General features: G+C 42.2%; 3 protein-coding genes and 1 long non-coding RNA gene across 4 annotated transcripts in view; 1 reads left to right on the top strand and 3 right to left on the bottom strand.

The window, feature by feature from the left end:
- The window catches only part of CDKN1C (cyclin dependent kinase inhibitor 1C), a 3,125-nt gene extending 636 nt beyond the window's left edge, over positions 1-2,489 (bottom strand). Inside the window, exons 1-4 of the mRNA XM_081939944.1 lie at positions 2,346-2,489; positions 1,417-2,313; positions 704-827; positions 1-132 (exon numbers count right to left, since the gene is read on the bottom strand). The exon at positions 1-132 is cut by the window's left edge and continues 636 nt beyond it. Of these exons, the coding sequence (XP_081796070.1) occupies positions 709-827; positions 1,417-2,014 (717 nt within the window). The 5' untranslated portion in view covers positions 2,015-2,313; positions 2,346-2,489 and the 3' untranslated portion in view covers positions 1-132; positions 704-708. The remainder of the gene's footprint in view (positions 133-703; positions 828-1,416; positions 2,314-2,345) is intronic.
- A 29,947-nt stretch (positions 2,490-32,436) lies between these two features.
- On the bottom strand, positions 32,437-38,047 carry LOC309384658. The gene is made up of 3 exons (XR_014174093.1): positions 37,899-38,047; positions 34,890-35,029; positions 32,437-32,527 (listed from the first exon to the last, which is right to left on the bottom strand). It is a non-coding gene; the product is annotated as an uncharacterized lncRNA (long non-coding RNA).
- Positions 38,048-48,456: 10,409 nt separating this feature from the next.
- SLC67A1 (solute carrier family 67 member 1) lies at positions 48,457-134,610 on the top strand. Its single transcript, XM_081942370.1, has 10 exons — positions 48,457-48,664; positions 53,054-53,151; positions 54,202-54,347; positions 54,492-54,624; positions 95,015-95,130; positions 96,965-97,075; positions 103,416-103,516; positions 120,051-120,152; positions 127,545-127,665; positions 131,966-134,610. Exons 1-10 carry the CDS (start codon positions 48,551-48,553, stop codon positions 132,151-132,153), a joined length of 1,230 nt encoding a protein of 409 aa, XP_081798496.1. The 5' UTR covers positions 48,457-48,550; the 3' UTR covers positions 132,154-134,610.
- A 3,020-nt stretch (positions 134,611-137,630) lies between these two features.
- On the bottom strand, positions 137,631-140,126 carry LOC309384733 (pleckstrin homology-like domain family A member 2). The gene is given in 3 exon segments (XM_081938474.1): positions 137,631-138,048; positions 139,501-140,009; positions 140,012-140,126. Coding segments are annotated over 2 exon segments (567 nt in total). The 5' UTR covers positions 140,112-140,126; the 3' UTR covers positions 137,631-138,048; positions 139,501-139,542.
- Positions 140,127-144,179: the final 4,053 nt, after the last annotated feature.

Here is a 144,179-nt window from a genome sequence, read left to right as displayed (position 1 = left end):
AAACAGGCGACTCTTCTTCCTTACGCTGGTCTGGTCTCACTCGCCAGCCCCTTTGACACACGGAGAGGAAGGGCCTCTCAAGCTCTTGTGTTTCCAAGGAAACAATCACTTCGGTGTTATATAGTGCAAAATCTGAAAAGAGAAAAGATCACACCACCAGTCAAGTATGTGCAGAAAACTGTCCCAGATACTGCAGCTCTGGGGAACAGGCTAACACAAAAGCTGGGCCACTCCCCCCCCCCCAGTTCACAAATGAGTCACCACAACTGTGGGAGTCTTAAGGAGGAAATAAACAGCCTTCTCCTTTTTGTACACTTTGTTCATCAAATGTCATCCAGATCTACACTTCAGGAAGGGGGGAAGCATCTACTGTATCTACAACGCTTGCGTCTATTCCAGCGTTTTTTTTAAAGGCAGGGTTAGATTTACCTTCTCTTTCTAGTCTGCAAGGGGTTCTCCCTCAGGTCCTCCATCCAATTTAACAGATGGGTCCACGCTCACTACGCTCCCTTGCTAAAGGAGCTGTGTCCTTCACTGCTCTCTCTCACCATCCTCCGAATTTTGTACTAACCCCGTTGAAATTTAAACCCTTCCCTTCCTCTCCTTTGGGGAAAAGGGCCCAAGGGGCCGACCTTGAGAATGGCCCAGGACAGGAGAGTGGGAAGGAGAAGAGGAAACTTAAAGCACCAGCCCGCGCTCTCACCTCGTTCATCGGAGCCTTTTCCGGGGTGTCTGCTCGTTAGGCACCGCTGTGACCGACGTTGCCAACGGGCTGCTATGATCCCCGGCCACTCTGTCTACGACTCTTTTCCGCTTTGCGAAGAAATCTAAAAGATGGTGAAGACCCAAAGAAAGGGAAGAAAAATTAGTCGGTCTCGGGTGGGGGAGGGGAGCATTGCAGCAGCCAAAAGTTTTCGTTTTAGAGACACACCCATTAGAACCAGGACCCGTCGAGGGAAAAAAACAACACAATCGCTTCGCGTACAAGGGACCCCGCCCTGCTGGGCTCTTCGCATGGCCGTCGACCAGCCCGAGCTCTGGGCTCCCCCTGTCCGCCAAAGCCGAGCGCTGCAGCTAGTAGGGTTTGTTTACGTCGCAAAGGAGGCAGCCGCGAAGGACTCGCCTGCAGAGCGCGATGTGCTGCGTAAGCATTTTCCAGCCCAGCCCAGCCCCAGGGACCTATGCGGAATCTTAAACAGAGCCAGCGCCTCGGGGCGACGTCTAGGCACTCTCCAGAGCACGCATAATGGGGGAGGAAGGGGACGACGACGACGGACCACGGGGGAGATTAGCTTCCCATAACGGGGGAGGTTGGGAGCCCCGGGGCAAATGTTTTAATGCGGGCGGGTAGAACTGATGCAACGTCTCTGCCGACGCAAGTGCAATGCAACGCGACTCGCGGTCGTTCTGCCTTACCTGTGATGTGAGCCACGCCGGTTGACGATGCTCTTTTAAGAGCCGCAGCGACACACGGGACAGGCTTGATTATAATCCCTGAGTAGCTGTGGCGCTGGTCGGCCTTGTCCTCCTGGCTGAGGCGCTCCTCGCCTGCCGACGTCGTGCCTTCCAAGGCGGCCGTGTTGTCGTGCGGGCTAAGCGGGGAGGGGGTCGAAGAAAGCCCCAGCTCCTGGTGAGGGTCTCGGGGATCTGGCTCAAGGGACGCCTCCTCGCCTCCAGGCGGAGCCGTCGATCTGACCATCAGCACCGGGAAGCGGCACCTCCCAACCTGTAGGGTTTCCCTGTAGAAAGCGGGCACGGATTCTCCGTCCACCTCTTCCCACTGCAGCCTGCCTGAACCGGCCAGCGGCGTCTCGGTTTGGAAATCGTAGCCCCAGCGCCTCTGGCCCTCCTCGCAGATCTCCCGCAACTTGCTCTTCAGCTCCCGGTTGAGCTCGTCGTGATCCACGGGACCAAACAGGTTCCTGCACACCCCGGTGCGAGCGTGCAAGGGGAATGTCCGGCGAGCCGCTAGGCGCTCCAGAGCCGAGGCGCTAGAGAGGTGCACGTTGGACATGGTGGCGGCAGCGGGGACTATGGATAAGGGAGCGGGCAGGTTCCTTCGCCCGAAGGTGGAGGTGGCGAAAAAGAGTAGCCGAGCGACTCCGAGCCTCTTTACAAATCCAAATCAGAGTCGAAGTGGAGGACAAGGATTTCGCCGCCCTTTAAGCCCAAAAGAACCACCCGTTGCGCCCGAAACTCACTCTCACCCGCCGTACCTCACTCCGCTTCTACCAGCCTGCCCGGGGCTGCTTGGCTTTTTAAAGCTCTCACCGAGTGAGTTCGAGCAAAACATCGATTAGCATAATACTATTTCTTTGCAATAACACTCCTGCCATTGGTAGAGCCTCCATTCTACCCAGGGCGTCGTCCCGCCTAGCCCCATTCTCTATTGGACGTAAAGCCCAGAGTGGCCAGGCGCCAAAACTCCCTCTGTCTTCGCCATTGGGTAGCGCGACTTGTCCGTCACGGCTGTGTTTGGAGGTGGGGAATGGGAAGGCGGTGGCGGGGATCGAATGTTTTAAACAGCGCCTTCAGTAACATGACACCCAACCCGTGTGCAGTTCTCGGCTCTCTTTGTTTGCAGTCGCCAACGGCTCTTCGTTCAGACCGTGCTTCGTTGTTATTACCGTCGTTTTTTTTACAAAAAGCAACACACACACACGCACCCACACAAAACTGAGGAAGTAGCGTAAGGACAGAACTTTTGTCCTGTTAGCCCGGGGAGAGAGAGATACGTGAAAGGCCCGTTCTTTTTGTTTTAACCCAAACGTGGGGTAGCCGAAAGAGGAATGAACGCCTTTGGAAAACAAACCTAGTTGACCATAAACACGTCGGGATGAGACAGAGCAAAACGCGGGTTTCCAAAGTCGGGGCGTAACGGATTAATCGGGGGAGGTCTCAACAATTTGGAAACGAGGGAATAAGGTTCTCCGCAAGGCGTGGATTGCGGCGCGCTTTCTTGTTTCTCGGGGGGCTTTCGAGCCCATAGTAGAAGCGCGGCTTGAATTTCCCCCGCAGAGGCAGAATCTCTGCAAGGTTGCGGGGAGAACGGATACGCCCGGGCGAAGAAGCGTCCTTGGTGGCGTTTTAATGTAGGCTTTCTGGCTTTTACCACGGGGCTGCGTAAAAACAACGTCTTCGTGTAATGATTCCTGTCAAGAAAGCGAGGAGCGTTTCTTTGTTCGCTCGCTCCCCCCCCCCTCCTTTCAATGGGGAGATACCGAAGCTTTGCAGTGATCAGATCTCATTTGTTGGTCTGGTACTTTTGAGCAGCCTTTTCTTCGGCGAACAGCGCGCAGTATTCGTCCTATTGGTCTTCGCGGAGGCAGCCGTTTTTTGCTGAGGTTTAAGCCCTTCCCTGATACAAAAAAATAGGAAGCAGTAACGCCTATTACCGTCAATGGCGATTCTTGACTCATTGTTCTTGCAGGGATTCGGACAATAATTCTGCCTGGAGGGAGGCTTCCGATACCAGAGATTGACAAATGGAGACTTCAGTTATAGTAGCAAGAGTGCGTGGTATCCTGTGTTGGGCAAGTGGATAACCACCGCCTAAGATCCCATTCAAGATTCACAATCCACTCACGGAGGCCACCTTAGCACAAAGCGAGAGAGCCGATATCACAGGTGACACTAAAGTGATAAGACATCTGGACAGAGAAAAGTTAGCGCGGCTAAAGGATTTTGGCTGGCATGGGCCTAACGGGTTGAGGCTGTTTGTTACAGCATATTTCAAAAATACATAAAGAATGGGAATTGGTCATGTTATTTTTTATTTTATTTTAAATGAATACATATCCTTTTCCAAAACCAATGGTGCTTACTCCAAACTAAAAATCAAGCATACAAAAACAAACCGTTTTATTTCTGTAATCAAGAGGCTGCTTCAATGAAGGGAAATGTAAATGTAGAACTATGCATGCCATGAGTATTGGAAGTGGCTTTTTAAAAGTCAGCAAACTGTATTTTGTCTATGTACAGAAAGAAGCACAGAATGAAAGGGAAGAAGTATTAACTTGAATTTTTATGCATCTCTAAGGTGAGAATAAGGTTCTGAAATCTAAAACTAAAATTATCCAACAGAATTTATTTATAGCTTGTCTTTCATTCAGGAACTCAAGGTTGTATTCATTGTGTTCCCTCCTATTTTTCTACACAATAAATTCTCTGAAGTAAGTTTGGAAGAGAAAAAGTAGCTGTCCCAAAGTCAACAAGTGAGTTTCCATGGCTGGATCTGACCACTCCTAAATTACAACTTAACCACTATGACATGAGATGGCTGAAATAGACCAACGGATTCAGAAACAAATCAAAATATGACTTTAAATGAGCTAGTTTGGTGTAGTAAAGGCACCAGGCTAGAAATCAGGAGACTGTGAGTTCTAGACCCACCTTAATATGAAAGCCAGTTGGGTGGCTGTGACAGTCACTCTTTCTCAGCCCACTCACCTCACTGGGTTATTGTGAGGAAAATAGGAGGGTTCAGCACGAATAAAATTTTAGACCTTCGTGGACATAGCAGAAAAAGAACAAGAGATCCATCCACTAATGTTAAACCGAGCACTCATTTCAACAAACATTCAAGAAGAAATAAGTTTGACCAGCTATTATTAGCAAAAATGAAATGATGCAACGTTACTAAAAGTACTACAGTCGTAAGGAATACATAAGTCTAAATTAAGGGGGCATTTGCGGAAAATGTCATCACAGCACTGCTTTATAATTTGTTTCTTATTAAAATTAAAGTCTTCAAGAGGACCATATGGCTCTTTGCAAAATGGCCTGAAGGCCAGAAAGATGCTGTTCAGTCAACAGTTCATAAAAAGGGTACTGTGGTTCATTGGCACTGACAACACACCTCATTAGGCAAGATACAAACCTCTGTTGGCAAGGAGTAGGATGAGACAGAAAGAAAAAATAAAGATTAGCCATCCAACCAGACCTTCAAGTGGAAACAGGTGATGAAATGTTGATTCTTTTGATTTCACAACCTATCAGATCTATCCACAAAGGAGGTGATAGAACCAAAGCCAATCTGACTGCAGAGAGCAAATGATCGTGGTTACACTATTATGCTTTTAACAATTGGTTCTCTGCCAAAAGTTAGAGCCTTTTTCCCCCTGAGGCTAGGTAATAAATGGTAAGTCCCACAAACTATATTTTGTTCATTTCACAGTTTACTTATGACCTGGTGTGCTCTCCTATCCTATAAGTGTGTACTTATATCCGGGTGTAGATAAGTTCCTAGGCAAGGAAAATATGGTATTTAAAGTACACTGTGTACCGGTGTACAATACTTTACTATAATCAAAGCAAAACAAGTTATCTGGATGTTTTGCAACAAACTTGTGATGATATCAGTCACGTTATAGATGGCTTTAAAAAGGAAAAGCACAAGTGAACTTTTTCTAGTTTAAACACCACACTATCCTATCCTTGACCAGTTTTATATGGCAGGATCTTTTTGCTAGGTTCTGCTAATATCTGTGGAAATTAAGAGTAAAGATGGAACCTCCTTGAAGAAAATATTGGCTTGTGGTAGCTTGATAACCAAACCACTGTAGTTGTTTTGGCAGGCATATGAAAGTTGTTTTGCCCTTGCCTTCTAGGATGTTTTTTCAACTTCCTGGTCTCCTATCCAAGTACTAACTTTGTTTGACCTAACTTAGCTTCTGAGACAACTAGGTCAGAGCAGGATTCCATGCAATTTATAGATTTCCACAATTACTGTTGTTGCTATCAAAATACATTACCTATACAGCATTGGAATTCAGAACCACTTCCACCCTTTTCTGCTTTTGATGTGTTTCTCTCCACTCATATTACTTTGCTTGCTCATTCCAGTCCTTTTTAATATATTTTAGGGAACTGAAAAAGCTAGTAGCCATTTAGTTGGCTACTAAATGTTTAGTTGAAAAACAGCTGGCTTTGCCAGTCTGAAAAATGCAAACATTGCAAACAGTGATTTAAGTTATTTAATAAAGATATACTGAGCAATCCCAACTCATATATTTGCTAGTATAAATCTACCACCAATAAATGTTGCTACCACTGATGTTAAATCCCAAATGGGACACTGAGGAAATGAAGTAAAGATTATCCATTGAAACTGAAGCTCAGATTGGGTGCATAAGTTGCAGAGTATAAATGTCAGAAGTGATCACTTTTGTTTTGACCATCTTTTGATTTCTTCTACATTCAGAGTATTGCTGTTAAAAGTTAGACCAATAACATCTTCCATTTCCACGACATGGTTTCAAATGAGGAGGGTGACCTGGTATTTATACAAGACTTAGAATAACAAATCCTCTTCTGGCCTCTCCCCATCCTTTTGAGTGCCTTTTATGATTTTCACCAATATTCCAGTTGCAAGCGTAGATGTAGCCAGAGACAACCAGGATTTTGGGCGTCCTCCTAGATGCCCAGCTGTCAATGGATGACCATGTGGCAGCCGTGGCAAGGGGGGCGTTCCACCAGGTTCGCCAATTGCGCCCCCTACTGGACCGGGATGCCCTACGCACGGTCACTCATGCACTGGTGACGTCTCGGCTGGACTACTGCAATGCCCTCTACATGGGGCTTCCCTTGGCACGCGCTCGAAGACTGCAGCTAGTCCAGAACGCAGCCGCGCGGGCTATTTTGGGGAGTACTAGGTACTCCCATGTAACACCGCTCCTGCGCGAGCTGCACTGGTTGCCTGTGGTCTTTCGGGTGCGTTTCAAGGTGTTAATCACCATCTTTAAAGCGCTCCATGGCTCAGGACCTAGGTACTTGCGGGATCGCATCCTACCACACACTTCCCTACGACCGATTCGCTCTCACAGGGAGGGACTTCTCCGGGTGCCGTCCACTAAGCAGTGCCAACGGGCGGCACCTAGGAGTAGAGCCTTCTCTGTGATGGGCCCAACCCTCTGGAACGACCTCCCCCCCGATATCAGAACCACCACCGACCTTCCCTCCTTTCGACGAAAACTGAAGACTCACCTGTTCCGTTTAGCCGGCCTGGACCATTCATAACCTTATTATACCTCCTGGCAGATATATTTTAACTGGGTAATTTTAATTGGGTATTTTTTAGGATTGCTGATATACTGTTTTTATTTGCTTTACCTGTACAGTGTCGTATTGCCTCCTCTTCTATGTTTTTATGTTTGTATGTTTGTATTCTATTTTATCTGTTTTTTACTGTACACCGCCCCGAGTCCCTTTGGGGAGAGGGGGCGGTATAAAAATCGAAAATAAAGGTAAAGGTAAAGGATTAAATGATCCGTGCTGGTTATCCATCTATTTAGAGTACCCCTCTTGGAAAAATCCAGAAACTTAACACTGAGGGAAATTGGACGGTATAGCAATAGCACTTACATTTATATACTGCTTTACAGTGCTTTACAGCCCTCTCTAAGTGGTTTACATATTGACACCCCCCCCCCCCAACAATTTGGGTCCTCATTTTACCCACCTCGGAAGGATGGAAGGCTGAGCTAACCTTGAGCCTGGTGAGATTTGAACTGCCAAATTGCAGGCAGCTGGCAGTCAGTTAGCCTGCAGTACTGAACTCTTAACTACTGTGCCATCAGGGTTCACTATATACAGGTAGCCCTTGACTTACGATCATAATTGAGCCCAAAATTTTGGTTGCTAAGTGAGACATTTGTTAAATGAGTTTTGCTCCATTTTATGACTTACCTTGCCACAGTTGTTAAGTGAAGCACTGTAATTGTTAAGTGATCCTGGCTTCGCCCTTGACTTTGCTTGTCAAAAGGTTACAAACATGACCGGGGGACACTGCAACCATCATAAATATGAGTCAGTTGTCAAGCACCTGAATTTTGATCATGTGATCATAGGGATGCTACAATGATCTTAAGTGTGAAAAGCAGTCATAAGTCACTTTTTTCAGCACCGTTGAAACTTCAGACAGTCACTAAATGAACCCTTGTAAGCCAAGGACTACCTGTAATTGCATTGTTCCATGGATCATCTGCAGTTTGTTCCGTGGCCTGGTTCAAAATGTTGATGTTGCTTAGAAATCCTTTCACAGCTTGGGGCCACAGTATCTGAAAGACCATTTCCTTCTATACATTTGTGCTTGAACCTTGACATTGTTATCAGAGACCTTGCTTGGAGTGTCCTCATACTTAAGGAATGTCCCCCTTACCCACCCCTGAGAGGCACATTGGGTGCCTGTATACCAAACATTGAAGACAAGAACCATTTTCTTTCACTTTTGCTACGTTTAACTTCACTTATTTCCTCTCTGCCGGTTTAGAGATTGATCTGATACATATTCTAGAATAGGCTTTGCTTATTTTAACCTCTCAATTATATTTTTGAATTGTGAAGGCATTGCAGTTTGTATCTGTTGTGTATTGCTTAATATTAACTGTAATATGACTCATAAATTTTAGAAATCTAATATTCTTTAACTGTGACATTAATGCATTGGCTTCCAACAATAATTGAGCAAAATTAACAAACCCTTAACACAATTTTCTTGGAATCAGTTGATGATATGTAATAGCAAATGCTAACAATATGCATTGTCATTAATGTAGCATTAAGTTAGCATTAATATTATATTACTGATCTAATATTAATTTCCAAGAAACTGTATATTTCTGGCTCTTGATACATTGGCATGATAATCCTGAATCAGCAGTGCGAAAAATGACTTATTGGAACCAATAGAAATATGCTTGCCTATAAAGGAAAGATTCATCAGAGATTCAAGAAAGTGTCACTCCCTTATAGGAGAAAATCTCATCAAACTTATTCTAACTGTTAGGAAACAATGCTCATTGTTGGTAAAATTAAAAAATACAATGGAAGAAAATATCTGAGTCCTCTGACATAACTATTCTCTTTTAAGCAACTGTATGTCCTCTTAGTCTTTTCCATTCTAAATTTCTTACCACATATTTTTCTTGCTGCCTCTTATTCATTGAGGGCCTTTCCAGATGGAAGTTAGCTTTCTTCCATTTTAATTTACATTTTCAGAAATCTTTAAAAAAAAAACACCATCTGACTAAGGCTAAACCTTTTTCTTTGCCACTCCAGAACAGGACTGTTCTACTCAGCTGTTCAGCAATCTAATCAGTGGTGGGATTCTGCCAGTTCATACCGGAGAGCCGGTCGTTAACTTTCTGAGCAGTATGATGAACTGGTTGTTGAAAGAAAGCATTAGGGCAGAGAAACGGTTGTTAAATTATTTGAATCCCACTACTGAACCGAATCATATGCAGACCCTTGCACTTTGAATTGAATTTATCTTTTGTTGAGTCAAAGATGCAGCACAAATATATAGATGTGACTATCAAAGTTGCAATGTAGAGTTGCAGGTAGAAGGCAGCTTCCAAAGCCTCTCCAAAAAATTCTTGAAATGATGGCTTTCAATCTGATAGTGGAAGAACATTATCACAATCTCTTAATTCCAGAAATTAATACCCCTTATGGTATTTCATTCAAATGCATTGCAGATAATTTAGATTTTACCATGGTTTCTTTCTCTTTGGCCTATTTTTTGGAATGTGGCCCTGAGACGACTCCCTAGTATGGCCCCTAGCTTGAAAAATGCAGTATGCCCATAATTTATGTAATACTGAGATGAACAAAGATTCCCCTTTCCACATCACTTGTTATATGGCACAACTTGGCAGCTTCCATGGACATGCTTTTCTATTTAATACGCTGAATTAATTAAATATAAAAGCATTTCCAAAGAGTTTGCCAAGCCATACTGTGTTTCCACAAAATACTCAGGACTGCAACATTATAGATCCCATTTTCAATTCATTTCTAATTCTCTGTCCTCTGTACTTATTTTGACAAGTTTCTCTATGCAGGTAAACTCTGTGATACGTATAATTTTAAATGTACTGTTAAAGCACATCCCTGCACATACACAAATAACACTACATAAAACCACTGAGTTATCCTCCTCCTCCTCCTGTTAAAATTTCTTGGCTGTAGCCATTTCTATCCTGAATATCATTGTCATATCAACAATAAACACATGGAAACAAGTAACAGTTTTGGAAATATCAAACTAGTAAAAGAACTTTCAAACAAAACATCCTGAATTTATCCATATGAACGTTGGCAGATGTGATTCCATCAGAATGATCACTTTTCCTGCAAACATCCATTTGTTGCCAAGAAATAGAAAAATCATTGGCACTTTTTAAAAAGTAATGTGTTTAATGCAAAACCATTGCACCTAGTTGTCTGAAACCTGATCTGCTTTGTTCCCTGGTCAGTAATAACTCTTTGCAAATTTCATCCAATTTTGTCAAATGGGAAAATAGTCCCAGATTATTTCCCATGTTGGTGGAAGATACAGAAATATAAATTTCTGAATCAAGATTGGATTCAAGCCCCGAATTAAATAAAAAATCCTTTGAATTAATCTAATATGAAGCAGACTGTTTTCTGAATTGCTCTGTGGGATTCCAGATTTAATGTTGTGCTCTGTATAAACCGCTAGCAATTATCATCTAAGAATGGATAGCCTAGCTATATTTAAAGTGCTTGTGCCTGCCACAGTTCTACCAAAGGATTTTCTGCAGAACAATAGACTGGAGACATCAAGCTGTTGAAAAAATGATAAAATTTAAATCACTGTTACTGGGTAATACATAAGGAAGATATATTTTTTAAAGTTATTACTGTAGTTCTTGTTTAACAACCATTTATTCAAGTACTGTTTGAGCAATGACGGTGCTGAATGAATAATAATTTTGGCCAGTCCTCAAAAGTTACTCTTGTTGCGGCACACCCAGGGACCTGTGATCAAAATTTGGACACTTGGCAGCCCACCAGATCTTGTATCTATATAGTGCCTTTCAGTTTCTTCCATCAGCCTATCTCCCCCTCCCCCATCTCTGTCCTTGGAACAGCCCTGCATTTCGGCATCCCTGATGTCCCTGCTGCCAACAGCATCTCACGAACGACCAGGCACAACTCATTGGCACCAGGAGGAAGAATATGGTGAAGATCAGCTGGGGATGGCAGAAGAATGCAGCCAAAAGGGCAGAGATGGGAGGAAGATAGATGGCGGGGAGGAGTTGAAGGGCATGGAGTGGTTGTAAATGCAGGCCGGCTGCCAACTTGAAACAGAAGCGAGCACAGCAAGGGCAGGAGAAGTAGTGAAGTCCTCACCTAGAAACACTGTGGTCCTCATCTACTAGAACCTCCATCACTAAATGGTAATATTTCACCTAATGACCGCTTTTTTTAGCAATGGAAATTCTGATCCCAATTAGGATTGTAAAGCAAGGACTACCTGTACTTGAAATGTAAATTATGTATATGGCACTAAGAAAAAGCAGTACAGCTAACAATTGTTTTATCTCTCTGGTACTGTCTAAAATATTTGGGGCTGGAGCAGTTCCATAGGCCCTAAAGCACCCCTGGGTGCAGTAGGTTTCTTTTTTCACTGAGTTCAGAAATATTTGGGAGACCAAAACACGAATTTCACACTCAAAACATTTTTTAGCCTTCAACTGGAAGGCTGAAAGCTGGAAGATTTTAGCATCGTTTCTGTTATATGTCAGTAGTGATTCTCTGTTCTCCCCACACCAATGGTCAGAAAGAAGAAGTGTGTCTCACTACTAAAAGATAATGTACACCACTATACTAAATTATTTTCTAATGACACCAGGAACAAGCAAATATATATTTACCTACCTAAATTAGCTGAAACTAATTCTGCATGACCAGGAAGTCTTCATTAAGGTCCAGCTTTCAGTTAAGGGATGCATAGAATAAGACATACGGATCAGAGCAGGGATGGGTTGCTGCCAGCATTACTGCCAGTTCGGGGTGCGCACAGTTTTGCTTCACACAGAACATTTAAATCCCCCCCCCCGGTCCATTGGCAGAGCCTCAGCCCCTCCCTCCCTCATCTCTTGTGTACCATCCCCCATTTCATCTAGGAGAGCACTATGTTTTTTAGTGAAAGCCTCCGCCTCCACAACTGTATTGATTCTAATTCTGCTGCCCTCCCAGGAAATCAACATGCCTTCTGGTAATAACCACCTAAACCAGACCCCTTTATTATATACTTTTTTTTGCTAAAGAGGAATATTTCCTCCTCTTATCTCTTACTTTCTTTGGAATCTTTTTAAGAATGGTTATTTCTTTATCTTTATATTTTAGTGGTCCTCCCCTTTGAGTTCCTAGAACCTCATCTCTTGTAGTCTTTCTAAGAAATTTAACATGAACTTCCCTTGGAACATTGTGTGTTCTTGCATATGCTGAATTAATCCTATAAATCAAGTCTATATCCCACCACAACTGTTGTTTATCTCTATTAATGTATTCTGCTAGTATTGTGGTCATAATCTCCTTTAAAATGGGGGGGGGGAACCATTCTGCGCTAATCAGGAAACTGGTTCAGAGGCATGGCAGGCCTGAGACGCTGCTGGTTCCAGCAACCCAGGCCAGCAAACCACTACTGGTTCGGCTCAACCGGTTTGAACCAGTAGGAACTCACCTCTAGATCAGAGTATGATTGAGTCATAACTTTATCCTAAGAACTCTCCATATCACCCATATTTGAATTATGCCATTCAATTCAAAAGCCAGTAGGCTGCTTGAAGAACTGAGCTATCTATTAGGTAATACATTGCTTCTATTGTGGGTGACAATGAAGTCAGACATTGTGTGATATTGAATGGTGGCCTTCAGTAGTAGTAAGTACCAAAAATGCAAGGGATCTCCAAGCTCTAGTAATAAAAGTTTAGGAGCACAGTGAAAGAATTGGCCTCAAATTAAATGTAAGGCAGACCAAACTCATGGGAAAAAAATAGATCAGCCTTAGAACTGACAATATATTAAAGTGGTGGGTAACTTCTGCCTATTCTTATCATCAACAGGCAGTCAGATATGTCACAGACTAGCACTTGCTAGAGCAACTATAGAGAAAAGAATAATCAAATGCTGTGATGTGTGTATACAGTGATCATGCAGGCCAAAGTATTCTCTGTAACACAGTATGGAACCAAAGTTGGAGTCTAAAGGAGTAGGATAGAAAGAATACTGACTTGTTTGACTTTCAGTGTTGTAGAAGGCTCCCACAGATAGACAAGAAAACAAACAACTGGATCGTCAAGCCAACCAATATCACTCAAGTTCTCACTTGAGACACAAATGATCAGGCTACACCAGGGGTGTCAATCTCAAGGCCCGGGGGTCAGATCCAGCCTGCAGGGTGCTTAGATCTGGCCTGTGGGGCCATCCTGAAAACAGCGAAGGGCCAGCCCATCGTGCTTCTGCCAGTGAAAACAGAGCCCAAGAGGGCTGCATGCCCCACCCTGAGCTCTGTTTTCACAGCAGAGGGTTGCAAGAGGCTGTCACAATTGGAAACAGAGCTCAGGAGGGCCACACATGCCCCCCCCCGGGGTCCATTTTCATTGGCAGAAGGTAGCAAGAGGCCATCACAGCTGGAAATGGAGCTCGGTGGTCCATTTTCATTGGCAGAGCACTTGGGCCACCACTGGTGCACTCAACACGCATGATGTTGTGCTGGCCATGCCGCCCCTGCCTCCCCCCCCCCAAGGTCAAACACATCCCTGATGCAGCCCTCAATGAAATCAAGTTTGACACCCCAGGGCTACACTACACTTGATCTTAGCCAAAAGGCTGATCGGTCTCAAAATATGTTACTTTGGACACCTGTGAAGACCTGGCTCTCTGGAGAACTTTCTAATTCTGGGAAAGGTGCAAAGAAAGTGAAGAAAAGGATGGCCAGCAGCAAAGTTGATTGACTCTGATTGACAATGATAATGGATGTACCATTGGAAACTTGAAGGACCAGGTCAGGGACAGATAATCATGGAGAAAAATCTATCCAGGTAGTTGCTAAGAGTTGATGGCTTGATGGCACATAATCATCAGTCATCATAAATATTCAGAAAGTTTTATGTTCCACAAACAGTCTCGATTGTATAGTGGCCCTGAATGCAAGTCTAATCCTGCTGGGTGTACTCCAGTAAGTAAAGAAATATTTGTCACTTGAGAATTTATTAGCATACACATATGTGTGTGCACATGCACAAAGATATGATGCAATGACAAAAGAGTAACAAAGAAAAAATAAGTTTCACATTTATGATGTAAGTGAACTGATAACAGATAAGAAACATTACACACAGAAAGAATCAATATAATAAATTTTAGAAAAAAACAGCATATGCTTTCAGAGCCAAAAAAAAGACAATCTGTGGTGAAATGTGTGTGGTCTAGTATAATTGGATGAAACTCTGGAAATTCAACGGGGGATTAAGCAATCTGAGCTAGCGGCTTTTTCAAAGGTCACCATTTAGAGAAAATGTGTAAGAATCCCACCCAAAATGAGGACCAAAGGCATTTTAAAATTCCATAGGCAACATCTAACTTCCAGGTAAACTGTTTGAAAAGTGTATAAATCAGGTAAACAAGGGTTATTTGTGGACACCATCATAAAGATCCCTTCCTTGGTGTTAGTTCCTGTCCTACCTGATTTTTAAAAAAAAGATATGTTCATTTAAAAAGAAAACTGACATAGAATAAAACAGCAATTTCTTAACTTCAGCTTCATTTCCCAGCATGTTTGTCAATCTTCCATGGGTTATTAGCAAATGAAGAAAGGGTGGTAACAACACAATGCTTTTTGGGGGGAACGTGCTTGTGCCAACACACATACACACACACACACATACACACGGCCCCACTTTCCCAAGGCAAAGTAAGTTGAGAAAGTAGAGGGAAATCGAACAGTTGAAAGCAGCACCACAGTCATTTTGCTTTGGAAATCAAGGGGCTGCATTGCTTCCAAGGCACTGCTTTACTTAAGACCAGGGGTCTCCAATCTTGCCAACTTTAAGACTTTTGGACTTCGACTGTACTACCTCATGAGTGGAGCCATCTGATTGAACCAGCTGTTCGGATGTCTGCTGAATTGTAAAACAGTTTATTTTAGAGATTGCTACTAGCTATTTTTAAGATTGTTTTTGATTAATATTTTTGTGTTGCTTTTGATACAGATAAACATATCGTGTGATTTGTTATCATATTCTTTTTATTAAAGTTTTAATAGCAAAGAATTATTAAAACTATTTAGTGAGTTAATAAAAAGTTATTAAAATTTCCATAATGTGCTAATTTTTGATGCCCCTAGGTTAATATTTGTAATATTTGTAAACCATCTAAAGACTATGAGGTTTGAAGGGGTAAATAAATGCATACAAATAAAAATAAATGCAACCTTATGCATGTAGATTTTTATTTACACGTTATCTTTTCCCGGAAATCAATTACTCATTACTACTAGTACTTATATGAATAAATGAGTACTGTACATTTATCTTTTCATTCCACAAACCACATGGAGTGTTTTAATGGTCCAGAATAGCTAGATATGAATCATTTGCGTAGGAAGTTAGGTTCAGAAAACATTAAGTCATGCTTCTACATCCTGAACATTGACTGCTCTGAGTAGTTGTGTGTTGTCTCTCATCTTTATCACATCTGCTGTCTCTCAGACTTAGTTCATGATAAAGTATTCAACAACAAGGTGTTCCGCAAGTCATTAGAGTCCAAGCATTGTAGCTGAGGGACCCACTGGCTAGCTCAGGGGTGTCCAAACTTGGGAACTTTAAGACTTGTGGACTTCAACTCCCAGAATTCCCCAGCCAGGCTGGCTGGGGAATTCTGGGAGTTGAAGTCCACAAGTCTTAAAGTTCCCAAGTTTGGACACCTCTGGGCTAGCTGAAACATGACTGGTGCTCCATGAATGTTTGGTAGCCAGTTTGTTAATGCTGTAACATACTGTAATAGTTCACCAGCTCAGGTTCATGCATACCATCAAGGCATGTAGAATGCTAAGAGCAGTGTTTCTCATTCTAAGATGTATGAACTTCAGTTCCCAGAATTCCCCAAACAATGTGCTGGATGGGAATGCTAGAACTGCTCAATCTTAGCAAGTCTCAGATTTATTTCTTATGGCTGTCCATCTCATCAAGACATCTCTTGAAGATGTGCGGACTTCAACTCCCAGAATTGCCCACCCAATTCATCCCCCACTGGGGAATTTTGGGAGTTGAAGTTCACACATCTTAGAATTGCTAAAGTTGAGAAACAGTGTGCTAGAGGTTTTTAATAATATAACAATTTTGCAGCCCTTTGAAATAGTAGGAGTTCCTACAAATGGCTTAGGTACTTCTGCTGCAAATAGAACTTTGAAATGCGATGTATACATATAGCATTCTACTTTTCTTGCCCGGTACAAAAGAATAATTGCAGTATGATTACCAGAAAAAGTTTTAAGTTGCTTATAGGTCTGAATCTTATGAAGAACGGTTAAAGGCTCTGACTGTGTTTTAGTCTACAGAAAAAAGATGAAGAGTGGTAAGATAACAAATAACCTGAAGAACAATCGCACACTAAAGGGAGTTGATGTGTTTTCTATTGCCTCCAAGGGAAGGACTAGAACCAGTGAATCAAAGCTACAAGGAGGAAGTTCAGACTATTTATTAAGAGGAAATTCCTGAATGTACGAACAGTCAGCCAGTGGATGAGACTGCTATATGAGCTAGTGAGTTCTCCTTGATAGAGGTTTCCAGAGACTGGATTATCTGTCACAGCAGGAAATTGGACAAAATGATCCCTAGGGTACCTTCTGATTCTATGATCTGTATATTGAATTACAACGTGCTTTCCTATATTCTTGCCTTGTTATGTTTTCCCCACTGCTATGTGGCTATGTTTGAAGATCAACTTGCCTCTGAACAGGCAAGAGTTTGAATTCTTCTGACTTAAATTCTAGTTTACATGCCAACAGGAGAATGCCAGTTCTTTTACCGGGGGGAAAAACTGTCTCTTTAATTACTTCATGGTTATTATGATCTGCAGTTTGGTTAATGTATGCTTTTCGGAAATTAGTATAATCCACACAAAGATGATATAATCTTAACTGTGGAGAATAAGTAAATCTATTCCACTTTGTCACCATCAGATTCAGCTTGGTATTTCAGGAGGCTGATGAATGTCTTATTTTTCTGTTTCCATATCATTTCCAAACTCATGCTGTTCCATATTTACCAGAGTACTCCGTTGGTGCTTTGCAGATATATTGTAGCACCCAGTGGTGGGATTCAATTTTTTTTACTACTAGTTCTATGGGTGTGGTGTGGCTTTGTGGGCATGGCAAGGGAAGGATACTGCAAATTTCCCATGTTCTCACCATCCCACTAACCTGCTTTCCAGCTCCGTTCTCCTGTTCAGGGCAACAAAAGAAGATCAACTGGGAGGCAGCAGGGGTATGGCCAGCCTATTTGCCAGTTCTCCGAACTACTCAAAATTTTCGCTACCGGTTCTCCAGAGCCTGTCAGAACTGGCTCTGTAGCACCCGCCATTATCCTCAGAGAATAGGAATTGTATTCTGTCACATCTGGAGGATGTCAGGTTTGTATGATATATGTTTTAAACCATGCCAGGCCAACTGTCCACATTCTATGGACTGTTCCATTCAGATTCAATGGAATAGATGTATCCTTTTCATTATGTCCAAGGCAATTTAGGATGGATTCGAAAGAGGATAACGGAAACTGCCCTGAGAATAGCAAGCAAGTCCTAGAAGGAAGCTTGAAGAAAGGCTGAAAGAACTCTATAAATTTACCCTGCGGAACAAGCCATATTCTATATACAACATAAAATTGTACATTAAAGGCATTGTGAAATATGGACGTTATTATTACAGCTAGTCCTCAACTTACAACCACAATTGAGCTCAAAATTTGTGTTTCTAAGCAAGACAGTTGCTAAGTGGGCTTTGCCTATTTTATGAGCTTTCTTGCCAGAGTTGTTAAGTGAATCACCGCAGTTATTCAATTAGTAACCTGTTTGTTAAGTGAATCTGCCTTCCTTATTGGCTTTGCTTGTCAGGAGGTCGCAAAGGGTGATCACGACCTTGGCAGACTAAAACCTTCATAAGTATGAACCAGTTGCCAAGCATCCAAATTTTGATCGCCTGACCATCGGGATGCTGCAATGCTCATAAGGGTGAAAAGCAACCATAAGTCAAATGTCTACGGAGATTCTCAGTCATCCAGGTCATGGTTCTCCCAAAGGTGCTTTTTCCAAGAGGCAATTGGACTTCCTGGTTTTCCTTTGAAGACCTTTCAGAGCCGAAGAAGCTTCTTGGTTGAGAAGCGAAACGTCTTCAAAGAAAAACTAGAAAGTCCAATTGCCTCTTGGAAAAAGCACCTTTGGGGCAATCATAAAGTCATTTTTTTTTCAGGACTTTGAACGATCACTAAATGAATGGCTGTCAGTCGAGGACTATGTAGTGATAGTGGTAATAGTAATAATAGTATTTTAAAAAAATAACCAGAGAAAGAGCTAGACCACCAAAGAAGGTTACCATAATTCACTCTTCCAAATCTAAAAGGAACCTGGCTTGGAATACGTCCCAAGCCACATCACCAGTGGCTGGTAATGGAGAATAACTGTGGTTATTTACTATTAAAACAATGTACAGCTTGATGGAATTTGATGCTGGAGGTATTTGGAGAATTGTCCAGACAAAGACTATACTATTATTGCCTCCAGAAGAAGTTTTCAATAAATCTACAGTTCATTCTTTTTACTTTCCACTGTTTTTACAAAGTTATGCAATGTTGAAATAATACCATTGCTGCATGATTTTTCAAATGTAATTTTGTTGTAAAAGCAGTTTCTTTAAAAATATTTTTAAGAAGCATACACCTGCCAAACAAAGCCTTATATTCCCAATTGCAACCTAAAAAAAACCCTGATAAAAGCCTAAATATGAGGGAAATATATATTTATTCATTCATTCTTATGAAATGACAGGACATTTTTAATATAATTTAAAATTAAAATGTATTGTTAATTCATTTGAATGCTTCCTCCCATCACTAAAGTAACTCCACACATGTGGCCTTTCTAATTTCTATACAAATTTACATACAAAAAATTGAGAAGATATATTTTCTGAAGAAAACAAGACTCTTCCCAACAATTATTGAAGGCTATTATTTTTCCTTATTAGGGATATTACTGTTCCTGAAAAAGGCTTTCCTCCTGTATTCTCTCCTATATTCAATAAGCATTGGAAATACGAGAAGTTTCAAAAAGTTGCAAAGTTTACTGTAACATGAAAGGCATCCACTCTGATCTCTCGGCCATCCTGTAGTATAAGCAAAGCCAACTTACTGATACCTATGAGAATTTCTTTGAAATATTCTTATTCTTCAAGCTTATTTTTAAAGCAAATTTTATTTCATCACCCCCAATAAAGAATAAATAGAGAAAAGGAAGAATCAGAATTTCTTGGTGTGACCCTAGTTGTTTATTCAGGAACACAGAGAAACAGGAGTCTCTTTAATGACAGCACAATGGTAATGACAGCACAATGGTAACAAGAAACATCATTGCTTATCAAGTAAGAAATTGTATTTAACCCTCTGTATAGCCATCTCAAAATTTGTATTAAGACTTGCTAACATATCTCGGACATCATTTTTTTTCTCGCATGTCTCTCCCAGTCATCCCTTGTAGTTCCATCAAGAGTTTGTATGCGTTGACTTTAGAAACAATTTGGCTTGCTGGATTCTGTGTGCTGTTAGTCATATCCTGGACATTTTCTTTTTTCTCTTTCCACATAGTTTTCAGTAATGTAGACATCATCATCAAAGTACCCTTCCCATTAAGCTGCAGTTACTGATGATGATGAAATTCTAAATAAAGGAAACAATTGGTCCATTGCTGGGAGAAAGTGGCAAGAAGGGGGCAAGCAACAGGGAGCAAGCAGAACTATTTAATTCATTTTTTGAATCTGTCTTTACACAAAGGGATAAAACAGTCCAACCTATCAAAAACAGCACCACAAAAATCAGATTAGGAACACAAGTTGAAATAGGGAAGAAAATGGTAAGTGAACACCTGTTTACCCTAGACGAGTTCAAATTACCAGGACTGGATGGATTACACCCCAGGGTTCTGAAGGAACTGGCAGAAGAGATCTCAGAACCACCGGATTATATCTTTCAGAGATCTTCTGAAGCACCGGGGAACTGCCAGAGGACTGGAAAAGAGCTGGTGTGGTTCCATCTTCAAAAACGGAAAAAAAATAGATCCAAGAAACTACAGACCTCAATACCAGGAAAGATTCTGGAAAAGATAATCAAGCAACGAATTAGCGAACACCTAGAAGTAAACAAAGTAATAGCCAAAAGCCAACATGGGTTTGTCAAAAACAGATCATGCCAAACTAATCTTATTGCATTCTTTGACAAAGTGACAAAATTAGTGGATCAGAGGAATGCCGTCGATATAGTTTATTTGGACTTCAGTAAGGCATTTTTTTTTTGTAAAAAATGTTATTGGTTTTAAAGCATTTATGGGGAAAAGGTAATAGGGTACATAAAATTTTTTGGTAGCTCCCATGTTAGTAGTAGAAATCCCTCCAAATCTCACGCTTCTACAATTTTGAAAATAACATATAAAAGATAAGCATAAACAGAATTCTTACTTTATATTAACCATGTGTTCAATCATCTCTTTTGTCACTTTCTGGTATATCAACAATTACAATAATATTTCAGATATATTTATTTTTGTGGCCTGAGCCTTTTTGATATTCCTCCCTCCTCCCTGACCCCAGGTGGAGCCATAGCCCCCCCCTTCCCCATATCTTGTACATTGCTGCCTTTTTCCCCACCTCCGCTATCTTCGTCCTCTGGGAGAGAAAAATGTTTTTTAATAAAGGCTTCGGCCTCATCCACTGTCTTAATTCTAATTCGGCTTCCCTCCCAGAAAATCAGCATTCCTTCTGGCAATAACCATCTAAACCAAATTCCTCTATTGTATAGTTTCTTTGATAAGGAAGAATACTTCCTCCTTTTTTCTCTTATCTTTTTCGGAATTTGCTTTAGAATGGTAATTTCTTTATCTTGGTATTTTAAAGGTCCCTCCCTTTGGGCCCCTAGCACCTCATCTCTCGTGGTCCTCCTGAGGAATTTAACATGTACCTCTCTTGGAACATTATGGGTTCTGGCATATGCTGAATTAATTCTATAGACCAGGTCCATATCCCACCACATCTGCTCTTTGTTTCTCTTAAGGTATTCTGCTAAAATTGTGCTCATAATATCTTTAAGATCTTCATTTTCTGTCTCTAGTAGGTTCTGGAACCTGAGAAAAAAAGACATTCTTTCAAATTCTATTTTGGCCATAAAATTTTCCAGTTCTAAATTTCCCTTTCGGACCTCCTTAACCTTTCCCCCCATCCCAGCTGCCCCCTCCTCCAGCACTGCAATTCTTTGTCTATTTTCTGTTGTGTTATGTTGTACCCCTCTGAGTTCGTCTTTGAGATCTGCCACTTCCTTCCTTAGTTCATTTTGACCTCTCATAATTTCCTGAAACATTTGGTTGACAGATAATTCTTTTGAGCTCTCTCCAGCTGCTTCTTTTTGTAGCAATGAAGTAATTTTTGGCTGCTGGGTACTTGGACTGGAAGTCGCTGAGGCGGGAGCCAATAGTGACTTGCCCATTGGTGGTTTCTTAGGTCCCATTGTCTAAGTTCAGAGATGGTAAGTCTTTTACAAAGAAAATGGCGTCACTGGAGCACGCAGCCGGGCTGGTCCAAGGTAGCAGGCGAATCCGAAAGTAAAAAGTTAATTCTCCTTCACTGTTCCAAGACACAGAGATACACCAGAAAGAGAGAAACCAAATAATCAAAATCCAAAAAGTCCACATAGCAGAAGAGATCCAGAGCACCCTCAAGGGAGGTATTAAAAGATGCCAGAAATTATCATTTTCCCCCCAGGGTGGTTTCAAAAGGCAGACTTCATTTATAAGTACAAAAACGAGAATGGAGGGGAGCCATCTTGACTCCTCCTTTTCGCAGGGGGAAGAACAAAAGTTTTGATTTTTAAAAACAGCTCAGCAAGCACTCTTGCAACTTGATTTCAGTCTTTCTCGCATAGTTAATTCAAGTGGCAGGTCAGCCTTTGTTCTCTCTCCATTCCAAAGTAGAGAGAGAGAGTTTAAATGCCGCTTTGTCCAAGGGGGGGTTAAAAAAAACTTCCCCCTCTAATCTTCAGTTTTAAATAGATTGAACAGGAACTTACGATAGCCTGCTGCTTATCCGTTACCGATAGTTGAAGAGATTAGGAAGGATCCTCCACGACCAACATTTCAGCCACGCTTCCTTTGATTAACTTATTCCTTCTGGAACCCATTCGGCGAAGGGGCAAGCATGCCCCCCCCTTCTGCTCCCCGGCTCCTGGGGCGAAGCTGGAAAAACCCCCACTGGCTGCCGCCGAGTCTGGGGGGTTCCAACAAGTCACCCTGCGGCAGGGGACCCCTCCAAGACCCCCTGTGCTCCTGAACAGAGCCCACCGAGAAGACAAGCGGCAGACGAAATGTCCGTCGCCTGCAGGGACCGGAAGTCGACTCGACTTCAGTAAGGCATTTGATAAGGTAGACCATAACCTATTACTACATAAAGTAGAAGAATGTGGGTTAGACAGCATCACCACCAGATGGATTCGTAACTGGCTGTCCAACCGCACTCAATGTATACTCCTCAATGGAACTGCATCTACATGGAGGGAAGTATGCAGTGGAGTACCCCAAGGCTCTGTTTTAGGCCCAGTACTCTTCAACATCTTCATCAATGATTTGGATGAGGGAATAAATGGGGAACTCATCAAATTTGCAGATGACACCAAGCTGGCAGGAATAGTCAACACTCCAGAAGTTAGTCTTAAGATACAGAAGGATCTTGACAAACTTGAACATTGGGCACTATCTAATAAAATGAAATTCAATGGTGAAAAGAGTAAGGTTCTACATTCAGGCAAGAAAAACGAAATGCACAGGTACGGTATAGGTGGTACCTTGCTCAGTAGTAGTAACTGTGAGGGGGATCTTGGAGTCCTAGTGGACAACCATTTAAATATGAGCCAGCAGTATGCAGCAGCTGCAAAAAAAGCCAACATAGTTCTAGGCTGCATAAACAGAGGGATAGAATCAAGATCATGCGAAATGTTAATACCACTTTATAAGGCCTTGGTAAGGCCACACTTGGAATACTGCATTCAGTTCTGGTCACCACGATGTAGAAAAGATGTGGAGACTCTAGAAAGAGTGCAGAGAAGAGCAACAAAGATCATTAGGGGACTGGAGGCTAAAACACATGAAAAACAGTTGCAGGAACTGGGTATGTCTAGTTTAATGGAAAGAAAGACTAGGGGAGACATGATAGCAGTGTTCCAATATCTCAGGGGTTGCCACAAAGAAGAGGGAGTCAAACTATTCTCCAAGGCACCTGAGTGTAGAACAAGAAGCAATGGGTGGAAACTAATCAAGGAGAGAAGCAATTTAGAACTGAGGAGAAATTTCCTGACAGAACAATTAATCAGTGGAACAGCTTGCCTCCAGAACTTGTGAATGCCCCAACACTGGAAGTCTTTAAGAAGATGTTGAATAGCCATTTGTCTGGAACGGTATAGAGTTTCTGCCTAGGCAGGGGGTTGGACTAGAAGACCTCCAAGGTCCCTTCCAACTCTACTATTGTATTGTATTGTGAATATCATACAACATGCATCTATACTCCCGGTTGCTCCTGGTTTGGCCCAGATTGAGTGGACCGGTAGTAGCGGTGGCAGGAAGCTCTGCCCACCTGCCCGGGCTTCTGTGCATGCACAGAAGCATCACATGCCCGTGTGAGTGTGCCCAAACCGGTAGTAAAAAAATTGGCAACCCTCCACTGGCCCATTTCATTGATATCCGCTACACTTTTACAAAGTCACACCAAACATAAAGTTGTTAAGAGAGAAATGGTGCAAATTTGCTGTCCTTTTCTACATATAAAAAACCAGAAGGTTCAAATCCCACTCCGACTCTATTCAGTACCGTATATAGTAACATCCAGGTGTTGGGAACTCGTGTTTGACAGTGGTTTGCTCTCCAAGCTTGTTTCAATTTAGTTTCTGAATGTTTCATTACCAGACTAGGTAACATTATCCGGAGGATTTTCTTGTCCTGTTCTCCTTAGCGTATAAATACCTTGTGTGCCAATGTGGTCATTTGGCTGTGTGATTGGTTGTTTGTTTGGAGCTATATTTAAATTCTGAGCAGCTGATTGGTTCTCTTGTTGATTGGTTTCTTACGTATTCATATGCTGGATCTAGATCAATATGCTTGTTAATTGCTCCTTTGGTAGAATATCAGGGTTCAATAAATTCATGTGTGTGGCGTCATGGCCTATGATTTTTGTTCCTCCCCAATCAAACTGGTGTTGTTTATTATCAATGTGGTTTGAGATCAGGGATTTTTGATCATTCCGTTTGCTTGCTGCGGGGTTGAAATGTCCTGTCTTGTTTGTTTCTCCTACATTGTTTGGCTAGGACAAAGTTTTACTGCTAAATAGGTGGCATTGCATTGCAAGAGTAATATCTCCAGGAATGCTTTAAAACATTTTTTTCTTAAGACTCAACTAGCCTGCCAACGCTCCTCTACTCTGCATCCTTCTTATTTTTTCTCATTGTTGTGGTGCTGAGTCATTTCCTGGTTCCTGCTCCCGCAGTCTGTACCTTTTCTCTATGTCACTGAGTTGTTTCTCCTGTCTGCCCTTCACAGCACTGAAGCTCCATAGGCTTTGATACAGCCAGCAGCTGATTTTGAATGAAAACCAGGCTGTCCCTGCGGTTCTTGTACAAGTCCAAGAACCTTTTCCCTACTTCTCCAGTGCTCTATTCCCTGTCCAAATAATTTGTGTTGAATGCATAGGGGCAGGCAAGTCAGAGCAACTGACAAAATGCACTCACATTTTAAAGTTGCATCTCTGCTTCTGAATAGAATAGAACAACAGAGTTGGAAGGGACCTTGGAGGTCTTCTAGTTTCCTGCTCAGGCAGGAAACCCTAGACCATTTCAGACAAATGGTTGTCCAATCTCTTCTTAAAGACTTCCAGTGTTGGGGCATTCACAACTTCTGGAGGCAAGCTGTTCCACTGATTAATTGTTCTAACTGTCAGGAAATTCCTCCTTAGTTCTAAATTGCTTCTCCCCTTGATTAGTTTCCACCCATTGCTTCTTGTTCTACACTCAGCTGCCTTGGAGAATAGTTTGACTCCCTCTTCTTTGTGGCAACCCCTGAGATATTGGAACACTGCTATCATGTCTCCCCTAGTCTTTCTTTTCATTAAACTAGACAGTTCCTGCAACCGTTCTTCATATACATGCAACATCATGACAGACCTTGCACTGAGATTTCACAACACATGTTTTGGCATCATCTTTGTCAGAAATAGGCACAAGAATCACTTGGATTGTGGTTGGATATACATGGAATAAACAAACATTACAGATGGGGTAGTTCAGCTACAACATCTGAAATCTGTAAAAATTACTAACAATGCAAACCTGGCTCTGATACTTCCTTGCATTGTAGAAAAACCGACATTCATCTCTGTGTTCTCTCTGAAGCTACAAAAAATTAATAACACAGACATTCCAAGTTTAACAAGCCATGGGGATATTTATGCATTTATTAGATGGCTGAACATTACAGGCCAAGTGTTTAGCACGCTACCTTAGGAATACAGTTGAAGGAGGAATCTGATCTTGTTCCTTAAGTAAAAAAAAGTACAGCGCTACTGGGTTTTTAAAAAATGTATTTACAGGGGAAGGGGATCCCAGTCCTGCAGAATTAAAAGAAATTTATTGAGGGCTAAGCAATAATCCTTTAAAAAAAAAACCCTGCTGCATCATTGATAGGTGGCAAATTGGTAAACTGTTTTAAGGATTGGCATCTTGGTATGTTAAATAGTTTATGAATCCGATGAGCTGGAGTTTAGTCCATCAATTATAGTATATATCCACTTCAACAGCAGTCTCTCACTCTTCTTGTTCTCTGGTGTTTTGATAATTACGATGGAACTGCTTTTTGAAGTGATAGCTACCCACTCTTAGCAGAGGTAAAGCCCCTGATCCTGATAGTACCAGTGCATCCTCAAGGGGACCCGCGATCAGAATAATTGTATTCTTAAGGACATGTGTGAAGATGGAATGGCAGGCAATAGTTAGATCTTGCCTTCCCTCTCCCTATTGAAATTTCCAGAACTAAATAATGCTAAATAATACCATGGCAGTTGTACCTTGATGGGCATTGATGGACCTTCTTTGCCAAATAACAGTCAAAGAGGGAGGAATTTCACTCTAAATCCGATGAATTTCACCCTCGAAATAGTTGCCAGGACTCCCTATTTCACTTTGCCTTCTCTCCCTCCCTCCCTCCCTCCCTCCCTCCCTCTCTCTCTCTCTCTCTCTCTCTCTCTCTCTCTCCCTCTCCCTCCCTCCCTCCCTCTCTCTTTCTCTCCCTCCCTCCCTCTCTCCCTCCCTCTCTCAAACCGTTATTCAGCCCAGCAATACTGTTCATAAAGGGAAACTATTTTCATGGTGGTAGAAGATCTCAGACAATGCATACCCTTCAATAATCTGAACATGTCTATAGGCACAGAGACAATCTCAGTGGAAATTATCAAGTGATACTTTCACACCATGCAAATACATGAAAAAGTATTGCCTAGTAATGCTATTTATACTGAATTTATCTAAAATTTCAAAGCAGCAATATGTTCAATTCAAACACCTTTTTGAGTTCACTATTCTAGATATTAACAAACAAGTAGTTAAGGATATTTAAAAAGCTAGATATATCTCTTACAATTTGAAGATGAGATTAATTCAACAAAATGCATTCTTTCACGCCTTCTACCCATTCCAAAGAATGTATTGTCAGCTCCAGTATACTGAAAATGTAAAATAATGGGCAGGGAGACATTTATATATATGCTATGGTATACATATGATAAGGGCTTGTCCCACAATTCTCCTGTTTTGACTTTGTTGGAAGAAATGTCCTTCTGGGTTTAGCTCCAAGTGGAGAAAAAGACACTGGAAACATGGAGACTGCTTGGAAAGATGGTTTAATGGTGAACAGGATCACATGGCTTGAGCTCCTGAACAGAAAAGGGGGATTACATGCTTCCAGATGTTGAGTGAAGAAGAAAAAGAGAGTGAGATGCTGAAAGTTCCTGGCTTTATACTCTCTGTTCGACCCCACCTCTCTATTTCCTGTTCCTGTGTAAGAAATGTATTCTGATTGGTTGTCAGACTCCCATGGGTCCATGCCGGGGCAATTCTGTAGGCTGTGTTTTGAGTCCAAGTTTGGTTGAGTTCCCAGATGCCATGTGGTGAGTTTCTGTAGAAAGCTAATCCTATCTTTGTTATGTAAACTAGCTCAGGGCCCCTAATGGACCATTGAGAAAGGTGGGGGCTATTAAGAGAGAGTCTGTTTCCTACCTAAAAACATTTTTCTCCATTTCTGATCTGCCTTTTCAATATTTCCCAGGATATTTCATTTTTCTAGGAGAGAAAATCAGTGTCCTACAACTTAATGTCCATACATGTTTAATGTGGTTTTGGGAAGTGGGTGTGGTTGAAAAGTGAATGTGGCTTTGAATTATATATCACAATATATGGAACTTTATCAATACTGTGTATTAATGGGACCTTCACCAAACACTACGCTTCTGCAAAGGGAAAAAGTTGCCACTCCAGTTTTATAGTGGTTGATTGATATATATTATTAATATCTATTGATATTAATACTATCTACCTCTATTGCCGATGGAAAGACTGACCCATATTAATCTGTGTGGTCAAGATTTATTGCTCTCCTTAAATGCTTAAAAAGCACTCTGTTTAAACATTGAGGTGGTTTCCACATGTATTACAGTATGTTCTTGCTTCTATTTTTCCTCTTGGCTTTTGTAATTTTTAAAATATTTTCTTTGATTTTTCCTGTCTACTAAAGCAATAAAAAAGCAAATAGATGCACAAAGCTCTTTTTATTAGCATTTAATATTCGTCCAGAGTTTTGCACCCGACATACGGGAGCACTAACCGCACTACCAGATCGTGAGTGTTGAGTAGGCTAATATGAGAGGAAGCAGCTCCTAAAGATAAGTGGGAACTGAAGCTGGCTCAGGCACAGGCTGGAAACAGCTAGGGCTATTTATTGCTAGGCAGGTATGCCATTATTTCCTGGCTAATGCTTATGTCCTCTGTCACACTCTGGCCTAACTGAAGTTTCCAAAACTTCTTCAGATGTGATAGAATAGCCTACAGTCATTCAATCTGATTTCAGCTTTGCCTTGGTTAGAAATGGAGGCCATTATCACAGCAGCCATTGTGGGACTGTGCTTGAACTGCTGCTTGCATAAGGAGAGGGGAAGAAAAAAGATGCCAACAGTTCTTTGTTTGATTTCATTGACAAAGAGCAATGGAGACTACTTGAACTCTTAAATTCCAAGCTTTGGGCTAAATATCTGTGGGTCTTTGGTGCCCTCTAGTGTTTAAACAAGCTCTATTTAAGAGAACTTCTACCAGCACCATAATCCCAGAGAAACTGCCTGTAAATGGACAATTTAGAAAGAACAAATATTGTCTGATGAAGCAGTATCAGCAGCTTATCCTTCTTCTGTCCTTTGGGGAAAACAATCTCATAGAGTTTAGGATAAGGTAAAGCCCTCGCACATATGTGCTACTCGTTCCTGACTCTAGGGGACGGTGCTCATCTCTGTTTCAAAGCCGAAGAGCCAGCGTTGTCCGAAGACGTCTCCGTGGTCATGTGGTTGGCATAACTAAATGCCAAAGGCACACGGAAAACTGTTACTTTCCCACCAAAGGTGGTTCCTATTTTTCTACTTGCATTTTTACATGCTTTCAAACTGCTAGGTTGGCAGAAGCTGGGACAAGTAACGGGAGCTCACTCCATTATGCGGCACTAGGGATTCGAACTGCTGAACCTTTCTCATCAACAAGCTCAGCGTCTTAGCCACTTAGCAATAGCACTTAGACTTATATACCGCTTCACAGTACTTTACAGCCCTCTCTAAACAGTTTACAGAGCTAGCATATTGCCCCCAACAGTCTGGCTCCTCATTTTACCTCGGAAGGATGGAAGGCTTGAGCCTTGAGCCAGACAGGATCGAACTGCTAGCAGTCGGTAGAATTAGTCTGCAAGACTACATTCTAAGTTCTGCACCATCACACCTCTGTTCCCCTGTCAGGTGTCCTTCCAAATCGGTAATATACAGGGCTGCTTCAGGGCTGCTGTCGTCCATCATATCATTGGAAGAGCAGGATGGCTGTACTAACGCTTCCCACTGGGTCTCATTAATGTCCTTGTTCTCGCTATCATATTCACGTATGGAATGTAGCAGGGATCTTTTGCATCCATTGAAGGCCTCTTCCCCCACTGCTGAGTTGAAATCTCTCCACCCATTCTTGAACCAGCAAAGCAACAGGGGACATTTGCTGATCTCTTTGTAATCCATTTCTCTATTCTGTTGCCAGACGCGCCCAGTCAGTTGACTTCTCTCCAGGGAAATGAGCAATAAAGTTCAAGAGCTTTGACAGTATATACACGAGGCTGTCCTTGGATGGAGGAACAAGGGGGAAATCAGGACTTCAACATCAGTTCAGCTAAGGACACTAGGACAGCACTGGAGATATAGCCAGAAAAATGTATGCTGTTGGGACTTTTTTACTGATAGATGGAAATGGAGAAAGACCCCAAAGATTCTTGAAACAATAGTTGAAAAAGAGTTACTTCCACCTAAGGTTAGGCAGCTTTTACTATAATGATCCTGAAAATGTCCTGTATTTTGCTTTCACCTTTCACAACAAGAAACATATTACACCAAATTATGTACTTCAAGTCACTGTTCGATGGAACATACAGTATAATTAGTAAAAATTCATACCACATAGAACAAGCAACCCCAACTTCAAAATATCATCTCAATGGATTACTCATTGACAATATATTGAATACAAGTGAAAACATTTATCTTCAGTAAATCACAATATTACAGACAGATACTTTGTGACAGAAACTGAAAACGTGTGTCTTACACTGTTACCCACAAGTCCTCTAAATGAGTGGTTGTTCCACTCAAAGCATAGCACTACTCTCAGTTTCCATCCTGATTTCAGTCCTAAAAATAAGTTGGTAGAGGAGTTCTGTCATCATCCAAGAAATATTGCTAAATAAATAGTATCAAAGAGTTCTCTATAGCTATACAGCTATCTATATACTACTAATGGGACGCGATGGCTCAGTGGCTAAGACGCTGAGCTTGTTGATTAGAAAGGTCGGCAGTTCGGCGATTTGAATCCCTAGCACTGCATAACGGAGTGAGCTCCCGTTACTTGTTCCAGCTTCTACCAACCTAGCAGTTCGAAAGCATGTAAAAATGCAGGTAGAAAAATAGAAACCATCTTTGGTGGGAAGATAACAGCATTCCGTGCACCTTCAGCATTTAGTCATGCCATCCACATGACCATGGAGACGTCTTTGGACCAGCACTGGCTCTTTGGCTTTGAAACGGGGATGAGCACCGCCACTTAGAGTCAGGAACGACTAGCACATATGTGCAAGGTGAACCTTTACCTATATCAGCGATGGCAAACCTTTTTTGGCTCGCGTGCCATAAGTGGGGGGAGTGCAGGGGGGTCGTGTGCAGGCGTGCCACACCCATAATGCAGTGCATGACCTCCCCAGTGCGCATGCACGCACTACAGGCGTTCCCCCCCTTTTCACCCTACCCAGGCTCCAGAGGCTTTATAGGAGCCTGGGGAGGGCGAAAACAGCCTCCCCGGACACCTTCCGGAGGCTTCAGGAACTGTCAGTAGGCTTCCCTGATGCCTTCAGAGCGTTCAAAACGACCCTCCGAGCAAACCGGAAGTCACTTCCTGTTTGCTCGGAGGGTCGTTTTGAGCGCTCCGAAGGCTTCAGGGACCATCAGGAGGCTTCCCTGATGCCTTCGGAGCACTCAAAGCGACCCTCCGAACAAACCAGAAGTCCGTTCCCGAACTTCCGGTTTGCCCGTAGGGCCGGTTTTCTGCGCTCTGGAGGCTTCATGGAAGCTCAAAATTAAATGGCCACAGTCTCTTTCTGGAGTTATAAAAAGGTGAAGAATGTAAAAAAGTAGTTATATATGTTTTAAAATTTAATACTGAAATGGTTACAATTGGTTTGAAAAAGTAACAAGGATAGAAATGGCAGGGGTGTTCTAAAGTGTTTCGTGATTTGTCCATTTCCTTCATCCACGACATATTTTGCAAACAGCCCGGCTTTTGTGATACGGTGATAGTGCTTGAATTTTCAATGGAGCAGGAAACATTCCTAGAGAATCTATTTTCCTGAGCTGGTGGCTGTTGACAACTCTGATCTAATCAAGAAGGACAGGCTATAAAAATGTTCAGGTCATCTTAGGACTTTCCCGGCATAACAACTGAATCTACTGTGTCCAATGCCCAGCTTCTGACTTTCATTGAGAAGCTGCCAAGGCCCAGCACTAGTGGTAAGTCATGTTCTCCTCTGCTATAAAAATAGAACTGTCCCAACCAGTAGCAGCAGATTTTCTATGTCACAAAAGGTCATCATTGTTGAATTTGCTGCTCATATAATGTTATTGCCAATGAGAGAAAGATGAGCTTGTTTAGTTTTTCTATCTCAGATAGGCATTTCTTATCTCAAAAAGGCATTTTCAATCTCAAATAGGCATTTCTTACCTCAAAAATGCATTTCTTACCTCAAAAAGACATTTTCTATCTCAAATAGGCATTTCTTACCTCAAAAAGGCATTTCTTATCTCAAAAAGGCATTTTCTATCTCAAATAGGCATTTCTTACCTCAAAAAGGCATTTCTTATCTCAAAAAGGCATTTTCTATCTCAAAAAGGCATTTTCTATCTCAAATAGGCATTTCTTACCTCAAAAAGGCATTTCTTATCTCAAAAAGGCATTTTCTATCTCAACTAGGCATTTCTTACCTCAAAAAGGCATTTCTTACCTCAAAAAGACATTTTCTATCTCAAATAGGCATTTCTTACTTCAAAAAGGCATTTCTTATCTCAAAAGGGCATTTTCTATCTCAAATAGGCATTTTCTATCTCAAAAAGGCATTTCTTACCTCAAAAAGACATTTTCTATCTTAAAAGGGCATTTTCTATCTCAAATAGGCGTTTTCTATCTCAAATAGTGGTTAGACCTGCCAGCAATTCAATTCTCACCAGCTCAAGGTTTACTTGGTCTTCGATCCTTCCGAGATCAGTAAAATGAGAACCCAGCTTGTTGGGGACAATATGCTGATTTTGTAAACTGGTTAGAGAGAGCTGTAAAGTCTAAGTGCTATTGCTATTACATATCTGGGTTGCAAAAAGCTAAACAACAGTGGGTGGCAGTGTGGTATCCAGCCTTTTCAAACACATCATCAAAGAAAATGTTTTGGGGATAAATATTTTTATAAGCATGTCTTAATCTGTTGGATTAGGATGAAAGTGGCAGCCTCAATCTTACCTTGACTGTCACAGGAAAAGCTAGGCAATGTTGCAACTGGTTGAGTAGTTCAATGGAAGAATGCCAATCTGGGATATCAGGCTAGACTGGGGACCAAAATCCAAGGAAAGCCATGACAAACTCATCACATATTATTGCCAAACAAACTGTACAGAAGTGTCCATATGGTCATCAGGGGTCAGGCATGACTCAAAGAAGAATCACATATCAGTAAAGGGTGCAAAATAAGCATTTAGCTGAGAAAAGTATGGATATTGTAAATGGGAGATGAAAAAACTTTTTGTAGTCCCCGAAAGGGAAGAATCTACTTTCCCTTTGAAAAGTTGTGTATATGCGCCTTCCAATCAGTGTTGAATCCTGGCAACTGCCTGGAGTAGCCTCTGCAATTTCTTGGCAAGGTTCTTTAGATGTGATTTCCCATTGCCTCCTTCCTAGGGCTGAGAGAGAGTGACTGGCCCAAGGTCAACTGGCTGGCTTTGTGCCTAGGGCGGGACTAAAAGTCATAGTCTTCCAACTTCTAGCCTGGTGCCATAAACACTACACAAAACAGTCTCCATAAATTTTAAGTTGTCATAAAAAGAGCATATAAGTTTTTCCCAAACTTTTTGTGATGCCCCTTCCCCATTGTTAGGGGAAGGCTGGCTGCCTTCTGTCTTGGCACCAAAGGGCACAGAGTTGGAAGAGGTATTGAAGTGCATATATTGTTTGGAATATAGAAGTTATTGGTTTCTTGGCATTTGCTGATTGATAACAATCCTTTCCCACTCCCCTGCCCCTTTTCATCACATATTAGGATGGTGTGTATACTTAGTATAGGTGGATTATGAGGAATTAGGGCATCAGGTGCTTCAGCCAGGCTACGTCTCTACAGGAGCCAATCTGGGTCGGTCACCAGGACCAGACTTTTGTCTTTCAAGTTTTCAGACTCATGCTGGAGCCCATTCTCAGGAAACTTATCTCTATCTCTTTATATTCAGAGCTGTTTTCAGCTCACCAAATACCTTAAAGGTAAAGGTTCCCCTTGCACATATGTACTAGTCTTTCCCGACTCTAGGGGGTGGTGCTCATCTCGGTTTCAAAGGCAAAGAACCAGCACTGTCCGAAGATGTCTCCGTGGTCATGTGGCTGGCATGACTAAACGCTGAAGGCGCACAGAACGCTGTTACCTTCCCACCAAAGGTGGTTCCTATTTTTCTACTTGCATTTTTTAATGGGCTTTCGAACTGCTAGGTTGGCAGAAGCCGGGACAAGTAATGGGAGCTCACTCCGTTACACAGCGCTAGGGATTCGAACTGCTGAACTGCCGACCTTCTGATCGACAAACTCAGCATCTTAGCCACTGAGCCACCGCGTCCCCTACCAAATACCTTAGGCCAGCAATGGCGGACCTTTTTTGGCTCACGTGCCACAAGTGGGGGGAGCGCGGGTGTGTGTGTGTGCAGGCGTGCTGCACCCATAATGTAACGTGCGATCCCCAGTGCGCATGTGCGCACAACGCCCCCCCCCCCATGTTTACATGCTTTTTTCGCCCTCCCCAGGCTCCAGAGGCTTTATAGGAGCCTGGGGAGGGCGAAAAGAGCCTCCCCTGCCCCCCCCCCCCGAGGCCCTCCGGAGGCTTCAGGGACCGTCCAGATGGTCCCTGAAGCCTTCGGAGCGCTTAAAACCACCCTCTGAGCAAACCAGAAGTGACTTCCGGGTTGCTGGGAGGGTCGTTTTAAGTGCTCTGAAGGCATCAGGGAAGCCTCCGGACAGTCCCTGAAGCCTTCGGAACGCTCAAAATGACCCTCCGAGCAACCCGGAAGTCATTTCCGGTTTGCTTGGAGGGTGGTTTTAAGCATTCTGAAGGCTTCAGGGACGGTCCCTGAAGCCTCCGGGGGGGCGGGGGAGGCTCTTTTCGCCCTCCCCAGGCTCCTATAAAGCCTCTGGAGCCTGGGGAGGGTGAAAAATAGCTTTTAAAAAGGTGGACTTAGTTGGCCAGCGCGCGCATGCTTTAAATGGCTTTAAAAAAGGGTGAACTCAGCTGAGAAGAGGAAATCTCAGCTGACAGGGCAGCGCCTCGTGTGCCCTGACAAATGGCTCCGCGTGCCACTTGTGGCACGCATGCCATAGGTTCGCCATCACTGCCTTAGGCCTACTCTTTTGGAGCTGCAAAAAATCCAAATGACCACTTGGTGGCAGCAAAGAGATACAGGTAGTCCTTGCTTAACAACCACAATTGGGACCAGCAACTCCATTGCTCAGCGACACAGAAGTTAAGCAAGACATCATGTGACTGTGACGTAGGATTTTACTGCTGACTTCTCCATTGAATCAACTTGTGGGAAGGAAACAAATAGTAATCACATGATGCTGTGACAGTCCTAAGTGTGAGGACCAGTCACAAATTTACAACATAACTTTGAATAGTTGCTAAACAGGGCAGTTATGATACCTGTACAGAAAACTAGCCTTTAGTTGTCATCTGGTGCTTCTCTAAACATGAATGTTATTCCTATTGGCTGAGGAGGCTGTACTGCATACATTCAGAATAATTGTGGTTTCTAGACTTCCAGCTTGAAATTCCTTTAATGGTCAGCTTGCTCCATCTGCTGTGTGGAAAGTGGAAACAATGCAACATTAATCAAACCTGCTATTACAGCAATGAATTCCTTCCCCTATCAAATGCTGGCGAAGAATGAATTCACACACACACACACACACACACACACCCCTGGATATACCCAGTTTAAGAAGTGATGCCTTTGCTTGGAATTTGGATGTTTTGACTAGGATCTTGTTAGTGGAAAATTAGATGAACACATAGGAAATAATTTTCAATAAACCCTTGCCTGTAGCACAAGGCTCATGTTAATATAGGCTCATGCTGAAGGCTTCATTCTACCTGCCAAAAAATTAGATATAATGTGTATTGCTGCTGGCTGCAAAAATGAAGAATACGTTAGTAGTTTTTGAGGAACATAGAACATATGGCAGTACATAAAATAATGAGATTGCAAGGGACCTTGGTTCAACCCCCTGCTCAAGCAGGAGACCTTATACCAGTGATGGCAACCCTTTTTGACACCAAGTGGAACGTGCGTGCATGTATGTGTGCTCGCATGCCGGAGTGCCAGAAACCCCAAAACCACCTGGCCGGCGCGCGCATGCCTGTTTTTGGTTTGGTTTTGTCCTGAAAAACAGCCTGAAAATGACCCGAAAAATGGCCTGAAAACCCTGTTTTTCAGGTTTTCAGGTGGCACACAGAGGCACGCATACCATAGGTTTGCCATCACGTACCATAGGTTTGCCATCACGGCCTTATACCATTCCAGACATAGGCTGTCCAATCTCTTCTTGAAAACCTCTAATGATGAAGCACCCACAACTTCTAGAGGAAAGTTATTGCATTGACTATTTGTTCTCACTGTCGGGAATGAGAAATTTCTGAGAAAGAGAGCAACTTCACTCAAGTTAGTTGAGTGAGTTAGTCAACAACTTCCTTCAGATATGTTATGTTGCCATTCAAAATTCCCAGGCACTATGACATGCCTTCAGAAGTAAGAGAACATGAGAATGAATCCACAGGAAGGATGCTACCAAATCATGGTATTCTTCTTTATGGCGAGGAAAGCATGTTTAGGTTGCAGCCAGGTGGCCTCTGGCACTATTTGACCCATGCTGTGGGGGTTTGTTTGTTTGTTTATGATGGTTTATCTGCAGTCCAAGAGCAACATAAAAAGGAAGTGCAAGAAATGCAGTAAGTCGATGGGGGGGGGGGGGATGGCATAAAAATCCTGAAATGGTTCATAATGTAAAGGAGACACTGGTGGGTTTGTGAAGTCAGAGCTATTGATAGCCATTTTGCAATCTTCTCAGAGCTATCTTTTCACATTTTTAAAAAAGAGTAGCAATCTCGTAATCACAGAAGCAGTTAAAGTTATTGACCATTGGAGATTCAATCTACATTGTGTACATAGCAGGCATTTTAATACCACGGGTGAAATAGCTTCAACCTCCATAACACAAACAAAAGAGAGTCAATTCTTAAAAAGTTACCGTATTTACCTACTATCATCCTAATGAGCAGTGCCCCAATTCATGACAGAGTGGAATCTCCCATGAGATACTTGTAGGATATTAAGAAAATATCTAAGGACAGTCCAGGAGGTGGGACCAGAGGTGGTATTCAGCTGGTTCGGGCCGGTTCTGGCATACCGGTAGCGGAAATTTTGAGCAGTTCGGAGAACAACTCTGGCTGGCCCCGCCCTCCCACTCCCGCCATTCCCTGTCTTATATTCCCTTGTTTTTTAGCTCAGCTGATTCACATGGCAGAGTGGATTGCCACGCCTCAGCTGAGCTAAAAACCAGCTCTGCTCACCAGCGCTTATACCGAGGGCGGTCTTTGAGTGCTGTACGCTTGCGCAAAGCACACGTTAGGTGTCATAGAACCGGTGAGAAAAGGTTTGGAATCCCACCACCGGGTGGGACAGCAATTACATTGTGGAGAGATCAGGAAACTCGGGTGTTGTCAGTTTGAATATTTGATTTCCAGTTCAACCAGAGGTTTATTTTTCCCCTTCCTTCCTTGCCTACCTACCTATCTACGTACCTGATACAGTCCTACAAGAGATAATATCAATACAGGTAGTCCTCAACTTATTATCACAATTGAGCCCAAAGTTTCTCTTGCTAGATAAGACAAGAATTGAGTTTTGCCTCATTTTACAATCTTTCTTGCCACATTGCTGCATGACTGCAGCTGTTAATAACACCGCTTCCCCCATTTACTTTGCTTATCAGAAGGTTGCAAAAGGTAATCACATGACCTTGGGACTCTGCAACTGACATAAATGCATGCCAGTTGCTAAGCGTCTGAATTTTGATCATGTGACTATGCGGATGCTGCAAGGGTGCTGAGTGTGAAAAACAGTCATAATTCACTTTTTTCAGTACCATTGTAACTTCAAATGGTCACTAAACAAATGATTGTAAGTCAAGGATGACCTTTAAGCAGACCGAAAAAAATTTCTTCACGGAACAATTAATGCTCAACATAACATTACTAAAAGCTAACCAGTACACTGAATCATTTCTGTGACATATATTTAAAAGTATACAGTCACAGGCCAAGGGCAGAAAGTGCTGGCAAAGAAAGGCCATAATATCAATCAATCAATCAATCAATCAATCAATCAATCAGAATAGAGCTGGAAAGGACCTTGGTGGTCCTCTAGTCCAATCCTCTGCTCAGGTTTAACAGTTGAATTTAAATCAGGAAACATTGCTTGGAATCAGTGGTGGGATTCAAAAATTTTGCTACCGGTTCTTTGGGGGTGGTTTGTGGGTGTGGTGGGCTTTGTGGGGGTGGCTTTGTGGGCGTGGCAGGGGAAGGATACTGCAAAATCCCCATTTCCTTCCCACTCCTGGGAGAAGATTACTGCAAAATCCATTAGTCCTTCCCCACCCCACCCCACTAACCTGCTTTCCAGCTCCATTCTCCTGTTCAGGGCAACAAAAGAAGATCATCTGGGAAGCAGAGGGGGCGGGGCCAGCCTATTTGCCACTTCTCTGAACCCGTCAGAACTGGCTGAGTACCACGTCTGCTTGGAATGCTTTGAAATAAAAGTGTTCACCCCTCACTCCTTCTTATGACTGGAAAGAGCTGGAAAATCTTCTTTAAAAGACATGTTTACTTTCTACAAGTAAATATGCCACGTCATTGTTAATTTATCTCCTTAGGGTAAAACTAAACCTGTCTGGCAAGGTGAGGTGGACAAGGAAGTTCCCCCAAAATGCTTGTTCCAGACAGAATTGAATCAGCAAGTCCCTCATTGAGCCCTAAAGGGGATGTAGCCTAACTCTGACCATATGAAAACATTAGAGGTTGGTTGAGAAATACATGTTATAATTTATAATTGCTGGGAACTTTAAAAGTTAGTGCTGGGAAGCAATATTTTCCAATGGGCTCTTTTACAGCATTACAATGTTTATGCTGTTCCTTGATGTTGAAAGGCTCACAGAAGGGGTTTAATGATGCTTTCTAAGGAAAAAAGGCAAAAATATGCTTTAGGGAAGAGAACTTGGAATCAACAGAGTGCGATCAACAAAAACCATTGGCTTTTGGGCACCTTGTTTCCAGTGGTGGGTTTCAAATTTTTTTAGAACCCTTTCTGTAGGTGTGGCCTGCTTTGTGGGAGTGGCTTGCTGGCCATGTGACTGGGTGGGAGTGGCTTGGCAGTAATGTGACTAGGTGGGCATGGCCAACTTATAAAATGTGGTGAAACTCACTTAACAACACTCTTGCTTAGCAACCAAAATTTTGGCTCAGAAATTCTGGCATTTGAAGCACACAAGTCTTAAAGCTGTCAAGTTACAAGACCCTTGCACCCCTAGCCCTTGACAGCTTTAAGACTTGTGGAGTTCAACTCCCAGAATTCTTCCTCCAGTCATGTTGGCTCAGGAACTCTGGCATTGAAGTGTGCATTCCTAAAGCTGTCAAGTTACAAGACCCTTGCACCCCTAACCCTTTAGAGAAAAAAAACCAGGGGTGTTCAAACTTGACAGCTTTAAGATTTGTGGACTTCAACTCCCAGAATTCCTCCTCTCGTTCTTCATCTTGATGATGTGCGGACAGGCGGGAGGAGGGAGCTGGAACCAGTTCTAAACGGCACTGTAGATTTGTGGAACCTCTTCTATAGAAGAGGTTAGAACTGGCAGGAACCCACCCCTGCTTGTTTCACAATTCCCTGCTAGTAATAATATCAACTTAATCTCTGTCAAGTCTTGGCTCATTATTATCATGGTCTATTTACTGCATCCCAAAGTAGCAAACTCCATATCTCGCTGGAAAGAGAGCCAACTGCTGCTAGTTGTGTTTTGCTGGTTCTGTCTTGACAGCTCCTCCCACTGGTGGTGCCAGCGAGGGCCTTTTTGCCATCACACTATGTTTACAGTATTCCTTGTGGGATTGCATTTTGCTCACTCAATTTTGTGGTCCTTAAGAAAAGTGGGGGTTGAATGGTTTTGGACAGACTGTTAAGATTCTATTAATACATAACCGAAATTAGCATTCCTTGAATCTCTGGCGTGTCTGTTTCTTGAACTTGCCTAACTCAAGTCAAGTAGCAGAATAGGGATTAGCAAATATAGTTTTCAAGTATAGTTCAAAGAACAGAAGATGGCACTTTAACAGTTTTGCTCTGTGGCAGGATAGGATCAGAGGTGAGTTGCTGCCGGTTTGCCCCGGATCGGGCGAACCGGTAGTGGCAGTGGCAGGAGGCTCCACCCACCCATCCGGACGCTTCTGTGCAGAAGCATTGCCTGATCGCACAATCGTGCATGAGTGAACCAATAGTAAAATAAATTGCAACCCACCACTGGATAGGATCACCAGGTGTGGCAATACATTTGAAGACAATTGAGCTCTCTATTAGCCAAAGGAGTACAGTAATGGACCATAGAACACTTTAACTGAGAAGAGCTGTCGGCAAACAAGCCCATATTGTATACCTGTAATACTGCACGAGCCAAAAAGAGGGCTGAGAAAAATATCTACAGACCCCTCACATCCTGGACATAAACGGTTTCAACTCCTCCCCTCAGGATGCTGCTATAGAGCAATGCATGCCAAAACAACTAGACACTGGGACCATTTCCCATGCCATCCCCATGCCATCACTCTGCCAAATCCTAATTACTACAGGAGTGTCTTATCGCTAAGGATATTTATCCATGTAGTAGAGCTGTATTGCTATTATCCTTCTCATCTTTCCTATTATCTTCTCCTATTGGTATCTTATGATTTAGCCCTTTGTTGTTTGTATCTTATTATTTACGATTTATCACTTCATTGCTTGTATGTACACTGAGAGTTTATGCACCAGAGACAAATTGCTTGTGTGTCCAATCACACTTGACCAATAAAGAATATTCTATTGTATTCTACAGTATTCTACCAAGGGTGACTTCCAGTCCCTGGCTTCCCCCCCCCCCCAACTCACAAAAATCTTCTAGATCACGGCTGTCAAACTTGTGGCCCACGGGCTGGATGTGTCATGTGCTGGCCACGCCCACTTCTGGTTTAACAAAGGTTGGAAAAGTAGCAATATGTCATGTGATGACGCTGTGACGACATCAGTTTGACACTCATGTTCTAGAGATCTTCTTGCAGCATTGGCATTGACTTGAAATAAAATAGTCTTTCCATAAATAAAATTTAAAAAATATTATATCTTGATTATACATATTATTTTTATTCTTCTGCTGTATTCATGGATGACAATTTTAACACGGTCCCTGTTGAGTACAAACCAGGAAGATGGATTTTCCTTCTTTATTTTCATAATGCTTAGTAAGAAATGTAAACAGTGAGAAGCTCTTTCAAGCTGACTGGAATTGAATGTCGCCATTAGCTCATTGCTCTTCTGTAAGCCCTTTGTCCATTATAACACAATGGGCAGCTTCTGAATTGTTCTGATTTATTAATCTTGCATTTACTTTTAGACTAGTAATTAAATAGTAATATTTTAGTACTATAACATCTTATCGGATGCCTTGAGAGAAAGGACTGTTGTGCTTTCATGATACAAATAGCAGTCAATTTACTACTCATTTTCCAGTTGTCAGCTACATTCACATGTGCACCGCCTGCTAATGGAAATCTTCCCTTCAGGTGTTCCTCCTTCCGTTTCTTCCTCCATCTCTTCCATTCATCTCTCCTAAATACACAGTGGAGACTTCCCAAAACAGCACAAAAACTTAAAGGAGAAAGGATCCATGCCTCTGTGCATTAGAGTTTTTGTGAAATAAATTGAAATCCCTTGTTAGATTCGGGCAACGAGAGAACAGACGGAGGACACGTAGTGACTTATCAGCTCTTTATTAGTAGTAGTAGTGATCCAGCTTGCTCTGTGGCCGGAGGGTTCCCCTTTATAGGGATCGGGTACGCCTCTCGACCAATCAGAACGATACCTGTTTCCTGCTGTAGCGGCGGACCAGAAAGGAGACCTGCTGCGATATATGCTAATATCTAACACCCCTCCCCTCTTAGATGGAGCATTCCGGTTAGTTACATAGTCCTTTAGATAAGTAGGTGTTTGCCTTACATGGGTGGAACGCCGCAGTTCGGGCTGATCTGAAGTGGTTGCAGGATCGGTTGCAGGATCGGTTGCCTTTTCTGCTTCGTTGTCAGGGGTCTGCAGGCTTTCGTTGCTTTGGCGTTGTTCGGTTTCTCCTTCGACCTCTTGTTCTATCCTGGGCTCGTAGGCGTCGTGGTTCTCTGTGTTAGGGCTCTCGAGTGGCTGACTTTGTGCTGGCAGATAGTCCCCATCGTCAGCCCGCAGGTCTGAGTGTGCCAGGCGACCTCGTAGTTGATCGATGTGCCTTTTCCAATTTCGTCCGTCTTCAAGCTCTAGCAGATATGATCGTGGACCCGTGATGCCAATAACCCTTGCCGGCATCCACAATGTTCCCCCTGCATAGTTGTGGGCGTATACTGAATCCCCTATGCTAAAATTCCGAATTTTGCTTGTAGAGTCTGGGGGCGATGTGGCAGAGTAATTAGGGTGAGACCGTAGACGGCGGCCCATGAGTAGTTCAGCGGGGCTCCTACCCGTCGTTGCGCTGGGGGTAATATGTTGAATTAAGAGGTAATGGTCAATGCGTGTTTGCCAATCACCTGGACCCATCCTAGCGAGGGCCTCTTTTGCGGATCGCACCATTCTCTCCGCCTGTCCGTTTGATGCTGGATGGAATGGCGCGACGAGGGCATGCCGAATTCCCTGACCTGCTAAGTACGTTTCAAATTGCATGGCCGTGAACTGGGGCCCATTATCGGAGACCAGGAGGTCGGGCAGGCCATGAGTGGCAAAAAGTCGCCGTAGAACCTTAATGACTGCCTCTGCCGTGGTTGAAGTCATTAGGACTACTTCTAGCCATTTGGAGTATGCATCCACAACTATAAGGAAGGTCTGACCTTGGACTGGCCCTGCGAAATCGATGTGTATTCACAACCAGGGTGCTTTAGGCTTCTCCCATTCAGTGGCGGGCGCTTCCGGGGGTGCTGGTCTCGATTCTTGGCATGGATCACAAGTGGCCACCCATTCCTCTATTTCTTTGTCCATGTTGGGCCACCAAACATAACTTCTTGCTAATGCCTTCATTCTAACGATCCCCGGATGCCCCACATGTAATGCCTCTAATACATTTCTACGTAACGCATAAGGAATAACAACTCGATCCCCCCACAATAAACAACCTTGCAACACTGAAAGCTCATCACGTTTCCCCCAAAATAGTTTGAATTCCGGGCCCACGTTACCTTTCGGCCACCCCCTCCAAACCCAGGTTTGAACTTGCTTTATTATCGTGTCCCTAGCAGAGAATCTGGCAACGTCGCAGGAAGAAACCGGTCCTGAGTCCAAACAGTCAATCAACAATACCGGTACCTCGGGAGTGGGGTCTGGCAATAGATCCGGAAGTGGGCAACGGCTGAGTGCGTCTGCATGTCCTAGAGTGGAGCCCGGTCGATGAATTAACTTGTAAGAGTACGCGGCCAGGAAAACAGTCCACCTGGTCATGCGTGGAGAAAGGGAAACTGGTGTGGGGCAGTTTCCCGCCAAAAGTCCCAACAGCGGTTTATGATCTGTAATCAGTTCAAAATCGTGGCCGTAGAGGTATTCGTGGAAGCGTTTTACTCCAGCGACAGCAGCTAACGCTTCCCTGTCCATCTGGCTGTAATTCCTCTCGGCCGAAGAAAGAGTCCTGGAGTAAAAGGCGATGGGTGCTTCGTTCCCGTTTGGCATCCTGTGGCTGAGGACTGCGCCCACGCCGAATGGGGATGCGTCGCAGGTCAATACCAGAGGTAGCGTCTGGCTGTATTGCACTAGCAGTGAGTCGGTGGTGAGCAGGCGCTTTACTGCGGCAAAAGCTGCTGCTTTGGATCGTCCCCATCTCCATGTTGCGTTCCTTTGGAGTAGTCGATGAAGCGGTTCAGCAACGGTCGCCTTCTGTCTCAGAAAAACGCTGTAGAAGTTAAGTAGTCCGAGGAAGGCCTGCAACTCGGTCTGATTTCGTGGTGTGGGGGCGTCCTGGATCGCCTTAATTTTCTTTGAAGTGGGGTGTATTCCCTGACCATCGATTCTATATCCCAGGAATTCTACACTAGGAACGTTAATTTGGCATTTCTCCTTTTTGAGGCGGAGACCCTTTTCTCTGATTCTGGCCAAAACAGTCCTGACTCTTTTTAATAGCTGCTCCTCGTTTGCAGCTGATACCAAGATGTCGTCGAAATAGGGGACGACTCCCGGTATCCCTTGCAAAAGCCGTTCCATGACGCTCTGGAACAGACCTGGAGCAATACTCACACCGAATTGTAGCCGATTGCATTTGAATGCTCCTCTGTGCGTCACTATAGTTTGGGCCTCCGCCATGGCGCTGTCCAAGGGCAACTGCTGGTAAGCTTGTGCCATGTCTAACTTAGCAAATATTTTTCCTGGCCCCAACGAGTGCAATAAGTGTTGTACTACTGGCACAGGATATGCGCTTTGTTGTAGTGCGACATTAATTGTGCATTTATAGTCCGCGCAGATGCGGACTGACCCGTCTGGTTTGACTGGGGTCACAATGGGAGTTTCCCAGCGCGCGTGATCCACCGGCTCAAGGATCCCTTGCTCTACTAACTTATCTATCTCTTTATCTATTTTTGGGCGGAGTGCAAAGGGCACTCGTCTCGGTTTAAGTCGGATTGGCGCCACTTTGGGGTCTAAATTGAATGAAATTGGTTTACCCACATACTTACCAAGACCGGGGCTGAACACATCCTCGAACTCCTTAAAAATCTGTTCAGCGCTGCTGTTCTCCACGGCGTTGATTCCGGTGACTTCTAATCCCAAAGCTTCAAACCAATCAAGTCCTAGAAGGTTCTGTAGTGGTGCGCTGGCGATGGTCACGGGCAGCTGGGCTCTGATGTCCTTGAAACGAATCTGGAACGTGCCTTGGCCCACGATGGGGACTCGGTTCCCCTGGTAGTCTCGTAGCAGGATGTCTGGTGCGCGTAGTTGGCTCTTTTTGAGGCTAGGGATAGCCTTTTTCATGGAAGCCCATGAAATGATCATCAGGGACGATCCTGTGTCAACTTCTAGCTCGCAAGGAGAGCCCTCCAAGAGGACTGTGACTTTCAGCTTTTTAGGTCGCTTGGTGTGGACCTGACTTATTGTGGTGAGATAGGTTCGCAATTCCTCTCTCTGGGTCAACTCTATCTCAGCATCGGTATCCTGAAAATACTCTCGTTGAGCGTCTTGGTAGAACGCTCTCTCAGCTCTTTGAGTATAATCTCTCTGGGGAAACGCCCTTTCAGCTCTTTGGGAATTGTCTCTCTGGGTAAACACTTGTGGATTTCTCTCTGGGCGCCCTTTTTGATTTCGCCAAGCCCCTGAGTTGGGCTTCTGTTGGCGGTACGTAGACGGCTGCCATGAGGAGGCAGGGACTTCGCTCCGGCACACTCGTGCGATGTGCCCAAGTTTGTTGCAGTGTGAACAAACAACGTTCCTGAACCGACAGGTAGACCGGGGGTGATTCCCTCCGCAGCTTGCGCAGGGCGGCAAACGGGGTCCGGGTCTCCCCCCAGGCCTCATGTGACTGCTCCGCATCAGGTGACTGTCCTCGAACTCGGGATCCTCGTAGTCGGGATAAGTGTCCTCGTAGTGGACTCTGGTGTGTCTGGGTGCTGGCTGGCTCACGTTGAATCCGCGTTGTATGGTTTCCGACGATCTTTCCGCTGACTCTGATGCTCTTGCTTCATTTAGTGCTATTTGTAGGGTTAAATTTGGGTTTGCCAACAGCCTTTTTTGTAGCGAGATGTCCCTTAACCCACAAACAAATCTTGCCAGGATGTGCTCGTCCAGATCCCTGAACTCGCAGTGAGTTGCTGCTTTATGTAGGGCTGCAACATATTGGTTGATTGATTCTCCCGCCTTCTGGTTCCGCGTGTTGAATTCCTGGCGGCAAACGTGGCGGGAAGGTTTTGGCGCGTAATGAGTCTGTAGAGTCTGTTGCAACGCCGTCCATGATACCGCTTGTATCGGAGTAGGCGCGGTGAGGTCTCTGGCCGTGTTGAAAACTTCTCGCCCACAGTAGCCGAGGAAAATGTTTTTCTTTCGGGCATCTGTTATTCCCGTGTATTCGTTCGCTTCGAGAAAACACTCGAAGCGAATCATGAAAGCCTCCCATTCGTCGTTCGTTGGGTCGAATGGAGCGGGTGGAGTGTGCATCGCCATCTTCTCTCCGTTTGAATTTGCCGCGCTGCGGTGTCCTGAGATGGCTGCCGGAATTTCTGCCAAATTCCTGGGCTGGATCGAATCCGGGGATTCTGTAGCAGCTCTCTGCGTCCTGTCTGCCTCTCGATCCCACCCTCGTTGCCAATGTTAGATTCGGGCAACGAGAGAACAGACGGAAGACACGTAGTGACTTATCAGCTCTTTATTAGTAATAGTAGTGATCCAGCTTGCTCTGTGGCCGGAGGATTCTCCTTTTATAGGGATCGGGTACGTCTCTCGACCAATCAGAACGATACCTGTTTCCTGCTGTAGCGGCGGACCAGAAAGGAGACCTGCTGCGATATATGCTAATATCTAACATCCCTGTAATTGTTTTTGGAAACTGCACACTCCTGTATTGTGGGTGGTATCCAGGGGTAAGCTGTTAGGGGTTCACAATGGTTTGGGAGAACCTCTAGCTAAGATTCTGTGCAGTTCGAAGAACCCCCAAATCTCACTGCTGGCTGGCCCCACCCACCCTGCCCAGGAGTCCCCACCCGGCCCGTTTTGGATGCAGGTAAGTTCAGGGTGCACACGGAGGCTCAGGGAGAGTGAGAAACAGACCTACCGGAAATTCAGGAAGGCTGGAAACAGCCCATTTCTAGCCTCCAGAGGGCCTCCGGAGCCTGGGAAGGCCGTTTTTGCCCTCCGGGAGGCTTGAAGAATGCCTCCAGAGCCGCTGGACGGCAAAAACGCCTCCCCTTCCATGGTGCAACAGGCCAACTAGGCCATGGCCATGCCCCCCAGCAACCGGGCAGACAACCCGTTGCTAAAAATGTTGAAGCCCACCCCTGGTATCAGACCACATAACATAACATAAGAGGTGTGTTACCTTTTATCTTCCCTTTCCAAGAATTCCCTGGGAGGATTTCCTTCTCTAAGGATTCCCTGGAGGGTTTTTTCTCCAAACCTTGCTCTGTAATCCTTTTTAACTGAGGTAACAGGAGCTGAACTCAAGACCTGCCACGCTATTGTTACTAAGCACCCCTCCCTCATCTGAAAAATAAAAGTTTGTGCATACAGGTAGTTCTTGATTTATGACCACAAATGAGCCCAACATTTCTGTTGCTAAGTGAGACAGTTGTTAAATGAGTTTTGCTCCATTTTATTATCTTTCTTGCCACAGTTGTTAAGTCAATCACTGCAGTTGTTAAGTTACGAACAGGGTTGTGAACTGAATCTGGCTTCCCTATTGACTTTGCTTGTCAGAAGGTTGCAAAAGGTGATAACATGATCCTGGGACACTGAAACCGTCATAAATACTAGTCAGTTGCCAAGCATCTGAATTTTGATCATGTGACCACAGGGATACTGCAACACTCATAGGTGTGAAAAATGGTCAAAAGTCATTTTTGCAATGCTGTTGTGACTTTGAACAGTCACTAAATTAATACTGTAGATTTAAGTTGAGGACTACCTGTACAGTAGATATATCTATTGTACATACTTTCACATAGGTTGTTGTATCCAACAAATAGATTAGTATATGCCAGTGATAGCTAACCTTTTTGGATCGTGTGCCAAAAGCAGGGGGAGCACAGGGGGGTCATATGTGGATATGCCCACACCCATAATGCTATGCGCGTGACACCAGCACACGTATGTGCACGACCAGCGCGACGCCCCCACTTTTGCCCTCCCCAGGCTCCAGAGGCTTTCTAAGAGCCTGGGGAGGGTGAAAACAGTCTCCCCCACCCCCCGGAGGCCCTCTGGAGGCTTCAGGAGCTTCTCTGAAGCCTCCGGAGCGCAAAAAAACGGCCCTATGGGTAAACCAGAAGTTCAAGAACAGACTTCCGGTTTGCTAGTAGGGCTGTTTTATGTCCTCCAGAGCCTTCAGGAGGCTTCCCTGAAAGCTCCAGAGGGAGAAAACAGCCCTACGGCCAAACCGGAAGTGACTTCCCAAACTTCCAGTTTGCCCGTAGGGCCAGTTTTTCGCCCTCCAGAGCCTTCAGGGAAGCCTCCTGAAGCTTCCGAAGGGTGAAAAATGGCCTTAAAGGTTCGCCACCATGGGACTATGCTATATGTATTTCTGGTCAATACAGTATTTTTTCTGAGTCTCCAAAACAGTGGTCTTCAGTTCACTGATGAGGAACTAAATAAATATATCACATAATAGGTTTTCTTCCTAAATAAAGTTTTATGCTACCAGTATGTGACTGCAGTCTATTTATGCTAAGTTGGTTCACTGAGTGTCTTGGTACCTCCAAGAAGATGCACAAAAGATATGGACGCACTATTATTTTATTTGTATTTTTTTTCAGTCTTCAAGATTTAAATGTGGGTCCTGCTGAGATCATTACAATAATACAATAGCAGAGTTGGAAGGGACCTTGGAGGTCTTCTAGTCCAACCCCCTGCCTAGGCAGGAAACCCTATACCGTTCCAGACTAATGGCTATCCAACATCTTCTTAAAGACTTCCAGTGTTGGGGCATTCACAACTTCTGGAGGCAAGCTGTTCCACTGATTAACTGTCAGGAAATTTCTCCTCAGTACTAAGTTGCTTAAGCTAAGCAAATATATTAGCAATCTAAACAAATAAAACATTTTAGCAAGTGAGTTTACTAATCCAGCAAACTCGCTTGCTAAAGTGCCTTCAGCACAAAAACGTAACCTATGCCATGACTCAGCACTGATTCCAAGTTTTTTTTTTTTTTAAAAAAACCAGGACTTTTGCACTTTATGTTAATGAGCAGGTGTTCCATCTTTCATTTGATTTCACTTCCCCACACACCCTCCAGACTGTGCAGTACACAAGAATATATAGGAAACTTTTCAGAGTGAACAAAACTTGGAAGTGGAAGAGGAAGACTTGGAAATGGAAGATAAGAAAACCGTAAATATGACCACAGCATGGTGGGTGATTAAAATCACTTACCTCCTGACGGCTATGGATCTGACCTGCATGTTTATGCAATTTGGGATTGTGCCAGTGAGTACAACGAGTGAATGCTTGCTGCCTGTTCAGTTATGGCTTGAAACCATGGCATGTTTGTTGGTACTACTAAGTAGAAATCCATTTACTCATGTCACCTCAGATAAATTAAAATATACGAACTAATATTTGTTTTGCAAGATTTGTTCTCGTTACCTTACTAGCTCATAAGGCTGGGCTGTATAAGTAACTTTCCCTCAAGACTCTCCTTGAGTCTTGTTTCTGTGTCATCTCCCAGGCCAAGGAGTGAATTCAATAAAACAAACTTAGTTAATTGTTGTTTTTGTGTTTTTGTATTGTTCCTTGTTTCTAAACGCTTTTAACAAAATGTAAACCTTCCAGAGTTGCTGGGAGTCAAGTGGCGTATAAATGTAGCTATTATGGTAGATTTGACATTTTCATCAGGGGTGGACTTCAAAAGTTTTAGCAAGGGGTTCTCTGCCCAGTTGCTGGGTGGGTGTGGCCATGGTGGGCGTGGCCTAGTCGGCCTCCTGCACCACGGCAGGCAGGGTGTTTTTGCCCTCCCTGGGCTTTGGAGGCTTTCCTTGAGTCTCTGGGAGGGGCAAAAACAGCCTCCCCAGGCTCTAGAGGCCCTTCTTGAACTTCCAGTAGGCTTCTTTTTTGCTCCCCCCCCCACCCCCAGAGCCTCCTTGCAGGCCCTGCACTTACCTGCATAAAAATGGGCCACATGGGGACTCCTGGGAGGGGAGGGGTGGGCGGGGCCAGCCAGGCGTGGGATTTGGGGGTTCTACAAACTGCATAGAATCTTAGCTAGAGGTTCTCCGGAACCTCTGCAAATGCCCAGCAGCCCACACCTGATTTTTATCCCTGTATTGATTCTTCTCAAGTAGTCAGATGTTGTTCAATGTTGTTCAAGGTATCAGCGCAGGATGCAAGTTGATCCAAGTAAAGCCACCTTTTTCAAATGACGAGTGGTGATTTTGTTGATGCTGATGGTGTTCAAATGGTAGCCCAGATATTTTAGGATTCTACACAAGGCATCTATTATTATCATTAGACTTGATTTGTAATTATTATGGTTGGTCATGCAGTCAGCCAAATGTTTAGACTGGATTTAGCAATTTTATCCACCCACCAAGCCCTTCCAAGGACCTGAGATAGGCAAATTCAAAGATTTGGACAGGTTGCGCGGGCGACTGCGGGCCACCACATGTTTACTGGACCCGTGTCCCTCCTGGTTGGTGCTGGCCTCCTGGGAGGGCTCACGAGGCTGGCTACTGGGACTGGTGAACGCTTCGTTGGGGGAGGGCCGGATGCCGGCCGCCTTGAAAGAGGCGGTGGTCAGGCCCCTGCTCAAGAAGCCTTCTCTGGACCCAAAGGAACTAGCAAATTATCGTCCTGTCTCCAACCTTCCTTTTTTAGCAAAGGTTGTTGAGAGTGTGGTGGCTCAGCAGTTTTCGCGTCACCTGGAGGAAGCTGATTATCTAGACCCGCGCCAGTCCGGCTTCCGACCCGGTCACAGCACGGAGACGGCCTTGGTCGCGTTGGTGGATGATCTCTGGAGGGCAAAGGATGGGGGTTGTTCCTCCATCCTTGTCCTATTAGATCTCTCGGCGGCCTTCGATACCATCGACCATGGTATCCTATTGCGCCGGCTGGAGGGGTTGGGGGTTGGAGGCACCGTGCTACGGTGGTTCCACTCCTACCTCTCTGGCCGGACGCAATGTGTGTTGACGGGGGAACAGAGGTCGACCGCAAGGCCCCTCAATTGTGGGGTCCCACAGGGGTCGATCCTCTCGCCTCTCCTATTCAACATATATATGAAGCCGCTGGGCGAGATCATCCGTGGTTTTGGGGTGAGTTACCACCTGTACGCTGATGATACTCAGTTGTACATTTCCACCCTAAACCACCCCAACGAGGCTGTCGAAGTGATGACCCGATGTCTGGAAGCCGTACGGGTCTGGATGGATGACAGCAGGCTCAGGCTCAACCCCTCCAAGACAGAGTGGCTGTGGTTCCCGGCTTCCCGATTCAATCAGCATACTCCATCGCTGACCATCGGGGATGAGCAATTAGCCCCTGTGGAAGGGGCGCGCAACTTGGGCGTCCTCCTTGACGATCGGCTGACCTTAGAAGATCACGTGGCGGCCGTAGCAAGGGGGGCGTTCCACCAGGTTCGCCTCGTGCGTCAGTTGCGGCCCCTTTTGGACCGGGAGGTCTTGCGCACAGTCACTCACGCGCTGGTGACGTCCCGCCTGGACTACTGTAACGCTCTCTACATGGGGCTCCCCTTGAGGTGCGCCCGGAGACTGCAGTTGGTCCAGAATGCAGCCGCGCGGGTTATTATGGGGAGATTGAGATTCTCCCATATAACACCTATCCTGCGCGAGCTGCACTGGCTTCCTGTGGCCTACCGGGTGCGCTTCAAGGTATTGGTCACCATCTTCAAAGCGCTCCATGGCACAGGGCCTAGTTACCTGCGGGATCGCGTCCTGCCCCATACATCCCTGCGACCCACTCGCTCACACAGGGAGGGGCTGCTCCGGGTGCCGTCCTCTAGAGAGTGCCAGGGGGCGGTGCCCAGGAGTAGGGCCTTCTCTCTGGTGGGCCCTACCCTTTGGAATGACCTCCCCCCAGACATCCGGACAACAACCGATCTTCGCTCCTTCCGCATGAAGCTGAAGACCTACCTGTTTTGTCAAGCCGGCCTGGCATAAACGTTACAATCTTGCCACCCCAGGTCATTTTATAATGGGAAATTTTGTTTTTAATATTTTTTGGTTTTAAACTTTGTAAGTATGCTTATTTATGGACTTGTTTTTACCTCCTCTGCACGATATATGGTGCTATCTTGATTATTGCTCTGTACGTCGCCCCGAGTCCCTGTGGGGAGAGGGGGCGACTAATAAGTTCAATAAAATAAATAATAATAAATAAATAAATGTTTATTGTTGTTGTTGTTGTTTTATTATTGGCTTGTCGCACAGTCAGCCACGTGTGAATTACTGGACTTGGCATTTTTATCCACCTATCAAGTCCTTCCCAAGTATCTGGGATAGGCAAATGTTGATGTTTTATGGTGTTAGTATTGTTAATAATTAATAATAATTATTAAGGTTGTTATTATTAATTGGGAGCTGAATAGAATTTTTTAAATCACACTTTCTGGTGAGATTTGATTACAGGCAGTTGTGGCTATTATGGTTTAATTGCTAGGGATGCAGTTATTCATTATGTATACTGATGTTTTAAAAGGGGGTGTTGGGTGCAACTTTTAAATCATTTTATCAAATTTAGAAATGCCCCTCTCTATATAATTTCCAGAAGTTGTTTTTGATTCTTTTGGACTCCTCAGTGGTAAAAGAGAAAACAATTGTTGAGGAAAAGAAAAATGAATTAAAGTTATAATCCCTTGCTTATTTTTGATTTATGCTGCAAAATAATGCTAAGTTTTATAATGTAAATATTTATTTTCCACTAAATAGACAAGAGCTTATAACCGTATAAAAGAGTTTAACAGAATTCAGTGAATCGTGTATAAACACAAAATGAAATCTGAACTTTAAAGTGGTTCTTAATCAAGATTAAGCAGTATTCTATTTGTATTGGGGTGTGTGTGTTGCTAGCTGAAAACACCATCAAATTAAACTTAAACCTCTGACCAATAGGAGTGGAGGTAGAAATATACCTTTCGTTTTCTTTTAAAATAAAGGAAGAAAGAGGAACTAAGACTTGAAAGTGAGTTACAGTTGTCCAACGTTGACAACTACAAGACCTGTGGACTTCAGCTCCCAGAATTCCTCAGCCAGACAGAATTCTGGGCGTTGAAGTCCACAAATCCTAAAGTTGCCAAGGTTGAACACCCCTGGTTTATAGCAGTGGTGGGATTCAAATTTTTTTACTACCAGTTCTGTAGCCGTGGCTTGGTGGGCGTGGCATGGCTTGGTGGGTGTGGCAGGGGAAGGATACTGTAAAATCTCCATCCCCTCCCCCCTCCAGGGGGAAGTTACTGCAAAATCCCCATTCCCTCCCGTTCAGCTAGGACTTGGGAGGCAGAGAATAGATTGGGGCGGGGCCAGTCAGTTCTCCAAACTACTCAAAATTTCCACTACCAGTTCTCCAAAACTGGTCACAACCTGCTGAATACCACCTCTGGTTTATAGGTATATCTAGCTGAGCAGGCTGATTGAGAAGCTAAGCAGTATCCAACCTGATTAATAGTTGGATGAGAGACCATTACGGAATATGAATGCTGTAGACTAGACTGTGAAAGGAATGTTTTAAAGACAATAGCAACCACTTCCATATGGATATCAAGAAAATTACATAGATCATCATAAGTCATAATCAACTTAACCTTTTATTTAAACATCCCTTTCAAAAATGTAATGTCTAACCTTTGTATTTTCTCCTCTGTTTTAGTATCTGGCAACTAAGTTGGGTTTGGATGCAATTGGATTTGGCTACTTGCAGACATTCTTTGGTATTCTTCGGCTTCTGGGTGGCCCCATCTTTGGAAGGTAAATCTAAAGCATTGTTCTTCCGAGCTCTTGTGCAAAGGCAGAATTGTCCTAAATTAATAGTATCATGTTTAACTTAGGAAAATAATTCAGATTTAGTATCCATTTCAATTAAACATGCAGCATAAAACAGAAAAGGGGAAGAATACCCTGTATTGTGTATTAATTAGTACTTAGGGATCAAACTGCTTTCCTTACAACCTTAGTGTCTTCAGACTACAAGCTCACATATTTTTTCAAGAAGCACGGTCATTGCTGAGAACTCTGGGAAGTCCATGCAATTTTCTCTAAGTTTGGGGAATAACCATCATAAATACATGCCAGTGACCCAGTGCTCAAATTTTGACCACATAACTGTAGGGATGCTGCAATGGTTGTAAGTACAAGGACCAGGGACATGCAGTCAGGGGAGGCAGAGCCTCGCCGCTCTCATCATGAAAATAAAAAAAAGGGAAAAGGCGCTGAGAAGCCTTCTGCACACGTGGTCCGGGAATGGGACCACGTGTGCAGGAGGCTCCTCTAGCCTCAGCCTCCCTCCTGCACTCATGGTCCCATTCCCCGCCTTCCTGAGTCAACATGAAGGGGACCGCGGAGCATGAGCCGCGGAGCGCGCTCCGTGGTCCCCTTCATGTTGACTCAGGAGTCAGGAAGGAGGGGAATGGGACCATGTGTGCAGGAGGCTGAGGCAGCTTCAACCTCTTGCACACGTGGTCCCATTTCCCGCCTTCCTGAGTCAATATGAAGGGGACTGCGGCTCGCGCTAATGATGTCACCAGCCTCACCAGCCATAAACCTCACCGCACGTCACTGACAAGGACTGATCGTAAGTCGCTTTTTTCAATACTATTGTAACTTTGTAACTTTGAGTAGTATTGTAACTTTGAGTAATCACTAAACAAATAGTTGTAAGTAAAGGTCTACCTGTAGGTAGATAGGTATGTGTCCAGATTTTTTTGGAGATCAGATTAATGGTTTCTGATATGGCAGGTTCTGCTTTTCTAATTGAGGTTCAGTCAATGTTCTAAATATATAACATCATTCTTCTTCCAGGTTCGCTGACCAGTTTGGAACCAGAGTTGCCTTGACTCTTTCATATTTGGCTGGATCCCTGTGCTTCTTGCTTCTCTCTGTATCCATCAGTGTCCCCCTGCTCTTTCTTTCCAGAGTTCCAGGCATCTTCATTCATGGATTACCAGGTAATGTTACAAGATATACAAATCCAGGAGTCAGTTGCCTCCAGTTGCCTTGGCTATTAATTGAGCATGAAGCACTTCAGATGTCAACATGAAAAGATGCTTCATAGTTCAACCGAAGCTTGCAATTTTCCACTGTCTTCACAGGTGCACAGATGGTTATAACAGATTTGACATCTCCTGCCCAACGTGCTGATGCTTTAGGAAAGCTTGGGCTTTGTTCTGGAATAGGAGTAATTCTTGGACCTTCCCTGGGTGGTATCTTAACCACAAAGTTTGGGTGAGTAGTCTAATGGCCATACAAGTAGTTGTGCTTGGCGGGTAGTCATATTTCAGCTATGAAGTTGGATCATTCTTGACCTATTAAGAAATGCCTTATTCTGTGCCAAGATACCAGTAAATAATGTGAAACTGTGGAAAAAAATATAAAGGAAAAGACTGCTCTGTGTTGTGAAGGAATAAAGTTCTGCTTAGTAACCCATCCACCCCCTAAAAATTGTTGCACTTTTAAAAAATTTTCTCTTCTGTCTAACTGTGCCGGATTCTTAGAGACTGCCTTGGCAAGTCCCTGCAGTTTTCTTGGCAAAGTTTTTTCTTTCTAGGCCTCAGAGAAAGTGACTGGGTTAGGGTCACCCAGCTGGCTTTGTGATAACCCCACAGGCTCCCAATTTCTAGCTTTTTGACTTAACCACTACACCAAACTGGCTGTCTGTAATTTTAATCCCCTGTCCATTTGCTGGAAAAGAAAATGATTCTAAAATGAAGACCAATTCTAGATCCTAGACAGAAAAAAATCTAATTGATGAAATGTGGAATTCATTTTCCCTGTGGGTTTATGTATCTGTTTATTCTTTCACCCTACAATAATTTCTCCAATGGCTTGTAGCTTTTCTAGTTTCAAATACTTCGGTGGAGTGAAAAAAAATGAGAGAATTCCTTCACCAGTCTCTTCTTCAAATCAAACACTATTAAAGTGACAGAGAAACATCTAACATACAGCGGAATAAAAACAGCCGCAATGGCTCTCTCTATCATTTCCAAAATACAGGTAGTCCTTGAATTACAATGACAAATGGGACCAGAATTCTCCTTTCTCAGCAAGGTAGTTGATAGATGAATCAAACTTGATTTTATGACTTTTTTGCCATGGTTGTTAAGCAGATCACTGCAATTGTTAAGTAAATCATGCAGTTGTTAAGCAAATCCAGCTTCTCCCATTGACTTTGCTTATTGGAAGGTCACAAATGCCAATCCCCATCGTAGATACATGCCAGTTGCCAAGCACCCAAATTTTAATAACATGACCATGAAGTTGCTGTGACAGCCATAAGTTTAATTTCTTTAATTTCACAACATATTAACATAGTCACAACATACTGACAGATTTAACCATAGTTTCAGTTAGGAAAATGTGACCATCCTAGATCAGGCCAAGTCCAAAAATTCCAGAGAATTTCTAGATTCTAGATTTGGCACGCTGACAAATCATCCATCAACAGACACATAGACATTAACAACATCTAGACCAGTGATGGCGAACCTTTTTTGGGTTGCGTGCCACAAGTGGGGGGAGCGCAGGGGGGTCGTGTGCGGGCGTGCCACACCCATAATGCGACATGCGATCCCCAGTGCGCATGCACACACAACGCACGACCCCCCCATTTTTACATGCTTTTTTCGCCCTCCCCAGGCTCCAGAGGCTTTATAGGAGCCTGGGGAGGGCGAAAAGAGCCTCCTCCCCTCCCCCCGGAGGCCCTCTGGAGGTTTCAGGGACCGTCCGGAGGCTTCCCTGACGCCTTCGGAACGCTTAAAACGACCCTCCGAGCAAACCGGAAGTCACTTCCGGTTTGCTCGGAGGGTGGTTTTAAGCGTTCAGAAGGCTTCAGGGAAGCCTCTGGACGGTCCCTGAAGCCTCCGGGGGGGGGAGGCTCTTTTCGCCCTCCCCAGGCTCCTATAAGCCTCTGGAACCTGGGGAAGGTGAAAAATAGTTTCAAAAAGGCGAATTCAGCTGGCCAGCGCGCGCATGCCATAGGTTCGCCATCACTGATCTAGACTATACAAAAGAGATAATCAACCAGCCCAGAAGAAAAAAAGACTTAAGCATCTCTCCACCATTAATCAGCACTCAGATCAGCGTAGATTAACTCCAAGGTCAACTTCAGACCAACAATCAAGTAAGCAATACCCCAATCAAGAAACTGCCAAAGAGCCATCAGTAAATAGCCCAACCAAAGAATCTCTAAGACTTAGACTTAGAATAACTTTATTGTCACTTCGAATGTACACTAATCAGCATACATTAAAATAAAATTTTGTTGCATACAGATCTCAAAGGGTCACCACCTCCAATATACACTACATAAACATGACAAAATAAGTAAATACAAAATTATGTGTATACCCACATAGATGACACAGAGAAACAACACAGTCTAGTTTGGATGTGTACATGTACATGGATGTATATATGTATATCACCCGCACAGATAGGCAAGTCACCAGAATATAAACTGACAGCAAACAGCACTCCTTATTAGCACTGATGATGTTAGCTAGTTAGGGTAATGAAACGTCTGCAAGAAAACAGCTCAGAGCACCAAGGCCCCCTCACAGTCGTAAGTTCAAGGGCCAGTTGTAAGTCATTTTTTTCAATGCAATTTAACTTCAAACAGTTGCTAAACAAATGGTTGTAAGTCAAGGACTAACTGTAAAGGAATTTAGCACCCTACGAATGAGCTAAAACATCAAAGGCCTGTTGGGCAAGTAAACAGAACATTTGGAAAACCGAAAGGCGCTTTTTGCTGTTTTCATTTTGATATATCTTCTAGAGCAGTGTTTCTTAAACTTGGCAGCTTAAAGTTGTGTGGACTCCACTTCCCAGATCTTCAGGTCAGAGATCCACTGTTCTAAAGTGTTAGAATTTAGAATCATTTTACTTAGCCTCCAGGATACTGGATTTCAATTTCTATTACCTATCTTCAGAATTTTGGCTAAGGGTGAAGGCCAAAACAACTGGAGCAGAGTAGATGAAAAACTGTTGCATTTTCTAGAGAAGACTTGAGTTTTCTTCTAAAGAATGACTTGTAAATTGAGGACAGGAATGGTGAATTACGTTGCGCAACATTTATGTAAAAGATCTTGGAAAACAAGATAATAGGAGAGATCCAAGTGACCATACATATTGAGGGTTGTTCCTAGGAAGCGGTTCTTTGCTGGTGAATTTAACTCTTTGAATTTAACTTTTTGTAACAAGAAGACTTACCAGGAGTTGGTTGAACTTTTCTCACCTCTCCCTGCTTGTTGCTTTCTCTTTTCATTCAGTGGCTTCTTGGAGGTGTATATACAAATATATAATATGGGCATCAGTGGTGGGATTCACTTACCTTCCCTAACGATTCGCAAATGTGAGCGCACGCGTGCTCGCTTCACGCACCACATCTGCGCATGCTCACTGCCTTCTGCGCATGTGCAATGTGTACACATTACATCGGGGCAGGTGGTCAGAGCCTCCCGCAGCTGCCGCTACCTGTTGGCCCGAACCAGAGAGAACCAGCTGAATACCACCTCTGATGGGCATACAAGTGTGTCTCGTGCATAGATTTATTGGAGGAACAGAGTGGAAAATGTCCATGATAGATTTCAAATAGAGTTAAGCTTAGACGGACAAAATAGAGAAGCTGCATACTGCATAGGATTTTATCAATAAAGGAGAATATTTGTAGCTCGGGGTTGAAATGAGTTGAATTAGAATGAACTAGCTAGTTTGAGTAATGATACATCTGCAAGAAAACAATCAAGTTCAGAGAGCACCAAAGACTCCCTCATAGGACTTTATCTCTGTTTATTATTTTTTCCTTTCTATCCAACTGGAGAAGTCCTCTTCCTTCTGAGCTCAACTAAGGGAAAGCACCTAACCAACCTTGGCTGATTTTGAAAAAGCTATGTAGGATCAACATTGAATGATAATCGGATGGAAGATAACCAAGAAATACTGTAAACCGAACTGAAAAGTCAAGAATACATCTTTACGGAGAGCTTTAGCAAACCAATTCTGCTTACTGCCAAAAATGGAACATTGATGTGTCCATGAAATCAACAACCAGGATATGTTTTTGGTCTTCACCTTTTTATTAGCTCCCAGTAAGGAGAGCAATTCTTAGTAGAATATGAGAACTGCAGGTCCCAGCACCTATTCTTCGGGGAGGATTAGAAATATGATAGGAGATTAATCCCAGCAGGCTTTAAAATGACAAAGTAATGTTGAACTGCTCAACTCTTTTGTGTGTTAGGTCATGTGATCAGTGAATTTAAACAAATATCCTACTTCTGGCAGCTTATTTCGGAAACTGCTGCATAGCAATTTCTAGTTTAGAAGAAGGTTAAGAAGTCAAAGTCCATGCTGAATGTTAAGTCTCCTCCCACCCTGTCCAACAAGGGCTATATTTACTCTCCACTCTTGTTCTTTTCCCCTCTTTTTGCTACTAAATATGTGATTGTCTATGGTTGTTTTGTGCAACATACGTGGATTTAGAATGCAGATTAATCTTCTGATTAGGTGACCAAGTCTTTTTTGCTCGAGGAAAATCTGGTATGTTTTGAGCCAGAGAAGCTATATTTAGCCAGTTGAAAAAAAAAGATTTTATCTTATTGCGAATCTGCAAACCAGAAATTCTACTTTTGAAATGGCCTAAAATTGGCACATCATGTAGCAATCATAGAAGAAGTCCTGTAGAGTACAGACAGGCTGTAAATCATTCAAACTGCCTGAAGCATAAAATCTAATTCATTTTATAGAGAAAGGGATGCTACTGTATTTTGAGAAATCATTCTCAATAATATCTTCTATACAGATCGCTCTCAATAGAGTCTTCTAAATAAAAGATAAAAGCAGGGGCAATCTGTCTTATTTTATTCTAAATCTCCAAAGGTATTAAAATAATGCACACATTTGACCACTAGGTGGCAGAGTTTTCCTTTTTTGTTTTTGTCCATTGACAGTACTTCACATTCTGCCTTTGATTTGAGCGGTTCCACTCCTTAATTTGTGCCCTAAGGAGAATGGAAAATATAGCAGAACTATATCCCATCCCCATAACGTGGGTGGATCCTAACAGGAAGTACCAGGGAGTACAGGAAGACCTAACAACTCAATTCTGCATTTTGGCAAGAAAATTGCTTAGAAGTTCCCGTGAGGTCATCAGGAGTTGAACTCTTCTCTTTCTGACAATGGGAAAATTGTGTTTCGAATTGTCTGTTGACATTTTATCTGTTGGCATTGGCTTGCAAGGATATCTTGTTTAGAATAAAACGCGCTGAAGAAACATATTTAGATCCCAGTGAGTGGGCTTTGTGTGTTTGGGTTTCTATATCTGCTTGAAAGGGTCAAAGAAAGTTAAAGTCAGCTATTGCCTTCTAGTAGTTGAAATGGTTTTATGGAGATTACATAACTCTTGATGTTTACAGCAATTGATCAAACCATAAAGTGGTTTTTGATAAGTCTTTCTCAAGGTATTTACTTCAGAGTGAGTCAAAGTCAGCAACATTATCCAAAAATGGAAACGTAAGCTCTTCATCTTAAGCTCAAAATCTTGTATTAAAAGTTTAAAATTAACTTTCCTAGTGGCTTTTTCATATTTTCCTCACGGAATTAACTTGTGTACTTTTGATTGTGTTCATTGAACATCCTAAATTAATTTACACGTGTCTTGAACCTATAGATTTCATGATTTAATGGGGGATTGACAGCTGTCTATGGCAAATCAGAGCCTGTGTATATTGGCCTGACCTCAATGCCCCATTGAAAATATAAATCACTCTTCATCTTAAATTACAAATCCTTTTTTAATCCAGTATATTTAAAGGGCACAGGCTAAGGAAAAAAATTGTTCTGATGAATCACTTCTAAGCCTTGCTAAACTCCACGGTTTGAACCCTGCCTGTTATCGCTCTTCTCTATTCCTTCCAGTCCAATATATCATTCCTTCTAAAGCATTGATTAATATAGGTCTCCACATTTGCTTCATTTTGTAGAAGGATATATGAAATCTTTTATTTAGCATACCTAGAAGCATGACCAATATGAAATCCTATATTTAGCTTTAGCATTTAGTTTTACCAGTCCTTATCTGTTTTTCTAGATACCACACAGAATTTCATCAATTTGGTTTGAGGGAAAAAAATGTAGCTGGATAACAGTATGGAAAAAAATGGACTTAGTCAGATTGCCTTTTGGAGTGTTATTTTTTCGATATACACTAGGTGGTGCTAATGTGCTGAAAAAAGTTAAAGGAAATGGGGGGGGGGTTATTTTATATAAGAAGCTTCTGGCAAAGGTTACTTTGTTCAATTGGCATTACACTCCTCCATAAGAAATCATCATTCTGCCCTCTTTTTCCTAATTTGCATTTTCGTGATGAGGGTCAGTAAGAACACCCAGGATTGATTTGTTTTGATTATATGGTTCATAACTTTTTATCATGCCAAAACGAAACAACTTTCAATGGGGCTTGGGAAAATATGTATTAAATGGCTTGGTTGTTTATTAGTTCTTTCTCATTAAATGTCATCTTAAAATATAGAAATGGAAGTGTGAGGGATACTGATTTCTGGATGTACTTCAGATTTATTTGCTACTAGGAAAGGAAGATTTGCTGCTTCAAATTATTTTAGCAAAATAGGTCTCCATCCAAGGTCTCTGGTTACATAACAGGATTTCCACTTTCTTGCTGATCCCTTGAATAATAGAAATAAATTTTCCTATTGCCTTTTGGCAATGCATGCTATACACACGTATGGAAGAAATAGGAATACAATGGGTATTGTAAATTATATTGGGTTCCAAAGCTACCCTTTTTTGATTCATAACTATATTGAATCATATACACGATGAATTAGAAGTTAAGCTCACAATATCTAATTAGACCTACTCCAATTTGTACATACTAGTTCAGGATTTTTTCTCATAAGGAAACAGATGTTCTTCCAGATGTTGCTGCATTGTTTCAGCAGCTCTAGCCAGCATGGATGAAAGAGGATGATGATTTAGTTCAATGCTCTCTGGAGAATCACTGGACATTTTCACTCAGTGGAACTGAAAAGCTACCTACTTATCCTTAAACCATTAGAAAACAAAACTTGGGATCCCTGATACAATTTCTATCTATTTTTGTAGTTTCTATAATGGCTTGCCACAAAAAATATTTGTGTCCTGGTTTGGGTTGGCTTCAATACCATTCTTTCTCACATCCCTAATTATCGAAACCACCGATCTATCTCAATAGTGCTATGATTGGCAGATGGTTTTGACAGATGTTTGACAAGCTATTAAATAGCTGACTTTTGGAGTGGAAGCTTCCTGGTCAAGTGGGAATTGCTCTCTGGTTTTTCAAGGCCCTTAGCCCATCATTCAATTATTTATCAGCGTTTTTGTGGCAGAGAGTTTAGCGTTCTTTTGAAAAGAAGTTAAACCCACACTCAAAACAAGGTAACAAACATCTTATGGAAGGCTGTTCCAAGCCTATCAAAACAGTCAGTTCTCCCATTTATCATGTAGCTGCTTAAATTTTGTTTGGAGTAACAAAGAGAAGGACTAGTGGTAATGTCTAATGTTTGAGGAGATGTCACAGAGAAGAGGGAATCAACCTATTCTCCAAAGCATCTGAGGGTAAAACAAGACGTAATAGATGGATTTTTTTCAAGGAGAAAACCAACCTAGAACTAAGGAACATTTTTCCTGTCAGTAAGAACAATTAATCAATGGAACAGCTTACCTCCAGAAATTGTGAGTGCTCCATCACTGGAGGTTTTAAAGAAGAAATTGGATAATGATATGATATAGTCAGACCCCATGGTTGAGCAGGCTGTTAGTCTACAAGACCTCCAAAGTCCCTTCCAACTCTGTTATACTATATTCTGTAATGTTATTCCTGCCAATTGAAGGACATTAAGACAAGTTCTCCATTTAAAACATCTGGTAACCTTAATTATATCAGAATCAGCTTTTATTTCTGTTCCTCATTAACAGACAAAGATTGACCAATATAATTCCTTTCTATCTTTCTAGCTGCAAATGCATAGCTAAATTACACAAATTATGGAGTTGATTAAAAGTATAATTCATGGTTTCTCACCAAGAATTATAATCTGGAGAAGATGCTGAGAATTTCATTTAAAAACCCACCTCTTGGTCAGCTGTTTATCAGCCACAGGGAACTGCCAGTACTATAGCAGCCAATACCTCTGCCCTACTCTACTCCTTCCAGAATTGGGCCAGAGAAGTTCACATGCATCCCAGGAAATTGGGCATGCAGTAGAAGTCAAAGATAACAAATAAATGGCTGGATTTTTTTATTTTTGGCATGGTTGAGAAATTTTGGCATAACATTGTGGGAAGCCCCCCTCTCCCCACCTAGAAGAATGAAATATTTCGAGGAATGTTAAAAAGGCAAGATATTATATTTCGGTAAATGAGAAATGGAGAAACATGGTTTTTTTTTAGAGGCAGGAAACACCCAGTCTGTCTAAATAGCCTGCTCCTCCCAGCAGATATTTGGTGCCCATTAAGAAAGACTGAGCCATTCTATCTACAATACAAAAGACCTTCAGCTCCATGGTGATGGGATTAAGAACAGGACACCAGCCTTCAGGACATAATAGGATTAACCCACTACCATTCAGTAGAAGACATAGAGCTCACTACATTGCACAATCTCCTGAGGGAATTTCAGACAATGCACAACCCACCTAGCAGCATCTCTGAAACTCTATAAAAATCCATGGACTGACCAAACCAGTTGGTCAGCTGGCCAGAACCACTCTGCTTCATCATTAAACCATCTTTCCAATCAGACTCCATGCTTCCAGTATCTTTCTCCCAGCTTGGAATTGAACCGGATAGATATTTCTTCCAACAGTATCTTCCCCATTAGTCTTAAAATTAGTTCTTTTTGGTGTGTATAGGGGGGGGGGCATGGTTTTCATATCAACCGAGCTTTCTGTGACTTCAACAGTGACTTAAGGATGGGCTAAGACTCAGGTTACAACATTATGGGGATATACAGTACAGGACAAAAACCCAACCAAGGGATTTTGGCCATGGCAAAAGGCAAGTGAAGGAAGGCCTGCTGGTTCCCTACTGTTGCTATTAAAGAAATGAGCTCAATTTGGACTTCCTGCATACTTTGTCTTCTATGGGAAGGTCTTTAATGACCTCTTGTGAACCTTCCTTCTTCAGCACTCCGCAAGCCCTTGAAGCATGAGTGAGATTGTGTCAGCAGTGGAAGAGAGAGCAGATCCGTGATGCAAAGAATGCAGGAACGAGGCGGGATGGGGGATGAATTCAGGAAAGCACACTCAACCCACTGGGGTGCCTGCTAAAGTCATCACTGACCAATCCTCCCTTGCTAACACTTTCCAGAAGTCTCATGTATATTTAGAGTTGCATGATTTCCCAAAAAGGCCCACCACCTTCCTGCTATTTCATACCAAAAATGGATTCATGTTGCATTTATTTTGATTTTTCCCCCTCTTTATTTGTTATGATGCCATCCAGAAAGAATTTAACCAGAGAGTTCTCTCCACTTTGCACTTTCTTCTTCATGGGGTCCCCCCCCCCCCAGTAGGTACTTTACTACTATTCGTGATGTGTGCAGCTCACACATTTATGCCTAGGGAGGGGGGAAAAAAATCCCATATTTTTGCTTTGCTCTTTAGGCAATAACCTGGACTGTATTTTCAGAGATTGTTAGTGACTCTTCAAATGGTAGCTGACAGGATCCCTGTTCATAGGCTCATCCTTCTAGGATCTGAATCACTTTATAGAGGTTGGTTCACGAGACAATAACCTAATCTGATGGAGGATGAGGGAAACTGAGAATTCAATGCTAAAACTTACATATTGTTGTTGGAAGAAATGTCCTTCTGGGTTCAGTTCCAAGTGGGGAAAAAGACACTGGAGACATGGAGGCTGCTTGGAAAGATGGTTTTAATGGTGGACAGGACCACATGGCCTGATCCCTGAACAGCAAAGGTGATCACATGCTTCAATGTTGGTGGAGAAGAGAAGAGAAGGGAAGAGAAGGACTGAAGAAGGGCTTGCAGGGATTTTTATAATCTGTTCGGCCCCACCTATCTGTTTCCTGTTCCTGTGTAAGAAATGTATTCTGATTGGTTGCCAGACTCACATGGGCCCATGCAGGGGCAACCCTCTAGGCTGTTTTGAATTCAGGTTTGATTGAGTTCAGCTGCCATGTGGTCACTTGAATAAAGGCTTATATTATCCTGCCTTGTCCCATCACTCTGGAGTTAAGAGGAGAACTCTTTATTATGTAAAGTGGACTAGCTTGGCCTCCTTAATGGCCCATTGACAAAGCGGGGAAGTTGCAGGAATTTACTCTGTGTTTAAAATGTGTTTCTCCCTTTTTCACATCCAGGAAAATATAATATTCTGCCTTATCAATATTTCCTAGGATATTTCATTTTTCTGGGAGAGGGCTGGGTGATAACTTCCTACAATCCCTCCTTTTTTTTTTTCAAAAAAATGTGAGTGGAACGCACATGTTTTTGACAAAAGATAAAATTGGTCAGATCAGGGAAACTTAATTTTTCTGATGGAAAAGCATTGAAAGAGACAGCAGAAGGATCCCTTCAGTGGCTCCCAGAGAGCTTTCAACCATGAAGGTCTTAGCAACCAGGGCACAATTTCTGGAAAGAAATTTACAATATCCAATTTACCATGCCAATTATTTTCAGGTGTTTGATATCACTTTCTGTGAGCTTCCAGACTACAAGCAAGCAGAAGTCCCAAAAAAAACTTCACAGCCATTGAAGGATTCTTCCTTTTAAAGAAGTACAGGCTGCCCATTTCCAAGGGATTTCTTTAACTTGCCCTGGCTCCTATTTTAGTGAGGCCAAATTGAGTTTAGCTAGTGTGCAATCCAGACTATTTAGTATTTTTAAAACTACACACAATGAGCCCTGGGATTCCTCCTCCTGAGACCACCAGTGCAACATATCCTGCTTTACTGGGCAGTGTGGTTTTTTTTCTTCATCACCGTGTGAGAGCTTGGGGTTTTTGGAGATCCTCTCTGCTAGCTCTTCAAGTGGGGGGATTGCCTGAGGGGAACTTCCCTTCCCCATGGGATTAAAAGGGAGATATCACTGTTTAGGCTTTTGTGCAAAGACAAAAATCAACCTAGGAAATGCTTTGTGGAGTTAAGTCAAGGAGATAGTTTCAATCTAATTCTGAATGGAGCCTCTCTCTCTCCCTCTCTCTCTTTGTGTGTGTGTGTGTGTGTGTGTGTGTGTGTGTGTGTAGCTGCTTCTACAATACAGAAAATACAGACATTTTGGACAAAATTTTCCCTCCCACCAGCCAGAAATCTAAGGTGTTCAGAACTTGCTGTGCTAGCCATTCTCAAATACAATTCTTACATGAGTACATTAAACTGATTACAATATAAATGAGGCAAGGAAGAAAGCATAATAAATTTGTGTGAATGAAACAGAGAAAGAAAACCTTATCAAATTCCACCCTCCCCATAATCTTTTCAGCTGTCTTCTGGGAATTGAAAAGAGTCTTTTGGTCTTTACTTCTTCATCTCCTTCAGGGTTCTTTCATGTCTGCTAGGGTGGCATGCTTGGTTTGGTGGTAAGGCTGGTAAGAGTGGTCAGTCAGTCTTGGTAGTCTGTCCCAGGTTTGGCTAAGTTTTTTTTTTTTCCTCATGTCAGGTTTTATCAGCACGCAATCACCAGCAGCAAATTCGAGAGTTATGGTTTGAGCTAGCAGTCCTTTGTTTCTGAGGTAAAAAAAAAGGAGAGGCCAAGAATACAGTTCTTTATAGACATATCTTTAGTCTCATGTTGTGGAATCTCACCCATTCTGTCCAAGTGTGGAAATCCAAACATTATTTCAGGAGGCAGACGAGGTAAATTTCATGGAACATGACATTCCCACTGCCTGTATGATTGAAACACTTTTGCAGTAAGATGAGTAAATTTCCAAGAGGGACAACAACTTGTGTTGCAAACAAACAAACAAACAAATAAAATATCATAGGGTACAGCATCTTGACTCATAAACATTTAAAAATGCACAGGTGTAAAAGAGGGAGGTAAGAAGAACAGCTTTTTTAAAAAAATTGCAATTTAAAAAAGGTACTTTGAGTCAACACTCCAAAATATCAAATTCCATTCAGATGGAAGCAAATTCTCATTAAGTATGTTAAAACATTTACAAATGTAAGCAAAATATCTCAAAATCATTTCTTTTTATAGGTTTAATTAAGCATTTTAAACCTCAAAAATTTCCAGAAGAGAAAAAAAAAATCAAAATTGTATTCAGAGCAAAGAAATGTAACTGCATAATTATTATATGCAGATAAAAGATCACAATAGTGAAAGGTAAGCGGAGCAGATCACCCATTTACTCCAAATTTCTCAGAAGAGAGGGGGGGGGAAAGTGGTTAAAGTGAGGAGAAAAAATTTCAGCCTTTAATGACCCAAAAGGAAGGAGGGAAAGAAGGAGGGGGGGAATGCCCAGAGGCATTCACAGGTATCACTGGGGCGTTTCATACACACACTCATGGTAAAAATGAGCAGACACTCATTCTCCCCGCCTTTCCTACTTCCCTCCAAAGAATGACCCAGAAGGAAGAGTGGGGGGGGGGGGAATTCACACAGGCAATCACGTGGTTCTCTGGATCCCTTCACTTATCACTCCTTGGGGCATGGGGGACACATACTCATATTCATACTGCAATCAGACCTTCATGTTTGCTCATGCCAAACAATCATATGTATTTCAAGAAGCTTTTTTTTTACAAGCCACCAAGCTTCATTTTCTTTTATTAGAGGATCTCACCCTCCCTTCAGGTTTGGAAATGATAACACACATGCATTCACACACATACCATTAAACAACCTTGTAACTGACTGCTTCTTTATATGAAAGGGAATCAAACTACATTCATACCAACTTTACCATCAACATACTCACATTTGCACTGCAATCATTAATTTCACATACAAAAATCCCATTTCATTCTTTCTTCATGCAAGGCAGTTATTACAATTACTTCAGGGAGCTGTACATAAGCCAATGAGCTCCATTTTCTATTATTAAAGGATCTCAACTTCCCTCCAGGTCTGGAAATGATCACGCACTAGATTGTTAATGCCTGTCTCTGCCCTGGGGTGTTCGTTTCTAATTTGGACCTGCCAGCGGACGCTGGCTAATTTTTAAAGATCCAAATTCTATCTTGATATCCCAGCACACGCTGGCATTTTTAAATATCAAGATGTATGGAGACTTTCATTAACACATCATTTGCATCTGGGTGGGGCCCTTGATTCATCTGATGGTGGCCAGAAAATCAGCAAATTTGTTGACAAAATCTAAATCAAAACTGCCTTCTGGAGGCCAGGTTTTTACTTTAGGACTAATAGAGTAGGTTGGTCAGAAAAATGTGCAGAGGGTTTTTACTCAGGTTGAAGGCAAACCTTTAGTAGGAATTTCCTTCATTTCATACATGCACACACAAGGCAACACTCTCCTCCTCCCCCCAAAAGGGGGAAAAAAAATCTATACTCACCTGAAGAGTACAATCTTCTAGGGCTGAAAAACATGAGAACAAGGTTCCCTCCCCCACAGAAAATGCATTGTTGGAGGATTAGAGGTAAGGGAGGGGCGTGGGGGGGGGTAGATAGCTTGCAGGCAGAGTTTGAAAAAAATAAAACCATTAGTTACTAAGCAGCTAAACAGATAAACATTATGGGGATATCACAGATGAGAAATGGAGTCTGGATTCACATGCTTCAGGAAAGAAATGGACAGGTAAAATCATTTAGACACACAATAAATGCAAGGATGAAACTTTTCTTGCAAACATTTCCTGGGTTGTTACTTTAAGGTATAGGCAAGGAAGGAAGGAAAAAAAAATATTTTTACTCTGTTTCTGCTGGCCAGAACAGACACAAAGTAAAGACTCCTCCCAGTTTCAGTTAGTTTTCTAGGCCCAACAAACTGAGCGAAGGCAATTTCTGCCAGTTTACTCCTTTCTTTCTTTGAACACTTTAAAATTCTTGTCTTTTGGATTGGAGACATCTTAGTTACAATTACCTTGAGGGTGCACAAAGACTTAGATATACACACAGACAGACAAAGAGGGAAAAACAAAATCATTCCCACCATGAATTTCAGTTAAATTGGGGAAGGCACAAATCTTAAGAAACAAAAACCACGTGGTTACATAGAAGACAGAGAAAGAGACAGACAAGAGGAAAAAAAAGAAATCCCACCATTTCCTTTTAAGTACCTTTTCAGCCAAATTAGTTTTTCCTGTATCATCTTTCAGCAAAGCCCATTTTCTACAATCTGCTCTTTTTTTCTTCATTCCGGCCAGGACGGGCATTTGCTTTTCGTCCCAGGCCCCCAACAGCTCCCCTAGGGGGGTTTCCATGGCTACCCTCGAGCTACCGCTTCCCATGATCCCGTTTAGATGTGGGTTCACTTCGTCCTAGCCGGGTTTGCCACTTCGTATTTCCCCGCTTTACTTTCGCGTCCTTAGAGGACCTTTCGCGCCCTTTTGAAGGGACTTTCTCTGTTTGCCCTTCGGAGGGTCTTACTGGTGCCCTTCGGAGGGACTTTTCTGGGGGTGCCCTTCGGAGGGACTTTTGACGCGTTCCTCACCGCGGGAACCTTCTCTCGATTCGCGCCCTTTCACGCAGGGACTTTTCTTACAGTTTCAAGTCTTGGGGAAAGAGACCCGGAGGACCAGCCGCACAGTGACCCAGGAGGGGTGCTGTCGGAGCGGGTATGCGTACCTCCCTTTTTCTCACTAACTTTCTTATGGTCTTTAGCTTTTTTCTCTCACAGGACAAAAACAGCAGCAACAACAACAACAACAAAAAAAACCATTCACTTTTCCATCCATTTTCACACACTAGTAACACACAGGCAGGCATACACACATTTCCCATGCTTTAAAATTAAATTTTAGAGAATTAAAATTTAGAGGTACTCACCTTCTTTCCAGGCAGCCTTTGAGCTCAAACTCAAAACCCCTTTAAAGCCTAGATCCAAATGGCTAAGGCCAAGATAAAGTCCACCCACAGACTCAATGGGGTCTGTGCCGGCATGGGAGGCTTACCTGGGCCATATCCATTTGTTAGGCTAGCTTGGAGTCCCATCTGGGGGGTGCCAATTGTTGGAAGAAATGTCCTTCTGGGTTCAGCTCCAAGTGGGGAAAAAGACACTGGAGACATGGAGGCTGCTTGGAAAGATGGTTTAATGGTGGACAAGACCACATGGCCTGATCCCTGAACAGCAAAGGTGATCACATGCTTCAATGTTGGTGGAGAAGAAGAGAAGGGAAGAGAAGGGCTGAAGAAGGGCTTGCAGGGATTTTTATAATCTGTTCGGCCCCACCTATCTGTTTCCTGTTCCTGTGTAAGAAATGTATTCTGATTGGTTGCCAGACTCACATGGGCCCATGCAGGGGCAACCCTCTAGGCTGTTTTGAATTCAGGTTTGATTGAGTTCAGCTGCCATGTGGTCACTTGAATAAAGGCTTATATTATCCTGCCTTATCCCATCACTCTGGAGTTAAGAGGAGAACTCTTTATTATGTAAAGTGGACTAGCTTGGCCTCCTTAATGGCCCATTGACAAAGCGGGGAAGTTGCAGGAATTTACTCTGTGTTTAAAATGTGTTTCTCCCTTTTTCACATCCAGGAAAATATAATATTCTGCCTTATCAATATTTCCTAGGATATTTCATTTTTCTGGGAGAGGGCTGGGTGATAACTTCCTACATTGTGCCCCCCCAAAAAACCTAGCCAATCTTTAGTGACTTAGTAACTATTGAATTAACTAGTCATTATGGTTTATTCCATAAAATGTGACAAAAGAACCATGGTGGAGCAGTGGTTAGAAAGCAGTATCACAGGCTAATTCTGCCGACTGGCAGCAGTTCAATCCTGACAAACTCAAGATTGACTCATTCTTCCATCCTTCTGATAAAGTCTGATAAAAGGAGGACTCAGCTTGTTGGGGGCAACATGCTGACTCTGTAAACCACTTAGAGAGGGCTATAAAGCACTATGAAGTAGTATATAGTTCTAAGTGCTATTGTGATTGCTACTGCTACACATGGCACTAAGGCTGATCAATGCAGCCTTAGTGCCATGTGTTAAAAGGCATGAAATGTAATGCAAGAAGGGGGGGAAAAGGATATCTGGGTTGAATGCTTGATAGACTTACATAATCACCTCTTCTGTTGTGGGTCAAGTGTACCTTCATGGTTGGGACAGAGTTGGTAGAATTCAGCTTTACTGTGACTGTTTTGAACCCTGATATCATGGGATAATTTTCTTCAAAAAACAAAAACAAAAAACAAGTAAATGACTCATAAATGACTTTTGACTTTATTTCAAAAGCTCCCCGCAGATCATCAGTCCAGGCTCCTTGGCAGCCAGCTGGTCAGTGGGCGATCAAGAGAAAGGGGGAAATGGGATCTGTTGAAAGAGAGACAATGAACTAGAAGGATCACAGAGTGAAAGAGATCCCCTTTTTTGGCACTGGGTTCTGTCCAATACTGGCAATCATTGTGATCACCCAGGAGATTGCCCACAAAGGAATTCAGTTCTCAACAGCAACAAAAAACAGGTTTCCCTGTTTTGGTGTATGCTGCACTCAGGTAACCGGAGTAGACTAGGATCCTATTTTTAGACATATTTGGGAGTCTGTAATGATTGAAATCTAACTGCATTTGATTTTTAAAAAATGAATTAAAAAAGGTAAAACTCCATCATACCTATAATCCCATCACAGTGGGAAAGATATAATTAACAGCAGGTGAATCAAAAAAATAGGAAATACATACCTGGAAAATACATTGTACTTTGCAGGGAAATGGAAATTTATATATAACAAGGAAAGGAGAAAGATGAAAGGGAAGGGAAGTAGAGAGATGAAGGGAGTGAGGGAAGTGGAGTAGAGCGGGGTGGAGCAGAGTGGGAGCAGGGCGGAGGAGAGGAGGAGAGAAAAGTCAAGGGAAGAGGAGAAGGAAGGAGAGGGAAGGAGAGAGGGATAAGGAGAGAAGGAAATAGATGAGGGAAGAGGAGTAGGAGAAAGGAGAAGGAAGTGGAGAAGAGGAGAGAGAAGAGGGGAGAGGAGAAGAGGAAAAGGGAGGAGAAGGAAGGAGAAGGCAGTAGATGGGGAAAGGAGAGAGATAAATAGATAGAATGTTATGGTACAATTATGAAAATAATGTCTATAACTATGATGTACAACATTATGTATTTAAAAGAGATCATAAATGTACATTTAAGAGAATATTGGTTATAATCAGGGTATATAATACAATACAATACAATAGTAGAGTTGGAAGGGACCTTGGAGGTCTTCTAGTCCAACCCCCTGCCTAGGCAGGAAACCCTATACCGTTTCAGACAAATAGCGATCCAACATCTTCTTAAAGACTTCCAGTGTTGGGGCATTCACAACTTCTGGAGGCAAGCTGTTCCACTGATTAATTGTTCTAACTGTCAGGAAATTTCTCCTCAGTTCTAAGTTGCTTCTCTCCTTGATTAGTTTCCACCCATTGCTTCTTGTTCTACCCATATAAAACTATGTATACTCAAAAAGGACTAGATACAGCCAGTACACTGCCATTGCAAAACTGGAAATGTGATGTATTATAAAGAAAAATATACAATACAAATATTTATTTAAAAAAGCAAAAAGAAAGGTTAGGGTTTCTAGTTTAAAGTTTCAGTTTGTTCCCCGAAAAAACAAAACCTGTCTTTAAAAAAAAAATCCAAAACCAACTGACAAACAATTATGTCTTTTCATAAATGGAGATTGGGCTGGGAACCTGTTGTTGTTGACAACTTGGTTCTCTGAGTAACTGAACATTCTGTGTCTTCACACCAGACCGGCCAATCGAGATCAGAGCATTACCCCTACGAGGAAGATACAATACAGGCTCTCAATCAAGCGATGGGATGACATAGTTCTTTGCTCAGAGAAGTCAGCTTTATAACCCTGTCTCTTTCCAGTAAGAGAGCTCTTGCAGCTCTGAGGAAATTCCATGGAATTTCTCGCATTTCCACCCCATTGGCGCAATGGAAAGTCAGTGGGCGTTTAAAGGGGTAAATGCTGGGTCATAAATGAACAGGGTAAAAGGTCCCAAGGCCTCTGTTTCTAGACAATTTCCCCATTCTGGCTTGAGAACTCCTTTTTTTTTTCTTTTCTCTATTTTGTACTATAGCAGAAATGCTGGCATTTCTCAGTCCGGAATCATTATGCTGATTGGCCAGGCAATTTACACTGGTGAAGCCAGAATACAAAAAGATCCTTTGTTCTTGATGACAAGGCATTCTAGAGGATGGGGTTTTCATGACTGCAGGCTAGATTATCCATAAGGTCTACCAGAATTTTGCAGGCTGTTGGCTGCATGTTCAGTATATCAACCTTTCTTGTATAATTAAATCCTAAACGCTACCAGATATTGCCTCTCAGAGTCTGGTAGCATTTAGGATGACATTCCCACCACTTGCTTATAAAGAATGCCAGCAAATCTAGGTTGATTTGTTCAATGATCCACCAGTTTGTTTACCTGGCTGGCCACTGTAGGAAGTTATCACCCAGCCCTCTCCCAGAAAAATGAAATATCCTAGGAAATATTGATAAGGCAGAATATTATATTTTCCTGGATGTGAAAAGGAAGAATTGAGAATAGCTCCCTGTAGCTTCCTGCCTCCACCCACTTTGTCAATGGGCCATTAAAGTGGCCAAGCTAGTCCACTTTACATAATAAAGAGTTCTCCCCTTCAGCTCCAGGGGGGATGGCAATGAAGGCAGGATAATATTGCCTTTTACTCAACTGACCACATGGCATCTAAACTCAATCAAACCTGGATTCAAAACTCAGCAGCCTAGAGGGTTGCCCTTGCATGGGCCCATGTGAGTCTGGCAACCAATCAGAATACATTTCTTACACAGGAACAGGAAACAGATAGGTGGGGCAGAACAGATTATAAAAATCCCTGCAAGCCCTTCTCTTCCCTTCTCTTCTCTTCTCCACCAACATTGAAGCATGTGATCACCTTTGCTGTTCAGGGCTCAAGCCATGTGGTCCTGTCCACCATTAAAACCATCTTTCCAAGCAGTCTCCATGTCTCCAGTGTCTTTTTCCCCACTTGGAACCGAACCCAGAAGGACATTTCTTCCTACACCACAATATTCCCAAGAGTTTTCTCCCAACATCAAAGTCCAAAGATGTCAATACTCTGCAGGATCCAATCTAGGTCGGTCACCAAGACCAGAGATTTAGTCTTCCGAGCTTTTGGATTTGTGGTGGAGCCGATCCTCAGGAAAATTCTCTCTCACCAGAATGTGCTCTTCCTCTCCTGCTTTTTTAAAGTCCATTTTTCACTTCTATAGTGTCACAGGAATATCATGGCTTATGTGATTATGATCTTTGTAGGAGTAGTCACATCATAGCATTTGAATTTATTTCCCAAGGACTTCACTGCTGCTCTACCAAGAACTAGTCTGCAGTGTATTCCTTGACAGCTTTTTCCTTTACTGCTGATGGTTGAGCCTAAAAGGCAGATGTTGTCCACCACTTTGATATCTTCATTGCCAATTCTGATTGTTCTACCTGTCATCATTAGGTTGGTCTTCTTTATACTTAACAAGTTGATAACCCGACGTTGCCCAGGTATTTATTTATAGGGGGAAAATGTCTGGACCAAAGTAATTTCTAATGTTGGATTTTCCCCCTTACCAGAGGGAGCCTCCTTGTGGAGTACTGTGAAGCTGTTACCATGGAAACTCCACTGCACTGTACAGTAGAATCCATCTTAAGGCACAACAGGCTGTATCTTAACAGAACACACACACCGAGGGGCATTAGAAGTATCTTACCCCCATAGTATTTTTTTCCAGACAGTAAGTCATCTGTGTATCAAGTTTGGTTGAAATTGCTCAAGATATTCCATAGTTACGCTGAAACATACACACACAGAGAACCAATTTTAAAACTACACACATCTTCTTCCAATCTAGCTTCCCTCTATGTGTGCGTGTGCTTGCGTGTGTATGTGTGTGTGTGCATTCAACATATAGATTGAATGAATAAGGGGACAGTATACAGTCTAGTCACAATTCCCTGGCACCAATCTGTTTCACCAAGTTCTGTCCATATTGTGGTTCCTTGACTATATGTTTCTCATGAAGACAATGAGATCTTCTGGGATTATTTTTCTGACCACTTTCCACAGCTTGACATTGTTATGCGTCATAAGTTTTCCCTCTGGTCTGTTTCGCTAGGGGGCGCTGTGCTTGACGCTGATTGGCTGACTGTTTGACAGCCGGCATATATAAAGGGCTGTCAAAGCAGGGCTCAGCTGTTGCCTGTTAGCTGAAACGCACGAAATGCGAAGTGCTGCGTTTGGCAACCTGTTAGCAATAAACTGTTAGCATTTGTTAAGTCCTGGCTCGCCTCCGTTTGTCCACCCATGTTCTCCCAGCTAGAACAGACATGATCAACACAATGAAGGTTGACCTCATCCAATCAATTGGCCACTGTGTTGTTAGAACCTTGACTGATTCTTTTTCTGTTGTTCACCATATTTTAGAGGATATTCCATTAGTTCCTAGTGACCAGAGTGCTGATCTAACTTCATTTTCTAGTGCTAGAGGCTCTTGAAAATAAGGAATATCTTGAGGTGCCTTGGATGCTGACATCTCTACTGCATAGTGTTTCAGTGTAGTCCTTCCATCTTCCTTTGTTCTCAGTTACTATCTGTCCTTCAGCATCCTTTAGTATACCAGTTGAAGGTTAGCACGTCTTTCTGAGCTCAGAGATCTTTTGAAAGACTTCCTTGTTTTCCATGCAGTTTCTATCTTCAATATCTTTACAAATGTCCCTTCTAACAGTTCTCTGAAAACTTTTTGTTAATCAGTTCTTTCCTGAGATTTTTTTCTATTCTTTCTTGGTTTTGGCTTCTTGTCTGGGCAATTTTCCACGGTTTGCTTTGATGTCCACTTTGCTTTCTTCTCTTCACTTTTGGTAGCTTCTTTTCACATTCATCCTTAACAATTTTTAAAGTTCGTTCCACAATTCCTCTGGTTCTCTTTGAAAATGGTGGATATATGTTCAGGTCAGGCTCATATTGTGGGAACTGACTGGCTTTTTTCCTTAGTTTAATTTGAAGCTTGTACATGAGCAGTTCGTGATCCCTTCTATTTGCAGCATCTGGCCATGTTTTTGATGTTATAATTGAGTTCCTCCATTTAACAACATGGTCTATTTGATTTCTATATACTCCCTTCTGGTGATGTTCATGTATAGAAGTGTCATTTTGGTTGTTTGAAGACCGTATTAGCGGTGAAGCTGCTATACCATTGCATGGGTCAACACTGACGAGACTGTCTCCCGCTTAACTTCAGTTTCCTAAGCCATAACATTCAACTACATTGTTTTTTTTTTCATACTCCAGTTTTGGGATTTCAGTCTCCAATCATATTCTTGCACGTTTTGTTGATTTCAAATTGGAGTTGATCAGAGAAGTAATCAACCTCCTCTTTCATAAATGTGAATAAGTGTCACACTAAATGGTGGACCACAAAGTCTAATCATTATTATTCATCATTGACTGCATAGTGGCTAAATACTGTTCTTGCTATACCCATCCTAATTACAAAAGTAACACTGTTTCTTCTTTGCTTTTCATGTCCAGTATAATAAATAGTATAATTTGACAGAAAGTGTCCCATCCAGGTCCACCTCCATCTTGCTGAAGCCCAATATATCAATTTCTAGTTGTTTCATTTCATCTTTTACTATATTCATGCTTCCTACCTTCCATGTTCCTACTGTGATTCTACCTTTTGCAGCTTTGGATTTGCTTTTCCTGTATAGCAACATCAGCAATTAGATGCGCCAAAGGTTTTAATTTTGCACTCGATTAGTACTCCAAAAGATCCTCAGCTCTGTTTTACTATGTCGAGTGCCATCTGACCTGAGGAGCTCCCCATCCAGCAATCATTTTGTATCTACTGTCTGTTATGTCCCAGCTGTCAATCAGCACAGCTTTGGACATACATTGGTTAAGCATGGGTTAAGCTGTGTTTCTACTGGTTAACGTTAAGCTGTGTTCCTATTGGTTAATGGGTTGACAGCTGTGGGTTTAAAATAAACTGTCAACCCAGAGTTCGTTGTATTCATTCTGAAGCAGTGGTGAATAAACCGTTTTGTTAAAAGCCTCCGACTCTCACATTGAATACCCGTCCAGAATATATAAAACTATCCATGTGGTTTTCTTGGTTTAAAATACAGGAGTGGGTTGCCTTCTCGTATACACAATAGCAATTGATGGCCTTGCTTTTGTCACCAAAGTGATCATCTGCTCCTGGCATCTTCATATGTTGCTGCTACCCAATCAAATGCCTTCTTACTTTAACTGGACAGCTGAGATGGCCTTCACACCTTGGATACATTGGAGTATATTCCAAATCCCTCCCAGAAACAACCCCACCAACACCATGATGAGGCATCACAGCAGAACTTGGGAGAGGGGGTACAATTACAACATAGAGCAGCGGTCCCCAACCTTTCTGGCTTGGCAGCCTGGGGAGGGGAGAGAGGATGTTTCTGTGTGAGTGGCAGGCATATGCAGGCAAGCGCTCACGCCTCCATTTGTGTGAGCGGTGGGCGCACGTCTGGTGCTTGTGTGAATGAAGCTTTGCATGCAAGCACTTGCATGAGGGGACTTTTGCGCACATGATCCCCACCTCTTCCCTCGCCCTGCTCTGAATGGCCCACAGCCCAAGGGGAGGGGGGCACCCCTGACATAGAGCATAAATAAAAATATGTGTGGCAAATCTCAACCACCTCACTTTTATGTCATTCCATTTTGCTTTATCTCATTCCATTCTGCTTCATTCCATTCTGCTATTTTCCTATTAGCCATTGTTATTCTTTAATCACATTTTTTAAAATAGAACTACCAGGTATTTGTGATCCAAATGTTAAATCTACCTGGTTTCCATAGCTCGGTTCGGGTTTTAATTTCACCCCTATTATCTTATGTGAAGGTCACAACAATTATCATACCAGTCTTTAGTATGAGCGTGATAAAAGAATGTGAAATATTTGAATGCTGAATGTTTCCTTTGCTGATGATGCCCCAACATGGTGATGAATAGTGGCTCCCACTCACAAGATTCGTGTTGAAACTTGCTTTTACCTGAGATGTGACATATTACAAATGGGGGGGGGGAATAATGCATAATAGTAATGTGAGGTGTATTATGCCTGCTTGGAAGGTAATGTGAGGTGTATTGTTCCCACTTTTTGAGTCAGACTCCAGCTGGGGTATTACGTTGGAGAAACAGAGGCAATTCCTGCTTTTCCTCATTTGGCTCTTTGCTTGGCTAAAGATGAAGGCAGTCAGTCAAAAGTTTCTGGGGTCTTCTAGAAACTTCTTAGATCTCAAGGACATTTGAACCATTTTGTTTTACCATCATACATGTATAAAACCTGTATTAGTCAGAATGTTTATTTGCGTGAACAATTCTACTGTACAGCTAACAGACGTCAAAGAATATCATGGAAGAAACTCAATGATGACCTATTTGCAGCTCGCTCCCCAATCATTTCTACCTACTCCTACTATAGGGTTCAACAGAAAGGGCCTGCTCTAGATCCCATCTAATCCTGCACTCTTGAATGAAGCTTCCAGTAACATCTGGATGGCTCCACCTTGTTGGTGTTTTGAAGGACATTGATACACTGGCTTGTCATCCAGACCTTTGCCAAGAGTGACTGAGGCCTTTTTTTGGATTGTGTGTATCTTTTTAGTTGGGTCCCTTTGAGCACAAGCCGTACAGACTTGCACAAAATCAGCATTAGTGACTAGCTAAATCCATTTGTCCGAATTGTCAAAGCTTACCCTCTTCCCAAGCCCTGGCCCTTCTCACCTTAAGGAGTAATCACTATGTGACATCAAGTCAGTGTTGACTCTTAGTGACCACATAGATTTTCTCCATTGATCTAGAGTCGCATTGATTCAAATTCCCCATGAACTGATTTAAAGAAACAAATCCAAGGCCTATCAAGAGACAACTGGATGCCATGTAGCTGGGCAACCAGTGTGAAGCCACAGTGTGAGGCAATGATGAGACAGAGAGTACTTTTCCAAAAAAGCAGCTGAGACAATAAGAGACTCTTCAGCAGAGTCAGCCTGAGGACATCCGTCATTAGATTAATACAATATTTTTGGCAAGCATTGGAAACTCTTTCCCAAAGCAGCAGAGAGCAACTCAGAGTTTCCATCCCCCACTTTGCTGAAAATGAAAGACTAATTTCATTTTCATTTGAAAGAATGCGGACTTAATTAAAGGAATAGAAGGCCTATTGGTTATACTTGACCAAAACAGGAGACCATTTCCAAATTTTATCCATAACAACTCAGCTCCTCAGTCTTAAGGGCCCATTCCTTTCGAATATGTAAGGCACACAAAAATAGTTTAAGAAGTTAAAAAAAAAACTTTGCTGATTTAAAACAGATGGTTGGGTATTTCTTTTTTTTCCCAGCAGCCAGCAAGTTGAAGTCCACATATCTTCAAATTGCTGAGGTAGAGAAACATTGCCTTAGAAGAAAGATCTATGTAGTTCCAAAAGCTAATTCACATACAAGCAGTGACGTGCGGTGAGGTTTATGGCTGGTGAGGCTGGTGACATCATCAGCGCGAGCCGCGGTCCCCTTCATGTTGACTCAGGAAGGCGGGGAATGGGACCACGTGTGCAGGAGGCTGAGGCTGAGGCTCAGCCTCCTGCACACGTGGTCCCATTCCCCTCCTTCCTGACTCCTGAGTCAACATGAAGGGGACCACGGAGCGCGCTCCGCGGGGCCGCAGCTCACGCTCCGCGGTCCCCTTCATGTTGACTTAGGAAGGCGGGGAATGGGACCACGTGTGCAGGAGGGAGGCTGAGGCTAGAGGAGCCTCCTGCACACGTGGTCCCATTCCCGACCACGTGTGCGGAAGGCTCCTCAGCGCCTTTTCCCTTTTCCCTTTTTTTTATTTTCATGATGAGAGCGGTGAGGCTCTGCCTCCCCTGCCTCCTCTGACCGCACGTCCCTGCATACAAGTAATACTGAAACTGGTCATTTAACAATGACTTTAACAAGGATTCAAAATTAATGCAGGTCCAGAACAGGTGCTTTACAACCCATAAAGTACTTCTGGCTGTTGTAAAATATCATGCCAACTCCTCCAACATTGTGGTTTCATTTCAGGTATTTGACACAGGCTCACCTTTATAACTGGTGGCAGCGTCCCACAGTCGGTTTACAGCCAAAAAAAAAAAAGCTAGTTCAGAAGAATGGATTTGCATTTATGATTGCAGCATTTGCTTAACAGTGCTGTGTTCATTTAATGGTTGCAGTAATTCATTGTCTTTTAATGACCCCAGAATCCCTTGCCTGGTGGAGTCTGGGCAAGTGAACGGAGCTGAGTGTTTACTGGCCAGATGCCCTTCCTGCCATCATTGCGGAGTTATATTCAACAGATATAATCTCAACGTGCCCAGGGAGAGAAATATCTGCCTCTACCTAGGATCAAACTCACAGCGTCCTGATTATGAGGCGAGAGCTTCACCTCTAGGCCATCGCACCACTCTGCAGTAGTTCACGTAATGACCCCCACAAAATAAGCTGTAAAATTGAGTCTGGTCATGGGGGTGCCTCAACCTACCTAACTGACTATATCAATTTACAACCAGAAATCTAATCGCAATTGCAGTCAAAAACCAGAGACTACCTGTATACATTAATTAAGAGCCATTAAAAAAAATAACCAGAGGGTTTTCTCCACGTTGTACTTTCTTTTTCATGCTTTTTGTCAGCAGGTACCGTAGTACTATTCAGAGATGTGTGCAGTTCACACATTTGTGCCTAGGGAGGGAGGAAAATCCCATATTTTTGCTTTGCTCTTTAGGCAATAACTTGAACTGTGTTTTCAGAGATTGTAAGTGACTCTTCAAATGGTAGCTGACAGGATCTCCATTGGCCATTCCTCCAATCTTCAGTGGCTTAGTAACTATTGAATTAACTAGCCATCATGGTTTATTCCATGAAATGTGGCAAAAGAGCCATGGTGGAGCAGTTGTTAGAAAGAGGCAGTGGCGGTGGCAGCAGCGGCAGCAGCCCTGGCCCTGGCCCTGCAGGGAGAGCTGGCCCAGGTCATGGTGAGGACTGGGAGGTGCGCAAGCGGGGGGAACAGGTGCTCACACAATCCCCCCCCTCCGGCCAGGCAGAGCACCACTCACCAACTCAGCAGTATCCCGAAGGCGCAAAGCTGCACAAGCACCGGTCCCTCCTTCCCCACTCGTGTGGCTTGGCGCCTTCAGGATACTGCTGAATCAGTAAATGGGGCTCTGCCCAGCCAGAAGAGGTGGTTGTCCACTGGGCTTATTTTCAGGGGAGGGTGTATATTTTTGCCCATCCAAAAATCCGGCATGGCCTTATTTTCAGGACATGTCATATTTTCAGGGAAACACGGTAATATAGTACACAAGATGTTCATGTTACCTACTACTCCCTATCTCCAACAATTTTCAGTAAAAAAGTTGGAATGAGTGATCTGCAGTAGTTGGGTAAGCACAAAATGCCTTAAAAATTCAGTAAAACGTTGAAATTAAAAGTGAATGGAGAAGATATCAAAATAAGCCAGCATGCTGAAAATTTTGTGACCCTACAAACATCTAATTTGGCTTACAGTTTTCGGACTGCAAAATTAGGTACTCTCTCCTAGGACTTGAAAGGAAAGAACAATTTCATTTGGAACAGGGAACGTTTTCATGTTATGATTAGTGACGTAGAAGCCAGTTCCTGTCACCATTGATCCTTGGGGTGTGGGGTGCAGAGGACATTTCTGTGATATAACATCCTGTCCCACAAATAAGGCAAAGCAAGCCAGGTCATGTCCAGCCAGTTTCCTTTCTGCAATCAGTCTAAGCTGGGTACAGCGTCACAGCAATTGTATCTTCATTCCTTTCCATCTGAGATAACATTCAATCAATGGAAGCCTTATGCCCACAGCAACTGCATCTGAAATGGTTCCAAAAGATAAAGGAGGTGGGTTGTTTTTTTTTAGGAAAGCCAGCTGTTCATTGCTAGTGTGAGTTTTACAAGTCATATGAGGTGGCTATTTGGGATTTATCTGATGAAAGGTGTACTTAATTATGAGCTATGTTTATGCTGCCTTCCCCCGGCCCTTGATAAGTGATCTTACCAGGAATAAATTGGGATCTCTGGCTAAGGCCCCTGATTGTGGCCGTCATGAAAAAGCTGCAAATTGCTAGTTAGTTTTTATTTAATGCTGTTGTAGAAGTCACTGCTAGTGTAAATTAAACCAGCCCATATATCGTGACATGGAAGAGGCAAGGTGCGCTGTTCCTTTTTTGACATCTGTCAGCTAAGGAACCTGAGCTTGCCCTTCATTCCGACACAAGAGCCCGATCAGATTCAAACTCACTTCCAAACAAGTTTTAGACCGCAACTTTCAATAATATCCTTTGCGATCGGTTTAGAATCCAAGCAGTGCAGGTTGGATAGAAGGTTTCCTTTTGATTTATTTGGTGCAGTGAGGTGCAGCCAAGTAGAAAACAATTATGAATTCAATAGCATTATTTCCTATGCACACGGATGCAACATTTCAGGGGAGTGCAGAGAAGAGCAACAAAGTTGATTCAGGGAATTGCAAACTGTTAAAGAACTGGGTCCGTCTAGTCCCGTGATGGTGAACCTATGGCACACAGATGGCACGTAGAGCCATATTTGGCGGTGTGCCAGCCGTCAGCTCCAGCGTGCATGCCTGCACCAGCCAGCTAATTTTTCACCCTTCCAGAAGGTCAGGGGAGGCTGTTTTCGCCCTTCCCAGGCTTCAGGAAAGCCTCCGGAGGCTATGGTGAGTGCAAAACTGCCCCCACAGGCCAACCAGAAATTTGGGAATGAATTTCCGGTTGATCCATTGGGGCTGTTTTTCACCCTCCCCAGGCTTCAGGAAAGCCTCCCGAGGCTGGGGAGGGCAAAATACAGCCGCAATGGCCCAAGTGGAAGTTCAGAAATGATCAGTTTCCGGCTTCCAGAGGCCCTCCAGGAGGCCGAGGGAGGCCACGTTTGCCCTTCCCAGGTTTCAGGAAAGCTTCCGGAGCCTGGAGAGGGGTCGTGCATGCATGCGTGCAGGATGTGGGTGTCAGGCGTGCATGCACAAGTGGGGGGGGAGATTGATTGGGCACACATGCGGGTGCAATAATATGCATGTGCGCACAATTTTGGCACACCATTAGAAAAAGGTTCGCCATCATGATAGCAGTGTGCCACTATCTAAGGGGCTGCCACAGAGAAGAGGGGGTCAGCCTGTTCTCCAAAGCACCTGAAGACAGGACAAAAAGCAATGGATGGAGATTTCTCAAGGAGAGAAGGAGCTTAGAGCTAAGAAGAAATTTCCTGATAACTAATCAGTGGAACAGCTTGCCTTCAGAAGTTGTGTGTGCTCCATCATGGGAGGTTTTAAAAAAAAGGATTGGACGGCCATTTGTCTCACATGGTAGGTTGTCCTGTTTGAGCAGAGGGTTTGACTAGAAGACCTCCAAGTTTCCTTTCAACTCTGTTATTCTTTGCCTGTAAGCAAAGCGATAACCATCTAGTGGCCTCTAGAACATATTGTCTGGCTGATAAACATTCATTTCTGAAGGTTTCCCCCATGCCACCCCATTGAGGAAGGATTTGTTTTTTTTTCCACAGAATAAATTCTCTCCCTTTTGGCAGCGGGAACTAATATGCATATAGATCAAAGAGCTGCTAGAGAGAGAATAATCCAGAATGAGGCAGAGATGTGAAAAGCTTTCTTCTGTGTCCTCCCATGAGGCTGACATTTGCATCACTAAGCAATGACATAAGGGATGCTGCAAACAAACCCTCTTTATATTCTGGAAACTCTTAAGCTGTTTCTTCTTCATCTGGACAAGAATCAGCAGCTGGTGAAGGGAAATTTGAATGCATTAATTTGCTCTAATTCCTGAAAGCACAAATAGCAACAGCATATAAAAAGACACATGAAGATTAATCATGGCTAATTTGTAGAGATTTTAATTTTGTTTTGAAGTATACTTAAGAAAAGAAAATTCACAGCAGTATGCCAATAGCACTACAATTATAGTGCTTTAAAGTAAAAGTACTTTAAAAGTAAAATTACTGAAATTACTGAAATTATTTCAGTTGCTTGCAAACCATACCAGAACAACAAATATGCATGAAATTTTAAACACATTTCAAATATTAACTAAAACACAACATTTGGGGGGGAAAGATAAAATTGTGTTAAGGAAATTGAAATAAAAAAGGGGGAATTAAAAGAAAGAATTAAAAAGTTACATTAAAAAGAGCATTGATACGTTTGTGCAAATAAACCTATCAATTCATACAATGTATAATACGAAATGCAAATATATTGCTCATGTTTATTAAAAATATACATACGGCAGTCCTCAAGCAGTGGTGCAGCTTTCCTTGATCCAATATAATAATCGAATGTAGAATTACCATTTTATAGGGATTAAGTGCTACGTAAGTATGAAGAGCTTCAAAAATGAAAAGAAAAAACTATACTTTGGATCCAGCCAAAATCGAAATGGTAGCATTGCAATTATTTTCATATAGCAATATTTCCACCAAGAAAGCTTCTAAATTATCTTTAGAGAAAGATTTTGCACTTGTCAACTCAAAAGTTACAAATGATAAGTATTATAAGAGCCACTTTATCAAATGACGATCAGTAACAACAACTATTTTTAAAATAAAATGTTCTTTGGGCCACCACTTCTTTTAAACTCTGCCACTTATGGGACCTAGCTAGGAAGCATCCCTGTTCGGTGGCCATCATTCCTGAGTCTTGAACAATATCTCCACCCAAATGTACAATAGGCCCCAATCTGCTCATTTTTTAAAAAAAAGTTAAGACTTGCCATTTATTTATATCCAGAAGTGTGGAGTCTTATTTTGGTTGTGCTTGGTCACCATTTTGTATTTTATCTAGTAGGTATGCTTTTAATGTTCTATAGTTCTTTTGGTTTATAGTTTTTTTTTTATTGTATGCTTTCCATGGTCACAATGTTTGAGTTGGCCAGTCCTATAAAATCCATTAAATAGATGAATCAATAAAACTACACCAGGCATCTCCAGAAATAGCATAAAGAGGTTTAGGAATACAGATCATATTTCTGTAGGTCAATAATATTCCAGCAGTGCAAGACTGAATGCCCAGTAAGATGTGTCTATAGCAGTGGTGGGTTTCAAATTTTTTTAGAACCTCTTCTGTAGGTGTGGCCTACTTTGTGGGAGTGGCTTGCTGGCCATGTGACCAGGTGGGAGTGGCTTGCCAGCCATGTGACTGGGTGGGCGTGGCCAACTTGTAAAATGTGGTGAAACTCACTTAACAATGCTCTTGCTTAGCAGCCAAAATGTTGGCTCAGGAACTCTGGCATTGAAGTGTGCAAGTCTTAAAGCTGTCAAGTTACAAGACCCTTGCACCCCTAACCCTTTAGAAAAAAAACCCCAGGGGTGTTCAAACTTGACAGCTTTAAGACTTGTGGACTTCAACTCCCAGAATTCCTCTTCTTGCTCTTCATCTTGATGATGTGCGGACAGGTGGGGGGAGGGAGCTGGAACCGGTTCTAAACGGCATGGTAGATTTGTGGAACCTCTTCTATAGAAGAGGTTAGAACTGGCAGGAACCCACCCCTGGTCTATAGCATGTATCATTCAAGTATGGGGAAAAGACTGAAAAGAAAAAAGCAATAGGAATTTTTGTGGGAATGATTGGAATAATGAAGGAAAAAAGACCAGTGACTGGAATAAGGCTCTTGGGGCATATGGGATTCTAAACATATAAACAGACTGCCAACCTGGATACTGACAAATGCAAGCAAAAGTTAATGCAGGAAATAATAGTTAGTGTGTTGTTAAATACACCCACTTTTGAAATACATATTATAATTCTCACATATTTTCAGATGTTTCTTTGAAGTTGAATACAATAAAAAGTATGTTCTATGAAATCAGTTATGTTTCTTCAAAATGAAGAAATGAAAATAACTGAATTACTAAACTCAATACAGTGATCACAAAATGGATACAATAGCCGCTTCTAAATCTGAATTTTTTAAAGATCACCTCCAAGAAACCAAATCTAATAGTCTTCTCTCTCCCGCCACTTCCAACGCCATCCCCTCTGGGTGCTACAGAATGAACAGTTGTAGTATTCAAAGCAATTTTTACAATGTAAACGTTTTTGGGCCAACTGTCGTAGATTTCTTTGGTTTGTGCAAAATAGAAAATGGTTGGTACGTGCCTGTTTAAAAATATTTCCGCTTACATCAGTCTGACTTGATTCAGTCCTTTACGTATCACATCCAGCTTTGTACACAAAAGCTCATGATTCAGACTCCATGGTTTATCTTAGGAGAGGACTTCAGAGACCTTCTATGTCTGTGTTACAAGCCAGGATTTCCCTCGTGTGATCTGTGATCAAAGATGACATTTAGCAGATAGCATCCCTAAACACAGGAGAATACTCTGGTGGATAATTAGCAAACTTTATGGGAAGCAGAGTAAAATGTTTTCCTAACTAATCCCTGTTTACACAATGAAGAAATAATACAGAGCAAGAGAGAAATACATCACCCTCAACTTCAGAAAAGTAAGATCTGTTTCATTTTCTCTTCCTCAATTTTTCTGAAAATCCACAATTTTTCTCTTAAAATAGAAATGGTCACTTGTGTCAATGCTCTTTTCACTTTGGGGAGGATGTCAGAAAAGATGGGATAACGAGGAGGGATACACATGTTCGTATATAAACACAGTTACACAGTTATATTAGAAGTAAACATTGATTGACAATTAATTAATTTGTTATTCTCCTGAACTCAGAGGCAGTTTTTGCTGTCACACTTAGCGGTATATCTAGCTTTGATAGGCAGACTTAGGGGTTTTAGGGAAAAACAAATTAGATTTTGCAAATGTGAGGTGTTGCCATTTAAATTCTAAATCTGGCCCAATTCTCTCTGGGATTGAAGTTATTCACACAGGATAATCCTCCAGCGTATAATTAGCAAATCAGCCTCCCCCTTCTCTTCTAATAGTTGCAAATAACTCTTTTTGATTCTGGTCAGGAAATGCTAATGATATAAGCAGCGATTCCCAACCTTTTTGGTTCCAGGGACCGGTTTCGTGGAAGACATTTTTTCCATCGACTGGGAAGGGGGATGGTTTCAGTTTCATTGCTTACCCGCTGCTCATTTCCAGCTGTGTGGAGGCCTAGGTTCCTAACGGGCCACGGGCCAGTGCCAGTCTATGGCTCACGGGTTGGAGAACTCCAGGGATGAAATGCTACCGGTTTGGACTGGTTCACCCGAACCGGTAGCAAAGATGCCAGTTGTTCGCCCGAACCAGTAGTAAAAAAAATACTACCAGTTCGGGTGAACCCCTTTTTTCCAACAATCAGCGGTGCCACACGATTTATATTAGCTAGAAAGCAGGATTTCCTAATCTAAATCACGTGGCACAGAGGATTCCCCCCCTTGCTGTTCATTTACCTCACTGTTTGCTTATTCGCTTGCCAGGCTCGCTCGGTAGCAGGCTCCGCCCACTTGGCCGGATGTCATTTTGACGTTCCGTGCATACGCGGAAGCTCGCACGTGTTCACATTGCTACCAAACTGGTAGCAAAGGTAAGTAGATTTCACCCCTGGGGAACGCTAATGCAAGAAATGTAATTGTGAATAGCTCATGATATAAAGGGAAGGTTGCATGTTTGAGTGCAGAAATATCCTTATGCAATATATTGATTGATTGAGGTGCCCTTGTTATTTTTGACTCCTAGCAACCACATGGATTTTCTGCATGATGTTCCATCTCTAACTTGTTCTTTCAAGTCTCTCAATGTTACGCTGTAAAAAGTTAGCACCCACCCCTCTCCTAAAAGAATGAAATATTTTAGGAAATATTAAAAAGGCAGAATATTATATTTCCCCTAGAAGTGAAATATAAATCTTAAGGGAGACATAAACTCAGAGCCACAGTTCCCTGCCCCAAGCAGATACTAAACTGAGACCAGCTTTTAGAAATGCAGATTTGATCATCCATTCAAGACAGGATATTTTGAACAAAGACAGATTTAGATAGAATGGTAGGATCAGTCTTCACTCAAGATCCAAACCAGGAAAGCCATTAAGACACAATAGATATGGCCCAACATCCTTTCAGAACACAAGCCTCTTCATTGCATCGCCCAGTAGGCTTCAAACTTGATTCAGACAAACTGACCTCACAGGGCCACATGGGAGTCTGACTACAGCAACCAATAGAATACAGGTTCTTGCCACAGGAACAGAAAGCTCAAGGGCAAGGCCCAAGAGAGGGTATGAATGACCTTCACTCTCCATTCCATGTGTTCAGCTGCACCAGGACCTCAAACCCATGTGGTCCTGTCCATCAATAAACCATATTTCCAATCAGCTTCCATGTTTCCAATGTCTTTCTCCCCACTTGAAACTGAACTGGATGGATATTTCTACCCACAACACCCATTGCCATTATAACTGAGTCCATTCACCTTGCTGTGGCCATCCTCTTCTTCCCTTTCTTTTCCCAGGAGGCTGGATTTTTGCATGTCCAAAGTAGCATAATTTGAGTCTGGTCATTCTGTGCCTTGAATTAGAACTTTGAATTGTTTTGTTTTTTTAAATATTGCATGAGAATATTGTTTTTCCCCGCTCTCCTTGGTCTTATCACTCAGGTTTCTAAGAGTTTTTGGAGCCACATTTATGCCAAAATTACCTCACTGTAATAAATCTGGATTTCTCATGTGGGAGTTTTTTCTTCCAGTCAGGGCAACCTATGAATTTGGTAACCCAAACCATGATAATTCTTGCCCAACTAACATAGCATGGTTAAGCGATTTATAAACCAGGGGTAACCAACCTTGGCAACTTTAAGACTTGTGCTTTGCAGCTGCCTTACTTTCAAGACCATGGTTATTAATTTAAGATGGTTATTCATTAGAGGTAAAGATTCCCCTTGCACATATGTGCTAGTCGTTCCCGACTCTAGGGGGTGGTGCTCATCTCCATTTCAAAGCCAACGAGCCAGCGCTGTCTGAAGACGTCTCCGTGCTCATGTGACCGGCATGACTAAATGCTGAAGGGGCATGGAACACGGTTAGCTTTCCACCAAAGGTGGTTCTTATTTTTCTACTTGCACTTTTACATGCTTTCAAACTGCTAGGTTGGCAGAAGCTGGGGCAAGTAGCGGGAGCTCACTCCGTTACGTGGCACTAGGGATTCAAACCGCCAAACTGCCGACCTTTCTGATCGACAAGCTCAGCGTCTTAGCTACTGAGCCACTATGTCCCCTGGTTATCCATTACCAGTGGGTTAAATCTATGATTAACACATGCTGCTCATTTCTCCTCATCTGAAGCAAATTTCTGTCCCTTTGAAAGGACTGCTAACTTTTAAAACTCAATTCTGCTCTGCTTGCCAAAGGATAGATTTCTCTCTTGGTTGCACACACTCTCTCATACACACACACACACACCCCTATGGAAACCGTATACCTGAGTCATTTTCTATTTTTGAATGGCTGGAGAGATTGCCCAGTACTCAAACACAAAGACTCTGGTATGTCCATAATCAGGTATGCTGTTCTGAAAGCCAATCTGTCATTAAGTACCTTTATAATCTCCAGAACAATCTTTGCCAGAGACTGCAAACACAATCATTGGTCATTGCAGTTGGGTTTCCTGCATAACTGATAAGGAATGGAGTGTGCCAATAAGATGAAAGCTGTGCCAGCTGACTTGGGAAGGAGTCAATATTAACTTTCCTTGAATGTTACACAGCAGTAAAATATGTGTCAACACAAGACCGTTTTTTAATCTCTGGGTGGATAAAATGGCATATGCTTCATAAGACTCCTAAACACCTAAAAAGAAATCCAGAAAGAAAGAAAAATAACCCTTTCCTTTTAAAAAAAATGATATCCAGCTAGTCCTCAACTTACAACCACAACTGAGCTCAACATTTTGTTACTAAGCAAGGGAGTTTTGCCCCATTTTACAACCATTTTGACCAGTAAAGTAAATTTTTGTTAAGTAAATTGCTGTTAAGTAAATTGCTGCAGTTGTTAAGTGAATCATGCGGTCCTTAATCAAATCTGACTCTCCCCCCTCCCCCCCACACACTCTTGACTTTGCTTGTCAGATGCTGGCTGGGAATGTTACAAATGGTGATCATATGACCATGGGGATGCTATAATGGACGTAAGTGTGAAAAAATATCCTAAGTTACTTTTTTCAGTGTAGGTAGTCCTCGACTTACAACGGTTCCTTTAGTGACTGTTCAAAGTTACAACAACACTGAAAAAAGGGACTTATGACCATTTTTCACACTTACAACCTTTGCAGCATGTTAATTTTATCTAATTTTTTAAATGTTAGTGCTATATTAATTGGGTTTGTTTTTTGGATTGTTTCTAATTTCCTTTTAACTTTTGTGATATGTGGTTTTTTTTTAATGCTGTACGCCGCCCTGAGTCCCTTGGAAGAAGGGCGGCATATAAATCCAATAAAACAAACAAAACAAAACAAACAGCATACCCATGATCATGAGATCCAAATTCAGATGCTTGGCTGGTTCATACTTATGAGCATGGGATCCCCCTTTGCGACCTTCTGACAAGCAAAGTCCATGGGGAATCCAAAGTCACTTAAGATCCAGGTTACTGACTTATCGACTGCAGTGATTCACTTAACAACTCTGGCCAAGAATGTCGTAAAATGGAACAAAAAGCACTTTAACAAATTCTCACTTAACAACATACATTTTGGGCTCAATTGTGGTCACAAGTCAAGGATTACCTGTACTGTTGTAACTTTAAAGGATCACTGAACAAATAGTTGCCAAGGACTACCTGTATAGTATCGCCATTGCAACTACTGGACAGGCACATGCCATTCCTAATTTCTGGCAACTAGAGATAAGCAAAACACCACTGTATTCAACCAGGTTTGCCAACAGATCACTTCTCTAATTTCCAAACAGTTTATTCTGCTTGTCAAGGAGGACTCTCTTTCCCACATCATTTTCAGCATGCCCCAGGATGTATTTTGTAACATTTGACGAAACAAAAAATCAAGCTGAAACCGGGATTATTCCTACTAGGCATAATAAGAGAAAACTTATGCAAGAAAACTCAGTACATTATACTCCATATAACCGCAGCCCGAATTGCATATGTACAAAACTGGAAAAAAGCCAATACTCCATCTGAGGGTATGGCGATAAAAAAGGTGCTTGAATGTGCAGAGATGGACAGATTATTTATGGAATTGAAAGACGGGAGAAACAGACTATTACATGATTTGGGACCAATGATATAAATGGCTAGAGAATAGATGTAAATAGATGTATACATGAAGATTATTTAAGGGTTATATTAAGGTGAAAAGATTCTCTCTCTCTCTCTCTCTCTCTCTCTCTCTCTCTCTCTCTCTCTCTCTCTCTCTCTCTCTCTCTCTCTCTCTCTCTCACACACACACACACACACACACACACACATCAATATGAATATTGATATAACGTATAATAGTCATGTAAATACAGATATAATATATAATTAGATAATACATAGAACAGTGATATTTAGAACTGGATAAGAAGAAGAATGAAATAACCATTATGCAACTATGAGTGTTACTGGAATGCTGTAAAGTTTAAAAATGTGGCGTAAATTGTAACATTTTAGAACGCAGGTTGCCCTGGAAAATTCTCAAGTGTCAGATTTGAATCTCACATCTCTAGACAGTAGCCCTTTTTCAGGGAGAGGCCTGATATGGCGGAAGGCTCAGACACAAGGCTCCTCCTGGCTAGACTCTGTATTGTAGGCAAGAATGAAACCTACACAATGATACTCTGCTTTTTGCAGATTAAGTACTTAGTGTGCTTTGCATTGCCTAGTATCAAGAACTCACAGTCCTAAAATATGTCTTTAAACCCTGGGTGTTTCTCCAATCTTTCTGAGTTAATGAATACTTTGCAGTATACTTGGTACCTTTTGGCAGGTCACTTAAATTTTGGGCCATGGTCCTTTCTAGCCTAGGCCCTACAGGTTGATCACTTGGTTGCATCACCATCTTAATTTGATGTCCTTATTGCTGTTTTACCATAACTGTTGTTGCTTTTTTCGATTACATATGCTTCTCAACCACTCTGCAACAATGCAAAAAGTTTCATTGAAAGAGTTGTCTTCTGATATATTCGCTTGTGATTTACTTGAAGCAGGAGAAGCCAGGGAGGCTGTAGACAAAGGAAGAGATGATGGTATAATGAAAGCCAACACCTAACACTTACTCCTAAAGTAAATACAACAACCCCAGATCCCACTCATGGAAATAATATGGAAATAGTTTTGTTTTTTTTAAGGAAAGAAATGCTGAAAGTATTCCCTTTTTTACAATAATGAAAAGATTTAAACATTTTGATCACATTATTTTTGCTCCCATGTACTATTAAAGATTGGATACTTAAGTACAGTATGTGAATCTGAAAATCTGAGATTTGGCCAACTGATATTTGCTTCTGAAAATTCCAACGTATTGATAAAGGCGAGACTTATTATGATGAAATATGATACTGGAAATTGCAAATTGAAGTATAATATTATTCTCTTAAATTTAACATTCAGTGGCTGTGCAGTCTTCTCTCTTTTTCATTATACAATTAAGACTGAAAAAAGTTGAGTGGGGCTGGAATATTTTTATGAGGCTGCAATCTGCATTACTGAGATCCTTAAATATTTAGCTTTATAGTCTCTGCTTTCGTTTCTATTGGTTTTATTTTATTTATACAATTATATTCCAATCCAAATAATACAACCCACATAAAATATTTACAAATTAAACTCTAGACTCATAGTTACTTGTATCAGGCAAATTAAAACAGGTTCAGTGCTGAAGTGATAGACAGATGGACTAGTTATCTCTTTCTCTTGTTCAAACTGGAAAGTGCAAGAAATTAATTAATTCATTTTGAGGCTCATGATATCTGGAACCAGTGACGTGCAGCCAGGGAGGCAGGGGAGGCAGAGCCTCACCGCTCTCATCATGAAAAGAAAAGAAAATCTCCGCTTTTCTCTTTCATCTCTTTCTTGCGCGTGCAAGCAAAATACCCCAGGATCACGGTGGCGGGGACAGCAACTCCTTCCGCTGCGCTGTGGAGAAGAGCCACAGGAAGGAGGGGAATGGGACCACGTGTGCAGGAGGCTCCTCAGCGCCAGCCTCAGATCAGCGCAGACGTGGTCCCCTTCATGTTGGCTCAGAAAGGAGGGGAATGGGACCACGTGTGCAGGGGAAGGGGACCGCGGCTCGCGCTGATCTGAGGCTGGCGCTGAGGAGCCCCCTGCACACATGGTCCCATTCGCTGCCTTCCTTTGGCTCTTCTCCACAGCGCAGCGGAAGGAGTTGTTGTCCCCGCCACCGTGAACCTGGGGTATTTTGCTTGCACGCTTGCAAAGATCAAAGTTGTCACAGTCCTCCCTTAATGATGATAATTTGATGACGTCACCAGCCTCACCAGCCCTAAACTTCACCGCACGTCACTGTCTGGAACGTATTGGTTTGACCCTACTTTAGAAGATTCCAGTTTGTTGTAACATTTGTTTGCTTGAGTTTTTTTTTAATTGATCTAATTATCATATAATCAGACATTCCATCACTCTGGACTATTCAAATTGCTCTTTTCAGCCTTTGTACTGTATATGTTGTCCTTTGAAGTTCTTCATTTATATACTTTACCAAGCTTAACAATCTTGTTTTAGCAGCAACACAAATTTTTGATGTCAGTCAAGCAAACTTTCGTCTGATTTAAAACATGTTGAGCTTTCTATAAAAAAAAACCGGTCCTGGTTTAATAATTATAGGACATGATTCATCCTGTGATTGACAGTAGCATAGCAATAATTAAGAAATTAATTAGTTTTATTCAGCTATCACGAATTATGTTTTCCACTGCCACATGGACGGTGGCCTTGGAAGCTAAAAAGAAGAAAGTGAAGCTGCAAAGTCTCTTTTTCTATTCAATAATATATCTTCCAATATTTGAGGGCTGTCATAGAGAAGAGGCAACTTAGTCTCCAAAGCATCTGTGGGCAGGACAAAAATAATGGATGGAGATCTCCAAGCTCCCTTCCAATACTGTTACACTGTTAAGGATCTCTCCACTGGAACAAGGAATCAAGGAAATCATTTATGTTACAGCAGCATTGAACATCCAAAATATGCAAAGACTTAAAATGTCAATAGGTGTCACCAATGCCAAGCCAAATTCCCATACAAGGTGAGAGGAGCTGATTCAATCTTCTTCAACCATGGTGCCTTTCAGAAGTATTGAATTAAATTCCCATAATTCTAAAAGCCATGAAAAGAAATATTGTTTGCCAAGTTGTTTCCCAAAGCTTTTTTCTTTTCTTTTTTTTCTTTTGGTCTGCAGAAAAGAAAAGATTTACGGTCTGAACTTCCTTCTTCCTATTTATAATTGGCATTTGGCATTTCATTATTTGTTTTGCATTAGTGCATGTAATGTAAAATGTAAACACAAGCCTGTTTTAGGCTAAATAAAGATCAGCAGAAATATTTATCAGAACCAAGTGAAACAGGAATTTTTCAGCTACAGTAAAATAGTATGCGCAGGGTTGAGCCACACATAGTGCAAATAAACCATGTTTAATCTTACTAAATAAGCCACTGTTCCGTCCAGACGGTAAGCTATCAACAGGGACTATGTTTTCAGAACACGCTAAACCAAAATTAAACATACCACAATATAGCTATTGTGTGATGTGTCAATCCAGCCCAGTATTATTAGGACCCATCAGGATAACAGTTAGGAATCTGCTCTAATATGAAGCAAAATTAGGGTTAAGATAAGTCTGAAATCTTGAGCCGACTCAGATTTGCACTGTTCTAAATAAGTTTGCTAATAAATGAGACCAATTCTGTTCAACAACGTTGTGTTTATTAATTAATATTAAGAATTGCAGCCTTACACCTCCTCTCTCCCATGCAACTGACTTAAGAGCTCAGTGTATAGCACTGAAATAAATGCATGTCATGTACATAATGGATTCACATGAAAATGATCACCTTAACCCATTTGCAGAATGATGTTCAGACATTCTCTTTCTCCAATTGTAATCTGAGGTAAATCACAGATTCTTCTATAGGTAGTACTTGTTCAGTGAGCACAATTGGGATCAGTCATTAATTGAAGCAGTCACCCAGTGAAATCACAACTGTTCTTATGGCCTTACTTCAATTTTCTTTTGCTTGACACACCTGTGAAGTTTGTAATTGGGAAGACTGGTCATAAAGTTATTTTTTTCATCACCATCTTAACTTCAGTCGCTTACTTGTTTTGTTTTCTTTCCCCACTTAAAAAAAAGAAAGCTTTTAAGGGCGAAAACATAAGGAAAAAGGGCCTTCCACTATGCTCCTATCTGTGGATTCATTACACAGTAGTTCCATTTATCTCTTCTCTATTTACAGTGTCGGTATTCCTTGCTATATTGCAGTAGCTGGATACCTTGCCTGTGCCTTGATGGCCCTTCTTTGTATTCCTTCCCAGACAAAGCCACAGTCCAAGAGAAATGAAGCACAACAGGGTGAGTGCCTGACCCATCAGAGCTTTAAGAAGGGAGGGGGAAACCCAAAATATTTCAGCCTGAAAATCTGAACTAAAACTATTTGGAGTTCTGTGAGTAACCTTTCAATTAGGCTAGGACTGCTTTCCATTTCAGCTACATGGTACAGGTTTTGGGGAATTCAGCTTAACCCCAAGGTAGGTGGAAGTGTGATTGCTTTGTTTTACTCCCTGGGGGTGTAGGCAATGCTGGCTTTAATGTATTGAAATCCTTAACTGGCTGGTAGATATACATGCCTAAATATAATTTATGCTAAATTATATCAAAATCTTTGGTAAATATTTTTTAAGTATTAAATGAAATTTAATTTTAAATTAAATGAAATGGGACACTGGCCTGCCGCAAAGCAAATGCCAATTTCAAGCATCCACTTTTATTTCCAAGAATGCCTCTGATGTCCTTGGCATCCTTTAGAAATAAAAAGAGAGGAGGGGACACAGGCCATTACTTGGTTTGGTACTGCCTCCATCTCCCCAGAAGAAAATACCATGATAACCTGGACTGGATCTGGGTTTTTTTCTAATGAATAGAAAGATCTGATTATTCTCATGTGCAATAGTAGCCATTTTATGTTTGGAAAAATGTGCCTATTACAGCCATTTTAGGAAATCATCCATACTTCCAAAATCCTTAAGGTTCCAGAGGGAAAGAAATGGGGAACCAGCACAGCATATTCTGATATCTCTTTTCTTCTAAAACTAATTACAGGCATTGGGGGGAGGGGGGGCTGGACAGACCTGTAAGACCAAAAGGAGAATCTTAATCTTTCCATTTCCAGCCCATTAAAACAAGACAACCTGTGTAGCTGCAAACAATAATGAAAGTCTCCCAGAATATTCTCAGAACAGATCGCCATAAAATCACACTATGTTCACAGATTAACAGAGTTGGAAGGGACTTTGGAGGCTTTTTAGTTCAATTCTGTCCTCATGCAGGAGAGCCTATATCCTTGAGGGCAAACCTATGACATTCATGTCACTCGTGGTACGTATAGCCCTCTCTGTGGGCAGGTGAGCCATCATCCCAGCTCAGCTCCAGGGTAGGGAGCTATGCGTGGGGGCAAGGGGAGCATGGGGGGTGCACCCCCCCCCCCATGGCCCATTTTTGGTTCCCAGGAAGTGCAAGGAGACCTACTAGGCCCAAAACCGAGGGGGGGGTTGCACACAAATGCGTGGGGGCAGGGGGGGAGGACATGTATGCACCAGGGGGGCAAGGCGTGGGAGTGTTGCACACACCTTGCATTATGGGTGCAGGTGCGCTTATGCTTTCGGTGCACAACAACAAAAAGGTTAGCCCTCACTGCCCTATATCATTTCAGACAAATGGCTTTGAGTATTCAGTCTTTTTTTTTATGGCAGCCCCTCAAATATTGGAAAACTACTATCAAATCACTCCTGTCCTTCTTTTCATTAATCTAGACCAGTGTTTCTCAAACTTGGCGACTTTAAGTCCTGTGGACTTCAACTCCCAGAATCCCCCAGCCAGAATAGCTGGCTGGGGAATTCTGGGAGTTGAAGTCCACAGGACTTAAAGTCGCCAAGTTTGAGAAACATTGATCTAGACATACCCAATTCCAGCAACCGTTCTTCGTATGTTTTAGCCTCCAGTCCCCTAATCATCTTTGTTGCTCTTCTCTGCACTCTTTCTAGAGTCTCCGCATCTACTACTGTATACTATTTACTACACCTGCAACTATGTGGCACATAATTGTCCATATAATTAGAAAACATTTTATATTATTTTGTTTCAAAGGCTTACCTTTGTCTGAAAAATATTTTAACTTTTCCCCCCCTAGGAACATCCCAGTCCAGTAGTGTTTTTAGCTTCCAAGAAATTATCCGACTGTTGACACTTCCGGGAGTAATGGATGTTTTCTTAATCAAAGTCCTTTCTGTATTTCCTACAGGTGAGTCTGCTATGATTTTTGGAATAACAATTTTCAGTTGCATATGATTTGAGGCGTAGTAGGGGAATAGATTACTAAAATCTTCTGTGGTTCTGTCTTAGGGGAAAAAATACATTTATTTAGGTGCCAATCATATAATGTGACATAGTTACTGGGGCATTTAACACATGATGACCGTTGGTTTGCCATCTAGGCAATTGCTTTGAGATTAGATCTAGGATTTCCTGTATCATACCTTTCTTTGATAGGTGCCATCTGCTAGTGTGGCCAATCAGAATACAGTACTTTTGGTGTTAAGGGATGAAAGTGAACTGAAGGAGAGGGAGGAAGAGGAGCATTTTTCCTTGTGGCCTTGTTAGGAGAAATGAGAACTGGAGTGGCTCCGTGTTGTAGTCTCCAGCATACAACTGGCTGCCGTTGGAATTCTAGCTTGTTTTACATTTGGAAGTCCTAAATTCAGTTTCTGTAGAGCATTAAGAAGATGAGCTTGAGGGAAAGAGACAGGAATTTTTAAATAAGCAAAGGAGACAGAGACATTCTTAAGCCCTGGGATGAGAAGGAGGCAAAGCACAATCAGACTGGCAAAATGTTGTTTTATAGCTTATCTCAATCAAGTATAGTTGATTTTTCCAGTGGAGTCTGTTTCCTGATCTAGTCTACATCAAAGGGCTGATGTCAATCTTGCAAGCCTCATTGTGCTTTTCCTTGTTTATTTCCTTCAAGGTCATTTTCTGATTCTCTACAGTTTCAACACTTAAAATAAGATCAGTAAAACACCTAAAGAGTCCAGGCATGGACTGGTCTTATACATTGAGTTAAACCACGGTTTGCTTTCTACCCCATAACTCCCAACTGCTGGGTTTATACAACATGCTAAATCCAAATTAAACAAGCCATAATATAGCTTGCTGCAATCCCGACCATTGTAGATTGGATTGGATTGGAGTGTGTAATGATCTTCTTCAATATGCAATGTCTTTCTGTTATGAAAATAACAGTCCCGACCATTGTAGATTGTATTGGATTGGACTGTGTAATGATCTACTTCAATATGCAATGGCTTTCTGTTATGAAAATATGAAAAGGAAAAAAAAAGTGCCAGGCTATTTTGATTCCACTGAATTTAATGGCAGACTTTTGATTTACCCACCACCTATTTCGGGAATATAACGGTGCATCAGTTTTGAAATTAGAAAGCTCAGCTGATAGAACATGAGATCCAGACACAAATGGCAGGATTGGAAGATTTCCAGTAATAAAATTGCACTGCTGAAGGCCTAATCTAGGTCAAGACTAATAGCTCTTTGTTAAGAAAAAGGCTAAGGAATCTTATCAATGGAATTTAAACTTACACCATTAATGTAAAGTATCCTTTTTTCCTACCTCAGCATTCATTCCCTTAGCATTTTTGTAATGAAATCAGGTCCCCAGAATTCTTAAAAGAATTACGCTGTTAAACACTTTTCCTGAATCTATGGGATTTTTTTTCTATGCAAAGCTGATCCAGTATAGTGAGATTTTAGGAACAAGATCTAGCCTCAAAGTCTAAATTTGTATGGTTGTTATATGTTGATTCATATTGTAAATTGTAGGAAGTATCGCCAGAGAAACATTGTCTGGTGTTTTCATGTATTTTCTTCATTCATATAATTATTTCAGTTATGGAAGCAATACTTAATTCTTAAATTAGAGTGTTGCCTTTATTTATATTGTAAGCAAGGCTATGATATACATTATACACAAAGACCCAGCTCTCTTATTTACAGTATTCTGGTATAAACTGGGGTTATCGACATAAAAATGTGCCCACCAGGCTACCAAGCATTTCACCAGCCCCAGGCCCAGGGAAGGGGCGGTGGGGTAGCAGTAATTATTCGGGAGGACTTAGAGCCGAGGGAGTCTACTGTGCCACAGACGTCCGGATGTGAATCCCTTGTTGTGAAATGGGGCCCTGGGAGACAGTTGGGCCTGCTGATAGTATACCTGGCTCCTCGCTATACATCAGCGGCCCTGCCCGAACTCCTCGAGCTGATCTCATCGGTGACGGTTGAGACCCCCAAACTTTTAGTGATGGGGGATTTTAACCTGCCATCGATGGGAGAAGCATCAGAGGGGGTTCGGGAGTTCATGGCTTCCAGGACAGCCATGGACCTGACTCAAATGATTCAGGGCCCGACACATGAGGGAGGACACACTCTGGACCTTGTTTTTGTCTCTGGCCAGTGGCTGAGTGATCTGGGAGGAGGGGACTTAACCATCACTCCCCTGTCATGGTCAGATCACTCACTCCTTCGTCTTGACTTCCCTGGTGCTACCTCCCGCTGCGGGGAGGCGGAACCGGAAAGTACCAGATGGTTCCGCCCCAGGCGCCTGATGGAACCTGATAGGTTCCAGACGGAGCTTGGGCCACCTCCTGTAACCTTGACCCGCCCCCGGGTAGAGGACCTGGTGGTCGCATGGAATAATGCGACTACCGGGGCCTTGAACCGGGTGGCGCCTTTGCGGCCTCTCCGGCGGCAACGATCCACCCTGGCCCCTTGGTTTACCGAGGAACTAAGGGTGATGAAATGCCGCAAGAGACGTCTAGAGAGTCGTTGGAGATCCTCTCGCTCCGAATTTGATCGAACACAGGCACGAGCCCATTTAAGGACGTACCTTGTGGCATTGAGAGTGGCCAAACGCCAATATTGTGCCACTCTCATTGCATCCGCAGAGAACCGCCCTGCCGCCCTGTTTCGGGTGTCCCGCTCCCTCTTGTTTCAGAGGCCGCGGGAGGCCCCTCTACAGGGCAGGGCAGAGGAATTTGGTAAATATCTGCAGGATAAAATCGCTCAAATCCGGAGGGATTGGGTCCCTGTCAGTGGTCCAATGGAGACGTCCATGGCGAGTCTTGAGGAATCGATCTGGGAGGAGTTTGACTTGGTTGCCATCGAGGATTTGGACAGAATGCGTGGACGACTGCGACCCACCACATGTTTATTGGACCCATGCCCCTCCTGGCTTGTACTGGCATCCTGGGAGGTTACACGAGACTGGCTCCTGGGCCTAGTGAATGTTTCGTTGAGCGAGGGGTCTCTCCTGGCCGCCTTGAAAGAGGCGGTGGTGAGACCCTTGCTCAAGAAGCCTTCCCTGGACCCTTTGGAGCTGGCCAATTATCGTCCTGTCTCCAACCTTCCCTTTTTGGCGAAGGTTGTAGAGAGTGTGGTGGCCTACCAGTTTCCACGTCATCTGGAGGAAAATGATTATCTAGACCCGCGCCAGTCCGGCTTCCGCCCCGGTCACAGCACGGAGATGGCCTTGGTCGCGTTGGTGGATGATCTCTGGAGGGCCAGAGATAGAGGTTGTTCCTCTATCCTGGTCCTATTAGACCTCTCGGCGGCTTTTGATACCATCGACCATGGTATCCTGCTGCGCCGGCTGGAGGGGTTGGGGGTCCGGGGCACCGTTTTGCGGTGGTTCGGCTCCTACCTTTCTGGCCGGATGCAGCGTCTGTTGGCAGGAGAAGAGAGGTCGACCCTACGCCCCCTTACTTGTGGGGTGCCACAGGGGTCGGTCCTCTCGCCACTCCTGTTCAACACATATATGAAGCCGCTGGGTGAGATCATCCGTGGTTTCGGGGTGGGATACCATCTGTACGCTGATGATACTCAGCTGTACTTTTCCACCCCGAACCACCCCAACGAGGCCATCGAAGTGATGTCCCGGTGTGTGGAAGCCGTACGGATCTGGATGGATGACAACCGACTCAAGCTCAACCCCTCCAAGACGGAGTGGCTGTGAGTACCAGCTCCCCGGTTCAGCCAATTAACTCCATCATTGGCCATTGGGGGCATTCAACTTGCCCCCGTGGAGCGGGCGCGCAATTTGGGCATCCTCCTGGATGCCCGGCTGTCCATGGATGACCATGTGACAGCCGTGGCGAGGGGGGCGTTCCACCAGGTTCACCTGGTGCGCCAATTGCGCCCCCTACTGGACCGGGACGCCTTACGCACAGTCACTCATGCGCTGGTGACGTCTCGCTTGGACTACTGTAACGCTCTCTACATGGGGCTTCCCTTGAAATGCACCCGGAGGCTACAGTTGGTCCAGAACGCAGCTGCGCGGGTAATTATGGGGAGTACTAGGTACTCCCATGTGACACCGTTCCTGCGCGAGCTGCACTGGCTTCCTGTGGTCTATCAGGTGCGTTTCAAGGTTTTGATAACAATCTTTAAAGCGCTCCATGGCTCAGGACCTAGTTACTTGCGGGATCGTATTCTGCCCCATACATCCCTGCGACCAATCCGCTCGCACAGAGAGGGCCTCCTCCAGGTGCCGTCCACTAGACAGTGTCGGGGGGCGGCGCCTAGGAGTAGAGCCTTCTCTGTGGCGGGCCCAGCCCTGTGGAATGACCTCCCTCTGGATATTAGGAATACCTCTGACCTCCGCTCCTTTCGTATTAAGCTTAAGACCCACCTATTCCAAGTAGCTGGCCTGGCTCAACTTTGATCTAACCATATCGCTCCTGACGGGTTTTTAATTGGGTATTTTAATTATATTTAATTATTTAGGGGTTTTTTAATCACTGTATTCTAATTGTTTTTTATTCATCAGCCGACCTCCTCCTTGTGTATGTCTCGGTATATGTCTTTGTTATATGTTTGTTTTGTCCACATATTTATTTCATATGTTTCATTGTACGCCGACCCGAGTCCTTCGGGAGAGGGTGCGGCTAAGAAATAAATATTTATTTATTTATTATTTATTATAAATCTTGAATTTCCAGTAGAAATCTGGTATTTAGACTCTGACTTTCCCACCTGGGTATGAATTTTTCAAAACAATAATAACCCTAAAAAGCATGATTCTGTTAAACACAAACTGTGCTGTCTGCTGTACACTTTCCTCAAAATGAATGTTTTTCTTCAGACTCAAAGAAAATGGACATGAGAAGAGGCGCCATCAATACTATATCTAATAAGAATACAACTTAGAAGCTTTGAATGTTTCAGAAAATGACACAGCATTTGGAATGTGAGAGATGCTCGAAAACACATATCAAATACAGAGCTTTCAGAAAGACTGAAAGGGAAAAAGGCATATTGGAGTTCGTGCTTTGTGTAGATTAAATCCTTGACTAAGGTTTTCTTAAGGCTGAGAAAAGTGGAATCTGTCTGAGATACAGAGACATCTGTATCCTCCGTACATATCCTCCAGGCACCTCCGTATCCTAGACAAAGTAGGCAGGGATGAAAGTGACATATATTTGGTCTGTTCCCTCTCTTCAGCATCTACAAATTGTAGAGTAAAACATCCTCTCTTTCTATCATCATCATGACCACCCTATCCCCTATTGTACCATTATTGGTTTGATGGTATAATAACCAAAACAAGGGGTCGAGATTGTTTTTTTCATTCCATTATAGGACCACAGAAACTTTATAGAAGTTATGGCTTAAATTCATAGAAACAAAGGAGTAGCATTCATTGCAACTGGGGAGCTTCATTCCATCATGCCTACATTGCAACTTAAGCATTTTATTAAGGCAGGTGAGGGAGTGATGCATTCCAGAACATTGGGCACAGAGTGAAATGGCTATACAGAGTTCCAGCTAGCCACTGAAAGCGAGGGGAGGGCCAGGCACTGCAGCCAATCAGAGCTGGGGATGATGCTAAATTGAATGAAGCATGATACACGAATCACTTGAAAGCGCTGAAGACTGCTCAGGATAGAAAAGTAGAGCTTCAGACCTACAACAAGTCTGGCAATAAGTATCATCGGCTGGAAGTAGATGGAAGACAATGTTGTCTCTTCCTGAACTCAAGAATGGTAGGTAGCCTGTAGTAACCATAGGGCAAGTAGAAAATGGGAATTGGGTCCATGATTGATAGTTATAATAGGTGTCTGATTAAAAAAAACCACAACACTAAGCAGGGTTGGGTCTGGATAATACTTAAATGATAGCTTATAAGGACATTTCACAGGGTAATAGACTAATATGAAAAGTAATAAAGAAAATTAAAAATCCTAGATGGCAATGGTAACTGTTTCCATATTATGACTAAAAAATCTACAAGAAAGGCAGCAGTAATTTGGAATATCTGGTCCCTGTCACTGACTCAGATTGGATTCTGCGAGAGAACATAATTCAAGCAATAACATGGAAATTTTATCTGTTTATGCCATTATGGAATAATGGAGAAAGAACTATTCTCTGGAGCAGGCTATTTAGGGGCCCTCTAGGTATTCCCAATAAGATAAACTTCAGTGGGATTGTTCTGATTCGGACTCATTAAAAACTGCAATAATAATTTCCTGGTTATCCTAAAATAAGGGGTTTTGTTTTTGTTTTAACCCTAGGGGTGTTCCTAATCATGCTTTCCATCATATCCATCGATTTCTTTGGTCTGGAAGTTGCACATGCTGGGTATTTGATGTCCTACAGTGGAATACTTCAAATGGTAATACAATGGGGATTGACAGCTAGTCCTCGTATTCCTTCATTAGATAATATAGAAATAAGAAAATGTAACCTATATATTTATGGAAAAAAGAAAATGCATCATCAGTATGTGGCATTTTTAGTGTATGTGTGTCCGTGCATCTGTGTGTGTGTGTGTGTGTGTGTGTGTCAGTGTGCATAGATAAATTTAATTTTAGCTATATAGATATGTAGCTATATACATCATCAGAGCTATGATAGCACCTTCAGGTGTGGCCTCATCCTGTCAAATGCTCTACTAAGCTTTCCCCTGGAATAGAGTCACACATGCTGGGAGCAGAGATTTTGTGCCTATTTGAGCTATTTGTATTATTCTAAGACTGCAGGGTGATCTGGATCCCACCAACATGTCAGTATCATTATCTATGCATTGGAGAGGAATATCTGAAGCATCTATTCCCATCCCTGATATAGAGACCTAAAGCCAGATCAGGATTCAGGCGGGAAGGAGGGAGATATTCCTAAAACTTGCCCTAATTGAGATGTTTTCCCCCCTCAAGAGTTTGCAATTTTCCCTGTAGCCTCTTTTCAATGATTAAGCAAGAATAATAGCTTTGAATAATGCTAGTATAACTGCTTATTACCAAGGATGTTGGTTTGGACTTTTCTTTTTCCAAAAATCATCTCCCTTCTAAAAGGAAGAAGAACTTTCAGCTTCAGATAGCTCATGGATATTTTCTATTTAATATGTTGATGGGAACAGACAAGCCTGGAAGGATTTTGAGATACAGTATTCTAGATTAGGGGTCTCCAATTTTGGCAACTTTAAGTTTGGAGGACTTCAACTCCCAGAATTCTCCAGCCAGCTTGCTCCAGGCTTAAAGTTGCCAGTTGCCAAGGTTGGAGACCCCAGTTCTAGATGCCAACTCATCAGTACTAGAAAAAAAAAGATCTCTTTGTTTTATCATGCAAGTTTTAATTTTAGTTTGTTAAAATGCTGCATTAACAAAAAAAATAGTTATGAAATTTGTCAAATCAGCCTTTAGGCTAAACCTGTCTGTGAAGCATTCCTCAATCACAGTCATCTCTTGCTTTTACTAAAGTGATTTCTGTTTTAGTATCTTTTGGCCTTAGAATCACAGAGACCCAATTTACTTTTCAAATAGTCCGCTGTCATTTTTTCAGACACAAAGGTTGGGAAGGTGAAAAAGGCAGGGAATTTCCAAGGCCTGTAATTGGATAAGCGATGATTAATGTAATGCATTAACAGAAGCTTCCGCCATTTTACTGTATTTTTACAACACAGAAATATAATTTTCAGTGATCTTTATCACTCTGAAGTTTGTGCAGAGCCCTGATTGCTTTTATCTTAGCGTGGAGCAAAATGAATTTTACCTATTTTATTTATCTGGGTGCCGGTGGAGAATTTCTTTTTCTCTCCCTTCAAATGTGCCAATCTGGTTCTGCAAATGGCTTTCTTTTTAAGCTTTGGGGAGGAAAGTTGGCTGATTTTGACCCTGAAACATAGAAAACAGAACTGTCCTGTTTGCTTTAAGCCTCTTTTTCTCTGTGTGTGTATATGCAGAACAAAATAGCGTGGTTATATGGAAACTCAAACAGACACACACCCATTGTGTGTGAGAAGGAAAGAGGCATCTGCTACAGTGGGAAGAGAAAACCATTTGTTTGTCTGTTCTCATAGCACACATTCCACATTAAGAACAAACCGGGAGGGGATGTTATGCTCCTTTGCAAAAAAAAAATTCCCTCATTCAAGAGGTTTTGCCTCTGCTCTTTAACATGCTGAAGACCTTTCCTTCTTCCTAGAGGAAAAAAAGAAACATCTCGTTTTCTATAGCTTTGAACCATTTGTTCTTACATCTTTTCACCTTCAATAGCACTTGTCTTCATTGTGCTTTTAATTTAGCGATTATGAGACCACAACATCTTTCCAAGGACACACACACACCCCAATCATTTGTTTGGAAATTGTTCCAAAATAGTGTCCCTAATGCTAAAGTTTGCTTCCTAACCAGTGATGTTTTAAGTGCGCAATCCATGAAAATGTCTTTAAAATTCAATTATTTATTTTGCGTCACACTTTCCACTGAGTTTAAACAGCTCTAAGAGAGATGACTCTTTCCCAAGAGATGACTATGAAATTTTCATTCAAAACTTCTCAAACTCAGAAAATCCCCAGTAATTGTTAACAATTATTTTTCACAATTTATTGAATAAATATTAAGTTGATTAGCCAAGACATGTTTGTTTTTAATAATAACTATCTGGATACCCATGCTTTGCAACAAAACCATGTGATCGGGCTTTGCAGGAGAAATTTGGTTCACAATCGGTTGGCTCAATGGTGGTCGGTGATTGAAACACATAAGGGAATATCGCTCCCACAGCCTTGAGTCTGGAAGCAGTTTCATAGGTGGAAGACCTAGACATTTTGGTGAGATACCAATGTTTAGTGCTGTAAGAAACCCCAGATCACTCCTGAGTGAAGGAGTGGAACGTCTGCCAGTTTGACCTGGGTAACGGAATGTGAGGCAACTGGCAGTTGGAACAGAGTTTTTTTCAGGTGTGGAGGGGGAGTAGAATGTCTAACTCTTTAGCATCAGAGCATGTTAATCTATATATATAAATACTGTATTGGAAATACTAATGATCTGATGATTATTTTGAAAAATGCTTTCTTAGCAAGCACCTAGAAGCCAAGAGGAACATATATGCCAAATTTTAAGTTTCTAGGCCTTACGGTTCTGGAGATTTTGTGATGATGCATGAGTGGTATTTCACTTTTATATAGAGAGAGATTTGATAATAATAATCAAAATGATTTTTATTGTTTTCAGTTATGTCTTGCCCCACACTTAGACACTCACAAAAGATGTGATACACCAAATCCTTATTAGATTGTCTCCCCCCACCCCTATCAAACAGTTTTATAAACAAATTACTATACTTACAGTATGTCAATGTGTACTTGTTTAGTAATTTCACAATTTATGGCAGCTTTTTCCAATCCTATTTCTATCTAAAAAACCCTATTAGTGAGCATTTGCACAAAGCACTTAATGACAACCTCTGAATAGTGATTTCTTTTTATTTTATTTTATTTTTTTATATTTTTATTTATTTACAAACACACAAAATACACACATACAAAACTTAGACGTACACTACGTTTACACAATACAGTACAAACAGGAATTTCTAATAGCAATTTCAATAGATGAGTAAAATAAGAGGGTTAAAAATGGTGAAAAGCAAATGAAATATACTAGAAGTGGAAATAACATAAGGAGACTTGTATCGTTTTGAAAAAAAGTGATTTCTATTTAGAAGGGCTTTAGAAGGAGATGGTATCAAACTAAACTGAAGGCATTTAATCCTAGGGAATATCCCAGCACATTCCCTAGAAGGCAGCTGCAATGCCTTTTCCTCTTTCCCTGCATCTTCCCAATTTAGTCCCATGTCCTTTCAATGACTTTGTACTTCCTTCAGAAATGACACATGACAAATCGCCTAAGACTGAATGCAGAATTCATCTTTGAAAAAAATCTTCCACCTCCTCTTTAGCCAATCATTGTCTACCTGCACTTATAGCAAATTGTCCTGGCCAAGGTCAAAGGATCTTCTCCAGTTAATTATCCAGTTTTGTGTGGTAGTAGTACCAAAGTGTATGTTCTGCTAATTCAAAAGATGAACCACCGTACTCTTGTTGTAATATCCATACACTGTAATCCTTTTTCAACTAGTCAGATTGGTCTTTTGGTAAAAATTCCTGGCATCTTTTGATGGTTGGGTGACTCAACTTCCCAGATACTGCTTAGACTGAGGAGATTGTTGAAATAGATTTTTCCTTAATTTTAATTCCTGTTTTTTTTTTAAAATCTTCTCCGTCTATGGAGATTCTCTGTCATCCAGGTCACAAACATGCTTTTTCAAAGGCAGCTGGACTTTCTTTGTATTTTCATTGAACACAAAACAAAGAAATCAAAGGAAGTTCAATTGCCTTTTGAAAAAGTTCCTTTGTGACAATCTTCTCAGTCACATCTAAAAGTTGTGGTTGGGTTTATGAGTAAAGTAAAACCTAAGGAATAGGTGAGGCGAGTGAAGATAAACAGAATTTATCCCAAAATAACATAAGGGAGTTGTGGAACAAGGTGACCTTTTTCAAAAGGATTAATAGAAAATAGTTCTAAGTTGGAGTAAATCAATTGTGATATTCTCAGTGTGTAACATGACCAAAGTTGGCATTGTTCATAGCACACAATTCAATGGTAGGAATATAGGCAGCCTGATTTTATTTGCATGCTTGTTTATTTATCAAATTTATACAATTTCCCATTTCATTAAAAATGATTCTGGGTGGCATACAACAATTAAATAAAACAATGAATATATAAAAATGGCCCTTATTTAAAATATAAAACCAGCACACAGGAGAGAGTGAGTATTAATTGTAATGATGAACCATCTTAAAATATCACCAGTGTCCTGGGAGCTCACATAGCAATAGCAATAAGACTTACAGACCGTTTTACAACACTGTCTAAGCAGTTTACAGAGTCAGCATATTGCCCTCATAATCAGGGTCCTCATTTTACCAACTTCAGAAGGATGGAAGGCTGAGTCAATCTTGAGCCAGTTAGGATCAAGAAATCAAACTCCTGGCAGTGTGAGTAGAGTTAGCCTGCAATACTGCATTCTAACCACTGCACCATCATTGCTCTTAGCCAAATCTTGAGGGACTTGTGGAACATTAAGAGGGATGGAGCTAACTTCACACTGGGGAGTGGGGTGGGGAGAATGTTTCATAATGCAGGCACCCTAGCAGAGAAGGCCCACCTCCTGGGAACTGTCAAATCCTTAGGAGACACAACCAGCAACATGCCTCTCTGCCACAGGCAAATGTAACTGAAGAGAGATAACCTGGTCCCATTTGATGAAGGGCTTTAAAGGTTAAAATCAGCATCTTGAATTGGTTCTGGAAGCATGTAATTTGTTCATGCCATTCCATTCTAGACCAACTGAATCTTCTGGATACTCTTCAAATGGAGCCCCATGTAGAATTCTTGACAGTAATCCAAACTGGAGGTGACGAGGGAATAGGCTTACTATGAGGAAAGCTCCCGATCTAGGAACAGCACAACTATCGCACAACACAAAGCTGTGCAAAGCCCCTTCTACCCACAACTGCCACCTGCTCTTTGAACAGGAGTGGTGAGTCCAGAGGAGTCTGGATTGTGGCTACCTGTCTGATGGAAGAGATTCAGAAGCTGATTTTAATATGAAAATTATTCAACCATCATAATATATAATTATTAGTGGTTGCGTTGAATATATCCAGGAAAAAAAGATTAATTGTAAAATTAGAAGTTTCTTTTTTCTATAGAGGAGATCCCAGATAATATAACAACCATATGTATATACATCTAAAATGTATTCAAAAAGCACATTCCAAATTAATGAATCTGATCAATGAATTAATAAATGGTTTTATTTACAGTAGGGACAAACTTGACATGAGGTTAAAAATTGGTCTTGCAGATTGGGGGGAGGGGTGTGAGCATTTATATACACCAATATATTATATATTAACATGCAAATAGTAATATATAGTAATGGAATTTATTGTATGGCATTTCCAGTCTGCTATCTTCTTCTACTATAGCCAAATCTTTCAAGTTCACATAAAAAGGAAAGAAAGGAAATGCAAAAAGAAAAAGAAGAAAACTCTTAATTAATCGGATTCTAGAGAAAACAAAGAATACTCTTGTCAATGTCACCCTTACTAAATCCAGACAGTGTTGATTTAGGACCTACTAGGTGCAGCTTAGGAAGTAAGGGAAAGGATGATGTAGGCGTTCCTTCTAACTGTAGTGGAGAAATGACAGATCAGAAACTTTGCAGCTACACCATTGCAAGTTTTTTAGGTTATAGAGCAGCTGAGCTAGAAATAAATTAGCTCGGTTTTACGCTATAGGACTATGCCCTCGAAATGTAGTTAGAACGGCTGATTAAGTCATTAAGACAATCCCTCTCAGTACAGGAATCCCTGGCAGAGGTTTATCTTGTCTCTGATGGGACATCTCCAGTGAAAGTAGGCTCATTACCTCTTTTATTTTTAAGAAAAGTTTTTTAAAAAATAAATAAATCAGAATTTCCCTCTTGATACCTTCAAACCATTATTTCGTGTCTTACATGCAGTATCAAGAGAGAACAAGCATTGACCTTTTTCTGTGTGACATCTTTTCACGTATCTAAAGAATGCTTTCATATCCCTTTTATGCAGTGGTGAAATTCAATTTTTTTTTTTACTATCAGTTCTGAGGAAGTGGTTTGGTGAGTGTGGTGTGGTGTGACTTGGTGGGCGTGGTTTGGTGGACATGGCAGGGGAAGGATACTGCAAAGTCTCCATTCCCACCCCACTCTGGGGCTAGCCAGATGTGGCATTGGCCTGTTCTCCGAACTACTCAAAATTTCCGCTATCAGTTCTCCAGAATATGCTGGATTTCACCCCTGCTTTTATGTTGTCTTTTCTCAAGACCAAACATTCCCATCTTCTTGAAACTCTTTTTTTGGGATATGTCTAGCCTCACCCTACCTCACCCCCAAACATCTTTTTCACCTTTTGCCTTTTTCAGAAGTTTGTGTAATTTGTCTGAATCCTTCCTTAAATAGATTGTTTAACCCAGTATCTAAAGGGGGATTGAACAACACAGAGTTCTGTAGCAGTATCCTTGTTCTCTGTTGCCTCAGATGAGTTAACAGATTCAAGTTCCAGATCATTGGAATAACATTAGAAGAAGCATCTTGACAATAAAACTGTAACACTGAAAATAGTACCGCTTCATCAGATGCAATATAACATGTCCAACATGAGTAATAGTATGAACTCATAAACATATACTGCCATTAAACAATCAATTTGGATGTCAAGTAACCATTAATGAAACTGTGTTGCACCTTAGAGCTGGAGAATTTAAATATCCTAAGAATCATTAATAAAGTTGGACTAAAATTGTTTTTCGTCATTATTTTACTTAGTAAAACTTTTGATTTGGCTAGGAAAAAGAAATCTCGCTATACACAAGTGTAGATGTCAACCTCCTCCACTTTATTTTTAGAAACATTTTCAGTCTCATGGAATTGAAAAAGACTGTTTGCAATGCAACATTTTGTTTTTGATTATACTGTTTTTAGTTTTGGGATTCATGGTATATGCTACTGAATCTTTCTTTTGTCTGCAGATTTTTATGGCCAAATCCAAAATAAATGAATGCTGTCAATTAACATGTGTTGCTACTTTTCTTTTCTACTGACTTCAGTAGACCTATACTGCATTTTATTTGCTTACACATTCTTGTACAAATCTGACAAAAATGACCCACTACATCAGCAGTTCTGATTTCTCTTCTGTAGTCTTTGGAATAAAATTGAATTTCGTAATACTGATAAACTTACATTAATCTTAATATTGACTTTACTTTTTAAAGTCCAGTACAATTTGGTGTATGATAGCTATGCCATGCCCTTTTCAGTTTTCAGCTGTATGAATATGCTTTTTTTTGAAGGCAGAAAAATTATGTAGAGATTATTTATCAAGTGCATTGAGGTACTTCCCAAAACTGGCGTCCTTCCAAAAAGGAGATTAAACTTTATCTCTACTGTGTATTTTTCTGCTTTAAGATCTGAAAATATCAGCTGGATTTATTATGTTGTTAATGGTGCATGAAAGGAAGAAAGACAGTTTGCACTCTTTGAATTACTTTGTTGGGAGTTTCCAATTAAATATTTCCCCTGCAGATTAAGAGGCTTATATGACTTTGAAGGAGGACAAAGACAAAGTTGTTTCACCTGCAGCTTGTGTACATAGCCAAGGGCGGCTCTTGTTATGTCACTTGCAAACTATTTCCTTCCTCTTTGGTGTATTGATAATACAACGGATTCCTGTTAAGGTAAAGAGCTTTCTCTTCATATTAGTTCAAAGAAGATCATGTTACAAAGGCAAACAGAATTTGAAGTTAGGTGATGAGGCCTACCAACTTGCTTGAAATGGCCAAAAGAAGTTCACTGTGGAAATTAAGCATTTTTCAATACAGACTTCTAAAAAGTACTTAAGGTATTCAGTATGGCGTTTGGGGGATTAAATACCAAAGGTATTCAACCAAGTCTCTAAATCAATCCACATTTCTGAAACAAAATTCATATCTATGCCTGAATTTTGTCATTAGATACTTCTATATGAGTGATGGCCAACCTTTTTGTCATCGTGTGCCAAAAGCAAATCCCCTGTGCATGCACGCGTGACACTCCCATGCTCCCCCCACCCCCACGCATGCAGTGCAACACCCGCATGTTCCACACACACACCTGTGCATATACGGTAGAGATCCAAAAATCAACTGGCCAGTGGGAGGCACGTGCACATGCACAGTGGGGCTGAACTGGGGTGACAGCTCACGTGCCCGCAGAGAGGGCTCTGCGTGCCACCTGTGGCATGTGTGCCATAGATTGGCCATCGCGGTTCTATACTCTGCAATTCACTGGGACGCAATAAACTGGAAAAATTGCTGGGAAAGCTGGTGGCTCTAACAGAGAAGTTTGTGGATTAGGCTAACAATGGGAAGAGCCAGATTAAAATGGCTATTTGTATCAACTTCAGCAATTGTACATTTACCAAAATTTGGGGAAGGCGGCTATATTTCAAAACAGAGAAGTTCAGAAATAGATGATAGTTAAGGATAGCGAAAGAAAAACTCAACATCATTATAGAAAACCAAATCCCAAGGATTCTTTCAACCTATAGTATAGGTGATACTGGAAAATTTAGGTAAGAATTACAGACTGTATAACCCTATCTACTATGCGACTGCTGAGTCAGTGACCCTGAGTTCAAAAAAATGCCTGCAGTCTGGTAAGCCTCCACCCTTTGATAGAATGCCTGAAGGATGAGAGGGTGTGATCCATGTGAGCTAGCATTTTTTCCTGCAGTAACTAATCTATGTAGCCATTATTCAATGGTACATTATGTAGTATGGGATGTTGCAACAGGCTGGTAACTGCTAAAAGGTATCAAGTAGCACAAAACCTAATGCATCTTATCTAATACTCATAGGAGAGACCCAAGAATAACTTGTTTCCTTGTCATTTTCAGAATCGGAGGCTACAAAATACATCCACCTTCATTCCACATGTCCATGATTCGGTATCATTCCATAAAGTGGCATTTAATGACATACAATTATGCTGAAATAGCTACAGGCTAGCATTTGGGTGTGTTACACAATCATTAATTAAGAAACTTAGTAGCACTCTCACCTGATCATTTCCTTTTCGTTTCTCAGCTATTGTCAGGTGATATAGGAGAGAGCTATAATCTGTTGACTAGTTCCACACCTAATTTTCCTTTGAACTCATGTAAAAATAGGTCCTTGCTCAATTGCCTTGACTAAAGACATCTTTCCTTTCATGTGAAGGAGACATTTGGTCCCTTCTGGATAGGAGGTTGCAAGATTTCTTGATCTCTGATTGTCTCTTTTACTTTTGCAGGGTTCTTGAGATGTATGAATATGACATATTTTATAACAAAGGGAGGAAATTCGTTCTCTATTGCAGCGTGAGCAAGTATATACATCAGCGGTGGGATTCCCTTCCCTTCCCTACTGGTTCACAAATGTGAGTGCGAGCGCACGAGCGCTCCGCTCACACACACCACGTCTGAGCATGCACAACCTTCTGTGCATATGCAGGTCACACATTACATTGGGGCGTGTGGGCGGAACCTCCCAAAGCCGCTATCATTTCACCCAAACCGGAGAGAACTGGCTGAATACCACCTCCGATATACATCAAATAATGAATTACATGAATTTATTTGCAAAGATGATTATGGTGTTTACAGTACTCAGATTAGTCAGTGGTCTGATTCTGTAAAAAAAATAGTTTCTTGTGTTAATCTAGGCTGCCATACATTAAAATATTAGCTGTGCTTGTGTTATTTATGTTATACACTGTAATATATGTGGGTATATGCATAATTTTGTATTATTTATTTATTTTGTCATATTTGTGTAGTGTATATTAGAGGTGAGAGCTGTATGCAATGAAATTTCATTTTAATGTATGCCGATTAGTGTACATTCAAAGCAGTGGTGGGATTCAAAAATCTTTACTACCGGTTCTGTGGGGTGGCTTGGTGGGGCGGTTCTATAGGGCATGGCAGGGGAAGGATACTGTAAAATCTCCATTCCCTCCCCACTCCAGGGGAAGGTTATTGCAAAATCCCCATTCCCTCCTGATCAGCTGGGACTCGGGAGGCAGAGAATAGATGGGGGCGGGGCCAGTCAGAGGTGGTACTTACCAGTTTGCCGAACTACCCAAAATTTCCACTACCTGTTCTCCAGAACTGGTCAGAACCTGCTGAATACCACCTCTGATTCGAAGTGAAAATAAAGTTATTCTAAGTCTAAGTCTGAGAAATATTTTTCAGGATCAAAGTAGACTTTACATTTGAACATGCTTTCTGCAGTTTATAGGAATTGCAGTTCAAAAATCACCAGAAAAGTACCATATGGGGGAAAGACTTTCTTTGAAAATACCGTGTTTCCCAGAAAATACGACATGTCCTCATAATACAGCCATGCCACATTTTTCTGGTGGGCAAAAATATAAGCCCCCCCAGCATATAAGCCCCCTGGACAACCCCCCACCTCCGGGCAGGCAGAGCGCCGCTCACCAACCTAGCAGTATCCCGAAGGTGCCAAGCCGCGGGAACCTGGGGGGAGGCAAAGGTGATTGCGTTGCTTGGCGTCTTCGGGATAGCACTAGGTCAGTGAATGGTGCTGTGCTCAGCTGAAGAGGGGGGTTGCCGGGCAGCTGCTCTCTTGCAAGCAGCTCCCAAAGAGCCGGACACAGCTTCATGGGCAAATGGCTGTGTTGCGCTGTCACAGCAGCGCAACACAACAGCCATGAATCGACGACGCTCACGAGCAGCCACCCGGCAAACCCCCTTTGCAGCCGGGCACAGCACCATTCACTGACCTAGGGGTATCGCCAAGCCGCGTGAGTGCCTGTTCCGCTCTCACTCACCCACCTCCCAATGCATGGCCCAGCTCTCATTACGGAGCCAGGGCACCTCCGCCGCTGCCATCACTGCCATCCCAGCCTGGCTTTAGCCACAGCTTCCAACCCCAGTCTTTCAGCAGTGGCTGCTCTGGGTGCACGCTCTATGGTTGTACGGTTTGCAGGTAGCTGGCCCACAACCATAGAGCGTGCGCCCAGAGCGGCCACTGCCAAAAGACTCGGGTTGGAAGCCGCGGAAAAAGCCAGACTGGGATGGCAGCGGCGGCGGAGGTGCCCTGACTCCATAATGAGAGCTGGGCCATGCATCGTGAGGCTGGGAGGCGGGTGAGCGAGAGCGGAACAGCCGCTCGCGCAACCCCCCTTTCCAGCCATGCAGAGCGCCATTCACTGGCATTTGGAAGGCGCCAAGCCGGGGAAGCCGGGCAGCGAATGGCGCTGTGCCCGGCTGCAAAGGGGGGTTGCCAGGTGGCTGCTCGTGAGCGTGGTAACTTCATGGCTGTTGTGTTGTGCTGCTGCGACAGTGCAACACAGCCATTCGCCAATGAGGCTGTGCCCGTCTCTTTGGGAGCCTGCTCGCAAGAGAGCAGCCACCCAGCCACCCCAAAACAATAAAACCTCCTCCCATAATAAAGCCCAAGCCATATTTTGTAGGTAAAAAGAAAATAAGACCCTGTCGTATTTTCGGGGAAACACAGTATCTCTTCTTGAGTGCTATCCAGGAGACAGAAAGAGTTATGTGTCTTTCTCAGTGAAGTGTTGCCAGCTTTATACTCAACGCTGTGCAAGGAACTTTCTTTGGAAAGACCAGAATATCCTGTTCCAGTGTAAGCCTCTCAGGGTTCACAGAATATGACCTCTCCACGATTTCAGGTTTGAAAAGCCAACATCTGCTATAACCCCACCGGTCTCTGATTATTAGAAGCATTCATTCTGACCTGAAGAGGCAGCAATTAAAAAAAAAAACATGTAAAAGATCCTGATTCCTGTCTGCCTTATAGTGTCTTCTTCCAAAAAAATTCTATTGTTAGCAACTGATTTTCATAGCCATCATGTCTGCTCATGAACTGAAACATTATGCACACAAACCTCTCTCCCCCATTCTACAGTCTTGACCTGTGGAATTTTTATCTCTTATATTTGTTAGCCAACGGTGTAGAAGTCTTTCTTACAATAGCCATGCATCTTGTTCCAATGCAACAGTGGTGGGATTCAAATGATTTAACCACCAGTTCTCTGTTCTAATAACCAGATGGGTAGGTGGGGCTCGGTGGTCATGTGACTGGGTGGGTGTGACCAACTCAACATTACTCATGTTGATGGGCACTTCGCCTTAGCTGTTACAATGTCATAAGGGTTAACCGGAGGCAGCTTCTGTAAGCAGGGCAATAAATATTAGGCTAGAAACAACATCAGAATGTTTCCTTCCTAACTTCCTTACAGGATTAGGCCTGTAAAGTGAAAAAAAACACCAAAAGGAGATTTCTTCCAACAACCGGTTCTCCGAACTGCTTAGAAAGTTAACAACCAGTTCTCCCGAATAGGTGCGAACTGGCTGAATCCCACTACTGCAATGCAAGCTATGATAGCAGCATTCTATCTGGCTGCTTTTCACATTATATTTTCCCAGACTACCATACAAGGCAACATGTAAGTGGTTTTTCCCAGACTACCATACAAGGCAAAACACAGTGTGCTATCACATTGACATTGATTGAATTATCTTTATGCAGGACAATTTGTGATGGGAGATGGAACTATTAAGCCCATTTTCCCCATCCTCCTTCCCCATCAGTCCATTTTCAGCTGAAAGAAACGTAACAAATCCAGCTTCTGGTAGTCTTCATTACTTTGCTGATCAATATATTAAATGGGCCTTTTATCTTCTATGATCTGCTGTAGCAGAACGGCAGATAGAACAGCTGTGCTGCTTGCTTGTGCTGTAAGTGTGATGCAATCATCCCTGGGCTTCTTCTCATAGTGTTTCTGCTCCGATGGAGGAGCGTGGATGTCTGTGAATATGTGTGTAAATAAGCCAAAAGTCCTCAAAACTAGGGCACTGTCAAAAGTAATTCTGCTGTTGTGAGTGATAGATTGGATAAGCAATCCTGCACTGGTTACTATTAGCATGTTTTAAAGTGCGTATTTCGATGGCGTGATCTGAAGATCAGTAATGAAATACAGTAGAATTTAATTAAAAGAACAACAGCCATAAAACGGGCAGACAAAAGTGGGCTTCTGATTTTCTGGTAGTCATTTAGGATTTAACAGGACCTTTTTGTATTTTCCATGGAACAGTAAACACTCCCTACCCTCCCCCCAATTAATCAAGAGATGATACAGTAGTAATCACAACACTTCCCATGGCCCCACCTGTTCGCTTTCTATCAGCTGCACAATGGCTATCATGTTTCCCTCCAAATAAGACCGGGTCTTATTTTCTTTTGACCCCCGAAATAAGCACTTGGCCTTATTTTTGAGAAGGTCTTATTATTTTTGAGGTGTAGGAGGTGGCGAGTGTGGTCGCTTCGTGGCTGCTGCTGTGGTTGCAATATTTTCGGGGGGGAGCTTATTTTAGCGCATGCGCTGAAAAGTTTGATTGGGGAGATCTTATCCAGGGAGATCTTATTTTCGGGAAAACAGGGTACCTTTTGTATTGTAGTAGAATCAGTGTAGAAATGAGTGTGTTAAAATGCCTATTTGTGGAGTCTGGGAACTAGCCTTTAGGGTGGGGAAAAATCCAATTAAACCTCGAATCCTATAATTACTTGTTCAGTACAATGGCACACCCAAGGAAGAAACCTATACATTTAGGAACTATTTTAGGGGATCAAATTGTGTTGTCATTAATTTATTGCCTACTTTTCTACATTTGAACTTGCTTTTTTCTCTCCCTAAAAGCTCCCCATTTAGACAGTGTTGATAACTTCCCTTTTAACCATTTGAATTTTTCTTGCCTAGGGATGTTAACTAGACAGTTTGGTCCATTTGTATTAAAAATCCTGTCACTCAAGCACCTAATGAAGAATTTAATTTCCGTTGATTCCTTTTCATTGGAATCTTATGTGTATAATGGTGGATTATGGATGATTTCCCCCCAAATGTTAGTGTACAAATATACCTATTTAGTTTAGTAGGGCTGTGAGCACTAAGTTGTATTGCTGTATTTCAATCCATTTCTAAAAAGTGTAATCAGTGTGTTTTTAATTTTAGTTGATATATTTTAACTGGCAAAGTTTTTTTTAAATTATACTAATTATCTTAACTGTGTACCATATCAGCAATATTTAAAAGCAGGAGTTAAAATAGTCTTACTAAGTATTCATATTTTGTCTATACAGTATGCATTGGAAGCAGAATCAAATTTGTTAACGTTTTATTATTTTAAAAAACTCATCCTTCTGAAAGATGATTTTGGAGAATTTGTACTTATCTAATATATTTCTAAATACATTATATTTCTTACAAGTTTTAATTTAACTTGTATTGTTTAGAGCAGATTCCTCAACATAATATCAAAGCACCAGTGGTGGGTTTCTGCCGGATCGCACTGGATTGCATGATCCGGTTGGTCAATGAACCCGGAAGTAAGTTCCTGTCCCGCCCCTGTCACGGGACGGCGCTTGCCTGCACTCCACCAGCTTGGGCGCGACCGGAGAAGTTTCTCTTCTCAGAAATGTCTTCAGTGTAGCGGTGGCAGCCTGCGTCCCTTTCAGGAGCTCCACTGAGGAAACTTCTCCGGTCGCACCCAAGCTGGTGGAGCGCAGGCAAGCGCCATCCCATCGCCAGAGAGACAGTGAGTGAGGTGAATCGCGTGGTTGCTCAGATCAGACAGGCACATTCCGAGAAGACATTTCTGAGAAGAGAAACTTCTCCGGTCGGGCTGCGCCCATGTGATCTGAGCAACCACATGATTCACCTCACTCACTGTCTCCCTGGTGACGGGATGGCGCTTGCCTGTGCTCCACCAGCTCGGGCGCGACCAGAGAAGTTTCTCTTCTCAGAAATGTCTTCAGTGGAGCAGTGGCAGCCTGCGTCCCTTTCAGGAGCTCCACTGAGGAAACTTCTCCCTTCGCGCCCAAGCTGGTGGAGCGCAGGCAAGCGCCGTCCCGTTGCCAGGGAGATAGTGAGTGAGGTGAATCGCGTGGTTGCTCAGATCACATGGGCGCAGCCCGAAAAGACATTTCTGAGAAGAGAAATTTCTCCGGTTGGGCTGCGCCCGTGTGATCTGAGCAACCACGTGATTCACCTCACTTGGCCGGCAAGCCACTCCCACCCAGTCACATGGCCGGCAAGCAACTACCACAAAGGAGGCCACATCCACAGAGTAGGTTCCAAAAATATTTGAAACCCACCACTGCAAAGCACTAAGAAATCAATCCTATATGAAATTATAGTGAACTCCTGCCTTATAGCTATTGCAATTGATTGTGTTTTTAAAATATTTGTTGAAATAATACCACTTTTTAAAGACAAAATGATATGTTCCGATTATTCCTTTGACATTTCTCATTTTAATGAATTATTGTCAGAACCAGCTGTTGTCTAATTTAGATACTACCATTCTTACCAAATTTGTAGACATTTTTCTAACTCAAAATGCCTCCCCAGCTGTTCCTCCCCCCCTCCCTGCCACAAAAGGTTTATTTGGTGTGCCAAATGAACTGTTGGAAAGAGGTGATTAAATCAGGAGTGGGTTGCTGCAGGCATTACTGCTGGTTCGGTGCACATGCAATTGTAAAATCTCCATTCCCTCCCCACTCCAGGAGAAGGCTACTGCAAAATCCCCATTTCCTCCCAATCAGCTGGGACTCGGGAGGCAGAGAATAGATGGGGGTGGGGCCAACGAGGGGTGGTGTTCACCGGTTCTCCAAACCACTTAAAATTTCTGCTACCGGTTCTCCAGAATTGGTCAGAATCTGCTGAATATCACCTCTGGAGGAGTCCTCTTGCTTCTCCAGTTTTATTTAAAAGCAACAAAGTTCCATTGCCTGGATCTATGTATAATATTCTCTTAAACTGTAATTTCTTTATGTCATCGGTGTAATATGATTTCTTTGGCCCATTTGTAATATTATGGGCACTCTTACAAAATGAATGAGGTGATGGATTTGATCAAAACACCCGTGAACACCTGGAAGGTTTATTTTTAAACATTTGTTAAAAAAAATAAAATTAGGTCAGGAAACATGGTGTGTTTCACAGAAAATCCTGGCAGGAACATTAATTATCTCTGTCTTCTTTGTTGGTGATCCAAATGATAGAAGACAGGAACATATAACGCTGAAAGCATGTTATTCAGTCAATTGAATATCTCCTAGATATAATATAATTTTGGATCTGGATACTCTGCAGAAACTATTGTTTAATATGAGCCTGTACTTAATCTAGAAATTTCAGAGAGCTTGATTTATCTGGAGTTTCTTTTCTCTCTCTCTCTCTTTCTCTCCCACCCCCAGATTGTCCAGGGCCTAATAATTGGAAGATTAACCAGTCGGTATACTGAGCGGTCTTTGCTTATGCTGAGTGTTATTGTTTTATGTGGCGTTGGCATTGCTATGGTAAGATTCAACAAAATTTTGTACTGCTTTGGATTACAAAATGCTGGAATAATGTCCACTGCAGATTATGCAATGGAATCTCAGGAAAGAAATGTGAAGTAAACAAAAATTATATCTGAAAATCCATTCATATGGACAACAATAATCACCCAAATAATGAACATATATACTGTTTTCCAAAAATTAAAATGCCATCTGGCCGAAATGGCTCATCACTTGGGAATATATATTTAAAATTAAGGCTAAAATCATCAGGCTAACTTAGGACCAAGAGTTTCTATTAACACGAGTTCTTAAATTTTAACAATAACACCAGTGCTGATCACAGCATGATATTAAAATGTCAGCAAAATCAACTTCAATTCAGAGAACAAAGTAAAGTATAGTAAGAAGTACAGGTAGTCCTTGACTTAAAACAGTTCATTTAGTGACCATTCAAAGTTACGATGGCACTGAAAAAGTGACATCATTTTTTTTCACATGAACGTTGCAGTATCTCCATGGTCACATGATCAAATTTAAATTTTTGACAACTGACTCATATTTAGGATGGCTTCAGTGTCCGGCGGTCATGTGTTCACCTTTTATGACCTTCTGACAAACAAAGTCAATGGGGAAGCCAAATTCCCTCAACAACTGTGTTACTAATTTAATAATTGCAGTGATTCACTTAATAACTGGGGCAAGAAATGTTGTAAAATGGGGCAAAACTTATTTAACAAATATCTTTCTCAGCAACATAAATGTTGGGCTCAATTGTGGTCGTAAGTCGAGAACCACTTGTACATTGAGACACACAGCCACATACACACCCAGCAGCTATCTTTAGATGCCTCTTGGAGAAAAAGCTTACTCTGGGAAATGGACCACACAAACCTTAAAAGAAAGGTGTTAAGTCCTCGAGGTTACGATGCCATTGACTATCATTGCCGGCCCCTGATTGGTTGAGACGTGAGCAGCCGGCTGGCGGGAGAATGCAGCCATTCTATTGGTTCAGCATCTGACAGCTCTAGTATAAAAAGGGCTGACAGCTGTCAAATGTCGCTGTTTGCCGGGTCGAGGTTTGCCTTACATTTTGCCGTGTTATACTGTGAATAAAGATTATGTTAGCTTCAACTGCCTTCCTTCAGTTCGTCTGCCTCATTCTCCCTACAGAACACTGGCGACGAAGGTGGGATCAGGACTGAGGTAAAGGAAAAGCAAAGTCACTAATAAGAGCTGCCTCAAGTCACAGGCGACGAGAAGTCGCTCCAAGGCTAATTCCTCAAGTTCCGTCCTTCTAAGGATGGCTAATCTACCGGCATTCACGGCATTCAGCCCGGCCACTGAAATATGGGATGCCTACCTCGAGGTGTTCGAGTGCTTCCTGGAGGCAAATGACTTCACCTGTTTGTCCAGTGGCCGTAAAGGACAATATTTTCTCAGTGCATGTGGCCAAGAGATGTTTGGAACAGCCAGGGCTTTAGCAGCCCCTCAATCCATCCATTCGATGCCTTGGGAGACTCTTTTGGAGAAACTTAAAAATCATTACTCTCCAACTCCCTCGCGCATAGCCAGATGTTATGCGTTTAGGCAGAGGACCCAGAGAGAAGGGGAATCTGTGAGAGACTACATGGCTTCCCTCAGAACAGCGGCCCTACACTGTGACTTTCTTGTGCTGGATGATGCCCTGTTAGAATAGCGAGTCTGTGGTATCAAAGACCTCAGACTTCAGTGATGCTTGCTGGCACGAAAAGAGCTGAGCCTTCAGGCAGCTGTGGATGAAGCCATTGCATATGAAATGTCAGACAAATCCACCGCAGAAATTCAGAGATTTCTGCCCCCGGCCACCCATGCCAGCAGGGGTCATGCTGTCCACCACGAAGAAGACAACGAAGAAGACTTCTCGGATGAGCAAGAAGAGATTAGCCACCTCAAACTGGCCACCAGGAAAAAACGGACTCAAGACTGATTTTTTACAGTGTTATACTATAATAAAGGTTGTGTTAGCTTCAACCTGCCTTGCCTCAGTTCCTGTCTGCCTCGTTCCCCCTACAGAACAAAAGGGACCAGAAATAGCTTCCCATAATGACTACTGACAGAAAAGGGAGGCTGTTGTCCTCTTTGCAAATACAATTTTTTGAAAGCTCTGAGCTTAAGCATCCAATAAGAAAGTATCTCTTTCTTTGCCTTTGAAGGCAAAAGAGATCTCAATACAACTTGAACGGATCCCCAGGAACATCCATGCCTGAACAAAGTGTGCAGCTGATAAAGTTGGCTGATAAAAAAAGATTTATATATGGAAGACATTTAACAAAGATCTCGGGATACACTTCCCTCATCCGCCCCCGTAGAATCACTTCCCCTCAGTGGCCTCCAAAATATGCAGGGCTGAAATTAACTGAGGCCAGCTGTGCTGAAAAAGAGCCCTGTAAAAGTTTAGGTAACAGATGAAGGGAGGGGGGGAATGAGGTGAAATGGAGAGCAGTAAACAAGATGCCCCAGATCTCAAGCTGGGGCCAGACAGAGTTCAGCCTGATCACTTTTCATAGGAGGCATCTTGGAAATAAACGATGGTCTTGGAGCGGAAGCACAGCCCAGTAATAGAATAGCTACAGAAAATTGAGGCTCACACTTCCATTTCATTCTTAGGTGACAGTCAACAGGAAGAATTTTCCACTTGAAAACTTAAAGAACTGTTACTAGTTAGAGTAGACCAGGGGCAAAGTTGTGTGATCCTTCAGTGATGCTCCTCACCGACCCAGCTAAAATTGGCAATGGTTTCAGGGATACTAGATGTTTATTTTATTTAGTTTGTCAAACATGTAAAAGATAACAGGTATAAGTATAAGCATAGATATGAATACACTAAATGGGTATGGATAAATGGAGACAGTAGGACAGGGACGGTAGGCACGCTGGTGCACTTATGCACCATGTATGTCTGTAGTCTGACTGCTTCTGATTGGCCCCAAGTATCACATCCCTAGGAACTAGTCTGACAGAATAATCATGCAAAAGTCTCCTAAACTGAGAATGTTTTAAATTGTCGACTACGTTTTCATGAATATTAAAAAAGCAACATTCAAATTTATTTTGGGGAGTGCTTTAGTGCTAGAGAATATGCCTTTGTGTGAAATGAAAACATTAAGCATTCTCTTTGAGCTTAGTGGGCTGATATTGGATTTTTCTCACCACTCCAAGATCTTGAACCACGTATATTGTAAATACAAAGAAAAGGAAGACTGGAGGCAGAGCATTACTTCATTTCCAGGAAATTTGAACAATATATTTATTTACAAAGCATTCATACAGTGCTGAAGAGAAGACAAGGCAGCAGATTGGGACTGGGCAGACAAAGCAAGAAATTGAGTATGTCAACTTCAATGGCACAAGCAAAGCTTCACTTATTTTAACGTGAATCTCATATTCAATTCACCCATAAAAATGGGTGGGGTTTTGATCACACTGTTGTGGCTGTCATCTTGACTTTTTCTCTCTCTTTTTGGCATAGCCAGTGGACCCTATTGATGTAAGGGCAAAGAACAGCCATTTGCTTTTTAGCTCCTTATCTGTATTTTCCCAAGCTTTTTCTAGGATCAAATACTTTTTTGTTCAAATAGTACAATCAAGAAGCCCAAGATACTCTCACTTATTGGACCACTGACTTCAAAGAATTTTTTAAAATAGAGAAAAAATGGCCGGGATGGAAAGCTCATATGAACATTTTGCCAGCAACCCCAAGGCTTCTTGGAGTCTTAAAAAAAGCCCTGGTGATTTTGGCTACATCCCCTCATGATCCTTGATTCTTATTTGTGTGATCAATCAGCCATATTCTTATCATCATTAACATCAGACTTTGTTTATAATTCTGGGAGATGAGGGAAACCATGTCCAAACCATGGTCAGCACCTTTGAGGACCCAGATTGTTGGGGGCGAAATGCTGACTCTGTAAACTGCTTAGAGAGGGCTGTAAAGCACTATGAAGTGGTATATAAGTCTATAATAGCTATTGCTATTATGATACTGAGTTTGCATACTTCTTTTTTAAATCACCTATTAACTGTTTTTCAGGTATTAAGAGCCTTTGGAACAAGTTTTACAGTACCAGATGAATCTCGTTGAATTCTTTGTGAAAGAAACCTTAAATATAAGTTTAAGGGATTAAAAAAAACTTTAAAAAAATAAACAGCAAAAGGTGATTAGAAGGTTAATTTTGGAAAAGTACAAACTGACTTAAGAGTCCAGATGAATTTGAAATAAGGGAATGCTGCTGTTTTGAATTCTTTAAAGAAAAACATAATAGGATGAGATTGAAGGTTGGACACTAGAAGGAACCACAAGGAATTAAAGATTACAATTAAAGGAGAAGAATTTGAGTTACTAATATAGAACAGAGACGATACTTCAACATTGGACATATTGAGGGGTGTTTGTGAACAATGAACCCACAAGTTAATTTTAAAAGTGTCTGCCATTATAGACAGGTTGTGTTTAAAAGATGTTATGGAAAAGGAACAAGTTTTGCTGGACGAGACTGATCTGAAAGTGGTTTTAAAAATGACAGTCTACAATAATATGAGAAAAGTTGTTACACTGGATATACAAATGAAACCAGCTGATATTTTAATACTTGAAAGGGCTATACAAACAAAAAGTTCAACCTGGATAACATCCCTATGTTGGATTTACAAAAGTGACTTGTTACGGTATTGAAGAATTTTGTGAAAAGTGACAAAAAATGAAAAGAAAGCAAGTTCTAGGACATTATTTGAAGGGATTAAACCAATAACTTTCTACAGACAAATCTTTCCCATCAATTCCTACTTGATCATCAGAACTCAGAAAGTCAAGGATTGAATTAATGACTTTGTGCACACAAACTGGGGTGTCTACCATTGAACATCTCCCCAAACTGAAGAAATCCTAGAAACATTCCAAAATCTAGAGTCCATATTTATGTGGAATCAAGATTTTAAGCATCATCTATACTACAGTAGTGTAGTACAAAAAGATTGCCCTTGTCGTGCTGTATATTGCATTGCAAACTGATCTGCATAACTGAGAGACATTTTAGCTCATTGAAGTTCAATTAAGTCACTTACAAGTGAGCAAGCCAAACTGGTTCCCCAAATCCTAAATTCCATGTCCCGCCTTTCATGTATTTGGGGAATCATGATTTAATGTTAATAATCTATGCTGATATTGCTGTGAATATCATATTAGGGAAGTATCATGTTGCAAAGTTTAGCCCCAAGACAATTCTGAGAAAGGATTTTGGAGAAGAACCAAGAAAATGCCTAAATATACTGCTTGCTTTCCTGAGCTAACACCATATTAGGAGAATATTTTTCTCACATACAGTGTACGCACTAGTGCAGGCTGATACAGAAAACTTTGAAGGTAAATGATTGAATCAGTCATGGAAAATGTCTCAGGGCTCCATAGTGTCCTAATTCCCAGGGAATCAGTTATCTTAGATGATGAGTCACTCTATGGATAATTGAAAGTAGAAACTTCCTGGATGGTTAAAAGGTTCCCATTATATATGGCAATCTTTGACTCCTAGGAGACTGGAGAAATGAATATTCTGCTGCAATTTATCTTCTAGATTACAAACTCTTGGCAGGGACCTTCAAGTACTAACAATTCTTTTCCATTAGGAATAGTCTTAATCTGCTCATCAACTGTCCATTGTGCATTTAAACTAGAAGAATCCTAATTAAATCAGAACAAAGAGTTAGCAGTGGAACTGATCTGCTGGAAGGAAGAGGAATACAAGTATTAGTAATAATCAAGCCAGCATGTTATAAGGATTTCAGCCACACTATGTGACTATTCCAAGAACTCTGTCAAATCAGATGGCACTTCGGCTGAGACTATGTGAATATAAGAGAGGGAGTAATTTTTGCCTATATTGTTATATAATAGTGGAGGGAGGAGATGCTATAGGCATCTTCCCCATTAAAATTTGACAGTATCGGTTCACCTGCTAACATCAGCAGCCTTCATCTATGAAAGTAATTATTAAGTCAGTAGTTTTGAATGGTCCAATATTGTCTATGATACTTACTAATCCTCAGAACTGTGACGGGGGACTTTAAGACATGGATACTAGTTCCAGTTCTGTTTATTTGCAAGTTGTTGGCTGCCAGATATTGTCCCAGTGAGCCATTCTGCTCCTGTGATGGTGGTTCAAGAAGCAGAAAAAGTGAATTGCGCCACCAGATGATGCTAGGCTGTCCCAGAGTCGCTTGGGATGAAGACACAAACATCAAACAGTTCAGTTATATCCTGCCACTAACAGGGCTATATAGATGTGCCCTGCAATGAAGATCTAATAATAACAGCCTAAACAAATGTCAACTAAGCTTTTTAAAAGCATCCGCACCCATTCATTCCAGATCATCAGGACCTGATAGGTGTCACTTTATTTCACAATTTATGAATTTATTTCACAACTTCTCCTGAGCAATCGGCATTCTGCTCTTTGGGGAAACCCATCGCCCACATCCATCCCAAGTCATTTGTGCAAATGGAACGGAACCAGCATGGGTAGTCCTTGACTTACAACCACAACTGAGCCCAACATTTCTGTTGCTGAGACATTTGTTAAGTGACTTTTGCTCCATTTTATGACTTTTCTTGCTACAGTTGTTAAGTGAATCAGTGCAGGTGTTAAGTTAGCTACATAGTTGATAAGTGAAACTAGCTTCCCCATTGACTTTATTTGTCAGAAGGTGGCAAAAGGGGGATTATGTGAGCCCGGGAAACTTCCACCGTCATAAATATGAGTCGGTTGCCAAGTGTCATGTGAATTTGGATCGCATGACCACGGGGATGCTGCAATGGTCATAAGTGTGAAAAATGGTCATACGTTTTTTCAGTGCTGTTGTGAGCAATCACTAAATGAACTGGTAAGTCAAGGACTACCTGTAGTTCCTGTACACCAATACATTTTGGGACAGGTAGATTTGAAATCATTTGTGGAACCTAAAAAGTTGGTAAGAAGATCTTCCTGAATATTGTGACCTGCTACTCTTCTTTTGGGACCTGATGGCTCAGTGGCTAAGACACTGAGCTTGTCTATCAGAAAGGTCGGCAGTTCGAATCCCTGGTGCCGTGTAATGGAGTGAGCTCCGTTACTTGTCCCAGCTTCTGCCAACCTAGAAGTTCGAAAGCATGTAAAAATGCAAGTAGAAAAATAGGAACCACCTTTGGTGGGAAAGTAACAGAGTTGCATGCATCTTTGGCATTTAGACATGCCGGCCACATGACCACAGAGACGTCTTCAGACAGCACTGGCTCTCGGGCTTTGAACCAGAGATGAGCACCGCCCCCTACAGTTAGGAACAACTAGCACATATGTGCGAGGGGAGCCTTTACCTTTACCTTACCCTTCTTTCTCACAGGTCCTGATGACCAATGTCTTTCATTATTGCCTCATTGTGCCCCCCATGGTGTTTTCCTTCAGTGTTGTCGGTGTCATTACCGATATCATCCTGACCAAGTCAGTCCCTGTTTCTGACACAGGTAAGGCTCACTCTTTTCTCTTTCTGATTAATGTTTCCTTTTGGATGTGTTACTTGGTTTTGGTCCACTGCTTTCCAAAAATGAGCATTGGCAACAGTCTGGTACATCATGCTCTCTCTGCCTAGGAAACTTTTAGAGCTCTGCAGGAAGCAATGCCAAGTTCCAAAGTCTCTGCAGCTCTCACATAATTGGACACAGAAAAAAAGGATCATCTTACTGGAATTGCATATCTGCCAAGCCGGTGAAAACTAGTTAGAATCAAAAGAGCTGGAGTTACCAAAAATGCCTGCAAGGAAGCCAGTGACCCATATTACTTAATGACCCAGTTGTTAACGAAGAAGTAAAATCATGCAGCATTTCCTGAGATTAATTTCCTAGAGAATGTTCTTTCTGCATAGCTTTTTTTATGCCTGGATGACTTTGGATGATATGTGACCCTATCTGTACTTCAAGACAGATCCCATCCCACTCCACCCCATTACACAGCCAAGCAACTCCCCAACCTACACGCTCTTTTCTCAACTGGTAGCTCCAATCAGAAGTCCTTCAGAACAGCCATTGAGATTATATGTGGGATGGTGATGGCACTAATCATGTATATGGGCCACACATGGAAAGGTTAATTCTCAAAAGGTTTTGATGTCTTAGATGCTTCCTCTCCAAGGAATCCCTAGCCGATACCCAAGAACAACATTCTAGCCCCCAAAGTTGCCCAAATGTTCCAGCTTTGCAGACCAGCTGGGGAGGGGGGAGGATTCCCAGTGGTGGGATTCAAAAATGTTTACTACCAGTTCTGTGACCGTGGCTTGATGGGTGTGGCAGGGGAAGGTTACTGCAAAATCCCCATTTCCTCCCAATCAGCTGGGACTCAGGAGGCAGAGAATAGATGGGGGCGAGGCCAGTCAGAGGTGGTATTTACCGGTTTTCCGAACTACTCAAAATTTCCGCTACCAGTTCTGCAGAACTGGTCAGAACCTGCTGAATACCACCTCTGATGATTCCCCGCAAGGAGCGGACAAGCGGGTATGCGAACATAGCTGCATTTGTGAGAGCAGCAAGTGTGTGCGCCTACTACTTGTGCAAATGGAGCGCATTTGCATGTGTTTGCCCACTGGTTGCGCAAGTGGGAATGCACGTTCACTGACTTGCATACCTCTTCCATGGCCCAGTTCTGAAGGGCTCAAGGCCCGGTAGTGGGCTGCGGCCTGGGATTCTAGCATTTAAAATCTCCCTAGCTGTTCCCTAGGAAACAATGATTTTTTATGATGATTGTCTATAATAATTTTCTAGTTGATAAACTGTCCAGAGAAACTAAATAAGAATTTAAACTTCATTATCTAAGTAAATATCGGGAAGGGCCTCGCTTCTCTGAATCAAATTTTAACAAAAACACAGCTGAAATTAAGTTTGATATTGCTAGTCACAGTATTTATGGCCTGGACATTCTCTGCACTCTCTCATTATTGGGTTCTAGCCAAACCTTTTGAACTGGAGGGTGTTGGGGAAGTTGAAAGCAGCAGCTGCAACTGGTCCAGACTGTTTCTCAAAAGAGCTTTTGTCAGGGAGACAGAGCCTGCTCAGCTTGCTTCCTTGGCCCAGAGGCAACCTGAATCATATAAGGAAGCCAGTTCAGCGGCTTATCCTGAGTCTGATTTTCGTAGATGATTATGAGTTGACAACTGAGAAGGACTGCTTACGTCAGCTTAAAAGCAGCAGAAAACTAGGAACAGGGCTTAGAAGCAGAGTACACCAGAAACAGGGTTTCAGGACTTAAAGGAATAGAAGAAAGAGTGCCTGTGTGCCTGGATGCTCATACATATTGCTCCCCGCCCCCAAAAAAGTCTGTGAGTTCTCAGCTCATCCCCCATGTGTTATGGATATATGTGTCAAACCTTACAGCAGGAGGTGGCTGGTACTTGGGGGTATTAGATAGGGAATGACAAGTCACCGGGTAAAACATGTTTGGAATTTGTGCTATATTTAAATTTGAGGGTTTGAACTAAAGCACAGAAGAGCCTTGAACATAAGCTTGTAGCTAGCATAGTTCCGATCCTTTCAGCTCTAAAAATAAATGATTAATTCTATCATGCAAAGAAGTGCTGACCTTCCCAAAAAAGTAAACTAGGTTCAGCGTGTGCCAATGGACAAAATATATTAAACATTTAGGCTATTTTTTACTAAATCCATACCTAGCAATTACTGCAGTGCAAGTGACTCCCAAGCTAACACAATTATTTTAAAAAGCTTCAACACCCATTTTTGGCCAGGGGTGGAACTGCACGTTACCTCAGTTACCCGCAGGTTTCCTCTATCACACCCTTTGCCATTCCCCGTCAGTGGAAAGCATCCCATTAAATGACTGGTCCTCTTGAACTCTTGCTGTGCAATTATTTTCATTCTTGTTTTACTGTCAAGCAGGTGGTAGTCTCCCAGCTAAGAAAATTTCCAGATAATTTAAGAAACATAATAAGAAAAGTACATCAAATAGATCTGTATAGGCAATACTCAAATCAAGTGAAACTCAGCATAATAATGCATAATTAACATATAAAGCATAGGTTCACTGATCTGGAGATGCAGGGATGAAGCTGCAGCCTAGTCTTCTATATATTTCTCCTTTTCTAACTCTGGATACAAGAAATATGAAACTTTTGCTTTCAGTAAGTGACTCATAATTCTGAGTTATATCCAAATGTGGGGCACCAACCATTATAACAAACCAGAAAGTAAAACCATAATCACATGATGTCTGTCTGTCTGTCTGTCTATCTATCTATCTATCTATCTATCTATCTATCTATCTATCTATCTATCTATCTATCTATCTATCATCTATCTATCTATCTATCTATCTATCTATCTATCTATCTATCTTATCTATCTATCCATCCATCCATCCATCCATCCATCCATCCATCCATCTATCTATCTATCTATCTATCTATCTATCTATCTATCTTTTTATTATAAGATATCCAGGGTTTTAAAATCCCACAAAATTAAAGCAACATTTAGCCACCTTTGCACAAGATGTTCTTTGCAATCATGTAACTCAAAATGGGGCCAGCACTAGAATTGTCTTGTTCACAGAATTCTGTCAAGGAACCAATGGAGCAATTAATGTGTTGGGGAAATATCAAAAGAGTCAACTGGTCAGGTTGTCAAGTGGTTAATTTTAACCAGTGCACAACAGTAATTTGGCTCCCACAATGAACTGTGTTGTGGGAAGCCAACCTGTTGACCCATATTGCTTGCCTGGTCATCTGAGAAAAAGAGGTGGAGGGTCAGGGGCTGAGAAAATAGACCTTTCTCTTACAAAACCTACTGCCAAGATCTGATGGCACAGAACATACATCCCAAACACTGATTGGCTATAATGGCCAAGCCTCATCTGCTATTTCCTGCCTCACTCTGTAGGAAAGGGCTAGTGATGGCATTGTTATTGTTGTTGTTCGCATGGTCAGATTGGATTTGGCATCTTAATCCACCTATCAAGTCCTTCCCAAGGACCTGGGTGGGCAGATGTTGTTGTTTGATGGTGCTAAAGGTATCGTTGCAGGATGTAAGTTGTTCCACGTAAAGCTGTCTTTTGCAATAGATTGATTTTGTCAGTGCCAATGGTGTTTAAGTGGAGTTACAGTTATTTTGGAATTGCACCCAAGGCACCTAATACTGTTGGTAGTTTCTGTTTTCTTTTGCCACAGTTGTTCTACCTTTATCTGCAGGTCTTTGCATTTTGTGATAATTATATAAACAAAAATGTGAAATCACAGTTGCCAGTTCTTTAGCTGGTGTTGGCCTTCATATACATCATGTTCTTCTCAAGAACCTAGAATGTGATAATGTATGAACATAGTATATATGCAGATGAAAGGAGTATGGCCTTTTGTAATTGACAGATGAAAATTTTGTCAGTCCATATTTCCCAGGTGCTGTCCAGAATTTTTGGGGTATGGCACCCAAACTGGTGTATTTTAAATTTATTGTCCACCAATCCAGAGTATACTACTCCGGGTAGTATACAAAACTAGAATACACTTTGGGCATATGGGGTCTTTGGGATTCCAGACAATTCCGGGAAGGTTTGCAAATATTATGTTTCCAAAGTGCTTAGTCTGGGACTGGTTGACTAGAGGAGAGGCTGAATGGATCAAGCATGTTCTAGGAACAGAGTCCATTTATACTCAGGGTGCATGTATTTAACTCTTCAGACACTGATCTTTTTAATCCATTGGAGCTAGAGCAGATCATAACATGAATTTTGATCTATGCTGTCTGATTTTTCCATTGTTTCTCATAGGTGCCATGCTTGGAATCAGTGCTTCAGTTACTCCACTGATACGGACATTTGGCCCAACAACAGGAGGATTTCTATATAGACAATTTGGGGTTTCCTCCTTTGGCTATTTACAGCTAATGGTGAATGTATCTCTGTTTTTTTATCTCTTGAAGAAGAAGATCCCTCAAAAAGAAGAGAAAACTCAGTGACTAATTCCATGTATGTTGTTGGCATAAAGAAGGCTCACGTGGAAAACTTATTTTCAGTCATTTGGGGTTGTTAATATTATATTTTAAAGGAAATAATTTATATCATCATAAAGGAATATTTGCATAAATTGTTGGGTAGGAATTTCCAAAGATAAGAAAACTAGTATTGGGCCCAGCAAAAGCCCACTAAGATTTTAACCCTTAATTTGCTGTTGCCAGAGGTGCTTCCAAGCGCAGCTAAGAAACCATCCAAAAGTACAACAGTGTTTTTCTAGACGTGTTCTACAATTCTTGGTGGTCAGAGCAAGAAAGATCCCTTGTTCCAGGCAGCAGACAGGTATGTTGTCACATTGCAGCCCTTACATGCATTTGTCACAAGGTTATAGCATTTTTCTAGCTAAAAATGGCTATGGCTGCCATTGTTCTCCTCTCCAAAAATCGCTGTGGCTACCATTGTTTCCTTTCCTGGCATTTTCATTTATGTTTTCTTCTATGAATTTTGCCGCCACAGAAAAGCAGCTGTGGTGCCTGCAGAATCCTGGTTCAACCATGACCTTTCTCATGGTGAGACATTGTGGGCAAGATTACCTACAAATACTGTATTTTTATTATTTACAACTTATATAATACCAGAATCACTACTTAAAATGCAATAGTGCCAAACCATTGTTTAAAATGTCTTGGAAAATACTTTTTTTAAAAAAAAAAATAACAACTTTAGAAGGCTGTACTTTGGAATATGGTGAACTACTATTCCAATGGTTATAACAGATTTTAGACAGTTGAATTTTGGCTAGAGAAAGTACCAAGAAAAGGAAAGATTTACTTGTGCACACAATTGCACGTTCTCATCAAGATAACAGAATAGATGTAACATGTAGCATGTGACTGGCTATCTTAATACAAAAACAGGAAATCACAGATACATGGAGCTACATGCCTTTTATTTCCTAGCTAGAAAATATTTCTGTATTCTGCAGCATAATCCTTTTTTTTTTTTTTTGCTCCTAGTGATATTTGATGAGAGACAACTTATATTGTGACATTGTAATAGAAGCCCAAATGGTAATTTCTATTAGATAATGCTAAAATTAACAATATAAGACATTGTCAAGTAACACAAGCTTAAAGACATATTGATTTCAGCATTATTTGCTCCATGATTAATTAAGTAGAGTACATGTCTCACCCAAGTTACAATTAAAAGTTCACTAGAGTGAAGCAATGAGTTTACACATAATTGTAAGCCATGATTTAAGAAATCATGATAAATAAGTCTAACTTATGGCCTTATGGGTTTACTTATTACATTAAGGCTTAGCAAGTTATGGGAATCTGGCCTCCTGTTGTCTCTATAAATTCCCCTTTCCGTTCTACAACCATCTGCCATGCAGAGATACTGGCCTACTTACATGTTTGAAGGAAGGATGTTTAAAAAAATGTTTAAAGTACTTTCAACCTCAAAAGGCTTTGTGAACATAGATGCTATTATTAGAGGCCTTGAGTTCACCCCAGGCCTATCCCTCCTTGCCTGAATGTTACAAAGTATGTATTCAAATTGCCTCTCTATAACACAAGCTGATGCTTCCTCTTGCTAATCAGAGCTAAACTTGGAGGACCATTTGAAAAGGAAGAAACTGCTTCTGGGCAAATACAATGCCAGCTGGTGGTTACAGGTTATCTGAACACTACTTGAAAGCAAGATCTGTTCAAAGAGAGCATGAATTAGAAAGTCATGAGGCCTCCTTGCAACTCTGCTGGATGTGTGGCTGGGTTAAGAAGAGCCAGTTGGCCTCACTCGTGCGCCATTCTCCTTCTTGCACTCCGCCGTCCCTGCCAGGACTACTCAACTTGATTGTTCGGGGAGGGAGGGGGAAGCGGAGTTCCTCCAGCTTGAAGTATTGGAGGACTTCAGCCTTCTTCTCTTAGCAAGAGGCCTGGCGTGGCTCAGAACTTCAGAGCTGCCATGACAATCATTTATTTATTTATGAATCCAATTTATATGGCTACCATTAATATAAGAAACTCTGGGTAGCAAGCAAGATAAACAACCCCTCCCCACCAAAAAAAACCCCACTATTTAGCTCATTAAAAATCACAAAACCACTAATCATATATAAAGCCTGGGGAAAGAGCAAAGTCTTCACAAACTTCTGAAAGGCCAATATTAGAGGGACTGTCCATATTTCAGGAGGAAGACTGTTCCAGACAGCAGGCACCTTAACAGGAAACCACATGTCCAGAGTCCCACCAACTGACACTTTTTTTATTGATGGTACCAGGAACCTGCCCACTCTGCCTGATCTGGTGGGGCAAGCAGGAACCGCTAGAATGAGGTAGTCCCACAAGTAACCTGGCTCCATGCCATGAAGAGTTTTAAAAGTGATGACCAGCATTGGAACACCTAACGAGAGCCAGTGCAGCTCACACAACAGTGACCTTACGTGACTGCCCACAAATTGTACATGCCATTAAATCGGAGGTGGGTTTCTGCCGATTTGCCCAGTAGTGGAGGCGGTGGGAGGCTCCATCCACCCACCCGTGAACGAGTGCACGAGCGAACCGGTAGTAAAATAAATTGAAACCCACCACTGCATTAAATCCTGGACCATCTGAATGGATTTGATGCAACATATTGAGGGTCTGGTATCTACAGTCAACTCAAGCAAAGATTTCTTGAGCAAGGAGTGCATGCATTACACCCTCCTTCAGACCAGCAGTACTATGCATGGTCTATAAATCTGTCTTCAGTGTTTCTTGTTTTAGAAAGGTTGTGGAGAAAATGGATGTCCTATGGCTGCAAAGTTCTTAGAGGACTCTTGGCAGTCAAGGTCCCCTTTGGAAAATCAGGGTCAGAGGAGCACAATCTTTCTGGTCCTCTTCATGTTTTTCAGTGCCATTCAAACAGGGCATCCTTCTGGACTTAAACTTCTGCATGAGGGAAGTTATTCATCAGCAAAGCGTGATGGTATGCACTTATACGTCTTCTCCCCTGGCCAAACGGGCAGTGCAATGACAGAGCTGATCCAGTTCTGGAGGCTGTCAGGACACTAGATAGAGAGAGACGGAGTCTAATTGAATCCCTCCCGTATGGAATGGCTTTGGATTTGTAGATGTAAAGGTTCCATTTTACACCCATTCAGAGGATTGCAATCGTTTCTGGGCAGACTCAGTGTTCACCGTCACTCATGCTCTAGTCATCTCCTGGTTGGATTACTAAAACGTGGGTGATCTTGAAGAACATTTGGAAGATACAGTAAGTACAGAATATAGCAGTCCAGGCAGTTAGGTGCGCATCTTAATACACTGAGATGACCCTGCTGCTTCAGGAAGTTCCCAGTTGGTTTCCCCTTGGGACTTAAGACACGAGTTATCATGTTCAGATTCCATGTTCATTCCACACCTTGGTTATGAAAAAGTCAACTCCATCCAGGTCTCATCCCTACAGGATTGTTTCCTAAAGGAGCCACAAAAGCAGGTGTACTTAATAGCTGCCTCCACTCTATGGAACTCTTCCCTTGTGGAAATCAGTGCAGCCTCATCCTGCTTAGGTCTGTTGAAGACTATGTAAGAGAAGAGTGTTCTGCTTTTTTTACATTTATGTGTTTGGGGTTTTCAGAATGTGTTTATATACTGAAACGGTACAGGGTTTCCTGCCCAGGCAGGGGGTTGGACTAGAAGACCTCCAAGGTCCCTTCCAACTCTGCTATTGTATTGTATTGTATTGTTTACATACACATGTACACACACACAAACATTATATGCAGTCACCTACAGCCTCTGGGATGGGTAGCAAACAAGCAAGGTAAGTCCAGTAAATAATACAAATAAAACTAGGTTCAAAGCATTCTGATCAAGCTATGAAGTTAGTTATAAAAAAAAGGTTAATAAGTTTAACCTTATCAAGGGTCTGGGTTTAAAAAACTATGTGACAAATACATGAACCACAAATAAATCTTCCTAAAAGATCACTATATCCAATATTATTTTCCCCTGAATAATTCTCATAAAATGCACAGGTAGTCCTCGACTTACAACAGATCATTTAGTGACAGTTCAAAGTTACAACAGCACTGATTTATGAACATTTTTCACACTTAACACTGTTGTAGCATCCCTATAGTCACGGGATCCAAATTCAGATGTTTGGCAACTGACTCATATTTATGGCAGTTGCAGTGTCCTTGGGTTACGTGATCGCCATTTGCGACCTTCTGACAAGCAAAGTCAATGGGGAAGCCAGATTGACCGAACAACTCTATTACTAAACAGCAGTGATTCGCTTAACAACTATGGCAAGAAAAGTTGTAAAGTGGGGCAAAATCCATTTAAACAACTGTCTCAGTAGCAAAAATGTTGGGTTCAGTTGTGGTTGTAAGTTGAAGACTGTCACATTTCTCCAAACTTAATATGAAAAAAAAATGGCTAACTGAATACTCAAATGGTCTTTACCATGGGGGTAATTCTTACATAACAATGTATGTGGATCTTTTAAGTCAGGGGTGTCCAAACTTGGGAACTTTAAGACTTGTGGACTTCAACTCCCAGAATTCCCCAGCCAGCCATGCTGGCTGGGGAATTCTGGGAGTTGAAGTCCACAAGTCTTAAAGTTCCCAAGTTTGGACACCCCTGTTTTAAGTGGATGCAAAAGATGGCACAAATATTTACCTAGTCACACTTCCCTCAGAGGTATTGGGTATATCTAGCCTCACCCAGCATGGTTAATTTTATGTTTATGCTTCAAGGATCAGGCAGTCAAGTACATGTCTGGGAAATAAGCATCCTTTTATTCTGGAACCTACAGTGCCTTTCTCCACATACTGGTGTATCATTCCTCAATGCCATAGGGAGATCTGTTGCTATTCAAATAGTTTAATTTCAAAACCAGTGAATTTAGGAAGGACACTAATAATTCAAATTTGGAAGGAAATTAAATGTATAGAGCCACTCAAACAAAGCCAAATTTAATAGTATAGCAAAAGATGGGAAGGACAAAGCTATATGTTTTCACTTCTTTCTTGAAAATGTATGTTGGAGAATTTTGTGCATCTCTTTACAACTCATAAACTAGATAGGTGATGAGCACACAATCCTTAGTTCAAAATGCCTGTCCATTGTATATGCTCCTGATATGTGATTTGATTTAAAAAAGGAACTTTTTTCAAGTGAAGTATGCAGAATCTAATTGCAAGGCATTACCTATATAATGCATGTTTATGTTAATACATGCTGGACTAAGTAGAACTAAAAATATTGGGAAGAAATAATGAATGGATTTTTCTGTACATAGATCATGGCACAGGTAGTCTTCTGAAATTTTTTAAACCTAGAAAGTTTTTTGAGAGAATAAACAATGAATCAACTTTTTGGATTAGTAAATTAGTTAATCACTTGCACTTTTTTTGTAGGCACTCAGTGTAGGTTACAGTAGAACACAGGATTTCACTCTTAATAAAGGGAGCATTACACAGCAGAAATACAGTAAAAAAAAGCATTTTATTTAGAATGGACATATTCAAATGCTAAAAGCAATTTAAGACAAATGTTTATCAAAATAAATACAAATATAGATATTACAAATAATTTAAATGGTTTCACACCTGCAGGTGCTGCATGTTCTTTGCATTTCATAAATAGAAAAAAAATCTTTTTTTTAATGCAAAGTTGGATGTTGGACGTACAACCTTATTCTTTGCCTTAAGTCTTTTTTCTTTTTTTAAAAAAAAAGTTCTTTGGTTTGTAAATGCCTCTAAGGAGAAGCTTGGCCTCTTTGCTTAGTCATCTCATCACACCTGGAAAAAAAATCTAGGTATAGTAGCATCCTTTGTTTTCCTTCATTGGTATCCTGTCCTGGTTCAGTCCAAGACAAATGCATTTGTTATCCAGATGTATAATCTATTGCAAGAAAAAGAAAAGAAAACTGTTAGGGATACAGGAAAAATGCAAAACAGCAGGTACTTCTCCCCCCCACACACACACCTTTTAAAAAAAAAATCTAGTGTCTCAATAGAGTTTTCTAATACAATAACTGATGACAAGCACAATATATTGCACTGGGCTTTTAAAGTGTTTAGAAATTTATTTTCACTCAAGAATACATTAACTAGCTCCACTGCAACCTATTCCAAACTATGAATAGGAACAGATCGTAAAGGTCTGCATCTGAAAACCAAGCACTGCAACATCACACAATACATATTCATCATAGTCAGCATTATTGAGCCCAATAAAACTTACTTCTAGGTAAGTACTATACACACTTCCTTAGTAGCAACCAATACCAAGTTTGGCCTTAAGAGCTTTCACAGAACCCAGCAGAGATTAAGGCTGCTTGCTGAAATTGCGTTGAAGTCTCCAATAAGCAAATGGAGAGTAACTTATTGGAATCATTTCAAGTCTCCCAGTGACTAGGCATAATTGTGCAAAAAATGTAGCACTATGCAGAAAGGTTGTAAAAAGAGGGCTATTATGTTCCCTCTTGCATTTTTAAAATAAACCTTAGAAAGATAAAAAAAAAATATTGGAATTACATTTGCTATTTGAAAGGCACTGACTGAATGCACAAAAGGGGCAATTTTGCCTATACCATCAGTTCTCTGAGCAACATTCAAGGCAGTATTCAGCAGAGAAATTCGGGGAAAGCCAGTATCTCCTGGCTTCAGGTCTTGTCAATCAAGCAGAGCAAACCTCCGAGGAACACAGAGGCTGGGCTATTTCTTCCCTGCTCCTTCAGTGACTCAGGCACTAGTTCCGGAGAAGCAAAAACAAGCAGCTCCTTTTGACAGAAATTCTGCACCACAGCAGATTTCAAACTGTTCTTCCTCTGCAGCTGCCTCCGGTTCCTGTCACTTGAATCTCAAATATGTTGCAGTCTCCATTCCAATGAATGAACTCTTTTGAGGCAAGCTGCTTTCTAGCTAGGAACACGCTCAGAATTACCCTTTGTGTCTCACGCCTTGTGCATCTCGGGTATGTACAGCTATAGTTAGTCAATTCGTTACTATTGTTATAAACTTCCCCTCCTTCCCTAACATTCTCCTTATGCAGCTCTCAAAAATCTGGACTTAACCTCAAGACAAATGTAGAACAAACTTCCGCAGTCTTTAAATAGAAATACTTATGAGACTCGGCTCCCACAATAGACGCAAGCCTCGGCAGAGAGGGAAACGAGCATAGCTTTTCCAAAGTTCAAAAAGAATAGGAATTGCCTAACTTTATTTTAATCATATGGTTGGAGAAGCTTCACTTCAACATTCTCAGGTGAAGGACGAAGAGGAAGAAAGAAGTGGAGACCGAGGATCAGAAGTGCAACCTACACTAGTGGTGAAAACAGCGGCAATCGCTCACCTCGGCTAGGCTGGTCCGCGGGGGACAGGCAGGGCGAGGGGCTCAGGGCGCCCGAGCCAACCGCCGGTCGCGACTGCCCGCCGCCGCCTGCTCGACGGCCTCCTGCCGGCTCTTGAAGTCCTGGATGGCGCGCTTGTTCTGGAAGTCGATGAGCGCCATGGTGATGGAGGCGTTCCAGCAGCTCTCGCCCGGGCACCGAAAGTCGATCTCCTTGCGGTCCGTGGTGACGATGGTGAAGTAGACGTACTTGCCGGTGCGCTCCACGCAGTCCACCTTCTGGATGGAGCCGAAGCGCAGCTCCTTGGCGCGGGCCCGGCCGCCACCCCCGCCGCCGCCGCCGCCGCCCCCCTCGGGCGAGAAGAGGCTCAGGCTCTCCTTGCTCAGCACCACCTGCTTCTTCTTCCACAGCTGGAAGAGGCTGTCGCTGCGCTTCTCCAGCTCGCCCTCGCGGATCACCTCCGACGCCGGCCCCATCGCCGACGGTCCTTTCATGCTGCCCGCTGCTGCCCGCCGCCGCCGCCGCTCCACGCGACAACGATGCCGGCTCTGCAGTGCCCGGGTGCCGCCGCTGCTCGTGCTGCTTTGCGGGCGAAGAGCCGGATGGGCGCCATTTATGGTCGCTGAGCCTGCCCAGGCCCCTCCCCGTGCTTGCCGCCTCCGCCTTTCAGGGCGAGACGGGATCGAGCCGGCTTGGATGCCGGTGGGTTTTCTTCCTGCCGCCCCCTCGCCTGTCAAGCCACGAACTACAACCCCCCCCCCCGCCTCCCCCTCAGCCCCGCCGCCTTCAGACTGCGTGGAGTGGGGCGCGGCTGGATCGGTCTCATCCGGCGTCTTTTCGGCTTCCTGCCGCTCCTTTCTCGGCACCGAAGTTTCTGAAGCATCCCACCCCCCATCGCTCGCTTTCGGATTGCCCACCCCATTAAAGGAAGTTTTGCGGCGGCTTTCCTTCCTTCCCGAAACTCCTAAGCACTTTTTGGTCGTCGCTTCCTTACAGCTCTGAGTAAAACATTCAAAATAAAAAAGCTTTTGGGATTTGGGCCCCCGATGTTTGGCTTATTCTCTTAACCAAATATCATTAGGGCCTCACATGAAGTCCTGATAAATTTATGTGGCAGAGATGCCAGACTTCAAAACACATTTTTTTCTGCCCCAGAACTGTGGATCTGGAGGGAACTCAAAACTACAGATAGTTTTCAATGTACATCACAATTGAGCCCAAAACCTTTCCTGCTAAGTGAGACATTTGTTAAGTGAATCTTACTCCATTTTACTAACTTTCTTAACACAGTTGTTAAGTGAATCAGTGCAGTTGTTAAATTAATAACATGGTTGTTCAGTGAATCTGGCTTTCCCATTGATTTACCTACTTGTCAGAAGGTCGCAGAAGGTGATCCCATGATCTTGGGACACTGCAATGGTCATAAATGTGAGTCAGTTCTCAAGTGTCTGAATTCTGATCACCTAACAACGGGGATGCTACAATGATTGTAAATGTGAAAAACGGTCATAAATCACTTTTTTCAATGCCGTTGTAACTTCAAATGGTCACTAAATGAACTGTTGTAAGTTGAGGACTACCTGTATTCATATCGTGAAAAAACTGTCTACTTCTTAACGGCATCTTCAAGGAGGCGCTTTCCTGTATAACCTATGATTGTGTTTCTTCTGGAAATATGGTAGCATTCTCTTCTCTCCCTTTTATCCTATTTTATTTAATCCAGGGTAATATGGTCATTCTTATTCCCGTGTCTCCTGTTCTGCGATTTCTAAGACTTAAGGCGATTTTCTACAGTTCTTAGGAATTCTGTAGAGGAAAAAGAAGGAAAAAGCTGCTGGTGTGGTTTAGGTACCTCTTGACCTGTTCACCCAACATACTATAACCAGATGCATAAACGTTCCAGCAGGTGCATTCACGCTACAGGTTAATTTGGTTTGTTTTAATCTTGTCTTGTATGTGTTTTGGGGTGTAACTGGATTACAAGCCCAGTGGGTTTGGTTGGTTTCAGCATATTGAGTCAAGTAAGAATGTTAACCCATTATTAAGAATATTGTGTGACTGTGACTTGGGAGAAGGATGGGGGGGGTGGTGGTGTCCTGTGTGTTGTCTAAATATTTCTCAGTTGAAAACTTGCTCAGCTTTGTGTCAAATAAGAATTAGAAATTAAGAACCGACTCCATTCTTCTTCAAGCATTAACCTTGTTCTGACCTTCAAGGCCAAGAACATAGTTATTTGCTCTTGAACAGACATGACACACTCTCACTTCCGTTTGATTTCTGCTACTTTCTATCTATACCTTTTGTCGTGCATACCTAACCCGTAACACACAATAAATCAAACGTACATAACCCAAGAGAAAGGGGTGCACGATAAAATAAATCTTGGCCCACTGAACAAGGAGCCAGTTTGTTTCTTCCACCCTGCGAAACATGTATTAGCAATGCAACAGTTGTTGTTTTCAATCGGAAACTTGGGCTTCCATTTCTTCCAGCAACTTCTAAAATCAATTCAGTAGGATCCACACCCGACCAAATATACATAGGATCATAGCTTTAATTTCAGAGGATCCATTTGCAAGAAACAGTTGGGAAGGAAAAGAATTTGTCCAATCATTAGTGACAAGAGTGAAATTCACCAACTAATTACAGTAACTGGGGCATTGTATACACACAGAATATTCAAATCTGGTGCCATTTCCTCTCTGCTAATCCAAGATTTGGTCAGCCTGGCATATGTCTTTCTGTTGACTGACATATGTCCCCTGCTGCTCTTCTCAAGCCTATTGTTCCTTTTCCACAAGTTTATCCTGGGCTTTCCATTCCCCTTTGCCTCACTTGTGGCTCATAGGATGACTGGCCTCAGGAATGCAGCTGTCGCCAAGCCCACAGGGCCTGAGTCAGCTGCAGCTCTGGGATTCTCACTGCTGGGCTAAGTCCAGGGACTCTGGAGTAGGCGTGTGTCTGAAAGATTTAACTTCCTTATAAATGTCATTCTTTTCTTTTCCTATAGAAAAGCGAAAGGTAGAGACTGGCTGGTCTGCATTCTTTCACATTCTCTCTGTAATGACCTGTAATAAATCAATTAAAGGAAGTTAACACCAACATCCTTTTTTTCACAGACCATGTAGAATGCCATTTTCTAACTCACAAAGGTTCCTATTATCTCAAAAGCAGGGCCAAAGTTTGCCATCTCATGAGCAGAATGGAGCAATCAGGTGAAAAAAAAAATATGGGAGAGGCAATGAAGGGTAGAACCGTGTCCCAGGTTATGCTCTATTAGGCATCACTCAGATGCAGTGGAGATTATGTTCCCAGGTCCATCCTTGAAATAAGATTCAATCCAGTTAATTTCTACATATAGAGGGGAGAAGGGCACAATTTTGTCCAAATTTCTTAACCTACTTCTAAAAACTACTTCAGCAATAGCAGCTTTTTTTGTTACATCTTAGAAAGATCTATAAAGAGAGAAATCACATCTGCTGAAATTCTATCATACAATAAATGTGAATACAGTATTGGGCCATTACATGTACATTACATTACTCCAGCTATTTCCATATATGTTTGCAAACCCAGACAGCATGCAACAATCCATGACTAAAGGAAACATGACTTGGTATGATGTGTGAGCATAATCAGTTTTAAAAGCAAAGGAAAATATTTGAAGGACCCATTTTTATAGCTATCTCTGTTATAAAATGAATTATGCCAATAATACATACCTCTTAACAGCAAAGCCCAGTTATCTGTTTATATGCGTTTTATTAGATCAAGGTGTGCTACATTTACAAGATTATATTTCTTAATTGTATAAATTATGCTGAATGTGTTCCAACTATTCTTCATTTTCCAGAAATATCCTAAAACACTAGGTACAGTAGCCATATATAAGAAGCCTTACTTCAATAACTGAACAGAGAGCTGAACATCTGAGACAGGCATTTTTATTTTGCTCTCCACTGGAATAGCTTGCCTGCAGAAATTGTGGGCTTCATCACTGGAGGTTTTTAATAAGAGACTGAACAGCCATTTGTCTGAAATGGTATAGGTATCCTGCTTGAGCAGGGTGATGGATTAGAAGATCTTCAAGATCTCTTCCAGATTCTATTCTAATTCTAATCTATTCTCTACTCTAGTCTATTTTCTACCCTGTTTTATTTTCTACTGTGGAAAGTTATCATTCAGCCCTCTCCCAGAAAAATGAAATATCCTAGGAAATATTGAAAAGGCAGACTATTATATTTCCCTGGATGTGAGAAGGAAGAAACATGTTTTAAATTGAGAATAGCTCCCTGTAGCTTCCTGCCTCCACCCACTTTGTCAATGGGCCATTAAGAAGGCCAAGCCAGTCCTTTACATAATAAAAAGTTAGGGAGTGGGAATCTGACAACCAATCAGAATATAAGCTCAAGATCAAAGGCGAGAGGGCATAAAACCAGGGACTCAGCATCTCAGCCCTTCTTTTCTCTTCTTCTTCCCAACATTGAAGCATATGATCACCTTTTCTGTTCAGGAACTCAAGCCATTGATCCTGTCCACCATTAAACCATCTTTCCAAGCAGCCTCCATGTCTCCAGTGTCTTTTTCCCCACTTGGAGCCGAACCCAGAAGGACACTTCTTTCAACACTAGTCTATTTTCTATCCCATCCCGTCCCGTCCCATCCCTATGTTCAGGGAAGA

This window comes from Natrix helvetica (assembly GCF_964273705.1).
Source record: "Natrix helvetica genome assembly, chromosome: 1".
Taxonomy (NCBI): Eukaryota; Metazoa; Chordata; class Lepidosauria; order Squamata; family Natricidae; genus Natrix; species Natrix helvetica.
The sequence above is the reverse complement of the archived record's forward strand: the minus strand, read 5'-3'. Positions and strand labels throughout refer to the sequence as shown.

Excerpts from the sequence above, each read along its gene's own strand:
- SLC67A1 (XM_081942370.1), top strand. The coding sequence starts at position 48,551 with ATGGAAGATAAGAAAACCGTAAATATGACCACAGCATGGTGGGTGATT. Across the intron at positions 48,665-53,053 it reads TGCAATTTGGGATTGTGCCA|TATCTGGCAACTAAGTTGGG; the intron begins GTGAGTACAACG and ends CCTCTGTTTTAG. Across the intron at positions 95,131-96,964 it reads GAGAAATGAAGCACAACAGG|GAACATCCCAGTCCAGTAGT; the intron begins GTGAGTGCCTGA and ends TTCCCCCCCTAG.